At 36.6% G+C, this 144,179-nt stretch overlaps 10 protein-coding genes, 1 long non-coding RNA gene and 2 other non-coding genes across 16 annotated transcripts in view; 8 read left to right on the plus strand and 5 right to left on the minus strand.

The window, feature by feature from the left end:
* Positions 1-5,593, minus strand: part of LOC134824295 (uncharacterized) — a 17,395-nt gene extending 11,802 nt beyond the window's left edge. Inside the window, exons 1-6 of the mRNA XM_063836116.1 lie at positions 5,511-5,593; positions 2,519-2,648; positions 2,272-2,319; positions 2,096-2,172; positions 1,795-1,863; positions 1,537-1,596 (exon numbers count right to left, since the gene is read on the minus strand). Coding sequence (XP_063692186.1) covers positions 1,537-1,596; positions 1,795-1,863; positions 2,096-2,172; positions 2,272-2,319; positions 2,519-2,648; positions 5,511-5,589 — 463 coding nt within the window. The 5' untranslated portion in view covers positions 5,590-5,593. The remainder of the gene's footprint in view (positions 1-1,536; positions 1,597-1,794; positions 1,864-2,095; positions 2,173-2,271; positions 2,320-2,518; positions 2,649-5,510) is intronic.
* A 4,823-nt stretch (positions 5,594-10,416) lies between these two features.
* Positions 10,417-18,174, minus strand: LOC134824296 (uncharacterized). The gene is made up of 5 exons (XM_063836117.1): positions 18,080-18,174; positions 17,569-17,710; positions 17,106-17,217; positions 16,662-16,851; positions 10,417-11,617 (listed from the first exon to the last, which is right to left on the minus strand). The coding sequence occupies exons 3-5, from the start codon at positions 17,213-17,215 to the stop codon at positions 10,805-10,807; spliced, it is 1,113 nt and encodes a 370-aa protein (XP_063692187.1). The 5' UTR covers positions 17,216-17,217; positions 17,569-17,710; positions 18,080-18,174; the 3' UTR covers positions 10,417-10,804.
* A 1,646-nt stretch (positions 18,175-19,820) lies between these two features.
* LOC134824297 (uncharacterized) lies at positions 19,821-76,470 on the minus strand. The gene is made up of 7 exons (XM_063836118.1): positions 75,947-76,470; positions 27,338-27,374; positions 27,156-27,209; positions 26,891-26,931; positions 24,954-24,999; positions 24,433-24,484; positions 19,821-21,568 (listed from the first exon to the last, which is right to left on the minus strand). Coding segments are annotated over exons 1-7 (441 nt in total). The 5' UTR covers positions 75,948-76,470; the 3' UTR covers positions 19,821-21,358.
* Positions 53,200-62,412, minus strand: LOC134824120 (uncharacterized). The gene is made up of 7 exons (XM_063835849.1): positions 62,274-62,412; positions 58,155-58,322; positions 56,657-56,848; positions 55,882-56,053; positions 55,489-55,553; positions 54,113-54,205; positions 53,200-53,562 (listed from the first exon to the last, which is right to left on the minus strand). The coding sequence occupies exons 1-7, from the start codon at positions 62,374-62,376 to the stop codon at positions 53,420-53,422; spliced, it is 936 nt and encodes a 311-aa protein (XP_063691919.1). The 5' UTR covers positions 62,377-62,412; the 3' UTR covers positions 53,200-53,419.
* Positions 76,471-81,353: 4,883 nt separating the features above from the next.
* Positions 81,354-83,769, plus strand: LOC134823883 (uncharacterized). The gene is made up of 5 exons (XM_063835480.1): positions 81,354-81,522; positions 82,500-82,594; positions 82,987-83,102; positions 83,297-83,377; positions 83,593-83,769. The coding sequence occupies exons 1-5, from the start codon at positions 81,425-81,427 to the stop codon at positions 83,767-83,769; spliced, it is 567 nt and encodes a 188-aa protein (XP_063691550.1). The 5' UTR covers positions 81,354-81,424.
* A 165-nt stretch (positions 83,770-83,934) lies between these two features.
* LOC134824053 (uncharacterized) lies at positions 83,935-84,890 on the plus strand. The gene is made up of 3 exons (XR_010161339.1): positions 83,935-84,073; positions 84,417-84,533; positions 84,808-84,890. It is a non-coding gene; the product is annotated as an uncharacterized LOC134824053 (long non-coding RNA).
* Positions 84,891-85,076: 186 nt separating this feature from the next.
* On the plus strand, positions 85,077-87,453 carry LOC134823884 (uncharacterized). Its single transcript, XM_063835481.1, has 5 exons — positions 85,077-85,209; positions 85,737-85,839; positions 86,175-86,240; positions 86,898-87,011; positions 87,279-87,453. Exons 1-5 carry the CDS (start codon positions 85,158-85,160, stop codon positions 87,451-87,453), a joined length of 510 nt encoding a protein of 169 aa, XP_063691551.1. The 5' UTR covers positions 85,077-85,157.
* Trnav-aac (transfer RNA valine (anticodon AAC)) lies at positions 86,425-86,497 on the plus strand. The gene has a single exon. It is a non-coding gene; the product is annotated as a tRNA-Val (tRNA).
* Positions 87,454-88,295: 842 nt separating the features above from the next.
* LOC134824054 (uncharacterized) lies at positions 88,296-102,822 on the minus strand. 4 transcript variants are annotated; one of them, XM_063835747.1, is made up of 13 exons: positions 102,588-102,822; positions 101,782-101,856; positions 95,460-95,556; positions 95,124-95,259; positions 94,730-94,889; positions 93,647-93,815; positions 93,277-93,454; positions 93,045-93,118; positions 92,718-92,810; positions 91,838-91,993; positions 90,647-90,756; positions 89,069-89,245; positions 88,296-88,903 (listed from the first exon to the last, which is right to left on the minus strand). In XM_063835747.1, the coding sequence occupies exons 1-13, from the start codon at positions 102,665-102,667 to the stop codon at positions 88,771-88,773; spliced, it is 1,638 nt and encodes a 545-aa protein (XP_063691817.1). In that variant the 5' UTR covers positions 102,668-102,822; the 3' UTR covers positions 88,296-88,770. The 4 variants fall into 4 exon arrangements, with proteins under 4 accessions (XP_063691817.1, XP_063691815.1, XP_063691816.1 ...); XM_063835745.1 differs by having other exon boundaries at positions 91,838-92,002; XM_063835746.1 differs by having other exon boundaries at positions 88,679-88,912.
* Positions 95,935-99,317, plus strand: LOC134824403 (procathepsin L-like). The gene is made up of 7 exons (XM_063836305.1): positions 95,935-96,373; positions 96,491-96,613; positions 96,728-96,863; positions 96,984-97,153; positions 97,366-97,503; positions 97,741-97,881; positions 99,094-99,317. The coding sequence occupies exons 1-7, from the start codon at positions 95,986-95,988 to the stop codon at positions 99,213-99,215; spliced, it is 1,218 nt and encodes a 405-aa protein (XP_063692375.1). The 5' UTR covers positions 95,935-95,985; the 3' UTR covers positions 99,216-99,317.
* Positions 99,454-99,527, plus strand: Trnan-guu (transfer RNA asparagine (anticodon GUU)). Its single transcript has one exon. It is a non-coding gene; the product is annotated as a tRNA-Asn (tRNA).
* Positions 102,823-105,333: 2,511 nt separating the features above from the next.
* On the plus strand, positions 105,334-107,205 carry LOC134824583 (uncharacterized). The gene is made up of 3 exons (XM_063836489.1): positions 105,334-105,524; positions 106,213-106,369; positions 107,036-107,205. The coding sequence occupies exons 1-3, from the start codon at positions 105,395-105,397 to the stop codon at positions 107,124-107,126; spliced, it is 378 nt and encodes a 125-aa protein (XP_063692559.1). The 5' UTR covers positions 105,334-105,394; the 3' UTR covers positions 107,127-107,205.
* Positions 107,206-132,803: 25,598 nt separating this feature from the next.
* On the plus strand, positions 132,804-136,885 carry LOC134824423 (uncharacterized). The gene is made up of 7 exons (XM_063836327.1): positions 132,804-133,018; positions 133,435-133,529; positions 133,927-134,011; positions 134,750-134,874; positions 135,112-135,216; positions 135,369-135,463; positions 135,707-136,885. The coding sequence occupies exons 1-7, from the start codon at positions 132,867-132,869 to the stop codon at positions 135,944-135,946; spliced, it is 897 nt and encodes a 298-aa protein (XP_063692397.1). The 5' UTR covers positions 132,804-132,866; the 3' UTR covers positions 135,947-136,885.
* The last annotated feature ends 7,294 nt before the right edge of the window (positions 136,886-144,179 follow it).

The raw sequence follows: 144,179 nt of genomic DNA on the forward strand, positions 1-144,179 counted from the left end.
CATCAAAGCACTTAAGCGAACTCTAAATCATTCCACATCCACTTTATGTAGACTTCGCTGCTCCCTTCCAGAATTTCTACACCAACAATTATATTATACCCTGTTCGAATCACATCTTTCCTACTGTATATCTGTATGGGGTGGGGCAGCGAAACAACGTATAAGCTCATTATTTACTGCTCAGAAGTACTGTCTCAGAGTACTATTTGGTGACAGGCTGGCGTACCTTGATAAGTTCAAGACTTGTGCACGTACTAGGCCCATAGGACACCAGAAACTTGACCAAAAATTTTTCATAAAAGAGCACACCAAACCGATATTTAAGCATAATAATATTCTATCTATACAAAATCTCTATACATACCACAGTTACCTCGAGCTCTACAAGATAATGAAATTCCGTGCTCCAATATCCCTACATGAGGGTTACACATGTTCCTCAAGGAAACCCTGTCTTCTAATCTGTCAGGCAGACCCACCTGACAATCACAACACTAGATCAACCAAAATTTTTAACATTTTAACCCCAAAGTTCAGAATGACTGACTTTACTACTAGTGTAATGTGCTTGCGAGGTAAGTTAAAACGTGCGCTATTAGCTAATCAACATAATCACGCCCTGCTTGATTGGACCGTCAAAGATTTTGACTGCACAAATGTTATTGTCCAAACATAACTGGCTGGTCACACACATCTCAATTAAAATTACGCTAGGCCACTGTTTTCCAAGTCTTGTCCTGTGAGTAAAGTATGTGTGAGAAAGTTTTAATAAAATCATTGTATATTTATTTTTGAATTTAAAAAATCTAATTTGAGAATGAAGGTTAAAGAAATTTTTAATTAGCACTGTATAGTTTAAGATATTTATAGCTTATTATAACAATTGATACAAAGGCCATAATCTTTCACCAGCTCTCCAATATCCACCTTGAAGCTGCATTTTATATCCTAAATATAAACTAAATCATGTTTTAGTGTAGACTTTTTGTCACAACAAGACTGCAACCTATAGTAACAATTATAAACAGAACCTCTAATGTCTGCTAACAATTTTTCTTCTAGTCCTAATCTGAGCCTTGTCTCTAAAAACTTAACTGAACTAGCGTTTCGGTGTGTGCAAAAGCTTCCAGGCACGCGCATTCCTTGCCCCGTTAGTTACCTGTCCTTCATAAACCAAACTAGCAGTCAGGACAAAAAGTCATACACCAAATGGGCATTATATTTTATGAATTATTTTACATCTTTTTATTCTGTAAAAATGTGCTAAAATTAAATTTCTTGTTTCATTGAAAAATTTCTTGTTTCATTGATTGAATAATCGCAAATAATGCAATATAAAGCTATTTGGTGGACGTGAAAATTGAAATGTATATATTATGCTACGAAATATTGTATTTAGTAACAACCCCAACCTCCCCAGTCCCTGAACAATATTCAGATCAAATTTATGGGAGAAGTTCTCCCATAAATTTGATCTGAATTATAATTGCGTTCTCCCGGGGAAACGCAATTATAATTCTCAAAACAGAACTGTACCTTTTGTGCAAATATTGCAGCTTCTTTTACAGTTCTCTTTCATGTACAGAATGTAATCTCCTGTTGGATGATTTATAGTTATCGCATTGGATATAATTTTGAATCATGTGTAAAATGTGTTCCTGTTCCTCCTTGTATTACTACTTAACTTAACACATTTGGATAATTCCAACAGATTCCCCGAAGAGATATAACCTGAATACAATCAATGTCTTTTTTATTGTGTTTTCTCAGTGTAAAATGGGAAATTATACAAACCTGTGTCACAATGCCCCAAAGAAGCCCATTGAATGCAATCAGCAGCATCGTCGTGACAATCACTTTCAACTGAAACGAAAAAAATATTAATTCATATCTTTATTTCAAAATTTGACTGCACTTAGGATCAAAAGAAGAAAAAAGAAAAAACAATTTTTTGTGAACAACCCCTAAGTGAAGTAACTGCACCCACACGCAACCTTTAAAATTTCGGAACTGAGAGTATAGACACACGCCACACATGATTTCAGCTATAATATTATGAGTATTTATGATTTAGCTTTAAGATCAAAATACTTACCACTGCATGTAGGTATATCACAATACTCCCATCGAGGCACAGTTCCCTCAGCATTATAACACCAGGCGCCTGATTCACTGAGGAAAATGATGACACATGTTATAATGAAGAATTTATTATGGAACAATGATTATGGAACACTGCCAGATACCAGATATCAGATATTGAAGACTTACCCGTCTGGATTTCTGCAATAGTTCTCTTGCAGTCCTGAATCAGAGTATCTGAAAATGTTTTTGTAATAAGCTATTGTCCTAAAGTAGGTAGTTTTGTGAATCGTAACTAACAATTTGGATTCTTCCGAGAGCCCTTTTAGAAACATTTCGAAGAATAAATCTAAATCTGGATTATGCCGTATTGTTGCCGCCTGTGGGTGAGACTAGCTTATACCTGTTGTGCCTTAGAAGCACCAAGAAAACTTACCTCTCAGCAGTTCTGCTGTGTTTATTAGGTGATTGAGAGTCCCATCTCTGGCAGACGTGTCCTGATACTGTGACAGATACAGTTCCCCTGTAGTCTGATCCATCCGCTTTACCAACACACTCGTCTGGAGCTGGAGTTAACCCATTTGTTAATCTTTTTAGAAACGTTAATAATGAATAAAAGTAGTTTCTTGATAAACGATGGCTTGATAGTGAGGTAAATTGGGGTTTACGGTAAATCTGCGTTTGCGGTAAATTGGAGCGCAGTAAATCTGCATTTGCGGTAAATTGGAACGAAGTAAATCGGAATTTGTAAACAAGGCCAGGGCGAGGTTAATCGGACATCTGTGAATCGGAGCGCGCGGAGAATGTCGTATATGATCTACAAAGGCTGTAAGACCTCTGGAGTCGATGCAAACATTTTCAGACCTCTAGTTCATTAAAGGACTAGGAGGGCGTGGCAGCCTCATGATGATTAAAAAACATATTTTCCAATATCTGGCATTCTGGCTCATTATTGTTTATACGAAGTGGAAAACATACGATGTCAAGTTTAGAAACAATCACTAAGGTATTCTACTCTAAACTTAAGTTTTAATAATATGCAAAAATATTTTAACTTTATTATCATCACTCGATGGACGATGACGTCATCAAGTTAAGCGTTTTTAAAGCTTGATTGAGTATTTTTTCCTGTCGGGTCATCCTTTGGGATGTGGAGCTAAGTCTGGTTTGTATACTTAGGGGTTTCTCACATATTACGAAATAAATATTTTGGCAATTTTTAACCCCCTCCCCTCCTCAATAATCAACCGTAATCAAGACCCCCCCCCCCCCCCCCCCCCCCCCCTTTTTGCCTTTTTTCTCATTTTTCCCTGGAAACACTTTTTAGTACGTTTGATGCTACCCTGATCATAATCAGGCGAAATTATTGTTATGATATCCGGCCAAACATCTTTCAAACTACTTTAGTTATCTTAAACAATAATCTCAGAATGTGTGTGTGTGTGTGTGTGTTCTGTTTGTGTGTCTGCGTGTAATTTCCGAGCGGCTTCATCAAGAAAACGGTAAAAGTTACGGGGCTGGTTTTTTCGGTATAGTGCCGACAAAACTACGAGGAAGTCAAATGGTAAAGGGTTTTTAAATCGGTCGGTGGTAAGTGGTTTGATTGATGGTTTTTGTACCACAAATGTTACATAAAATGGCTTGAGCAGCTTAATCAAGAAATCGGTAAGAGTTACAGGGCTTGCTCTCTTTCCCATTACTGCATAATATTATGTATCGTTGGTACATATATCATTATTACACTGTCATGGATACTTTAAACTTATTTATAGGGGAGTGAGCGCCTATAGCGGTCTGTTTGAACTGTAGAGATAGTTCATACTTTCATACTTTTATACGACAATGTAATGCATGTTTTCAAATATGCGGGTGTGGTGCGGAGTTAATAAAGTTTAAGATACTATTGGATACGTGAGGGCACTCCGAATAGAATTGTTCAGATAATGCGGGTTTTGACTCAGTAGGTAAATTTAAATACTCCTACCCTTTTTAACTGCGGCAGTGAAATCCCGGCCGAAGGCCGGGTTACACTAGTAGTAGTTATATACCTTATCGGACCTTATTTGGACGGACATTACTTGAACGGACATAATTATGAACGGACATTAATATGAACGCTAGAAGGCAATCAAAACCATCAAAAATCCGAATTTTTTTCATCTTTTTTAAAACTTTTTTTAAATTTTAGCAAATAATTTTCAAACCCATTTTTCATACAGTAAGCAAAAAAAGCAGTTTTTAATCAGTAAACATGTTAAAATATGTGTACATGATTATTGTCTTCTATCACATATCATATTCATCAAATGGGTTTTCGTGCATTAAATATTCCATGCTTAAAGCATCAGTAATACCCGCTTTTTGGAAACCTTTTTTTTAATCAAACTACCTCGGTCCTACATTTCAGTGTAAACTTTTATAACTATAAGTATAAGCAATTCGGCGTGAAGTGGTTTTATTTAAGACAACTTTAGGTTAACCTTAACATCACGTGGAGCTTTCAATTTCCCAACACTTATCTGTTTCATTACCTCCCCTGAGTAATATGAACTATAATAACGTCGGACAATGTTCTTGGCAACACGATTTAACGTAATATCTAGAGGCTGAAATGTGAAACAAGTGTGTGATGTTGGCGGGGACTAGCTCATGAACTATGTTGTTGAGTGCCATAATTTCGTTGAATTTTTCCGTCCCTTGAAGTGATCCTTGAAAACATCATATACTAGAAAAGTTTTCTGTGCCTCCGGCAGACCAAGGAGAACTTTTCGTCGTTAACATACGGCACTATATGATGTTCTCGATAAAATGTATTGTTGTAGATTCATTTGCCCAATGTTTTTCGTTAAAAATAACCTCAAAGTCTTTCGGAAAGAAATGTAGATCAAGATATTGATAATGCCATAATGTGACATTTACAATTTAGATCGTTAAAATTTTACAATAACTAGTTTTCATTGATTCAACGATATAGTTTAGTTTAATGATACTGATAGCTATTGAAATTGACTGAAATTAAAAGTTGTCATATTCTGGACAAAAAGTTCGAAATGGAAACATTTTCGAAAAAAATTCAACGGACTTTAACTTGGACGGACATTAAATGAACGGACTTTATTTGAACGGACATTAAGATGAACGCTAGGGCCTCCAGCGTTCAAGTAATGTCCGTCCAAATAAGGTTCGATAAGGTAGTCGGATATCTGATCAATTTCTAAATTTTATCACTATCACTATCAGAGTGAAATTGAGTGGAAATTGAATTAAAATATTGTCAAATTGTTATTATTGTAGAAGGTAAAAAAGAACATTTTGATAACTTAATCAACGACCAAATGATATCCAATAAGGTATATTCAATCATAATCGAAGCTGTTCTTATTAATTGATAAATTTTAGTATCAGTATCAATTATGCATAGTCCATACCTTTTATTTGTTCAGCATCAGCAGGTCCGATTAACGTCACGAAAACCAAAGCCATCAACACAAGCCTTGGATACATCATGATTCTAAAAAAAAGTAAAATTGCTTAATCAAGATAAAATAACACAGTTTTATGTTAACACTAAAAGTAAATTACTACACCGTGGTTACAGGCACGTATCAAGAAGGATTTCTATGGATTCGTGAACCCCCATTTGATTTATTAAGCTGCAAACTATTAAATAGTATAAAGGTTTAAACAAGGACATAATTATATTTTCTGAGTGCTGACTTACCTACGTCAAACTAGTAATTATAAACTCACAAAAGAAGAAAAGACGAACGACCGATTCAATATCCTCATTATTATAATTAACAATATATCAATATATGTATCTTGATCTTAATGTATTAGCTCGTCACGAACGGAAGTCTATAAAACTGTATGTTCATTGTTCCTTCGGGTAACTAACAATACGTTAAAGAGCCCTATATTTTACGTTGTCCAGGTCACTTATATTGGTCACTGAATAGCAGAAAGTAAATTATATGTCAAGTCTTAACTCTGTTAAACGGACGAGAGTGTAATTGCTAAATGTGGACCAACTATGGGGCTTACTGCGTAGGCTATCAGTAGGCAATCTATATTCTGTGGTTGCACCACGTACTATACTCCAGTAGCAGAGAGGGGTCGAGTGTGCACTCCCTGCTACTGGAGTGTGCACTCCCTGCTACTGGAGTGTGCACTCCCTGCTACTGGAGTGTGCACTCCCTGCTACTGGAGTATTAGTCGTGTCCATTCAAATAAATCAAGACTTTGCACTAGTAAATAAAACCATGTCTGCAAAAGTAGTCAAACAGTTTTTAAACTGATCAGATAAGGATGTTGTCCCAGCTGTTTTTACTAAAGTACTAACGACCTTTACTGCTTAATTTACTACTTTACTACCTTACTTCTTTATCTAATACTCCCCTACAAAAAATCTAAGACGGCTAGCGCGCATTAGCTGTCTTAGGCCGCACTTTTTAAGACAGCTAAAAATGAGGGTTGCTGCGCGCTAGCTGTCGTAGGTAGCTGTCTTAAAAAACTGAGCTAGCTAAGACAGCTAATAATGACAGTTTAACCCTCATTCTAATGGGAGTTTCCAAAACTTTGCGTCGCGCGATATTCATCACGTATATTTGTGTCCATAAAACATTTACTTATAAAATACAGGTTTGGTTTCCGCGCGCGCGGTAAAGTTAACCGTGGATTCCAAAAAAAAATAAGGACCCCCAACCCATGTAGCTGAACACCTCACACTCTTGCTTGTGAACGGTGAATCAACTACCCGCCGAAGCGGTGGGTTGGGAGTCCCTCCGGAGATCATTTCGTCCGACGTAACGGAAAAAGTTAGGAATATAGGCAAATTTTCAGTGTCAACGCCATCTTCAGGCTCAAATTATTTGTTATATAACAAATGATTTGACCTAGTATATATAGTAATGTTGAAAGTATTAAAACTTTAATACTTTCAACACTACTTTAATACCTGAAAGCCTAAATTCTGGTTTAACCTATGTATTTTGTAGTACATTGTTTCTAAAAACTCACTTTTCTCTATTGATCAGCTACTCTCAACTGCTGTGTAGTTTGTCGAACTTTCTTGCTTTGATACCGGAAAACCCTCAGCAGGCTTCAGCTGCAGTTGGTCAAACTCACTGGTTGATTACTCGCCATCCAGGTGATCAGATATCTAATAAAACAAAAGTTAATAAAACTTGTATAAAGTTAATAAATGCATGTATTACCGATTATTCAACCAATACCATATCATAAATTCTAATATTGGAAACACTGCATAGAATGGATGTCTAAAACTGTAATTATAAAATTGAGAGGATTGCTCTATTAAAGACCTAGGCTTATAAATTATAATATTGTTCACCAATCTAGAGCCGGTAGAGAATGTGGTGTCGCTATTGCCTTTAAGAAAGATCTTAGCTTCAATAAACGCCCTAAAAAGACCCATAACTCCTTTGAACAACGACCTTCTTCGTTTTTGCTGTGTCTATCGATCTTGTACAGCTAAAATGTCCAAAATGTCAGACTTTTTACGGGAATTTGATGAATATCTTGACAGTCTAACTCACCTTCCAGGTAGACTGATCATTGCCTGAGACTTTAATGTAGACCTCGCCGATCGCGATCCTGATACGATCTAATGACCCTTCCGGCATGGCACCACGGAAGAACTCGACAAAGTAACGAAAAAGTAACTGTTGGTATCTTCAGGGTAACTCCGATCCTAACGATACAATTATTCATCATTTGCGATACAATTATTCATGACGGCAAATCTTAATTAATAAATACCCAAATTTGACAAAATGTAGAAATTACATCCAGTAGAGCAGTAGTTATTGTAATGATTGTAGGTTAGTCTAGACAAATATGTTTATACAACACAATAATTGTTCTCCGCTATTACTTTGACAATCAAGTACAATAGCAGGGTTACCAAGTTCTGAAACTATCGAATTTTGAACCGATTATGTGGAATTGTGTTATTTGAATAAAATAACATTATAAAATTTACCGATATTCTGCAATCTTCACGTCCGCCGTCCATGCATCTTAGTAGTTGATATGTGTTCTATATGTCACCGCACCAGTCTCTTGTTGGGTGGTCTGAAATATAGCGAAAAATAGCATCCATGATCGTAAATCACATTATTTTGACTTATGCAAATCTATAATCTTTAACTGGAATGACCACTTTTAATTTTATACTTACTAAAATTCAAGATGTCATGATACAATCAATTAAACAGATTCGACCTTGAACTGCGTGAAGTTTGGGCATTACTCACCTATTCAGCTAAGTTGAGTTTTGTCAAAGCAATTGACAGAGCAATCACCTTCTGACCACCTCACAGCGAAGTAAAGTTTCACTCCTTCACTCCACCAGCTTAGACACAGCCCAGAGTTTGTATTGTGAAGAGTACGAACTTTGATAGCTTATCTTTGATGTTTGAATTATACAGGGGGGGGGGGGGGGGGGGGGCAAAAGTCAGTACCCATACGTTGGGCCTTATACAACCGCCGTGTTTTTTATTTGCAGGTTGTTGCTTTGCAGATGGCATACTGTACTTAGGCCTACTTTTTCAAGGATTCTGTCAATAAAGTTCGATTTTAAGGGGCCACACCCAATCAACATTGAAGTGCTTATACCCGTGTTTGTGAACATGTTAGAGGCTCTGTTGTAACATATTGCAATAGGTTATTTAATCCGGAATATAATCTGAATTAAAAAGATAGTGCAAAACGGATTTAAATAAATAAATAAATACTAACATTTATTACACGCTTCGACATTAAAATATACCCAACAAAGATGTACATTCATTAAACGAGTGTTGAAATGTCAAGATTATGGACTTTTTATCAGTTCAGATTTTATGGACAAATAATTGTATGAAGTGACCAGAATAATGCACACTTTCATATCAGCTTAGACATTATGGACAGATACTAGAAATATTATCAAAAGCTAGGTGGAAATAAAACGTCTTTATGGTATTTTTAAAACATTCTACAGATGATAATTATCTCACTGAGTAAATGACGAAGTTATCAAGCAATTTGTTTATCTCCTTAGCAAAATTGATTGGGTACTTAATGATTACCCAATTAAGACACCGTAATTGGGCTTTCTGCACGATTCACATAATGCGAATCTTGCCTCACCCCAATCACCTGATCACACATAATGAATAACCTCGTTAAGCTTTTTATCTCGCGTCGGTCATCTGAGAAGTTATAACTCTCATTTTTTCAGGACAAACGTAATTTAAATGGCCAAACACAATTCAATAAAATTTGGCTCGATCCAACTATCCAAACTATCAAATAAATGCCAAAATGAACCTTCATTTGAAAAATATGAACACAGATTTATGCTTCGATTTGACAAATTGCTTGAACCAGTGGTGGTAGTAAGTCATACCAGAAAGAATTATTAAGAGTTATTACAATTGTGTACACAGTGACTGAGCTATCAAGGCCAACGTATTAAATTTTAGATGCGGGTCAGTCACGACTCACGATTCGGTGACTCAAAATTAAAGCGTAATGTAGGATTATGCCCCTGCTAAAATAGGTGCCTCTGCTCCGACTGATAAGGAGTAACTAATACCTTGATGAAGGCCTGCGCTTCGCTTCAGTTAAAAAATCTCAAATCGTGCAGGTAAATGTGCATAACTGACTGTACTATTGGATGGGGGGGGGGGGGGGGGGGTCAACCTCATTTACCTCGTCCAAATTTTGCCTTTTTAGGCTACCCGAATGAGGTAAAATTACACTATTTGCTGTGGAACTTGTTCAAGTTCTGCTTAATAATACTTTATTTATATCGACTGGTTTGTCTTATATAAATATATAAATTCTAACATTTATTACACGCTTCGACATTAAAATATACCCAATAACGATGTAAATGTAAGTCATTCAAGCGAGACTTAGTGTTGAAATACCAAGATTATGGACTTTTTTATCAGTTCAGATTTTATGAACAAATAAAGTAAAATTATTTATCTGAGTAAAAGGACAGTATTTGACGGTCGAAAGGCAAAGTTTAGCCTATAGACATTTGATCACATGTTCAAACTTCTATAGTTACCGCCTCCCGGGTGGACTGCCACTAGTGCAAGCCCGGACCCATTTGCCTTTTATAAAAACAGCTAATTTTCCTATTAATAGTTGTTAATAGAACGATGAGCTGTTTTTAATTTAAGAAAAATCAGAGATTCAAAATTACAGTGTAAAATTTATCTTTGATTTGACTTACATGTCACTGGTAAATTTCTGTTAGTATAATGTTGACAAATATCAAGCTAGCAGAAATCCACCGACGACATTAAGGGAAGCATAAAAAATACTGGTTACGTTGCTCATACAGAGAAGCCATGTTATCCACACAGGATTATAGAGATTTCTCACACAGAGAAAACCATGTTATCCACACAGGATTGTTGAGATTTCTCACACAGAGAAAACTATGTTATCCACACAGGATTGTTGAGATTTCTCACACAGAGAAAACCATGTTATCCACACAGGATTGTCGAGATTTCTCACACAGAGAAAACCATGTTATCCACACAGGACTGTTGAGATTTCTCACACAGAGAAAACCATGTTATCCACACAGGATTGTTGAGATTTCTCACACAGAGAAAACCATGTTATCCACACAGGGTTGTTGAGTTTTATCACACAGCCTAGTCACCCACATAGGGTAGCCAATCATTTTGATTTAGTAGTTACTTTCTGCTGAACCGACGGCTGCTGTTGTCGTATGCTGGTCTTCTTCGTCATAATTGTAGTTCTGCATAGGTATAGGATGCATTCTGGGGACGAATTGATTAACCTGCGCAGCAGATGTCGGAGTGATATTGATCGACTGGTTAATGGCATCTCTGCGTGACATCTCTGCAAGCTTATCTCCATTTTTCTGCCTGCTGTTGTCCAAAAAATTCATCAGTAATCTCCTCGCACTTCTTACATCCTCAAAAGTATTAGGTAGGTGATCCATTGCTACCCTAATCAATGCAACTACTACATCCCAGGTCATGTATTTCCAGTCATTTTCTGTATATTCTTTAACTTTTTCTTTCCTTGCTCCATTTATTGGCGGCAACTTTAAGGAATTAATTGCGTTGGGATTTCTTTTGTACTTATGATTAATGAGTAGCCTCCATACAGTGGTATGAGTCTTTTTTGAGGCTGGTAAGGCATTCAAAAGGACAAGTTTAAACTCTTCCTCTAACTTTCCCCCGTCGGTATAAGCAGGGAGCAGAAGGTCTGATTTCTTGCTTTTCTCGCTACTCGAACACAATCTCTTGGCAGGAGGGCCAGGGGGAGTCTGATAGGCTGCATCCTCCACAGGCGTTTGTAGGTCATCAATAGTCCTTTTTAACCCCCGCACAGTGTGTTTCATCTCGACAAGGTAATCGGACACGACCTTCTGCTCATCCTTCAAGGTTTCTACGGTTCTTTTGAGGATTTTTTTTTCCATCTCCGAGTTTTCAAATTTCTCCATTAATCCATTTAGAGCTTCTTTTAGTTCCTGAAAAATGTGTTCATAATCGAAATGCTTCAGTATATTAATTCATTCCTGTCAACCGTCTATAAATTTCTTAAAAATTATTTTACAATTAAATCATGTTACTAGAACGATTAAAACTTTTAAAAACCTTGATTCAAATCCTCATTTGTACCATAGTGGTGCTATAGATCGAAAGGGATGGAGAAATGTTACCCTTCGACTTATAATCTAACATAAGAACCGAACTTAACTGTCATAATATATTTTGACGGTGCAAATTCATGCAATTGCCGATTTAGGGATGAAGCAAGTGTGTTTTCAGGGCTCTGAAAGTGTCATACTCTAATAGAAATTGTGGAAAATGGTTAATTTTAGTCCCATGTTTCTATGATTTAAAATGAAAGATTTTTGTGTATTTTTCGAAATTTCAGTAAAATTAAGAGCGTAAATTCCATTTATTTCGAAAAATAAAGCCCCAATTTTACCGCCTACATTGAGATCTCAAGACCTTCGGGAGCCAAATAACCAATTTTATGGGTGGGGCGTATACGTATGGGTTCCTGAAAGATGACCTTTGATACGAATTTTTCACAGAAATATTAAGTCTTGCCGTAACTATTATGGCTGTACGCATAAGGTAAGATAAAAATTAGTTTAATATAGTTTCATCTTTTTGGTCTAAAATTATTAAGGGCCTTTCAGTTGTAAATAATGTGCTATTTTAAGTTCCCCTCAAATTCAAATTAAACATACAGTTTTGGCAAAATTCCGGAGGTACCCGGGTATAAAGTTGTTAACTGTTAAGGGTTAATAACCCTAGAATGTCATGTGATTGAAGAGACACTTGTTTTAATTTAGTCACAAAATCCCTTTTGTACCAGGCTTTTTAATGAGTCCACTGACCATTCCCTTCTACAGCATCCCCTTTTTTAGGTGAACTTTTCCGATAAGTTCTCATGGATATCGTCTGACCCCAGCTTAGCTCCAGGATATTATAATTGTGCCCCTTTGGAGGGATACATTACAGTCTCGAATTATAGTGCAATGACTTCGAATTAATCGATGTTGCCTCTTATCTCAAAAAGTCTGAAAACTAGATTAATTTGCCTCGTTCTGCCTCTTCCTAATTTTGCTGATTTTAAATACCCCAAATGAGGCTAAATGAGGTTGGAAATGAATTTAAGGTTTTTAAGTGCGAAAGTTTGGAAAAACGTAATGCAATAAAGTTCAAATTCAAGGTTTTTTAAAGGTTTTCCGCTTCAGAAATTGCAATCAGATCTACAGGGGGAAGGTATAATTTCAGAAAAACCCAATCAGATCTATACAGAGCTAGGTACAATTTCAGAAAGTCGGATCAGATCTACACCGAGCTAGGTATAATATCAGAATATCCAATCAGATCTATACCGAGCTAAGTACAAAATTTCAGAAAACTTATCAGATCTACATCAAGCTAGGTATAATTTCAGAAAATGTTATTAATCCGGAAAATCTAGTTAGATCAAGCTAAGTATAATTAAGTATGAAACCTTAAAGAACCTTAAAAACCCGAAAATTTGCCCGTTTTTCACGTATTTTTCAAGGTTTTTTGCCCAAAATTGTATAATTGCCAATTATAAGGTTTTTAAGGTTTTTAAGGTCCCCTGGTAACCCTGTATACGATAGACCAATAGGATATCAATACAGAAGGTTCAAAGTAGTCGATTAGACACTAGGTAATAATTTGGATTCAAAATATTGGACAAATTAAAAATAAAGATTGCGCGAATTTTAATTTATTTCGAATATCTCCAGTTAAGTCTGAGTGGCAGTAAGGTTGAGCATACGCTATTTGGTACTGGATCGTGATGTCCCATGATCATGATTTTGATATTCTGAACCTCAGTCCTTTCCCATATTAATCTGCCTCTCATATATCTCTCTTGAGCCTCATCGATTCCCACCCGACCATGAAGGATTGGCTACCTAGATATAGCGACAGCCAACTCATGGAAATATATTATATGCACAAGGCATTTGTATCGGCCTAATTAGTTCAAAGGCACTATATTCGTTCACAATAAAACTTGTGTTTGATGTCATTAAATCTTTTTTACGTTGCAAAAATATTTTGTTGCTGTAGAAGGCAATTTTCAAAAAAATTCTAGGTCAACATTTCAAAAAGGGGGGGGGGGGGGGGGGGGGGGGGGGGGGCAGTTGCAAATAGTCAGGCGTCCAGGAATTTAACACCTAGTCAAAATTTGTTGATAACTGGTAAAAAAAGATTCTTGTAGGGTACTGCTTCAAAAATATATCCTTGCGTTTCAAATGAATCAAAGAATTCTCAGATATTTTTTATTTAATTTCAAAATTTACAATTGCATATTCATCCGGTAATCTTACTATATATAAAGCGAGACGATATATATATAATATGGATCCGTGCCATTTTACTGACACCATGGAATCAACTTTATCGCGACTTTCTGCAAAAACCGTAAAAGACCCCGACATACAACTGAATTTTTTTTACTGGGGCAAATGCTTTGATGGCCTTCAGATCAGCATGAAAAAATAAAAAATTGGCCAAGGAATAAGAATTTTAGTGCCAAAATTTGGACTCCCAAGTGGTGTCAAAAACGCGAATTAAATAGGTAATAATTATTTTAGTCTCTTGAGTCTTGACATAAGTATCGAAAGCAGGCATTGGCTCAACCTCCGAGGCGGGGTATCCGTGAGGACCCTGGTTGTAATCAGCTCTGCACTGCTCGAGTGTATCCTGATTCCTGAAATCTCGGACACTGCCTACGTACGGGGTAGACAGCCACGGATGATTTTGTCTGTGAGCTTTTCAGCCAGACCTCAGCTGGATCTCCTTTTCCTTTTTCTTTACTTCCTGTTCAGTCTACCTCTTCATCATCAGTTTGAGTTGCGTCGCCTTGCATTCGAACTTTGCCTCCACATGCACAGTTCACCACGGCACCTCTTTTGGATGCCTCTTGCCGGGCAACACTAGCTCTCAGACACTGGCTAACTTACTGCGCACGGTTTAGTTTCTGTGTCTTTTCTGTGGCCGTGTATTCCGTTTTATGCCACCCTCTCTGCCATTCTCGCGCTTGCGCTCACCCACTCCTCAGCCCCTATCAAGATTCTAAAAAAAGTGCGATGAGATTGGATTTTGAGACTAAAAGTGCGATTTTCACGTGTCACGTGCAGTGGCGAAATGTACTCCCCACCAACCCCCCCCCCCCCCCCCCCCCCCCAGCCTGCAAGATTTCTTGCCCCACAAATTATTTTCTATTTAAAAAGATTTCGCGAGTCCCTTCGTAAGCGAAATTGTAAGTAAGTTGCTTTATGTCGCTCGATGTTTATTTCTCAGAATTGTAAGTATGTCGCTGTTATATTATTGGATCCATAAATAACGAAAAATTTACGTGCATATTTTTATGAATTATATTATGTTACATATTGTAAATGGGATAAGACTTTCGTAGCACGATGGTTTAGGGCGCGATCGTTATGCAGTTGTCTCGGGTTCGAGTCTCGTTGACAGTCATTTTTTTGGCAATTATTAATTATTTTACTAAAATTATCATCAGAGCACCTTGTAATTTACGTTATCCGATAGATTATACTGTTTGTACTTCAGCTAGAGAAGACTGGCATTTAAGGATTTGTCCGGGGAAGGCCTCGTTCGCACTAGAACACGTCAATTGTCAAATTATGGTAAACGGAGTTATCTGGTAATGTTTGCTTTGTTTATGGCTAGAATTTAGAATGAAATCAATGTGATGAGGATCCAGAGTTAATTACTTGCTAGGATTAATAAGTCAGTTCTCCAGTTGAAGAGACCCTTTCTCAAACTTTTAATAAAGAAACATTCACTATGCCTATGGCAGTATCAAGTATATTCTGAGAAAGATGGAGTCGACTGTAGCCAGGAATAGTACCTTGAGATTTCGACCGTTACCGGACCTCCTTTAATGGTAACCATGGTAACTATAGTAACCACTGTAAATCTTGATCTTATAAACCGATTAGTATCAACAACAACTAGTATCTTTTAAGACTTAGACACTAACAGTACAGAAAAGTAAGCCGTCAGACTAACACAAGTCACAACCAGTAATAATTCAAAACAATCAATACCAAAAGTTCATTGACCATGAAAAGTCGGCTTGATGATAAAGACGAAAAGGCCAGTAAGATGAGGAATTGTATTATGGGGCCGTTGCATCACTTGCATTGTAAATAAACTAAGAATAAACACGCTGAAAAGCGATGAAAATGCAAGCGCGCGACCGAATATGTAGTGCTGAAAGAGGGTGCCGAAATCTCGCGGATAATCTCACGATATCGTGAGCCTAGCTATGAGATTTAAACGAAACTCGCAAAAATCTGGCACAAATCTCGCTCGCGTTACGTCGAAGTTTTCACGTTATAAACAAGTGATAAAATACACGTTAAGAGTATAAAATACATGTTAAGTTGAAAGTTCCTAATTCCCTCAACTTTTAAGTTAAACTTTTTCTGTTTCCTCATTTATTTACAAATTTTGTGCGATGAGTCTGGCTCGCAATATCGCATAAATCTTGACCTGGGCTCCTCAGTGGGCTGTTCATTTGACTGAGTTACTGGCTGGCACTCCCATCATCTTCTCACTCACCATCACTGCCCAATCAAATTTATGCAATCAAAATCACTATACACCCATAATAATATAATGATCAAAACACAAAGCTTTGAAATATACTTTTTTCTGTTTGAGATTTGAATAACGTTACTGTAATGTTCCAAATTATATTTTAAATGTTCAAAAATGTTCAATGACACCGCTTTAGGGTTAGACGGATCCTGCTAGTTATTCTACTGGATACGATAACTATTTCAAAATAATCTTGGCCTGGGACAAGAGCTGACCAGTGACCAGTCAAATGTATAGCCTTTTTTTCTTCCCAAACTTGATTCCTAGTCATATTTAAAATTTATTCCACTGGGGGGAGGGCGACCGCCCTGTTTGCCCCCCCCCCCCCCCCCCCCCCTGCGCAAGCCCCTTGGAATTCCCCATTAAATGACAATAACATACCTCTAAATCCTTACGGAGGATGTCTTCTGTAGGACTTGGCTTATCTTGGTTTACATGAACAGATTGTCCTAATGTCTCCCCTGAAGCTGACTGCACTGGTCTTACAACTTCACTGGTCGGAGCCACTGCAACTGGTCTTACATCTACACTGGGCGGAGCCGGAGCCACTGGTCTTGCAACTGCAGGTTTTCTAATAGATATTTATTTTAGAGAAGATAGAGGAAATACACCTAGACTTGTAATGGCAACAAATGTTCCTTATACGATAGCAGGTTTCATACAGTAAAACCACGATTCACCACGCCCGATTTACCGGAAACCCTGGCCTGATATGATATACCGATACCCCCTCCCCCCCCCCCCCCCCCAACCGTTGTCCCATTTATAACAACTTATATTTTTAAACTGGGCGTTTTACTGTACATTACTGTATTCAGTACTTACAATATCACCAGAACTTCTTTTATGGCTTTCTCCTTAGCATCAAAGAAAGACAATTTTTTTTTATGAAAAATTTCTGCGATTTCTTTGTGAGGCTTTTTGGCTCTATCCATTTCTGAAAACAGAGTTTTGTTGGTTTTTTAGTAGATCAGATAATCATAAAAACTTACCTGTTGGTCAGAAAAATCCTGTGTCAGCAGGTATCAACGACTTGGAAGAAATTGGAGGACTTATGTCGGATAGAGTTCAGCTAGATGCTGAAGTCGCATTAAGTCAAATCACACTAAATCACGACTAAATTAATAAAAAATTTGACGATTAACTTTGTGTAGCTTTAATTTATTTATCTATATTATCTTTTATCCCTTATCATCCATAGGGAATGTTTATTAGCCAAGTTTATTATAGTTTATAATGGTAATTATAAATAAATGAAAATTCCAATTTTATGTGAAAACAAACAAACCCGTAGTGCAGTGGATTAATGCTGCAATCCAAACGTTCCTCCCACATGCCCACGTGCACAGATCTCCTCTTACAAACAACTTCCCGTTTGAAAGCTTCTTACTCTTATTTTTTGTATTCTTTTCACAGTACGAACTCAAAAACTAAAAGAAATTAGTCTTTTGTTAGTAAAATCCTACAACCCGTTTTAAGGCCAGTTGGGGAATCTATAATTTAGAGTTAACATTTGCTGACCGAAATGACAAAAAATTGTGTGTAATAACATCTTAAACTTGATTTTATTAGCTTCAATGTTGTTTAGTCAATTTTGTAAGAATTGGTTAACCTCATTATTATTTATAAAAAAAGTTGAGCAGTTACAAATATGTGCATGGCCTTAAGATATGGCAATTTAATTTTATCTTATATCATCGATATTCATTTTATTACCCTACTTTGTTGATGCGTAGATAGCACCACTTGCTTATTGAAAATTCGGAATACACTTTTAAGTTTATCTTCGATCAAGTTACCTTTGTCTCGATAATCTCTATTGGTGATGAGTTTAAGTTCGGTACCTTCCATTCAACGATGGAGTAGTCTTTAATTATCGACTTTGTGTGACTCATTCTCTATAAGATAAAAGTTATGAGCTAAAATGTTTACTAAAATCGATTTAAAATCGCTTGTGCAATACAATTACACGTATAAAACACTGACTTTTAACCCGCAATAATGTTGGCTAGGAACAATATTTTTTCATGGGACCAAAAGCATCTGATAGGTATTACCCCCCCCCCCCCCGGCCCCCCCTCTAGTCTATCAGCAACAACTATAAGTCAATTTCAAAAGAATTTTGATGAGACCCCCTAGCGTCAAGTTCGAGATTCCAGCTTTTTGGTCGTTATCAGTCAATATAAATTAGTGAAACACGTAAATATTCTTTTTTTTCTTCTTCTTTTTTTCGTCACAGACGACTGGGACAAACGAAACTGACGTTTCATCGACCACATTGCACTCTTGTGGTGAAGTTTATGCCTGCAAAAACTCTCATGCAGTCTTTGGAGATTTATTTCTATCGGGAGGTGTACATATGTCGGGAACGTGTAGCCTATTCTGCTGTCATGCTGTGTATAGTTTCTCTGAAACCTTATAGGCTTCGTGAAATGACATGTTGCGTGTGTTCTGTGAATTCATAGCTGGAAGAGATATAATGATTGGGTGAGACAGTAAATTGAGTGATAAATTGATTGAATAATTGAGTGATAAATTGATGAATTAATTAATTTATAAATTATAATAAATTTTCGAAAACCTGCCCATTATGTAGGAGGTAAGAGGCACTAGATAGACTCCAGGCACTTTGATTTTTACGTGGTACCATTATAATAGACCATGCTAAAGCCGATAGTTTGACCTAGCCTCGATCTTTCACACGGTCAAATTTTACCCCTCAAGTGGTTTTGAGCTCAAATATCTTCTCGCTGGTTTTAGCTATGCTGATGAACCCTAGTCTCAAGCATAAAATTCCCTACTTGTTGACGTATGGACACCAGTCAGACCGAAATACTTCTTCTCTACGATAGCAAAATATAGCGTTTAGTCAATATTATACATATTTTCAAATTTGCTCATGACTTCCCATTTTTGGGTCTTATCTCTGATCTTAGGGGCTTTGACAACTTTCAGACAACAAACATTTAGTCATGTGACTGCCCTGGAAATATAACCGAGAGTACAGCCAAAACAGATCTGGGATCTTGGTAGGGTGCCGGTTATGTGGCTCACCAGCAGTTCCTACTGGGTCATTTTCGAAAGTGCCATAATACAGGATGGCCTTTTTGTCTCTGTATTTCTGGCTACAGACCTCTGCTGCTAAAATCGCTTTAGGATGCGATAGATAGGAAGTTTAGGCATACTCTCCGCTAAAATGTTTTTATGGAAGCTTTAACTACCTGTGAGGCGATTTTTGCGAACAGTGCTTTACTGCACAATTTTTTTTATAGGACCCCTCCCCTTGTTCGAGACCATTATCGGGGACAAAGATCAACCAATTTGATCAAATGGGGGCGGAAACTGTTCGAGTATCGTTGAGGGTAAAGTTGGTGGTTGTGGTAGGTGGAAGCTGAGGGCTTAAAAGAAGGGAGTCTCATTTTTTATTCATCACCGTACCCGTTGGTCAACAGCAAAATCAAGGAAGATCTTTTCGGTTAATTTTTAGGAGTTAACATCAGGAAATAATCTTAAATTCACACAGGAAATAATAAGGTCAAGTTCGGAGACAACCTGTACATAAAATCAGTCACTAATTACACTCATTTCACTGCCATAAACGGTAAAATTAATTATAATTCCTCTGAAAGTCCAAGGGGTACAGGCTCTTCAGATATTATACTCCAAACCTTTCTATAATGATATCTGGGTTCAAAATTTAAATAACTCAACCTTGGTGGAGACAGTGGCCACCTGAAAATTACAAAAATAAAGGAGCTGTAAATCACTTATGAAAAAAATATGTACTCCAAATTTCACAATTTAAAGTAAGACAGGTGGGTACTCAAAAAGTGCCGGTTGAGCAGGTTTGTCTGCTCAACACAGGTGGAGCAGCTCACTGACTACATGAGCTAATATAAGTGACTAGAACTAACCCTCTCATGCTTTTTAATTGCTCCAAAGTCCTAATATTTAATATTATGGGTTATACCAATCATATTTCATAGAATAGGATCCTCAGAATCGGCTCAACCGAGGTGGAGACAGCATAACATGCAGTTCAAAATCTGTTATTCTGTAGTTTAGGAGCTGTAGAGTGACTGTGGCAGTCCATTTGCAATACCAATGATTCTAAATCATCTACCAACTCATATTACAAGGCATCCTTGCTGAAAAGTACACTCAACATAGGTGGAGACTCAAATTTGGCAAATTTTGGCGTAAATTTGACCTCAGAAGTCAAGGTTCTCCACCGCGGTTGAGTGGTTGATGGCTAGTTTGATGAGTTGTATACATGCTAAAGGGTCACCCAATGTTATTTCTTCCAAAAATCAACTGCCAAAGCTCAACTCAACCCAGTGGGGCCAGTTTTAATGCATTTTTTAATGTTTTAATGTTTAATCAACAATTTCTCCACCTTGTTGAGTACCTTTTCACAACTTTGATAATTTTTTCATTTGCTAGAACACTTTGCTTTAAGACAGAAGGGGTAACAGTTTTATGATCCCCTACAGTAGCAGTTAACAGAGCAGATTAGAATTAGTGATAAAACCAATGAATTTAGGCATGTTTGACAGGCTTTTTACTGTTTCCTAATGAAAGATCTCCACCCTGTTGAGCGTCAATGGAAAAAACAAAATTTAACGGGAAGTAGAAAAGGCCGAGACGCAACTTTCTAGCTAACCTAGAACTCTCTAAACCTTTCTCCACCCCCGGTTGAGCAGCTTTGAAAAGTGCATTTAATTTCTCCACCTCGGTTGAGCACTTAAATAAAATATTGATAAAACTATCAGATTGCAAATTTGATGTAGTTTGTGTTACCAATAACCTTTTCCACCTTAATCAAAAGTTTCTTCAACCAGAGCCAGTCTCCACCTTAAATCTCCACCTTTTAAGGGTTTGTTTAATACCACCTGTATCTGCTCAACCGTTCAACCTTTTAATTTTTTTTTTACTCAGAGAAAGTCCTGAAAAATGTCTTGTCAGCCATATAATCAAGGAGTTTCAGTCTGTGTTGAGCTGGCTCCACCACACACTTCTAAAAAAGTAAAAAATGTACAGGTTGTCTCCGAACTTGACCATAACACAGCAGCAACAATTCATATTGATCTTGCCCTGGCCCTGGGCCTCGTCCCAACAACAACTTGTTGTTCAAGTCTTATCTCTGATCTTGACAACTTTCGGATGACAACATTCGGATTCGGGTCTTGAAACTGTGCATGTGGGTAGGGTAATGGGTAGGGTGGTGTTGATTTTGTGCTTTGGTGTTGGTGTTGATTTTGTGGTGTTGACTTTGTGCTTTGTGATTTCTGAAAATAAGGCTGGGTGTTAGAATTATGTAGGTGAATGTGTAGTCAGTGTGGCTTATGTTACAGCCCCACACCTAGTCATGAACATGCTATCGTATCTACCTCTGCTCTCCTCTGCTCTGTGATCACCTCTTCTCAGGGTGCAAAATGAATATATATATATAATAGGCTTATTAGTTTTTTAGAAATTTAAAAGTTCTATAAAAAATGTATATATGGATTATAAATATTTTGTTCGTGTGTTTTGTGTTATGCATCTTTATAGCTTTTTAAGAAAAGATTTTATAGAATGTTAGAGGTCAATAGGATCAGTTCCAGACGAATTGAGCATCAATAACAACATAACATGTCTGAAGTGGTTTGTAAATGAGCCATTGTTAGCCCCAAGCGGTTTGGTTCCTTATTCCTGGCACTCCTATTTTATTTATGATTAAAGTGTGCGAAATAAAACTTATTGTTTCACGCAAAACTTATTGTTTCATTGAATTATCTCTTGTAACTTTAATTTTAGTTTCCCGTTGTGGCTTAGTTTGCTTTTGTGTGTATTTTTTCATTACTATACAAGTACTTAGTACAATATGGAAGAATGGACTGAATTTCCCCTATCTCGGGGAACAATTGTGAGTTCCAATATGATGAACAGGAAGATGTGGAGGGCTTGGTTTCTGTGTGGTTCATTGAGAATAGAAACAAACTGAAAAAGCATAGAGACGATGGCATTGACGGAACTATGGACAGATAAAAATCAGGGCGAAGCGCATCCGTCTGTTTATTAAAAGACTATCGTATGCAGTAGACCTTGATGAGCATTATGATGGAGATCATAGAGTGCTTCAGGACAGAAGCGCTAACTTACAGACGAGGAAAAAGTGTTCATACAGCAGGGCCAGCTGATGGTGCAGAAAGACGAACTACAGTTACTTAAGATGTCAGTTGAAGAGACAGTACAAACAATAGTATGGTGGAGTCAGGGATAAAGAGCTAGGGTGCAACTGCAGCTGTACACGCTATGTGACAGTAAAATTCTAAAATTCTGAAAAACGTGATGAAGAAAGAGTGTTGCTGCAAAAGAGGACAGGAGCAAGAATCTGATTGTGTTTGGGCTGAAAGAAGAGGATGAAGAACAGCTTCCAGCTCTGGTAACCGCAATTTTGGAGGAGATCTGGGACAAAGCTCATTTCCAAGCTACTTGAGTTGGCTGGAAGGAACAAATTTCGCTTGGGTAGACTTCCTGAATATGGGCAGTTTTGCGCAATTGAGCGTACAATTAAGCATGCCCTTTTTTTGCGATATGTAAACCTACATAATATCTCCACTTCTGATTGGAGAAAGGAGATCAACTTGAGTATCAAAATGATCAGAATCATCACATTTAGGCATGGTATTAAAGTCTACAGACTTGGTATTAAAGTCTTGTTGAGTTATGTGACCACGCCCTTCTTCGCTCTTCCGAGTAACGATTATCACACTTATTTCATGATATCTCAGCTTCTGGTGTGAGCTAAGGGCTCATTGCATCTTGAGCATAAAAATGGCATCATCACATCGAGCGTTTAGCATGGTTTTAAATACAAATGACTTCAGCTCAGGTTCAGAACCTATTTTTACGCTGATTGCAAGCCGAAATCTATGTACTTATTATAAGATATCTCAGCTTTTGGCATGATGGGAGCTAAAGGTTAAGGGCTCGTCTTGGGCATAAACATGGCCAGAATTATCACATTAAGTGGGGTAGATCATGGTTTCATAGTCTACAGACTAGTCTAGACTTCAGGTTGTTGCTTTATTAGGTCATACCCTATTTTTGGCCTCAGATCTACCAACTACAGCTACAGGTAGTACAGCAGCTATCCGACCAGTCAAGATTGCCGTCCCAAGCTCAACAGCAGTTCATGAGATGAAAACAGGGAGACTGAGGCTAGTCGAGACCTACAACGATGTGTGGATCTGTCCAGATAGATCCAGCAAAGAACAAGCAACAAGGAAGCATCTGGTTGCTGGCCTTCAAGAGGGCTGAACAGACTCATCTCGACAACGATATCATATCCGGTACGGGAAGGTCTGTAGCTGTGTTAAGAAGCCACATTGAAGCAATTCATGTCCCTAAGTGTGATAATCGTATCTCGAGAGTTTTTGAACGTTATCTGTATTTGAGAGACAATTATATAGGGGGGGGGGGTCCAAGGGGAACTTTGGGGAACTTTTTTTTGGGGACCTTCAGGAAACCTGGGGGACTCCCAAAATCCCCCAAAAAAATTATCATGCCAAAAAAATTATCATGCTGCAAGTATCAAACAAGTAAGTTAAGATTCATAAAATAACATACATGTTAACATTAATGGGTATTAATGTATATTAGAGAAATTTCGAATAATTTTGGGGAATTTTGGGGAACTTTTTTTTTGTGGAACTTCAGAAATCTTTGGGACTTTCCCAAAGTTCCCCTTGGACCCCCCCCCCCCCCCCCCCCCCTATATACATTATACATACACTATTTTTCAGTGTTTCACCATTTCATAACTTTAATATTATATGTGGAGATTATTTAGACTTTGGGTGGGCCCTAAAACTCCTGTTTTGAAAGGTTTCCTTTGTACTTATTTCACTGACACACGCTTTTTAGCACTTATAAGTCGGTCGGCTGCACATTTGTGTATATTTTGCTATTTTCAAATAAAAAATCATCTATCTTGTTGGTTGTTAGAAAATCACCAATTTGAGATATGGGCTATGGCACCTCTAATAGTGCAAGTGAAACCTCTAACATGCACCATGATATGCCTTCACTAAGCTTAAGCACTGTAACTGCAAAAAAAACTGCAAACAAAAATTGATAAGTTTCCAATTCGTACTAAAGAATGAACCTGTGGTGTTGGGGTTGTTGGGGATGTCCGGTCGCGGTGGGGGGATCGTGACCTGAAGTTATGCATGTTATTAAGGTTCCAATGAAAATATGGGCGCTCTAATGGAATGGTTTGTTGTCGTGGAGTCAAAAAATACAAAATTTGCCTTATTATAGCATATTGAAATATAAAAGTTTACAATTTATAGTTTTATTAGAAAATTCAATTAATTATTATATATGCATAAATCAAGCAAGAAATAACAAGAAATGAAACATATCGTAAATAATTATAAATGTTTTGCTCCGTCACAATGCACAAGAAAGTTAGGGGAGTCAAGCGGACAGGAAATCGGACAGACATAATTATAACTAGCAAAAAACACATTTCTGGAAAGACTGTATCGGCAGCCCAGAGGTACTTGATCAGTTTGGCATTAAAAATAGCTATCCACTAAGAAATCCACTGATGAAATTACAGAATTGGAAGCTTCAACGAAAGAATCGAGATGTGAGAGATATTTATTTTGAGACAATATTTACCTAGAATAGGTTCTTTCACTTTCGTTACCCCTTTGTCGACTTCGACCTGTGGATGATTTTGTTAATCACACAATTTTTAACTAAAAATGTTGTCTGGAAAATAATGATTTGTGGCATGAAAGGTCAAAAAGCAGTTAATGATTTGGGGGAACGTCAACTTCATAAATATCCATACCTAAATCAGAAGGAATAATAGGTATTTATATGGTACATGGTACAGACCTCAGACACGAACCAAAATTGGCCTGAGATGCATGTTTATATTAGTGCTATGAACATATTTAAGGCCTAGGAGACTCTCACGAGTATAGATTTATGCACTTATTTCAAGATGTCTCAGCTTCTGATTGGAGCTAAGTGTTCCTATTGGGCATTGAAATAGTCAGAATCATCACATTGTGTGGGGGTAAAGCTAAAGTATGGTTTTAAAGTCTTCAGACTTCAGGTTGTTGGGTTATAGTAAGGTCAGATCCAATTTTTAAGCTCTTGCAAGTAGCGATTTATGCACTTATTTCAAGATATCTCAGCTTCTGATTGGAGCTAAGAGTTCATGCTTGGCATAAGATGGGCAGAATCATCTCATTGAGTGTAATAGAGCATGGTTTTAAAGTCTTCCTGAGGTTTTTAAGACTTCCGGAGGTTGTTGAATAAGTAGGTCAGAACCCATTATTACGCTCTTGCAAGTATGGTTACTGCAATGCAATGCAATGGTGAAAATATTTTTTGAATGGACCTTCATTAATCGCTAGGAAAAAGTTGTTTTGCTAAGATCAGTAAAATTCACTAAAACCTCTGCTCTTGTAACATGTTTCAAACCGCTGAATGTGATTATTCTGACCAATTCAATGCCCAGCATAGACTCTTAGCTCCGATCAGAAACTGAGATATCTCGAAATAAGTGCATATAAGTCGCTACTTGCGAGAACGTGAAAATGCGATCTGACCTAATAACTCGACAACATGAAGCTGAAGTCTGAAGACTTTAAAACCATGCTCTACTCCATTTTAAAACCATGCTCTACCATACACAATCTGACCATTTTTAAGCCCAAATTGAACTCTTAGCTCCAATCAGAAACTGGGATATCTTTAAATAAGTGCATTAATCAGTACTTGCGAGAGCGTAAAAATGGGATCTGACCTAATAACTCAACAACCTGAAGCTGATGTCTGAAGACTTTAAAACCATGCTCTACCCCACACAATATGATGAGCGCTTAGCTTCAGTCAGAAGCTGAGATATCTTGAAATAAGTGTAATAATTGTTACTCGTGAGATTGCTAGTATTATAGTTGACAGCGTGTATTATTGTAAATAAATATTATAAATAATAAAATTGTCTTTTCTCAAAAACAATTCTCTTCTCAGTAAAATCAAAAACTATGTCCCCTAAGCCTTAAATATGTTCATAGCACATATAAACATGCATCTTAGGCAAACAAACTTTGGTTCATGTCTGAGGATATTTTCTCAGTAAAATCAAAAACTAAGTCTCCTAAGCCTTAACTATTTACTATGTTGATAGCACTAATATAATCATGCATCTTAGGCAAACTTTGGTTCATGTCTGAGATCTGTATCTCAATCAGAAGCTGAGATAATTTATAGTGGGGTTCTTAGTGGGGTTCTTAATTGTTTCACTTAATATGGGTGCGGTAAAAAAGGGTGTGATTCCGAAATGCCCCACTGGTGAAAAAGTGTACCCGAGTAGTTAGTGTTATTTAAATAAATAAATAATTCTAACATTTATTACACGCTTCGACATTTAGGACCATATAATGTCGGATTACATCGAGAAACTTAGCGGATGTGCTGGACTTTTGCCAGGATTAATGCCATTATCCAGCTTTAAATGATTTATTGTTCTAGGTGTATAAAATTTGCTTGTAAGCAGTGTTATGTTGACCTTCTATAATTAACTTAAAACTGGTACGTACCGTTCCTGCATGTCTTGGCCAAGTGGCCTCGTGATCCACATCTGAAAATATTACATTAAATGAATGGAAGTTTCAATCAAGTTTCCTATCATTCAGCTTAGTAGACTGATGAGATCGCATAGATCCAATGGATCCTTAGCCACTTGCACTCCCTAGACTAAGTGACACTGGGATTTGAACTCTGGACCTTCTGCGCGGAAGGCTGATGCTTTAACCACAAGGCCACCTAGCTAATTTCTATAAATTAAAAGAAGAGAAATCTTACGAGTAGCATGTTCTTTGGAAGATTTTTTTCTTGTTTTTTGCGTTAACCTTTCCCCTAAAAATGAGAAGTTAGAACATTTGACTTTTGGAGCACATTATTGGAAAAAATAGAGATGCTATGATATGGTAAACAATCAAATTAGAATTGCTCATGCTCTTAACATTATGAATCAAACAGCTTACTTGGATCCGTCTATAATCTTTATAGTTACATTCATCATCTAGTTGTATATAAAATTTAGTGTCAATAAAGTGGCATAAATGTATTTAATAATATATATTATATATAAATGTGTTATATTAATATAGTTTTAATACTTTCAACAATACTATATAACAAATAATTTGAGATAACGATGTATATTACTACCATTCAAAAATTAATAAAAATATTTGTGTCAAAGTTGTTGTACAGTGTGTACAAAGAGACGAAGATATTTGTCAGAGAAGCTGTCAAAATAAAGGATTATTATAATTAAATCTAAAATAGCTAATAATTGAATAAATTATTAACAGGCCCCTTAACGTGGGCAATAATGTACGCTTTATAAATTATATAAAAAAATTGAAGTCTATTTTTCCAATGTTGTTAAGTGTCTCTTTAGATCTGTTTTGGTCTTTCGTGGGAGTTCCCACATCTGCTGGTTGAGAATGCTCAACATAACATACATGAAGCTTGACTGATATATCGACCCGGACAGGCACCGAAGGAAGATGTGGAGGAGTTGAAGAGGAGTTGAAGAGGAGTTGAAGAGCTCTCTTATTCGGTCACAAAACTCGGTTATCAAACTGCAGAGTGAACTTCTTGAGGGCAAATCTGAGCAGTTGGAATCTGTTCAGACCACAGTCAAATCTGCCGTTCAGGAAACTGTACAAGCTGAAATCAGGTCATACAGTAAAGCTGTTTTAAAGGACCCGCCGGAAACTGCACTGACCAAACAGGGCTTGAAAAAGGCAGTTCAGAGTGCTGTATCGAAGGAGGACCGCAGTAAAATCGTGTTTGGTTTAATGGAGACAGATGATGAAAAACTATCCGATAAAGTAGACGAACTGTTTGAACAGATCGAAGTGAAACCACGGTATGAAGCTGTCAGGATTGGAAGGAGATCAGCCGACAAGACCAGACCTATCAAAATATCGGTCACAAATTCCAATAATGTCCACGAGATATTATTGAAATCGAAGAACCTGAGACGGAGTCAGCACCACAAAACAGTTTACACTTCTCCAGATTGGTCACCTGAAGAGCAAGCCAGACAACATCTGCTCGTTTTGGAGATGAAAGAGAAGGCAAAGAAGGACTTGAAGAGACGATATTATATCAGTATTATCTTCAAATAAACATAGTCCAATAACACTATACTACACTTCAATATGCTTGGTATTTAATCCTTGATCATAATAGTAGCAAAATTAACAAAATTAAATGCTATAATAAATCCTTATCTTTTCGTTAGATTTATCTTTCGCTTATACAGAGGAAACGGAAATTGTCCACTGCTGCCAATATTATTTCATATAAAAGCTGGCCAGTAAGATAGAGTACCACACTGGCCAGAGGTACTCAGACGCTGTAGGATACATTAGAAAGCGCCTTCGCTTTGAAATCCTTAGAACAACAGTGATTTCACTCCGTGGAGACAGAGGTGCAAGAAAAAACATCGTTGATATAAACAGTCTAGATCTTAACTTGGAGCCACAAGGCCAAGGGTAATTTTTGATTGTTAAGGGAATTTTTTAAATTCTTAGAGGGTTGATTTCATATAGGGTCATTTTAGATTAAATTAGATTAGATTAAGAATAATGACATAAACATCATCACTAGTTTTAAACATTCTTTCTGATTTCCTCATTATCAGAACTGTGAACATTTCACAGCCTTCGTCATTAAAAAACAAACAAATTCTATAACTAACATAATTGTCATAATTTATTTACATATTAAAGTAGAAATTATTGCTATATTATGTGTATATTGTTTGAATAATTTTATATTATATTTGATCTTAAAATCGTCAACACTTCAGAATACTAGGCTAGATGTTCATAGAACGAAATATTTGACTTTACTATTACCAGTTAAATATACAATTACGGAAGACCACTGCTTCTCGATGGTTGCTAAAACAAATTGAAAGCAATTCAAATATACTTTCCTGTGACTTAACAGTTCAGACAGGAAAACTTACACCCTTGTTGGGGGTCAACCTCATGAACAGGTAAGTGAAACAAATTTTTTAGTGAAACAAATTTAAAATTTTATCCTTTATTTTACAATCATAATATAATAATATTTATAAGCCTCCGTTTTGAAAGTTTTAAATTTTGATATAATATTCACATCTCTATTATATTTAAAATTCAATTTTACTTTTAGATCGTAATATAAAGCCTGAGAGTATTATTTAAGTTACCCATAAACGAAATATGAAGTTCCAGCAAAAAAAACTTCACAAAGCGAGAGATGATACTTATAGGCTAAGGTTAGGATAAAAGGATACAACAAGGATACAAAAGTGGAAGTTATTTTATTGAGTACAGTGTATTCTAAACGACCCAAACATTTATTTGGCTCTTGCTATCTGATGGTTCAGCCGAATTAATTATAATCAATTTTTTTTGTTTTGTTTTCAAATTAGTTGTCATCCGGCCACACATTGAACAATTTATATTGTACTACCATCAATTAGTGTATCAAAATATTTAATTGTAATTTTGCATAGCTCAAATGTAACGCTTGATTTGTGTATATAATAATTAATTGAATTTAATCAAATCGAATAAAATATAGTACAATGTATTGATTGGAGGACTTTGCCGTTTCGACGCGCCGCGCGAACTGTCATTGTTGCTGCGCATCGAAGTCAACCCATTATTGAAATCAACCCATCAATAATCGTAAGCTTTGATTTTAATTGGGTGACATTGTTAATCAATGTATTGATAGCAAAAAAAGAATACAATTTTTATTAATTTTCATTTATTGGGAGAATTTTAAAATGATTTTTTAAATTTGCCATATATAAACAACCAGGACATGTTATTTTATATTTATACATAAATAAAATGTTGCAATTCAACGAAATACTCAGCCTGTCGCAAGCAATACAGATTCAAGGGCAGGTCACTTCCGAACGTTGGGATGGCCTGAGGTGCCTATCTCCTTTTCAGAAACCCTAAGCCACTCTTATCTGTGCCGGGCACTTTACTAACTGTAAAGGATTAGTACTGCGAGCCAGAGAGTGTGTATCAACAGCCAAAACTGTATTAAATCACAGCTTGGCCGACTTGTATCCGACCGGATTGGAACATGGGTGTTCTGCTTGGGAGGCAATTATGTTACCACCACATCACCCGGCCTTCGCAAACGCCTCCACAAATAAGCGCCGCGCAGGGTCTATTAGTACAGGAAAGAAGAGTAAAATAAATTTTATGACATAACATCATTTCACATTTTTATAAAGTATCATCGAACTTTGTAAAAAGGCAATCAGCCAACGCGCGGCTTTTTATGGTTATCTATGATATCTATATATACACATATATTTAATATGTTTTGTTGGTCTCTATTATTGATTATATATCTTACATTTCAAAAACAAGTTTGTAAAAAAATTATTCTCATCGGCATGATTTTTTGAAAGTTTTATTTTGAATTTATTAGTTTAGGTTTGTATGCATTATATTACCTCACGTTCCCCTTAGACGTTTTACTACTTTCACTAAGTTAGTGCGAGGCCGCGCAGCAGGCTTGCAACGTATGACAAGTTTAAGCTAATTATAAATGGATGAGCACCGAGCTGATATCAACTTGAAGGTGCCGCGCATTTACAAAACCTTGCACACTAGAATCATTATATTACCGATTACTTATAATTGGCTTGAGCCCTTTACTGAAAAAGCATTAACTGTACCACTGTTCTTCTTTTGGCACGAAGGGGTTTTCGTACCCACTCTTTCAGCAAGGCTAATCTTCTAGGAGTAGTCAAGAAACTTAAGTTTAGGTAAAATTGTGCTCCAAATTTTGGTGGATCTTGATACAAGGTCATTAGTTGGGAGTTGTGAAATGAAAGTGGTTTTATTTCTAGAAGATTTCTGATAATGCTGTTGCAGTGATACTGGGCACCTTAATTTTAGTATTTCGAAAACTTCCATAATTGTGTGATATGTATATACATTTTTTGAAAGCCAGGATGTTTTGTTGCTTGAAAAGTGGTTTAAAGTGCTCTAGTTGGAAGAATGTGTATGGTCAAGTGCCTGGTTGTCAAGTTCTCTTGTTCTTGCACATGTTAGAAACTTGTTTAGATGATGGGGCCTTCAGCTAACACTAATTCAATAACAGTTCCTCCATTTGATACAGATAATGAAAAGCAAGGGATCATACTGCATATTCGGAAAACAACAATTACAGGAAAGTTGACTGCATATTAATTTATTTGCAGTCCCTCGTATCCCAAAATCATTCAGTTTATTATGCAGTTTATCGTGACAGTTTCTAAAGTAACACTGATTTTTTAGGTCTTCTGGAAAAAACTCCCTGTTGGATAGATTCGTTGTACAATACAGATATTAGTGGGTTAATCAGGCCTGATACTGCCTTTACTACATGTACTGGTATGTTGATTTGATTCGAAACTTTTACAAATAGTACATTATACAATACAGCAAAGAGAATTAAAAATATACGAACCTTGCCATTTTGAAGTTCTGATGAGCAGTCATGTAGATATATATTAGCTATGTTCGATTTATGTAAGTAGTTGTAGAAACTTCGATTTATTTGAATCCCTCTAATTAAGGTTAGATACCAGGGATACAGAACACCTATTGAATTCATTCGCTATAACTCTCTGATTAGGTATCTTTTCATTGTCTTCAGTAAATATAGGTCTGATGTCACGTTTCTGTTTGCCAAAGTAAAGTAAAGTAAAGTAAAGTAAAATTTATGACATCACATCACCACACATGTCTACAAACTATCATCGCACTGTGTGAAAAAACATATAATAAATATTTCCCCACCAACATTAATTAATTATCAAATACAATATTTAAAAACAATTTCATCAAAAACATTATCCTATTTTAAAAACTTCCCAGTGGAATAAAGATTTATAAAACGCTTCTTTGCCACATAAGGATGGAACCAAAGATAATTGTTATGTTTCTCTTTATTACTTATGTTTCTCTTTATTACGAATTTTATTTATCAGTTCCCAGGTTTTCTTGGAATTTCCCTGAGTTTCAAGAAATTCTTATAGGCTCTTGCCTGTTTGTTTTATTCGACTTAGCTCCTATTAGTGTTATATAGTAGAGGCTCTTACGGGCATTGTCTGCTCGATACGCTAGGGACCCCAGATACACTTTACTAGACGTATTTTTGACCGTAGAATCGATTAAAGGTGGTTTAAAGATGATTGGACTGAGTTAGTGCGGTTAAAATTGCAAAAAACCGATTTTGTGGCCAAAAATAGGCTAAAAAACCATGTTTTTTGATAATTTGAGCTAGTTAATTTTGTTGGCATGTCGGCAAAACTTGCATGAAGATAGTTAAAAGACAGCCGCACAAGATGGTATAAAAATAAAACAAATCCCTCTATTTATGCGCAGGTAAAAATCTAAAAAAGTGGTAAAAATTTTGACTTTTTTGCTTGAAGTTTGAATAATTTTTTGCAGTTGTATCAAATAAACCCAAAAATAGTCACATCGTGTTTGCCTTAATTTTTCCTTTCCGAGAAGTACCCACTTCATATACTTTATCGAAGTTTGAAAATTGTCACTCCGCAAGCGTTTTTGCCAAATTTTCGATGCGCACTACGCGCAAAAGCATTTAGTTGGTATCAATTGGCACCCGCGCGTTCATCATAAATTTCAAACAGCTATAACTCAGCAAGATTATGTCCGTTCTAGCTGATCCTTAGACATCATACTATTGTGTCCAATTAGCGGTTAGGTCTCTAAACTCATAGCAGAAAACACGTCTTTTTGCCCGTAAGAGCCTCTACTAATAATTTTTGCTTCATTTTGCGATTGACTCTATATATATATAATTTATCCCATATATAACGTATATACAGGGTGGCCCATAAAACACTACCCATCCTTATCTCTTAAAATTGTTACAGCTCGCTGAGATCTTAGATTAGATTAGATTAGATTAAGAATAATGACATAAACATCATCACTAGTTTTAAACATTCTTTCTGATTTCCTCATTATCAGAACTGTGAACATTTCACAGCCTTCGTCATTAAAAAACAAACAAATTCTATAACTAACATAATTGTCATAATTTATTTACATATAAAAAAGTTTAAAAAGTTAAAAACCGTTAATTTAAAAAATAAATAAAAATAAATTCATGAGATATTTATTCCCTTTCTCTTGGCAACACGAGGGTTTTTATATAAATATTGGACTTGTTGCTTCTTCTTTTCGATATAATTTACACCCTCTATTTTTGCTAAAACTATATTTGACACTTCCCAAAAGTTGCCTGTGTCTACTAAATTATTAGTCTTTTTAAATTCTTCTAGATTAATTTTAAAATCAATAACAGACACTGAATTTCTAACAAAAGATGGCAATTTATTCCAAAAGCTGATAACACGCTCTGATAAAAAATTATTAGACAAGGTTTTAATATTTCTATCAATATTGTTAGATTTAGTGCTAACAATTTTATCTCCCGATCTACTTAAATTGAAAATATCTTTTCCATACTCAACCAATCCATTTAAAATTTTGTAGGCTTCAATCAAATCTCCTCTAACCCGTCTCTCTGCGAGTGTTGTAATCTGTAAGGCATCCAACCTTTCACTGTAAGGAAGTGTTCCAATATCATCAATAAGGCGTGTGAACCTTCTCTGGACATTTTCCAGTTCAATGATAGAAGCCCAATTCCCATGGCAGGCAGGTGGAGACCACAACTGAGCACAATACTCCAAGTGGGGTCTTATTATAGTTTTATAAACATTTCTCATAACATTAATTTCTCTTATAATGAGATTCCTTGTAACCCATGCAATCATACTGTTTGCTTTACTAATACAACTTTTAATATGTTTCGACCATTTCAAATCTGAAGAAGTTAAAACTCCAAGATCTTTCTCTGCTTCAATACATTCAAGTGTAACACCACTAAATACATATTCTTGAAGGGGATTTTCATTAAATGGAACATGCATTATTTTGCATTTGCTAGGATTAAACTTTAACAGCCACACATTTTGCCAGTTTTGCAAGCTTTCTAACATATTGAAAGTGCTTTCAGTGTCATTGGCATCCATAATAACTTTAAGATCATCTGCAAACAGTTTTGATATACCATTAACACAATCAGGCAAGTCATTGATAAAAATGACAAACAATAAAGGACCTAAAACAGACCCTTGTGGGACGCCTGATAAAACATCACGAAGGTAGGAATATGCTCCACCAACAAATGTCTTAAATCTTCTTCCAGATAAAAAGTCTTTCACAATATCTAAGGTGTTACCACTTATACCCAAATTTCTCATTTTTGTAAGTAGTCTATGATGTGGAACACTATCAAATGCTTTACAAAAATCTAAGTAAAACACATCTACGGGTGCACCATCTTCTAATAGTTCAATGATACATTCTACACTCTCTAATAGATTAGATAAACAAGATTTACCTTCTACAAATCCATGCTGGTTTGGATTTATCTTCTTACTAACAAAACTCATAATATGCCTCCTTACTAATTTTTCATATAATTTACATAAAATGCATGTAAGTGACACTGGCCTGTAATTTAGGGCATCTTTCCGACTACCCTTTTTATAAAGAGATGTAACATTTGCTGTCTTCCACTGTTCTGGAATTTTTCCACTTGAAGCACATGTTTGAAATAATTTAGTCACAGCAGAAACAAAACTTGAATTATGTTCAAGTTCTTTTAATAATTTAGGATGAATGCCATCTGGCCCTTTACTTTTACTAATATTAATTCTTTTCAGTTCTCTGCCAACATCATCCATTGTTATCTCAATATTTTCAATGTGTAACTCATCCGCAATAAAATAACATTCTCTGTTCAAATCTTGCTATTTATTTTATTTCAGAATGGAAAAGCGCCACAACTTACGTTCTGATTAATATTTTTGCTTCAAATTTTTAGAGAATGTCGATCATAATTAGACACAACTTCGTGCTAAGTTTTGTGTGAGTCTGAGATTGTCCGACAATGTTAGCTCCTGAGCGTGCTAGCTTTAATTTCTCACCCAGAATTGTTTACATTGGTTAATAGGAACCACCAAAAAAACTCCTGGGTAAAAAAATTAAAAAACCACCGATTTATTTATGTTTTACCAATTCTATTCATCATGATCCATCGCACATTCCATGTGAGAAGAACAGTATAAACAAGCAGGAAGAATCATCTGTGATAGTCCTTATCAGTTAAAATATAGAGAGAATGGAATGTGCGATGGATCATGGTGAATAGAATTGGTAAAACGTGAATAAATCGCTGGTTTTTTGATTTATTTACCCAGGATTTTTTTGGTGGTTTCTATTAACCAATGTAAACAGTTCTGGGTGAGAAATTCAAGCTAGCTCGCTCAGGGGCTAAATTGGTCAAATAAGCTCATCGAAGCTCTCACTCACACGAAACTTGCCACAAAGGTTTAGCTACTTGTTATTAACATTCTGTGAAATTAAGAAGCAAAAATATTTATCAAAACATAAGTATGCCACTTTTTGTTTTTAAAATAATTAGCAAAATCTCAGCGAGCTGTTACAATTTTAAGAGATAAGGATGGGTAGTGTTTTATGGGCCATCCTGTATAACGTATTATTATTATATCAAAAATTTTCACAAGATAACACTAGTGATGATGTTTATGTCATTATTCTTAATCTAATCAAATCTAATCTAACACATTCTTGTTTTGTTAATCCAATGTTAATTGAAAATAAGTTATTTAAACTTTCAAATTATTTCTACTTCACCAATTTTATTTCACTTGGACAAATTAATATTTTGTCGATAGATGTCAAGCAAAAAGAGATTGCGGGATGTTTCACAGAATATGCAACAAAGTCTATCTGTCGAAAAAGGTTTGTGAATTAAACAATTTACACGATTTTTTACACGATTAGAAAATTTATTTTTTATACTGGAATAATAACAATTTCAAAATATAAAATAAATTACCCTCTGAAGTAGAACAGATGATGAGAGAGCTTCAAACATGGCGATGTGATTTTTGAATCCATGTCTAAGCTTATATAACATATTGAAGGTCTTTGAGCGATAATTTTTGATCTGGGTGCTTAAACTGAAGAAAGAATATTCAAACAATATACACATAATATAGCAATGGCCAATTGGCTGACTATGAGGTCATGGCCTGAACAAACAATTTTTTTAAATAGTCAGGGGATGCTAAAGCAGAGCACAAATGTGTAATAAGTTAATAGATTTAAAAAAAACTGATTCATGTGATGCATTACGCAGAGCACAGATAAAAATACAGATTCAGTGATTAAAATTATAGCTGTGAGTGTCAATAAATTACTGTGTCATAAAAAAGGAACGATGTACACGTGATCTGAGATACCAATATCTCAATATCAAAAGGATAGTGTCTAGAAACATTCATAGTCCTTAAATGATTCAAAAATCACATAAATCGAGCTACCAAATATGTGATTCTCTTTAAAGTGTGACAATTGAATCATATGTAATGTTCAAGTTGTAATGACATTTTGAAAGGAAAGGTAATGAATCGATAATCACATTTCAAAAATTCAATTAAGTATTATACAATACTGATTGATTCATTTGTCACATTATGGAGACAAAATTATCATGGCTTGAGTTGTAAAAGTACTTGCCTAGTTTACTCAGTTTAAAATCAGTGTTTTGTGATTATTGATTCCACTATTACTCTAATAACGAACTTCTCCATGACCTTAGTTTTGTAGGCAAGTTGATAAAAAGAGTAGTGCTCAGGCGTCTAAATGAACATCTAGAAAACAACAACCTGAACATCCCACAGCAGTCTGGATACAAATCAAAACACAGCACCGAGACTCTGCTTGTGAGAGTTGTTAACGATCTGCTCATTGCATCTACAGAAAGCAAGGCAACTGTTGTTCTTCTCCTAGATCTCAGCGCAGCTTTTGATACAGTTGACCACTGCAAACTACTGAACATCCTCAGAAATGAGTTGGGAATAACAGGGACAGCTTGGAAATGGTTCAGCAGCTTCCTCACAGGTAGATGTCAAACGATTAAAGTTGGAAATGAGGAATCTTATGAGATAGTGATTAAGTTCGGAGTCCCACAGGGCTCTGTGCTGGGTCCGGTCCTGTTCAACATCTACATTCGCTCTTTGTACTCAGCAGCACATGATTTGAACTTCTCCATCCAGGGTTACGCCGACGATCATCAGCTGTATAAAAGTTTCAAGCCAAACGAGGAGCCCACCGTCCTTATCAACGATGTTCCCAAATGTTTCCAAGAAATTAATGACTGGATGAAAAAACATTATCTACAGCTCAATGCAGGAAAAACTGAGATTCTTGTTTTTGGGACACCGCTTGTTCTCCAGCAGCTGTCTATAGGGGGCGTGTTTGTTAACTCTGAGACGTGTGTCAGGCTGTCATCTGTTGCAAAGAACCTCGGATTTCGTCTCGACTCTCAACTAAACTTTGGTGAGCAAATCAAGCAACTTAAAACATCGTGTTTTCTGAAACTAAGAGACCTTGCTAAGATGAAAACATTCCTCACAACCAAACAGATGGGAACACTGACTCAAGCAATTGTAATCTCATCGCTTGACTACTGCAATGCGCTTTACTATGGTTGTAGTCAAGCCTCAATTACGCAGCTGCAGAACATTCAGAATTGAACCGAGCATGCCGTCTGGTTTTTGGATTCAACATCTACATTCGCTCTTTGTACTCAGCAGCACATGATTTGAACTTCTCCATCCAGGGTTACGCCGACGATCATCAGCTGTATAAAAGTTTCAAGCCAAACGAGGAGCCCACCGTCCTTATCAACGATGTTCCCAAATGTTTCCAAGAAATTAATGACTGGATGAAAAAACATTATCTACAGCTCAATGCAGGAAAAACTGAGATTCTTGTTTTTGGGACACCGCTTGTTCTCCAGCAGCTGTCTATAGGGGGCGTGTTTGTTAACTCTGAGACGTGTGTCAGGCTGTCATCTGTTGCAAAGAACCTCGGATTTCGTCTCGACTCTCAACTAAACTTTGGTGAGCAAATCAAGCAACTTAAAACATCGTGTTTTCTGAAACTAAGAGACCTTGCTAAGATGAAAACATTCCTCACAACCAAACAGATGGGAACACTGACTCAAGCAATTGTAATCTCATCGCTTGACTACTGCAATGCGCTTTACTATGGTTGTAGTCAAGCCTCAATTACGCAGCTGCAGAACATTCAGAATTGAACCGAGCATGCCGTCTGGTTTTTGGATTCAACATCTACATTCGCTCTTTGTACTCAGCAGCACATGATTTGAACTTCTCCATCCAGGGTTACGCCGACGATCATCAGCTGTATAAAAGTTTCAAGCCAAACGAGGAGCCCACCGTCCTTATCAACGATGTTCCCAAATGTTTCCAAGAAATTAATGACTGGATGAAAAAACATTATCTACAGCTCAATGCAGGAAAAACTGAGATTCTTGTTTTTGGGACACCGCTTGTTCTCCAGCAGCTGTCTATAGGGGGCGTGTTTGTTAACTCTGAGACGTGTGTCAGGCTGTCATCTGTTGCAAAGAACCTCGGATTTCGTCTCGACTCTCAACTAAACTTTGGTGAGCAAATCAAGCAACTTAAAACATCGTGTTTTCTGAAACTAAGAGACCTTGCTAAGATGAAAACATTCCTCACAACCAAACAGATGGGAACACTGACTCAAGCAATTGTAATCTCATCGCTTGACTACTGCAATGCGCTTTACTATGGTTGTAGTCAAGCCTCAATTACGCAGCTGCAGAACATTCAGAATTGAACCGAGCATGCCGTCTGGTTTTTGGATTAAAGAAGAGAGACTCAGTCGAGGAGAAGCTCAAATCCCTTCATTGGCTCAAGGTGAAGGAAAGGATTGAGTTTAAGTTATGTTTACTGATTTTCAAAGCAGTCAATGGTGTTGCTCCTGCATATCTGTGTGATCTAGTAACATTTGTTAGTTCGAGTAGCAGAAGAACTTCCTCCTTACACCTACCTGTCGGATCTACAAGATCGCACCCAAGAGCGTTTCAGACTGTTGCTCCGAAAATCTGGAACCAACTACCAATTGAAATTAAGACTTGTTCTGATGTTGATCTGTTCAAAACATTATTAAAAACTCACCTGTTTAAGAAAAGTTATGGCATAAGCGATTAATTGACAAAATAACTTTATGTTATTTGCTTAAACTGTTTAGGATGCAACCTAATGTCTTGATCTTTTTGAACTTATTAGCAATTAGACTGTTAGCTCGCTTCATAAGCATGTCATCTTCGTTCCAAAACTTTTTATGTCCTATGCATACACTCCTTGATAGTCATCTTGATCTAGTATCTTTGTTTCACACAATAGAGCATAGGTTTTGTGGTTTATCACCAAATTTTATTATTATTATTTATTATAAACAAGTGTCACAACAAATCACTGCAGATTTACTATGAATACCAACCTGATATAGAGCCAAAAAGTGATACATTCCCCTGATACAGCATCATTTCAATACATGCTCATTAATGTGATTTTTGACTCATTATGGCACTTTATCTAAATTCTCTAAATATTAGTTAGCATGCTATAATTGTGATCGATAGAGTTCATTATTACAATCATTCCGTTGATATTCATATCACATTCATCATTTTAAAACAATTAGTCAGAATTAACCCTGTGTGTGATAATTGCATCGTAACTCCACATTTAACCGGTGATTCTTTGCACTTTTAACACTCAAAAAGGTTCAATAATCACATTGAGAAGCAGGACTAACCCACAGAATGTTAATTCATCATTAGAGGTGCAAGAAATGAATATTTTGTGATTTCTGGCTCATATCTGCACAATTAACAGATATAAAGAGATGAATGACTTAATTATGTGACATTTCAATCTTTTTGGACCACATATTACAATTTGGTTAACTTTCATATCATACTCCTTGAGAAACAAGTATTTCAAAATGCTTCACACAATTTTGGCAGTGAAAAATCAATATCTAGTGCCACCTTTTTATGAAAACCAAACCAAAACCAAACCTTTTTTTTTTTTACCTTTTTATCCAAATGCATAATTGACTCGAAGTTCATGCATTCCGATCAATGTGCAGCTAAGGTGGTTAAAATGTCTAGAAAATACCATATATTTGCATAATTTGCACTAATTAACCATTTTTAGAGCACATATTAGCTTTGTAAATAATGCTGCATTATCTAGATATATTACTACCATCTCATTTATATGCACAGAAACATTGCTGAGTCCTTTGTTGCGTCCATGGTTAATAAAGGTCTAAAATTGACCTAAATCAGTGTTTTTGGTCGTTTTAACCGCCATACGGCCACACATTTTGTTGCATTTTCTTTAAAATCACTTATTATCCTTCAGCTATCTCTCATAATCAAATATCAAAACAAATAAGGCACCAAAAGTTCGGTGGTTGCTGAATAATGGTTAATTTGTGATGGCTTCTGTTGACCGAAGGTCCAAAATAAACATGTTTTAACCACATTGAGGCCACATCTAAGGTTTTATGGTATTGAGACCATAGCCAAAAGTTGTGGGCACCTGAATGCTTTTGGAATTATGGTGATATCTCGATGCTGTGCCATACCAGGTGGTTAAGTACGCCCACGCGTACTAACATGGTTTTTTTGATATACCACAGTTGCTGGTTAACTGTTCTAGATCAGACCTTCACTAAAAGTATTGGGCACCATGGTGGTGCCATAATATGTAAAGAAATTAAGCTTAAACTAAATATGTTGGCCTACTGATGGTTAAGTTCGCGGAGGGGAGGGGGGGGGGGGTAGATGAAGTGAGATTCCTTGGTGTTATCATAGACCATGAACTATCCTGGGAACCCCAACTAGATAACATAAAATGTAAAGTAACTACAAGTAAAGCTATGAGTATTACTGAAAGCACAGTGTAAGGCCTACACGGACCGCCTCTAACTAGCCAATCCCTGTTTACATGCCGTGTAGCAGGGGACTAGATAGAGCTAAACTAGTAAGCGGGGCATATCCAATACACTGTATTATGACGGCCCCAAGTATAGCTATTATGACGGCCCCAACGTTAATGTGGCTCTTGCTATGTGTTGGTTCAGCCGAATTAATTATTATGTAATCAAGTTTATTTTTCTCTTTCAGTTAGTTGTCATCCGGCCAAACATTAAGCAACTTATATTGCAGTACCATTTATCAATTAGTTTATCAAAATATGTCATTGTAATTTTGCATGGCTGAAATGTAATGCTTGATTTATAAATAATAATTAATTGAATTTTCAAAAAAAAAAAAATTAAACGTATTATGAAGTTTATTCCAGAAACAGAGTACCATTTAAACTGTATGACTCCTTATTCACGTCTCATATGAGCTACTGTATCAGTAGCTGGGGTGGTGTCACACCTTTTAGACTATCTAAACTGTTCTCCATCCAAAAAAGATGCGTGCGCCTTCTATTTGGAAGTGAACCAAGCTTTGACCGGGCGGAGTACTATGAAACATGTGCACGTGTAAGACCATACAGTGAACACATCGCAAAAAGGAGCTTTGCTTTGGAAAACACTAAGCCAATATTCAATACCGAGAAAATCATGTCAATCCACAACCTGTACACCCAACATATATCCACTGAACTGTTTAAAATCTTGAAACTGCATCAACCCATCTCTCTGACAAGTTTATTCCAAACAAGTTCCAGAACATGTAGCCAAACTATGCAGGTCCCCCGACACAAACTTGACATTTCTAAACACAATTTTTTCGTCAAAGGTACGACTATATATATATATGGAACAGTTTGGTTGATAAAATATTCGACAAATGCCTAGTCTGAACTCAAAACTAGTTGACCAGCTACTATACGTACAGTTTCCTGGACAACTGGAACCTTTTGGCCGGCCATGCACAAGCCAATAGCATCATGTATGGTCCTGCAGTGGGGTCTCCTTGTCCTTGGATCTGTGTTTTGATCCGTCTTTTCTTAAAATTTTCCATTTGTTTCACTTAGACTCACCTTTTAAATGTTAATCGACACCACTGCACTGGTCCTAGTTAGATTTAGCCATGGCACGACTACTCAAACGTAACAGTTAAATAGGTGTGACATACTATTATATTCTTATAATTATATCATATGAATTGATTGCACTGCTAATAAATAAAATACTTTGTTTTACTAAAATAATTTGTTTTACTAAGAAGAAAATTGTTAGCAGACGTTAGGGGTTCTGTTTGTGTTTGTTGCTATGGGTTGTTGCTATTATTATATAACTATTACTATTACTATTAATTAATTTTTCAGGACTCATTCAAGAACAAACAAATGATCTTTATTCAAATGAAGAAATTGTCCTGTACCTCCAAGCGTTTAGGCTAAGGCACGGCTTGACTGACCTGGCCTTTGAGGACATAATAAAATTTATAGCAATACTTACAGGAAAGTTTAATGGTCCTCTTAGCTCCCTTTTTCTCTTTGATAAATTCTTCAGCGGTTTGGCACCTGATGAGCCAATAAAAATATATTATTTTTGTACCGCATGTTTCATGTACTACGAAAAAGCACTTGTTCCTCAAAATTGCTCGTGTGGAGCTTCACTACCTAAAGATAAAAATCAGTTCGTATACACAAAACTTAAAACGACAATTAAGTATTTGCTGCAGACTGAAGAGAACCAGATGGAAATTTTGAGATGGAAAAAGAAAAAAACAATAGAAAAAGGAAGGTTGTCAGACTTCTGTGATTCTAAAAGATATGGCGAGATAAAAGCTATACACGAGGAACGACACGGCATTAGTCATCGTGCAGATAATACCATAAGTTTTCTCACAATTTTCATTAACATAGATGGAGTAGAAATCTTCAATTCGGCTTCAAAGTCAATGTATCCTGCAATGATAACCATCAACGAAATGTGCCCTCGTCAAAGAAGTAACAAAATTATCATACCTTTGTTCTTCACTTCAACAAAAACTGTCCCATTCCATCCAAAAATTGTATCTATATTGGTCAAAGAACTGGGCGAAATAGAGTTAAATGGGGTAGATTGGATAGATAAGTATGGTACTAAACAAAACACCAAAGTTTACTCAGGAACATTATGCCTTGACGCCCCGGTGAAGAGCAAATTGCTCAATATTCCAGGACACTCCAGTAAAGATGGATGCCCCATTGCTCATTGTAACGGAGTCTTTGTACCTAAAGGAAAAGGAGGAGCTGTTGTCTGGCCTCTTACTGAACATGGTACCCCAAGAGATTGCAAGGACAGTGACTCTGTATTTTTGCAAGTGCCTGCACTTACAGATGTTTTATACAAGGTAACATCTCTAGACTCTTTGCATGGGATATACATTGGAGTGGTAAAATATTTGGTGAACGTCTTGTTCTTCGACACTAAGATTGTCCCAAAGAAGTTGCGAGAAGATCGATTGAAGATAGCTGAGAAAATTCTTAATGAAGTTAAAGCACCCTGGTTTATTGAGAGAGGAAAAGCTAGGAGTTTAACCGAGTGCAAGAACTGGAAAGCGCATGAATATAGGAATTACCTTTTCTATTTTTCTATGCCAATAATGAAAAGCTTAGTAAAACATCAATTCCTAGGGCCAGAAGTTGCAGATCACTGGTTTAATCTATTGCTTGGTGTGTCCCTTTTGAACCAACAGGAAATCTCGGCCAATAACCTTTTGATGTCATCAAATGCTTTGAAATCGTTTGTAACATGTATGCGGGACATCTACGGGGAGGAATGTTGTACATATAACGTACATCTGTTACTGCACCTCACACCATCAGTCGAGTATCTCGGACCTCTTTGGGCAACGTCGATGTTCAAGTTTGAGGGATATAATAGGACCATCCTAAACTCTTACAATGGTTCGAATTCAGTTGGGCTTCAGATAGCCAAGCGCTTATCACAAAGAAGGGCAGTCCATATTCTGCATGAAAGGGTGAGGAAGGAAAAGCCATATTCCCCAGCTTTGCAACACGGACTTGTCTTAGTCCAACAGAAGGGAATAAAGTTTGGTGCTATTGGTGAATACAAAGCAAACCACTTCTCCATCCTTAGAGGGGTCTGTCCTACTTCGGACCTCGCAGAACTCCGCTCATCTTATTCATTGTTATTTAATTCACGCAAGTTTACGACCCACCAGTTTGCTCTGCAAAGTAAGTCACAGGGTCAGGACTGCTACATATACAGTTCAACCACAGATAACTTCGGCCGAATCCATGGGATGTACAGCACCCCTTCAACACAAGTAACCTATGTCTTATTCGAAGTTATTGCGACCAATGCAAATCTTAGACTTCCTTATGGTAGATTCGAATGTAGGGTGACTGACCAGATTGGTATTGATAAACTTCGTCACTGCAAGTCGGCAATCCTAGTGTCTTATTATGAAGGAAATACTTTCTCAATTTTTCATAGACCTAATTTTATCGAGGGCAGTTAGATTGATATGTCATATGCATGGCCATATAGTAGAATCCCGAAGGCATTATGTTGTAAACATAGTCATGTCTGACAGGCCTCATATTAACCATGTTATAACTATGCCACAATAAAAAATAGCTGTCCATTGCCAGGCATTTAGGGGTTACTAACAATCCTGTGTGGATAACATGGATTTCTCTGTGTGAGAAATCTCAACAATCCTGTGTGGATAACATAGTTTTCTCTGTGTGAGAAATCTCAACAATCCTGTGTGGATAACATGGTTTTCTCTGTGTGAGAAATCTCTATAATCCTGTGTGGATAACATGGCTTCTCTGTATGAGCAACGTAACCAGTATTTTTTATGCTTCCCTTAATGTCGTCGGTCGATTTCTGCTAGCTTGATATTTGTCAACATTATACTAACAGAAATTTACCAGTGACATGTAAGTCAAATCAAAGATAAATTTTACACTGTAATTTTGAATCTCGGATTTTTCTTAAATTAAAAACAGCTCATCGTTCTATTAACAACTATTAATATGAAAATTAGCTGTTTTTATAAAAGGCAAATGGGTCCGGGCTTGCACTAGTGGCAGTCCACCCGGGAGGCGGTAACTATAGAAGTTTGAACATGTGATCAAATGTCTATAGGCTAAACTTTGCCTTTCGACCGTCAAATACTGTCCTTTTACTCAGATAAATAATTTTACTTTATTTGTTCATAAAATCTGAACTGATAAAAAAGTCCATAATCTTGGTATTTCAACACTAAGTCTCGCTTGAATGACTTACATTTACATCGTTATTGGGTATATTTTAATGTCGAAGCGTGTAATAAATGTTAGAATTTATTTATTTATATAAGACAAACCAGTCGATATAAATAAAGTATTATTAAGCAGAACAAGTTCCACAGCAAATAGTGTAATTTTACCTCATTCGGGTAGCCTAAAAAGGCAAAATTTGGACGAGGTAAATGAGGTTGACCCCCCCCCCCCCCCCCCCATCCAATAGTACAGTCAGTTATGCACATGTACCTGCACGATTTGAGATTTTTTAACTGAAGCGAAGCGCAGGCCTTCATCAAGGTATTAGTAACTCCTTATCAGTCGGAGCAGAGGCACCTATTTTAGCAGGGGCATAATCCTACATTACGCTTTAATTTTGAGTCACCGAATCGTGAGTCGTGACTGACCCGCATCTAAAATTTAATACGTTGGCCTTGATAGCTCAGTCACTGTGTACACAATTGTAATAACTCTTAATAATTCTTTCTGGTATGACTTACTACCACCACTGGTTCAAGCAATTTGTCAAATCGAAGCATGGAAATGGAAACTTTAAGGCCATCGTAACTTCAACTGTTAACGATTTGTAAGCATCATGATATTTGGGAGTTCAGTCAAAAAAGGCTATTTTACATTGCAGCGGAGGAAGCTGAAATTTCAAGATTTTCATCTTGATGATAGAGTTGGCCAAGTTGATCACCCTTTCCCAAAGATTGCATCCAAAATTAGAGGGCCGTTTCGTGCAAGTATTTTTGAGAGAGTGTATGGGCTTGAAAGAGAGCGAGCGACATACAGACGTCCCCGAAAATTATAAATCTGAGCTGACACAAAAACATTTCCATATACTGCATCTACTTAGAAACACTATATAACAATAGGCTCGGAATTCCCAGATTCGTAACTTATTGATTATTTTCGCGTGAAAACGATACAGGAAGATCGCCCTAATTTGTTGGATAGTTGGCTAACTGTCAGACACTCGTGCGCGGGAGAGAGAACAGTGTTAAAATGCACATTTGTCTATTCATGTGCTGTGGCGCCGCGCGAGAGAGCGCTTGATAAATCTTTTAAATTAACGACACTTGGCGTATATTTAGGAGATACTTTTATGCGGTGGGAGACGAAGGCAGATGTGGCACATGTAGTAAATTGTGCATAATGGACACAAGCATCAAATATTGTCCCTTATAAGTTTTACGTACTGCTGTGTAATGTTTTAGAAGAAAAAACATCCAATTACCAAACGCTAAATAACAAAACACGTTAGACAAGAACCTATTACATAAAATAACCTTAATTAGAAATATTTTTTTCTTGGGATACAAACATTTACCTTTGCTATCTAGTAAACTAAAGGTAAAAGATATATTTTCTCCTTAATCATAAGGCTAAAATGTACTAATCTTTTATCTCATTCTAAACTGGGGAAAAAGAAGAAACATTGTCCAGTCAGTCGAGAAAATGTGTCATGTCAGGCTATATGGCAGCTTTGTACTTTTGTAATAATTGTGAACTATGCTATAGTGGTCCCAGGCTTGCGACTGGAATTGCGGTGATTTAAAATCGATTTAATGGTATACCAACGATCCACCTCCCACTTGTTGTTTGGTACTTAGCATCATGGCAAAATATGTCCATCATTAGTTCCGATACTGATAAAACCCGTATACCTTGATCCATCTGTGTTTGAAAACTTTTCCCGGATCTCCGACACTTCACATGATGAAGTAAACGTATCGAACCTTTCAATCCAATTGCAAAGCTTGAGCTACTGATACTCTGAAAACACGTGCCGCAGTCGACAACAAACGCGAAAATTTTTGTAACAGCTCTGACCTTATTATTAATCTTTATATTGGAAGTAAGACTTTATCTACGGGTAGAGACTACGGATACATATTTAGGTTCTTGTTTACACATTACACTTTTATTCAAAAAGCACAGACATTCGCCAAGCTTTAAAATACAAAGACCGTACAGAACGAAAGTAAAAAAATTGACACTGATCGTGCTAGCACTTCAAAGCCATAAAGTGAGCTGTCTTTAATTGTGTAGGAACTAGATTAATCGCTGGTACAACCAAATTTTAGGAAGATATGTGAATAAAATGGTTTTAAACCTGATGTAAATCTGTCGTTCAACAAAAAAACCAACAGAAAACTTGTTATGGACAATTAAAATCAGGCGTTTTTACACAAGTCCGTATATGCTCTCCCGTCACCTAGCTCACTACTTGGAAAAATGTAATGAATATACCCCATATTATCTCAGCTTGTGAAGCATTACGACGGAGCTATTTTGGGATTGTGGCAGAATTACTATTAGTATTACTAAGCCTAGCTCACTACCCAATCGAGAATTTTCATGATCTCTTTAACCATGTCTCAAGAAAGTCCGACCGCTCCAAATTTTCCGATTGATTTTGAATGAATTTTAGCGATAATTCATAATTGGTATAACTCTTTTCTTATCATTGATTGACGGGTAATACTCGTCACGGTTTCAGGCTGCGCGAGAAAGATTTTTTGCGAGCTGCAGCAAGACGGGTATTATACCCGTCAAATCATTGATTGATATGCAAGTCGAGATTAACGGTTTAATTAAAGAATGAACCCGTTTGGGTATCACTATTGTATTGTCGATGATTGTGTAATACTAATAAAAAACTTTTTCAGATGGTAAAACTGGAGAGGTAGCCGATTTACACGGGGAGCAGGAGTTAGAAGGATACGATCTAAAGAGGACTCTGAAGGACGAGAAGGCTTCGACATCGCGTACGACTCTGTACGACTGAGGCAGGACAAGGACTTTTGGACGTATAGACAGGACTTTGAATATTGTTTTGAAATAATGGGTATTAAAATTATAATACAGACTAGAGATTAAGTTTTGGGATAAAGTTTTGAACGAATAATCTTGTGTTTATGAGTTTTCAAGAATCCGATTTAGCAGAAGTTTAAATCATGAAATGTTAAATCATCATTACTAGAGAAATTGTGTAATACTGTTGTTATGTTTTGAGTATTAAATGTTTTTAAAATGAGATGTTTTTTGACTTAAAGCCACATATAACTGAAAATAAAACGTGATCAATAAAACTTTTGATTAAAACTAAAATAAGTGATAAATTTCTACTTGAACTTGATCTGTACTAGCGAGCCTTTGTGCGCGCAAAAAGATGCGTGTCTAATTCTATCACAAACGATCACGGTTACGATTTGTAGATTTAAGCGCCTCCACATGATGCACGATGCAAACATTGCCATTTTCGGTCACACAGTAACTGTAAAACACCTATAACTCTTACAAAGTCCTGCTTGAAAGGGTCTTCAGAATGAAGAGGATTCCTATAGTTGTACGCATTTCCCTCGCTCCATCTTTCGACCGAGCTGCACGACCTTCTGGACCCAAGCTTGGTAAATGTACTCAGACCAATAAAAAACATGAATATAGGATGTTTAATGAGGCAAATAACGAAACAGTTAAAAGGTTGATACATGATGAATCATGGGAGCTTGATGGTTTATGTGCAGAAACGCGTTACGAAAAATTTTGTGAAATTTACACTGACCATTATACAACACCGCCTACCCCCTTAACACTAAACGAACTCGTTACTCGCAGAAATCATGAAAGGGTTGTTCCAAAGCCTTGGATCATACCATGGCTTGAGGACTCCTTTAATCGTAAAAATCTACTTTACTTAGATTATGTCAAAAAACCCACTATTCGGAATAAAACTAAGTATGATAAGATGAAAAAGTTCTGCGAAAAGCACAAGAATAATGCAAAACGCAGGTATTACAAAAAGTATTTCGATGAGCACAGCGATAACTCTCGCAAGCAGTGGCAGATGATCAACAGTGTTCTTAATAGAACCAAAAAGAATACTGGGATCAATAAACTCGTAGATGAAAACGGCAACGTAGTTTCTAACTCGTCAGAAATAGCAGAAAAATTCAACGATTACTTTTCCAATATTGCGAGTGATCTCAAGGCGAAATTGAGACTCATGATGACGATAGAAGCTACGAGGCCTTCGTAAACGACCCCGTCCCCCTCTCTATTTTTATTAGACCAGCTAGTAACTCGGAAATTTATGACATTGTCAAAAAGTTAAAAAACAAAAGTACCAAGGATACTAAAATCTCTGCACTCAAACTAGCAACTGAAGATGTTAAATTTGTTAATGCACTTACTGGAACAATCTCACAGTCGCTAGAAGAGGGAGTGTTTCCACAGGCACTTAAACTTGCTAGAGTTGTTCCTATACACAAAAACGGCTCAAAATCAACCGTCTCTAATTATCGTCCAATCTCATTACTGGTAGCATTTTCCAAAATTTACGAAAAAGTTATGCACGCTAGACTTGTAGAATTCTTGAATCAAAATTCAAGTTTATACGAACGACAGTATGGATTTAAGGCCGGTAGATCTTGTGAACATGCACTTTTGGATGCTCAATACACCCTTAATCCTTATTAACTCAATGCATAAAAAGCAAATTTCTCTTCTCCTCTTCATCGACTTTTCTAAGGCCTTCGATATGGTAGATCACGATATACTTCTAAACAAGCTTAATCATTACGGCATAACTCAACATATGTACCCAAATGATCAGATAAGTCAAGTGCCAATACGCTAGAGCTTATAATTTTTTCAACTTTGTTGGTATAAACATGATCAATCAGGGTGGCACTGTGGTCAGTTATGCGGGTAGGTCGGGATATAGGAAGCGGCAATTTGTCAATCAGATTTTGGGATTTTTCGTCACATTCGTGCTTTATTGAATCAATGTTAAAGTCACCCGCTAGAACAATCTGCTTTCTCCCGTGAGATCCTAATTTTGATAGGATTTCGTCGAAAATTTCGATAAACCATTTAAAGTCATTTGAATATATTGAAATGCTTTACGTTGAAGACACTAAGTCTTTCACATCATTGTTTAAGAATAATTAACGAACAGGCTGCTTAAAAGTATAAATTATAAGCACTAAATAATACCATATCACAACATCATGTTATTATTTTATATGTTATTATTTTAATTTTATAACATATCTCCCATGTTTATACTTATCTAACAGTTTTTTATATCGTAACTCAATCTGGTTTAACAGACTGAAATCATAAACCGTCAAGTTTAAAGTTGATAGATTTGCTTGAAGAGTTGAAGATACAAGTAAATTATTATCATTCTCAGTCATATCCACCACATACGCCGTCCCGGCTACATTTTCATTTTTCACAACATTTTCATTAACCATTTCATAAATCAGATAATGGGTTTGGCAAAGTTAGAAAATCACAAACTAGCATTAAAACTGGGCCATTTGCACCACCACCAACCTAATCGTCATCGTTTTACCCTTATCCAATCAATAAATATGATAATCTGTCATTATCAAGCAGAAACTGCCTAATACTAAACGACCCCACAAAATGGGGGTTAACCACACGGTGCTAATTATCAGTTTCAAGCGGAAATCACAGGTACGGGTAACTCCGTAACGACTTAATCGGGCTGTACTTTGAATAGTTGGCAGACGCCTTGCTCTCTACTTTCTAAACATTTCACATTTCACTTTCTGAACATTTCATATTTTAGTGTCCACACATTTCAGTGCGTTGCTCCAAGAAATATTATTTCCTCGCTTTACTGGTGGGAGGAGGGCTTGATGCTGGGTGGGGTCAGATACTATTTCTGATTCATTCCAGTTTAGTGTATGCAGTGAGATGCGGTCATTTTTTTATCCTCCAAGCTTCTAAGATCTGTATTAATTATGCTGTCTGGAGGACAGGTAATATGGTTCTTTTGTGATAGTGTACTTACACTAGCTAGCGCAAACTATAAATTTGCGATAACTAGCGCAAGCTAGCGCTTATAGTTAGCGCTGGATCGTGCTGTATCATATTATGTTATTATAAAATTATACAACTATACTAATAGGTTGGAAGTGAATCCTATCTATGCCATATATCTCCCTTTATCTCTTTATGTAAAATATACTAGTGTAACCCGGCCTTCGGCCGGGATTTCACTGCAGCAGTTAAAAAGGGTAGGAGTATTTACCCGCTGAGTCAAAACCCGCATTAGGTGAACAATTAATATATTCGGAGCCCTCACGTATCCAATAGTATCTGTACCATGACTAATGACTATTACACCTCATCACTCCCGTCTTAAACCACTTTAAATCGTTTTAGAAATTAACCCTTATTAACTCCGCACCACACCCGCCTTATATTTGAAAACATGCATTACATTGTCGTATGAAAGTAAACAAACAAACCGCAATGAGTGCCCCCCCCCCCCCCCCTAATAAGCTTATAGTATTACACGCATAAACATGTATGAAAGTATAAACTCTCTCTACAGTTCAAACAGACCGAAATCAGTGCCATCCACTCCTAATATCACTTGCGGGGCTAACCTAATTACCAACGCTACATAATATGCAGTAATGAAAGAGAGAGCGAAGAGGGAGAAAAAGTGAGCCATTTTATGTTGCATTAGTGGTACAAAACCATCAATTAAACCACTTACCACCGGCCGATTTAAAAAAATTTGCTTATTGGCTTCAGCAGAGTTTTGTCGGCACTATATTACCGAAAAAAACCAGTCCCGTAACTCTTACCGTTTTTAAAATATAACCGACCGGAAATTACACACGCACAGACAGACAGACAGACATACAGACGATCAGACACACACACATTCTGAGATTATAGTTTAAGATCCCGGTTCTTATTAAGAGTTTGAGTACTTTTGGGATAAGATGCACTTAAATAATCGGTACTTGTGGAGTATGACATGTTTAACTGCTTAAGTTGTATGATATCAGATATGCTGTAACTATACCATTGTGTTGATGTGCCGGTATTGTCAGTAGATTATGCATGCAAACGCATGGCAGTTGCTCCAAGGTCGTCATGCTTATATGAGCATGAATAGTAGATACCATTAATGGTAGATCAATGGCTATAGAGTATAGCTCTATCGTCATATTATATGGGAGCACACTAAGCATATATTTTATTAATGCTTATGAATTATTGGCCCCGATATAAAGTTTACCCAGATGGCCACGATTGCTTTGATGTTGTATTAGGTAAAGAATAACGCGCTTGTCTAGAATAGAATATTACTATGGCTTAAATGATTAATGAACCACCGAAACTCATTGATAATTACTGTCTTATTTTGATATAATCTTGTCTTGACAAGACTGACCCAAAATGATGCTACAGTATAATATCTATAGAAATATATTAACAAATTATTTGTTCTACCGAAGTTGGGAAGCCGATTTACTGTCTGATTGCGACTCCGCCACAGCACCTACCGGTACAGCTCATTCACAACTGCAGTATGGGATTGCGCAACTCCAAATTCGTTTGCGCTGGTGTTATCAACTAAAAAAGTGTCTTTCCGTCTTTGTAGGTTTATAACCCACCAAGACTCTCGCCGAGTTGGACTCGTCGACGGTCTTGGAACAAATATTTTACGAGTATCACCCGCTAAATCCGCCTCTCCGCCAAATTACCCATTTTATTATTTGCCACTATAATATCACGATGGTATCATTTTAAATTTCATGAAACATTCCTATATCAGCTGATTCAGCTATACAAGTATAAAGTACGCATTATAATATATTATGATACCTGTTCAATGTCTTTGGTATAATCTGAGTTCTTTCTATTTTAATCTATAATAATGATGTTTAAAATATTCCTAACTCTTGTCACGAGGTCCATAACTCTATGTCTCTATAGTTGCTAACTTAGTAACTTATATTACTTAGTTGAACATCATCAGCACCAGTTCCGTTATCTGCTGGGTATCTACCCCTGTAAAGGCTACTTTAGCACAGCTCTTGTTGTCTTCCTTTTTGGCGTCTACTACCCGTCCATTGTCCTCCACGTTTAGGTACATATCCTCAACTGAAGGATTGTAATATTATATTATTATATATTATTAATGTTAAATTAATATTGGGTTAGTTATACGGGGGGGGGGGGGGGGGGGGGGGGGGAGGGGGGGGGGGGGCTCTTAAAAGTTTCACAAGATTACTAAGAAAGGTAAACCAAGGTACCCTCAGCCTCCCCGGCCATTCTGTAAATTTCTTAAGAAGATAATACTGTTATTGCCCTGTGCTGTAAATTTCAGTTTGTTACAGTTAATTGATACTTTAATATCACTGGGATTCACTTTACGGACAGTAGATGATAAATGTCTCGCACTAACCGAAAATAAATCAGCTAATGCTGTAACATACAGCTGAAATACCCATGCTATTACCCTTATAAGTCCAGGCTATTTTTAAATTGAGTCGAGATTATTACAAGAGAACAGATGTTAGTTACTGAGCGGCGCTCAGCCTGTCATTCCGCCGAATCTCTATTCTATGTTTATTGTTTATGAACATAATAGCCTGGGATCCCCAGGTAAAGATGCTAGTTCTTTAGTTACAGAGCAGTTCAAAGTTTAAACCTGTGTAAAGTTCAGGGTTCATATAGTAAACGTAGCAGTGAACGTCGTGTATTGTCAGTCTCCTGTCTTCTGGCTTCGATTCACCGTAGAAAACTGGAGGGTAAGTTTTATTATTAATGTTGTAATAATAATAATAAACTTGATAAAAGGTTTAGTATAGCTTGACTCATCCAAGCTTTTCAATACAAATAATTAAAAGGAGCCAGGGTTTGGACTGGCTTTACCTGTTTGAAACCGTTCCATCACGTTACATAATATTCATGCCTACAAATCCCTTTTTTTATAAATAGCGTCATGGGGAACTTTATAAAGTAACTAGAAAATATAGTGGACTGCTCTTTCATGAATGTTTTTATAGGCATTTAAAACCGTTTCAATGTATCGTGAACACCCTGTATATCCCAGATATTATGGTAATACTAGAAAACCCGTGGTCACAGGGAGGAAGCTAATAGTATTTTTTGTTAGTAAGTTTAAATCGCGTCAAAATATCCTACACAATCGAAGATACAGCCGATTAAAATGTTGCTCGCACTAAACACAACATTAATATCAACAAAACCGATAAAAATGCTGTTTTAACAATCTTTGCACGTGTGTGTAACAACCCTCGTTACCATGGTTACTTTGCAACCTTTTGCTTTTTACCTTATTTGCACGTGGGCGGTCGTACATCATCATCATCAGCAGAAATAATTCTTTGAAATATAATATAGATATCAATAAGTCAACTTATATTATGCTTATTTGATTAATTAGTCCCGACGGATAATTGTTAAAGTTAATTTAATTTTATCAATCAGCAGTCTATAATTCTTCATACTAATCTTTGGGTTTTATTAATCCTCTGTTTAATATTCGATGTCGGACGAATCACTTATCAATTTAATTAGCTATCTTCGATTGCTATCCATTAATATATTTATTAATCTATTACTGAGATTGACGTACTGCTTACCTACCAAGGTATTTAAATTTAATGTCGGCGTCAACTGGTAGTTTTTAATTAATCAAAAAGTGACTTAAACAGATTTCAGATTTAATGTTCAAAGGGTTAGCAAATTGAGTAATCTTGCACGCTTGATAGGTAACGCGTTTCACGTTTGTTTTAATTTACTTTAAATCTTATGGGAATGATCAATGATGAGCAAATTAGAATTCAGCGAAATTGTATTATCAGCTACGAATAATCGCACGAAAGCGATACTTTTGCCATTGGAATTGATCGAATCATCAACGTTTAATCATTATTTGCGTAATCCTTCCCTTAAAACTTTAAAAGCTTAAAGGAGGCAAAAAGCGGATGCCACTTAAATAAAAGAGTTTCTTTGATTAATAGACTAATAGAGTTTTATTTAAATTATAAGTTGTTTTACCCATCGCTTTGAAGGTTCCCTCGATGCAATCCTTGTAGAATTCTTTCTGTTTTGTTTGTGATGCCCTGATAAAATTTGGTTACGTTTTATTAAATGTATCAATATCAATACCAATTATCGTTTTTAAAGATGAAAATGCAGGTCTAAAAATTATTTATTTCGAGCTGGATTCATCAGATTACAGTCAATATTCTCATCACACTTCACAGTTATTTAAATCAACCAGCTGAACCACCAAAAATTAGTTTTAGATTTATTTGCTGTTAAGCTGATAAGGGTGTCGATATTTTGTATTAAATACTTTTAAAATGTTACAGGTTACAGCAATGAATTTTTTTTAAAATCTTATAAACGAACTGAAGATGCACCATCTGTAAAAGATTAAGCCTCTACCTGCTGATAAGGGTATTGATATCGAATCTAATAGTATGAGTAATATCAAGAGGGAACAGTGTTATCTTAGCCCCACTTCTCAGTACACACTGCGCTGCCTTCCCGTCCATACCAAAGTTGTACTCGGAGGCCATGTTGGTTTTTGGGCAGTTCCCTGGTTCGTAAATCGCTCCTGGGCAAGATTTGTAACACGTTAGTGTTGAATTGTTACATTATTATGCTAATTTAATATATAAACATATTTATTGAGGAATTAATTTAATGCAGTTCGAGAAGTCCTATTCCTCCTCGCATCCAAGAGTGCCGTTTTTCTTGTATCCATATCGAATATGGTTTTGAAGAAATAGTCCTCCATTGTCCTCTAAATAATCATATTGTCCTCTAAATGATTACTTTGCAAATATTACTAATTCATTCAACTCATGAATCATTCTGTTGTGTGACATGGTACAACATATTATTAGCTATTTCCACCCCGTAATATACGTATGTGACCATCTACTTTAGGTTCAACAAATGCAGGATGTACTCCCTTGGCGGGCCCATGAGTACTTGTTTAATTATGCAAAACAACTTTGTAACATTAAAGTATTGAAATAAGCAGTAAGTACTTTTGTTTGCAAGGAGGAGTATGAAACTACTCCAGCCATATACATACTCTAGATTATAAACATATATTCTATACACAGATTCTTCACATAGATTTACGTGAGTTGGGCACTCTATGTTTCAGTTTGCGGGTTTGTTTAAAAAAATAAGTAACAACATCACAAACCTCCCATAATGATGATATCTTTACACTTGCTCAGAATGCCTGGTGAGATCTCCTCTATTCTGTGGAGGTTTGTGAGGGGTCCTATAGCTATGATAGTAACATTGCTTCTAGTTGTGAGTTGCTCCAGGAGGAACTGCTCTGATGAGGTGTCCGAACAGTCAAAGTGGCGGGTTGATTGCTTCTTTAGGGTTCCTGTTACGGTTTTGGTAATAATAAGTTTAAATAACACCACTATTAAGATACAACTTATAATCAGCAGTGTTTAATCTAGTCATAGTGGTAACAATAATATAACCATTTAAAATTAAAAGAAACACTTGGTGAGCAATTGCTCGTGTAACTCATGGGTTAAAACGGAAACAAGCGGTATTAATTTTGACTTTGTTATTCTCCCTTACTGTTGGACTGTTGGAGACGAGTTATTGATTATAGCACGATCCCTTGATATCACGTTCTGTAGCCAACATTGCACGTACTAATTAGAAATATTCGAGATAAAACTATTCCAAAATTAGGTGGCACAGTCGAGTGTTCATGATGGCCAGCAGGCATTATATTTACTTGTATGTGGCTTTAATCAGTAAATATGAGCTATTTATTTGCGCTAAACTTAATCTTTCAGTTCCCTGACTGTTGGAGTCGAGTTATTGTTAATTGGATGATCCCTTGATACCACGTTCTAATTTCTATAGCCAACATGCACATGCTAATTAAAAATATTCGATATAAAACTATTCCTAAATTAGGTGGCACAGTTGAGTGGCACAGTTGAGCTAGCAGGCATTATATTTATTTGTATCTTTGTATGTGACTCTGGAAACGTATAATTGACTTGATTTCTTTATTCTATAGATCTGATTGGTAACAGCTATAAGATGTAATGATTCCTCTCAGCAGGTATATGATGGACATGCCCCAATCAGTCAATCACTATTTACAAAGCTTTAAACAGTAAATATGGGCTATTTCTTTGCGCTAAACCTAATCTTTAAGTTCTCTGCACAAAAAAGGCTCATACAATTTAACAAATTAAGACATTATGCAAACCGTTTGCCAGTATCTCGGATAAACCATTGATTCAATTGACGAGTCCATGATGATATGATTTGATTCATCTTAATGGACAAACCAAAGCCATACGTCAAAGTATCGAGTTAAGGGTGTCTGGAACATGAGGGACCGGAGCAATAAAAGAACAGTTTAAGTGATCTCTATTGTCCACTAGGTTGTGGACCCTATAGAGCACCTACGTTGCTCTATATTACTCTAAATTGCAATATAAATATTATATAATATGTTAGAGCTATGTATGTTAGAACTTTGAAAATATTTCCCTCTTAAAACCCTAACCTACCATCGATATCGTAATTTTAGGTATAAGCTGTATATTGATCATGGAAGTTTTGCTTTTGTCGAAAAGCAGTGCATGAATATATCAATGTGAGATGTAATGGGTTTCAACAGCAACTTTAATCAATTAATCTTATCAATATCTTACCGCAATGGCCATCAGTCCCGTAGAAGAAGGAGGCGTGAGTGTCGTTAAACTCAGAACTAGCAGATCGGAACACGGGCACGTCAGTCACCTTCAGTACCTCCTTCACGAGCATGTTGGTACTTTGGTAGGCACTTTCGGTCGGTATGTTTCCACACACTGTCGTTATTCCTGAACAGGGGGGCTCTCACGTGAAGTTTCTGTAAGTTTATAAAGTTATAAAGATATAGGATATAGGGGGGGGGGGGGCTCTCACGTGAAGTTTCTGTAAGTTTATAAAGTTACAAAGATATAGGATATAGGGGGGGGGGCTCTCACGTGAAGTTTCTGTAAGTTTATAAAGTTATAAAGATATAGGATATAGGGGGGGGGGGGGCTCTCACGTGAAGTTTCTGTAAGTTTATAAAGTTATAAAGATATAGGATATAGGGGGGGGGGGCTCTCACGTGAAGTTTCTGTAAGTTTATAAAGTTATAAAGATATAGGATATAGGGGGGGGGGGGGCTCTCACGTGAAGTTTCTGTAAGTTTATAAAGTTATAAAGATATAGGATATGGGGGGGGGGGGGGGCTCTCACGTGAAGTTTCTGTTAGTTTATAAAGTTATAAAGATATAGGATATAGGGGGGGGGGGCTCTCACGTGAAGTTTCTGTTAGTTTATAAAGTTATAAAGATATAGGATATAGGGGGGGGGGGGGGGCTCTCACGTGAAGTTTCTGTAAGTTTATAAAGTTATAAAGAAATATAGGGGGGGGGGGGCTCTCACGTGAAGTTTCTGTAAGTTTATAAAGTTATGAAGATATAGGATATAGGGGGGGGGGGCTCTCACGTGAAGTTTCTGTAAGTTTATAAAGTTATAAAGATATAGGATATAGGGGGGGGGGGGCTCTCACGTGAAGTTTCTGTAAGTTTATAAAGTTATAAAGATATAGGATATAGGGGGGGGGGGCTCTCACGTGAAGTTTCTGTAAGTTTATAAAGTTATAAAGATATAGGATATAGGGGGGGGGGGGCTCTCACGTGAAGTTTCTGTAAGTTTATAAAGTTATAAAGATATAGGATATAGGGGGGGGGGGGGGGGCTCTCACGTGAAGTTTCTGTAAGTTTATAAAGTTATAAAGATATAGGATATAGGGGGGGGGGGGGCTCTCACGTGAAGTTTCTGAAAGTTTATAAAGTTATAAAGATATAGGATATAGGGGGGGGGGGCTCTCACGTGAAGTTTCTGTAAGTTTATAAAGTTATAAAGATATAGGATATGAAGATGGAAGGGTTTGGTATAGGTTTGACTACTATCTTACTATGTAGCTAGGGTGATCAGTATAAAGAAATAAAAAATTGGCCAAGGAATAAATAATTTAGGTCCCGAAAAATGGACCCAGGTGATGTCAAAATCACTATATGCGGTAAATCAGGCCGCGGTAAATCGGGGTTTACTGTAGTGGGTAACACTACTATAATACTATAATACTAGTGAACACGCTTGTAGAGATACTCTCACTATATTTCCTGAAAAGCCGCATAAGTCACTTTTTAAGTTGATAATTAGTTGGTTTTTTCTGCGCTTCATTTCATTGTCGAACTAGAGTACGTAAATCTATTTGTTTCGTTCTCGATAGAATTAATGCTATCTTAGCAAAGTGAGAACTACGATACATGGGACTTAATTCTGGGATTTAATAGCACGTAGTGAGAGTTAAATTTAAATTTTATACTTTTGTATAGTAGCTGAAACGTTTCTTTATTTATTTCGGCTTCATTTGCCTGATGGCTACTTAATTTAGACTAACATATGGCGTCATTTGTCGAGTAAACTTCCACGATGTATTTCAGAATTTCATCTCCAATAAAAGGGACAAAGAGAGTACTTATGATTTAGTTCCACCCTAGTACCATGCATTAGTAGTGCTTGAAAACTGAATTTAGATTTTCTGCTCCTAGATAGAGCTGAACCGTCTCTCTATCTCATTCCGTTTACTTGCCTAATGGCTATTTAACCTAACCTAACCATGGCGTCATTTGTCTAGCAAACTTCTAAAAGTCCATAATGACAATGTAAACACTTGCTGCTAGACGCCGTAACTTGTTCTGAACCCCCAGGTGAGAGTCGTAATTTATTATGGGCGTGTCTCAAAATTTACGAGATTAATTTAAAGTAAGTTTAGCTCAATTTATTATATTTGCATGTCTATTCAGCGCGCTACTTTCTTCAGCCCAATCCATGTTTTGTCGGTATCTGGTAGTTATGCTAGCTAATATTTATAGTTGTTCTTGTCTCGTCAAGCCGAAGAAATATATTTTACATTTTAAAGATTTCACGACAGTTTTGTTAATCGATTGTTTCATTAAACTCGTATTATTGCCCTTTATACTTCAGGACTAGGAACCGACCGGAATGGGTTTTTGGCTGCCGGACCGGACTTTGCCGGATATCAATCTATTATCCGGTTAGCCGGATTTTGCCGGATCGGAACCGGTTGTTAGGAAGGGCAAATATAAGCTTGCCGGAATGTGCCGGATCTTGCCGGAAAATTTAAATTAATCCTTATTATTGGGCTTTTGTCATTATCAATTATGATATTAATCCTTATGAGCCATAGTTTGTAATTACACAATAAGTTCCGCATTTCTAAGAGCTATACGACCAGACCGATGATGTTTACTGTTTAGGCTTAGCTCAGTAGACATTTGTAAAATATCAAATCAACAAGCAGAACGTTGGAACAAGAGTAGACAAGTTATTATCAGAAATGATATGCAATTGGCATATCCTACCAGACCCCTTGAGCGAGATTAAGAGTAACTCTAGAGCTACTAGTACTGTTCGTAATAAGGTTCCGTTTTCCTCTATAATACATAGGTATGTTGCGTTTATTGTACTTCACAACAGTTTTGTTAATCGATTGTTTCATTAAACTCGTACTATTGCCCTTTATTCTACAGAGCTACATGACTTATTCTTACGTTTTTGCCCAAAAAATCCGGTTTGTGGGTCGGAAAACCTTTAAACCTTCTTTGTTGGCCACATTAGGGCTGGTTTAAGATAGTAACATATCCCCCGCGGTCCCGCTTTAGGGCTGGTTTAAGATAGTAACATATCCCCCGCGGTCCCGCTTTAGGGCTGGTTTAAGATAGTAACATATCCCCCCGGGTCCCGCTTTAGGGCTGGTTTAAGATATGATCATATCCCTCGCGGTCCCGCTTGCTGGCACACTCTCCGATTAAGCACCAACCCTTGAAAGTAGTTTTAAGATCACACTCAACTATAAATAGTATTCTAGGAAACATCAGCGGAAATTGAGCCCAAAGCTGAAGCTAGAGGGGGACCTGATTGCTTTTTGCTTTATTTTGTTGGCTTGTTACAGCAGGCGGTATTATAACACATATGCTGCTATCCCTAGTCATGGTTATTCAGATATTCGCAATCAAATGATGGACTTCACAGCAAACAATGGGTCCGACTCCAGGCACAGAAAACACTGAGAAGGGCACCCTCACTCAATCAGAATATTAACGTATTAGGTTTATTAACTGGAGGGTTCCTTCACGAGCAACCTACCCTCCTACTACATATTAAATGGAGGGTCATGTTGTCTTGAGGGAAATTTTGCAGAAATTTGCTGTTTCTTACTAGCCACCTTTAGTAACCTGTACTGTTTAGCATGGTGGAGCGAGGGGAGTTTCCTTATAATGGTTGCTAAGAAACTTTAGTAACCACTAACCAGGGGATACTGAGTATCGTTAGTTATCACTGGGTTACTGTGGTTACTCAGTAACCTTTATAAGTTACCCCATGTTTACTGAGGCTGGTGAGTAATTCTTTAGTAACCAAGGAATCACATTACTGAGTAACCTTAGCTATGATAAAGTTACTGAAGTTACTAAACAATTTAAGTTATGAGGAGCTTACTGAAGTTACTAAATAACTTAAGTTATGATAAGGTTACTGAAGTTACTAAATAACTTAAGTTGCGAGGAGGTTACTGGAGTTACTAACTTACTAAGCAACTTAAGTTATGATAAGGTTACTGAAGTTACTAAATAACTTGAGTTGCGAGGAGGTTACTGAAGTTACTAAGTAACTTAAGTTTAGTAACCAAGAGTTAATTAACTATTCATTACCTAGCACCTTGCATCGTTTAGCTCGGTGAAGAGAGAGAAAGTTTGCTAAACAGAAGGTGTCGTCCACCCCACAGTCAGTGTCTATTATTATGTTGTTTTCCATGTTGACTCCTTCCTGCTGGACAAAAGATATGAGTTGGTAAGTAATTCTGTGGCATTTTATATTTTTAGTTCGTTGGAAGTTTATTAAGATATTATCTTGATATGATATTTGAGCATGATGTTTTGCCCCCGATTCGTAATAGTTGATACTGTTCAAACATTTCAAAAATAAGAGACATTTCAAAAATGAGAGACAAATCACAAAACCGTCGAAAACCCACAATTTAAATTGCATGATTCGGCCGGGGATTTGATTTCATATTCGAAATCAGTCAACGACAAATAAATATGCACAATATTCTGCAGGAGGCTATAAATTGTTATTTTTTGGGGTAAAAACAGGTAATGGCGGCAATGATTTTTTTTAAACCATCGTATGCCAATGTAAACAATATTGCATTAACTAATTGAATAGTTGAATGGGTTTATGGAGTGATGAGACATATATATGTAAAGTGGGGATAATGATTCCAAACATCATTATATGATAAAAATGCTTTTTAAAATGGGGCATATGACTCACTTAAAAGTGTGAATATTTATTTTTTTTCAAAAACCACGCTTAACAAATAAATGAAATGTAGTTTAGGTAAAAAAATAAATATGAAACATTTAAATTATAACGTAACGAGATTCAAGATAAGCGTCAAAATTTTGAGTTGAGTAGCAAAAATCACGGCTTCTCAGAGCTTAAATTTGATACAGTCGAAAACACGTCTTGACAAATAGAAGAATTTTAATTGTAATTGTAGCAAAGCTAACAGAAGGGTAAACAATAAACAAAGAAATCAGAGAAGGAAGAATAAAAATGCCTCATCATGGATGATGGAAGATTGTATCGCGTACTAAAGCTCGCAATTGAATTCCACAATAATTAATTGAAGGATACATTGTTCAGGTAAACTGGTGTGTACAGTTCCACACTGGGAGATGTGCGGTAGTGTACATGTAACGCGATAGTTAGCAAGTTTATAGTTTGCGCTAGCTAGTGTTAAATGGCGCTAGTTAGCGCTGGATCGTGACATCCAGCGCTATCCAGCACTAATTCAAATTAGGTTATTGGCGCTAGATAGCGCTAGCTATCGCAGAATTAGAACCCTTCCACGAATGGAAAATTCAATGTTTAAAATTTCTTATTTTCGCTCACTGGCTACGTGTCTGCTTTCCCAATTCTCCCCGACAAATTGCAATTTTTGACGTTTGCCGCGACAAATCGCGATTTTCTCAGATCCTCGCGACAAATCGCAATTTTTTCAGTTCTCCGCGGCAAATTGTGCATTTTTCAGCCGAACATCCGGTCGGTTCCTACTCCTAGTCCGTACCTACATTCGGATGGCTGTGGTTGGTTCCATATGCTTTTACTACTTATAAAAAACGTGATAATATTTGGCCCTCAGATTTAGGATAAAGGAAAATGCGATTTTTCGCGGAGAACTGAAAAAATCGCGATTTGTCGCGGAGAATGGGGAAACTCGCAATTCCGCACATGCCACGATTCCCTTTTGTATTGGCTGAAATCTTGGTTGAACTGTATAAAACTACTTGGTTCCTGAGTAAAGTTAAATTCGAGTGCTGTAAACGAACTCTGGGAAAAGCAGCCAACACGAGGTCGAGAAGGTCATATGAGCGGAGTTAAATTTAATAAATTAATAAGACGAGACACACGAACAATGAACAAGTCTAACGGAGCTTAGCTACTTGGTATAACTATTGAGCTAACCAGGAAATATAGAACAATTCGAGAAAAAAATAATGATGAATAAATAAATAAAAGATGGAAGATTTATAGGTGCAATCCTGAATATTACTAACGGCCACTAGAACGAACGTCGAACACCGATACATCAATAAGACAACATTAAGACAACAATAAGAAAACATTAAAAACTAGAACGAACACCGATGCAAACATCGGTGTTCTAGAACGAACAACGGTGTTCGTTCTAGTTCCCTTACTAACACATTTCTATGAGTTTATACTTTCGGGACTTTTGGACTTTTGGGCAGGACGACAGTTTGTGTAGCTTCTACATGTAAGATTTTAGCCGAGGTGATGAATGGAATGGCATGATCATGTTTCAAGAGCAGTAGGAGCGCTTTGGTGAAGCCTTAAAAAAGTACTCCGTCCTAGGTTTAACTTAAACTAAGTATGTTAGTGTCCACGATTGTACAGGGTGGGCCAAACGTCAGTAGGTACCCATACGTTGGGTCTTATACAGGTCTTTATACCTCCGCTGTGTTTTATATTTGAGACGTATGGGTACTGACTTTTGGCCCACCATTGTAAGATTGTAGATTACGGTAGTTTTCCATCAGGCTGCCAGGTCTTACGAAAGCTAAAAAGTAAACAATCAGTACTATTTGCAACCAATCTTGTGACTATAAAATGATTATATAGTATCGAGGATCGGATTTTCACGTAAAAAAAATATCGAGCTAACTACGAACAGTAACACGGCAACAGTACGTGGGTCTTCAATGTTAAAATAGAATAGAAACGTTATTTTTCGAGTGACAATTCAATTTACTTTCAAGCCACCATTACATGACACCTATGAAGTGACGCCGGAAGGACTTTGCCATAAGTATAAACTAGGCTGGTACATTTTAACTTCAGCAAGTACTTCCTGGTGGTCCTGGCTCATAGCTTTTGAACTTCATACATGAAACAAACACACACTAATTACTGAAACTCAGAGAGCTGGATAATATGTTTCGCACGTATAATAGTCCGACATCATTATAGTCGGCTGCTCATTCTAACTTTCTAAAATAGTTATTTTTTGGGGCTCTTAAGGTTTCTTAAACCAAAGTTCTAGGTGTTTGGATATATCGTTCTGTGATTGTTATACGATTAGGTAACCTGGACAGTTCCACTTTAGCAGTTTGACCTAAAGGTATGTTACTACTTCATGGTAGGGATATCCATAACATCTAGATTATGCTTGTTATTTTCATATGCAATATTCATTTTAAGATAATTTTTCAGCGTTCATACTGGGAAATGAGTAAATCATAATAAGAAATGATTTACATCTACAGGAAAATACAAAAATTCTTGTTGTAAAAAAACAAAACTACATGCAAATAACTATAAACTACTTGATCGACTATGATTGAAATCGATTGCAACAAAAACAGAAGCTTGATAAAAAGTAAACAAGTCTACACTCGAAACCAGAAGACATATTTAACTGTTGTTATATTCGAACACGTACTCACTGCGTTTATATAGTTCGACACGTACAGTCAGTGGTTCGGGTTATTCATTGATGCAAACAGATGACTTTATGACTTGAATATGTGTATATGTCAAATAAAGAAGGACTGTATAAGTGATGAGCGTTATAGCTGATGTTGCGTATGAAATCTACAAGTCAGTGATGATTGTATTAAACTGGAAAATAATCCAGTGTAGACCCGCTTCTGACTCGACTAGTGTCGGCTTTTTACGGCCATCCACAAGGAAGTTTCATTTTAATAAATGTATTCAATTGTTGTTGTGAAACAACAATTAAATACATTTACAATCACAAGCGGGTAACCTCTTGATGCGTCTTTTCCAATCACCATCAAAGTTTGAAAAAGAAATGCATGATCACGGTGATCACTTATATTTAAAGATTGAATAAAATTATATTGTTATGTACCACTACCATATGATTTTTTAAAACATTTGGCTGGTGTACCAAAAGCCGGTCCCTAAACAAACAAATGGTGGAAGAAAATGAATATAATTTTTCATGTCAGATAAAAGGTATAGTATTAGAAAAGAATACCGAAAAGAATATTTCATTAATCCAAAAGATATGACTTCATGACTTAGTAAAAGATTAACAAACGATGTCATGAATTGAACAGGAATTAAACAGGAATTGAACAGATATTGAACAGGAATCAAACAGGAATCAAACACTAAACAGGAATTAAACAGGAATTAAACATGAAATGTAAGCCGTGCCATGTAAACCACACTTTTTCAGGGAATGGTTTGAATAAAAGTGAAAAATACTGAAAGCCGATCATCCCATGTTTTGACTGACTTCTAGATTTTTGGTACATTATTGTTAAAAACAAGCTGGAATATAAATTAAGGTATGTAAAAATATAAATTACTGTATGCACCCTGATAAATGCGGCCATGGTTGTATTTTCTTATTTCGACGATTTTTTATCCTATTTACATAGGATGAACAAATTACATTAAGAGCGAGTACAAATGTCCAAAGAGCTCAAGGACGGATCCCTTATACTCTTATAGTTATAGCTTTTTATTTCTCAAATGAAAAGTCACAGAGAGGTTGATTTATCATATAAAACTAGATTTGTCTAACTTAAACTGCAGTTGCCGGACATACAGAGATACAGGTTGGATAAATTAAACAGACCGAACAAATTTTCGTGAAATTTGATATAATACTTAAATGATACATTTCTTTCGGTTTTGGGGCAGATTTTAGACAAACATGTAAAATTTATCAGTTTTTTAACAAACCAATTATTATTTGTTTACAGAATTTATTCAGCGTTGCTTGAGGAGAATACTTAGGATAAGCTTGATCGGGTTAGAAACACTGAAGTGCTGGAGCGTGCAAAGATAAATCCAGTAGAGACGTACATAGGTGCAAACCGCCTGCGTTGGTTTGGCCATGTCACCAGAATGCCAGACACTAGGCTTCCTAAGTACCTGCTTAACTGGACCCCTGCCCATGGGAGAAGATCTAGGGGGCGTCCAAGAAAGGACTGGAGGAAATGATTGCTGGAAGATGCTGCAGCGTTTACAGGAAACACTGACATAGACCTAGAAGGAGCGAGCGAGATGGCTAGTGACCGCAAACTTTGGAGGGAGATGATACGTCACAAACGGGAGTTCATTGGTGCAGGCCACTCGAATGATTGAGGAGACCTAATCAAGTACAAGTGCAAGTAAAGTAAGAATTTATTCGCTCAGATTTTGGCAAAAATATTAATCTTATCAATTCTTATCTCAAATAAAAAAATCAATGTTATTGATCTCAATTTGCACTTTAATATAATGAAATTTGTCCAAATCTGGAAGAAATCTGAAACTTGTACCATTTGCTATCTTTCTGAAAATCAATCTTATGGGTAATTTCATATCGGCAGACAAAGCCGTAAATATTAGAGTATTACGGTATGGTATTATACACCTGTACAACATCTGCACGGAATTGAACAACTGAGTATTATAAAGTTATAACCTTTTGGGATATTATCAAGATATATACTGATCTATTTACGTCTTCAGTATACAAATCAGTGACACACAAACATACTATGCGGGGGACTACAGACCCCCTCAAAGTCCTTTACAACGTTACTGCCAGGTTACATATTATATTTAAACTTGATGAAATCCGTCAAATCCCCCCGGCAACAGAAATTGACCAAAAAATGACTCTGGTAACACCAATTTTAGCTCGCAAATGGAGTTAAAACCTCGTCATTTTAGCAGGGTTGTAAAAAGGATTGGAATAGTATATAGCATTCTTAGAATTTTGATTTGGGCTTTAGATTTTTTTTAATTAACGTTGGAAGTGAGGTAAAACGTTAAAAAAATCTCGTAATTTTATCAAAGGTTACCTGCGCCGTTGCTAATAGCAACATCAAGAGATTGCACGTGCGCGAGCAAGAACAGATTAGCAACGCGCATTGCCATACTCTATGATACGTCAGAACTAGCTCACATTACAATTTACGATATGACTATCCACAACTTTGGTTGTGATTGATGGTTTTCGATGCAGTAAAAAGTATCGATTAGGGAATACTTAAATAATACCTTGCCTTAATTGTTATTGGCAAATAAAAATCCATAGAATTTATATTACGGAGCTAGATCATAAATAGATAGATAGATGATGCCAAGAAACTATAACATAACTGATTTTAAATTTCCTTGAATAAAGCTTTCTGCTTGCGGATGTACAGGTTTGAGATAGCTTATGAGCTATTATAAGGTAAGCAGATAACTTATTGTTTACCATATTATAAAGTTATAAAATTATAAGGCACACCACTCATACTCGAAAAAAGCTTTAAAATCGTACAAGAACAAGAATTGCGCCCGTTGTTTCGTTTTGGCGGACGCTAGATTTCCATTTCACATTGCATTAACTATAAATTTAAGTATAAGCTCCAATCAGCTCACTTCAATCTTCATGATAATAATTAATAATATTGATAAATTATGCATCAAATACGGGAAACACTTGAAATTCAGTTCAATTGCCGTAGAACTTAACTTGTATCTGTAATTCAAGAAATTATCAGCCAAGGTAAACTATACTCGTGTACACATCAATACACTACGTGTGCCACGTACAAATTGGGCGTATTACCTAATAGTAATATTATACATTACATGCATCATATACATTAAAACACCGTCGCGCGTCACTCGCGCCGCGCATTCATAGATCACAGGCTATCTTTACCTGAGGACCCCAGGCTATTATGTTCATTAACATAAAGATTTGGCGCGGAATGACAGGCTGAGCGCGGCCCATTAAAGGCTATCTATACATCACATCTCCGCAAGCAATCCTCGCGCGCGCGCAACTTTTTCGTTGCTTGGTAACATACGGATTACGGAAGTACGTACCGACAACATGTTCGAACCCACCTACTGCAATCTCCAAAATCCACGTTTTTCTGCAAAAACCTCCATTCGTAACCTTTCACTATTGCCTTTTTTCAAAAGGGTGAAAAGGAAAAAATGTATGGTCAGAAACAGGTTGTGATAATACGGAATATTGGAACTGTCCCTTTGATCACGAATCAATACGAACAAAAAAGTAGATTGATAACAGCGTGAATATGAGGTATATACTATATAAGTAAGTAAGTATATAAGATTAGCTAGAGGAATGAATAGATCTGTTTCGCTCTATATAAGATTTTAGGTGCTCTATTTGTAGCTAGTGGTCCCTTGAACTCGTATATGAATTTTCATCAAGATTGGACAAAAAATAACTGAGTAATGAGCCAAAAACCATACGACCATATTTTTGGGCATACACACCAAATTTGATCGATTTTGGCCCATAAATTTGTCAAATATCAATATTTTTGAATGAAACCAACTTTATATGGAAGGTAAGTCTATACTACACATTCTTTATGATTATCAGCTCAGTATCTAACTAACTAATTTGCCGCGTTGAAATCGCTTTGTTGCGAATTATGTCCGACAAAAACACGTATTTGACTGTACTAATAATAATGTATTCTGTGTAAAATTATCTTTATCCCGGTTGTTGCGACAAGTGAAAATGCTCTTATTACTTTATTAGCGAAAGGAGTTTACTGTAACTACATCGTATTCATGATCTAAAAACAAGTGTTAAAAATTCAAAACGTAAAGTGAGGCAAAATTTGTGTACATTAATTTATTTTTAATCAATCAACTTTATCCAAAAATTCGAAACAAAAAAGTCATAACAAAATTCATAACAAAATTCATAACAAAATTCATAACAAAATAATAATAATGATTTGGTTTTTTGCAAAAAATTAGGTTTTCAAAATCTAGTAGTAAAAATTAAAAACATATCATTATTTCATTCTCACGACTCACACCTAGCCTAATTGAGTTTTCAATTACTCCTCTAAAAGTGACTAGGGCCTTTTTCTGAGTCTCTGTCACCTGCTCTAAACTTATTACTTTATTAAGTTATTAGCATTATAAAGTTATAAAGTTGTTGATGACAGGAAGCAATAGCTTGAACTCAGCTTGAAGGCGTTGCCAGCCAAAATCAACGTTTTACGCTGATTAAAGTTGCACGTGTCTTCGTTTGTGACACGTGTCACCTAACAGTTAACACGTGTCAACTATAACCATAGCAATACGTGACACCATGGCAACACGTGACACCTATAACCACGACATGCACACCCCACTCTCACAGACTACCATTTCTAACAGTCCCGTTACTCTTCACGAGCTCATGGTGTCCCAAGGGACCGCGGCCATCAAGTGCAATCGAATCATGATAATTGCATGGCATTTGCTCTTTGATTATATGGTGGCTGTTTGTTTGCAGGAGAGAAGACTGCTGTCCTTAATGTAAACCTTTCTTTTAAGCCTAATTTTGGTATCGATAGGGGTCATCTGTCTTCATTTGTACGCCTATTTGAATATTTCAGTTTCACCTATGAAATTATTTTGCAATATTTTGGTATCACAATTGTCATTAAGTTTGTGAACTTTGGCATTAAGTGATTAAATTTAAGTTTCATTAAATTCTTAAAAATTGAATGAAATATTAAGTGATGATATCGTGGAGAGAAAAAAAACAGAAATCTCAGCAGCTCTACTTTGGATTACTCCCTTTGAACTTGGAGTTCTCCCGTTGGACTTGGAGGATCTCCTTTGTAGTGCGTGCTGTTAGTTGTTCCTCACTTATTTTCGGTGCCTATTTTAGTATTAAGTATCAATAATAATTAATTCTCAAATAAATATTTCTTATAGTTGATTCATGATATTCCTGGATTCTGGAATAAACTCGAAGTTTCTGCTGATATATTTAGACTGAGATTTAGACTGCACATTTACACAATTCTGAGTTTAAGCGTTGAGAAAAGGGGCAACATTTATAAATGACCGTTGCGCTCGAATAAACTTAACGGTGTTTATTGATTTAGAGTTGAGAGGTCTGGATCTGCCCGGGTTTCAGTGTGGTAGCGTGTTGGGAGGGGGTTGCTGGAGTTTGGTTATGTGTTGGTTGAACGTGTTAGTTTGGGGTAACCATCGTGTATCGGTGTCTTGGCCGTAGTATAATAATTACTTTGAAGGAATCTTTGTTTTTTAGTTTTTTTGATTTACTACTTATCTTTATGGTGTATAATCCAATCATTTCTCTGCAATCATTGACTCTACAATTCATGGTGCTAAGACCAGCCTGAATTCAAAAGTTAGACTCTTTAAAGAACGGCAGCTGGTCGAAACCACAATATATTATTAACCGGTCTATCACAATGGATGACTGCTCAACAGGTTTCTCACTGCTAAACATTAGTCCAGCTCTTTTTACACCACCTTTTAAATTTCTCCCAGAGGAACCAAAACTATAGGCCCTGTTGTAGTAACTACTATATAATATATACGGTTTTTATTTGGGAAATTACAAAGGCCGGGAGCCGAAGATATCGACAACAGATCAGGAGAAATACTGCCTATTGTTGGGGGTTGGAGTAATGTTCAGTTAAAGTTTAAGTATTCCATTTCAGTATACGTTAAAGTAAACTGATTGTTGTATTACGTAGTAAAAAAGTAGAAGCCATCTTTTTTCGGCCACGAATGATTTTAATTTGCAATATTGCAATAGCGCAATTGTGATACTATTGGTGGCTCGGGACATGTGGAGAAAGAAGCGCAAGATTGAACATTTTCTCGATTAATTAACAAACAGTTCAAAGTTTAATGTGAGTTACAAATTAACCGTTACCCTATGAGTGCATTGCGAGGGAGGGAAATGTTTCTTTCTTGCGAAACTCGGGCTAATTTTGTTCTTCAACTTTGTGAACCTCTGAAGAAGGATCCTACAATTTATCCTACAAGATTGTTGGAGGAATTCCCGCGAAAAAAACCTTCAGAGTGAAGTGAAGTTAATCATTTTTGCTTTAAGTTTGCATTATTGCGACCTAGCATAGTTCTTATAGCTTTATAGCTTTATAGTACTCAGTTCAGAGCAATTTACGACTTACGTGTTGTGACGTCATGCTACGTGTTGTGACGTCATGCATACGTGTTGTGACGTCATACTACGTGTTGTGACGTCATGCTACGTGTTGTGACGCTTGAGGTTCTTATAGTGCTCAGTTCAGAGCCATGTTTACTCACTGCAGTACTGGAATAAAGACGTAGTGTAGCTCATCACATCACTTTTATTGTAAACCATGAGCATTATTTAGATCCATGGTGATCAAATTAATCGTATCATCAACGCCACTCATTTATTTATTTTAACCTTGAAAAAACACTGTTTTTTTTTTTTTTTGCTGTCCTATTAACTCTTAATGACTATTATGTTAGGATCATGGATAAACGGAATTAGTGCTATTTATTATACATATCACAAAATACAAGCCTCACAGTTTTACAGTCATACACGCCTTACAGTCATACACGCCTAAATAGGTTCAATGTGGTGATCCATTGTTATATCAAACATGAACCATTAGCGTCAACATTAGTAAGTTCCTCATTAGAATAAGGGCCACCAGAAAACTATAACAACTCCTTATTGCACATCTTATTCAAAATATCATAGTTGTGTTTTTCCGGCTGCTGCATGATTTTAATTTACAATATTGCAGTAAAAGTAACAGTGCGATTTTAATGCCATTTATGCCATACATGCAGTGAAGGATATCGGCCAGAAGATTTCCTAGATGCTCCAGATTAATCAACAGTTTCTAACAAGGACAGTGGTGCTTCGCGCAGAAGTTTAATAGAATCATGATCACCGTGTAGGACCCTTACTTCCAGGGATCTTACACTGAGGGGATTGTTTTTACCTCTTATCATTTTTCATAGCTCTTCAAATATTTTCGCCGCCCTTCCGCACTCAAATTTACAGGAATGAAGGATACGAAGGCCATTCATTTCTTTATGATTTTAAGCCGGTCCCAGCTTTTATCTTGGCTTTGTGTCACCAGACCACCTACTCCACGATGGCATCTGATACAATAAAATACACTTTTACCAATATCTGTCTGGTAATTTTGTAATTATGTCAGAGTAATTTAAGAGTCGTGTTGTTAAGTTGTTAACTATTGCTTTGCATCATCGGTCAATAAATTTCATTGTTATAAAGCGGAATTAAACACGATCGTCATCAATCGATATTACTGATAATGATGTCTGAATTGAAATTTGGATATCAATAATTTGTTGCGCCTCATATTTAAGAATTATTATTTTTCCTGCTTTGTCTCCACAGCAGAATTATTCATATTTCTGTTAAAATCATCATTTATTAAGGAAATTACACCTTTTCCAAGATAAACGCTTATTACCTCCGCCTTTCAAGCAACTACTCCACTAGACATAAATTTGACACAAGTTAAAACATAATTCTTGGAAATCAATCAACTGCCTTATTTGGGTTCTTTTGCGTGACTATCAGATTATTTTTGTCACGTGTCTTCTTTACTGCTTTGAGTCACGCGTTTCCGAATCTTCTATTAAAGTCCCAATTTACCGTCAAATTTGGAGAAGGAACACGTTGTAGTATAACATCGGGGTCTTCGCTTAATTTAAAATTGAATTTTTGGGACATGGTTATAATTCGATTAAACAAGAAGCAGTGTGAGGTCACTATGTACACGTTCAAGCGATCTAATCCCAATGAGATATTTAAGAATAATCAAGAAATTCCCATTTCCGATCAAAATTCAACGAAGGAAATTGGCTGCAATAAATGGGTGTTTATGGTAAATCAGGGCGTGGTTAATCGTTTTTTTTTTGTATGAATATTTTAATGTGCACTAAATTTGGGGATTTCATTATTATTTTTGAATGTTTTTTTTGTTGGTTAAGCTTTGACTTGTCCATTCTAAGCAGTGACAGGTGCATTGTCAGGGTCAACGGCAAAACCGAGCATATTTCATAGCAAAGTACAAATTATATTTATAACAATTCGCTATGTAAAGTATTGTTTGAAGTTAAACATTGTTACAGTCTATTACATTCTTTACTGTAACTGGAATGTTGCAGCTGCTCATTCAACTCCCATCTGTATTAGTATAATATTTAACTTAATTTATAAAATAATAACCCTCTGACCACCTTACCCCACGGTTGTAACCTCCTGATTCGACACAATAATGTTCAAATGTCATCATACTAACTCTTCCAAGTGGTATAATTTTACCCCATTATGTAATCTATTGTTATATAACTCAGGGCTAATTATGTCTTTGTTATTTTTAAATGACTTTAATTTCGTAATACAGACGCGTCAGGACGCTGCAGATTCAAGAATATTATTTTTTCTTGCCGCACCTGTAATAAAGTGTTAACACGTGTAATATATTGTTAACACATGTCATATACTGTTAACCAAACTGCTTGTACTTCATGCGAAGAGAATGAAAGAGGGGGTTACAAAATGGATATTCATCATTATTATTATCCATTCTCGGAGAAGAATGTACATACATTTTGTATCGTTGTTACAATAGAAAATAACCCCCTCTTTCAAAGAGGTCCTTGTTCTAATGGATATGCGACCTTTTGTTTTTTGTCCCTAACAGTTTGCTCATTCCAGAAAATCTGCTAGAAATTTTCCGCTATCACCCCAGACCAATTTAGAACATGAGCAATAAAAAGGGATTTCGGACTTCAAAGCGCATGGTGACAACATCATTATTGGATTGGGCGTCATTATTAGTATTACATTGGATTTAAGCATTTAAAGATTTTGACATTCTCGAGTTGGATATAATAATACACTTAAATTCAAGGTTTCACCAAAATTCGTGGCAAAAGATAGCCACAATTTTTGACGGTTTAAAGTATTCCGGCATGACTAGTTCCTCGGGTCTTTTGTTTTTGGCCCTAATAATTACTCTCTGGAGACTTTAGAGTTTAGAGCATTGAAATCTTAGTGCCTTCATAATATTTCAGGTAAGGCTTTTCAGCATTATAAGAAGGCAAGAATTCTTAAATCCTTTTAAGTATCCTTTCTGTGCACAACCAAGAGACCTATGACTTGGGACAATAAACAATGGTTCTCAAACCCATTTCTACCGATCTTATCTTCCTATAAACCAGGTGACTAGTGACCAGTACTTCTGATCACTGCATCACTGCTAAGTACATTCTTATATAAGGTGCTTCTTGTACAAATCTGCAGTGGGTTTCAGTACAGCTTTCAGGGTACACGTGTTTACTGTTTATCTGATATCATGTCAGAACTCTATAATCCACAGGCTAGCGGAGAGTTATTTAAAGATTTGAAGTGGAAGTCAGCACCTCTGAGTTGAGTTATACTTATAGCAGGATACTGTTCTTTGGTTCAACTCTTGTAGTGTTGATTGATCGTCTTTCAGAAAAATCGGTTAGTTCTCTTCATTTGGTTTTCAAATATACCGTCCAACCACAATTAATTTGGGTATCCAATTAGGTATCCAATTAGTGTATAAACTGTAGAAATAACGGGAAATATACTACCTCTCTTTCTATTAGATACTTTTAACCGCAAACATATAATACTCACATGAGTACTCGTATAAAAAGTGGCCAATTAGACCTGGGTTAACTCGACATAAGGGCTGCAAAGTGTGGTGATTCTGTGGCTCTACATAAGTACATAAGGGTCGCACAGTAGAGTGGTGAATCGTATTCTGCGCATCGTTGGAGATCGTTTATATCATCTATTTTATAGGCTTGTGCCTTCGTTTTTTGTGAAATTATGTTTTAGTTATTGTAATACAAATGTTATGTTATAAAGTTACAACGAATTCTTCATGTTATGCATCTTGGGTTTGGGCAGGATATGACCCGTTTAAAATATTTCCATGATCACGTTACATCACATAATTCTCAATAAATGTAATAGATTTGTAGTGTTGTAATTAGTTTAAAGTAATAATATTCCATTGAAGCATGGCAATATTCCAACTATCGCAGGTTTAAAACACACTTTCCATGAGGATCAGTGAATCTTTTAATTTTCTTAATTAAGGTATCAAGAATAATAATTATAATACACAGTTTCCTTACAGACTAGGATAGTGGCACCATGTCGTAGTGTCGTGGCAGTATCTCCAGGAAATGGGGACAGCTCAAAGTCAGCTGTCCTCATTTTCTACGGCTTGTTTTTAGCGCTAAACTACCAATGTAGATTTATATTTGAGTATTATTTGTTAAAAATAAAAGCGGTTGTGGTTATATTATTAATTTAATAATTAGTTTGTATTAAATTCAATATAATAATGAAATCTGACATTAAGTTCATCCCTAGACTCTATACTCTCAACGTAATAAGATCAGTGTGTTAAAATCTGTGCCACGAGTATTACAAGGTGTTAAATAGCAGCCGCCCTAAAAGTTGAAATATATATAGGTTTCTATATAAGTTTCTATATAAACGTATATATAAGCTACATGTACCAGCTGCTTCTCAAAATTACAATAATGTATCGACCGCTCCCTATTTTCCATTGTAAAAACGAGCCCCCTTTTCATTGTTAAGCGCGATCCTTTTTAGATTTGATGATATGATTTGATAGCAATTCAACTATTTTTCTAATTTCGTTAAGCGTACGTGAATATAGTCACGTACGGGGAACTCAGAGAATCTAAGGTAACCATGTGGTCTTTGATATTACGATAACCACTGACATCATGTCACAATCGCTGTGACAAGATTTTGATAAGTTTTAATTTTCTCTAATATTGTTTAAATTTCTTTGATCATGATCGTTGAATCAATCTTCTCACGGGTTCGGGATTTGTCCATGGTTGCCATGGTTGCCATTAGTGTCATCGAGCTGACATCAAATCGTTCCGTTCAAAATACTAACTTATCTACCATGATAACTTGGATAATCGTTTCATTTGACTATTTAAGATATTGAACAACTTTCAACTGACTTGCCTGACAGATTTTGTCTCGACCCGATATCCATAACTAAGTGGGTGTCTTACTACTGGGTTTTCATGGCAACTAGGTTGTCATGGCAACTAGGTTGTCATGGAAACTACTACAAAGTGCACTGATCACTGATCAGCCTTGAACCAACGTATTCTCAATGTCATATGAGCCTAGAAATAGATTATTTATCAGACAGATTGAAGTGTCAATCAAGAGCCCACTATTGCTTCTATAGTTACTTTACTTTAGGAACTTGAGTTCGTAATAGAGTAATAATAGCATAACTTTAGTATAATAATTTAGTTATAACTTTATAACTTTTACTAAAGTTAGTAATAACTTTAGTAAAATAATATTATAACTTTAGTTATACTATTACATGTTGGTATTTCTTCTGCCAGTTCCATAGAGTGCGCTGAAATCTAATAATGGACATATTTGAACCATGAGACTGTCAGAACACACTCTGATTCTGAAGAACATCTAAACTCTAAACCATTGTCATGACAACCCAGCTTAGCTAATCAGTAATCATAGTGTCAAGATTTGAATCATAATCACACGCCCCACGTGACCGATAATAACACGGTGACATTAACGTTATAATCCATCTGAAGATTTCATCTGAAGATTAGAAATCATGTTGAAGTGATTGTCGGTCCTTTTCATGAAATCATGCCCCCTCAAGGGAGGTAATCTCTTGACCATTTCATTAGTTTCTTGGACTATTCATTAGTGAAATTGTCCTGCTTTTTATCGTATTGTTCCGTAACAGTTCCCGTCCCTTTATTACTGATCACGTGACTACCTTTAATGTCCCCGACCCATTCACGTACCATTGTTCGAGCCTGTTTCTGGAGACTGTACTTGGTTATCTTTTGATTAATTTCATGGCTCGTGTCTGAGTGTGAGGCAACCAGTGCGGATAGCTTGCTAGCACAAAAAATATGAGCCACAATTGATATAACGGCCACAAAATATGTAATGATTGTTTTATAGACAATAAATCGTATATTGTCATTAACTAATCAATTTATTAGAAATAGAACATAAACACCATTTATTGATCTGTTGTGCCACCCAGAAAATAATATAGAAAACTTTCAATTAACTTAACTCTTTCCGATTTTTCTATCGGAGGCTAAAAATATTATTCTATAAATCATTGATCGTAATTTATGTTAAGGTGTTTCGTTTTTTTTACGAATAAAATATTCTGCACACCTTACCGAAGACCTGTCAAATTATAACGAAAAGATCCCGCCCCGATCCCAAATCTCCATTATATAACTCTATATATCGACAGTTTCACCAGGTCATGCGCCTAGAACAGGTTCTGTCTCCAACAACCCAGACAACGAAGTTAGAGTAATCAAAATCACGTCAAATATTCTACCATCCTCATGCTCCCAAATACTACGACTACAACGTGATTACTACGAAAACTGCAGCTAACGACTCTAGGTCCTAGGATAATCGGTGCACCAAAGTAAAAAATAATTTACCTCTCTCTCTCTCTCGAAAAAAAAGATTAAAAGCTTAAGTTAGGAGCATTATAATGATCTGTTTTTTAGATTCGGCCCTCTAATTGTTTGGCCTGCTGCACCTGTTCAGCCTATTCGGAGAGTGATTGTACGAACTGTTTCGTAACTTTCTTCTTCACCACTAGCTGACAGGAGGCCACACCTTTTGTTTCTTTCGCCGTACAAAAGTATGAGTTCTGTCTGACAAAATTGAGATCATTTGGAAATAGAAAGCGTATGAGGTATTTCAAGTTTCAAACCGCCCTCCTCATGGGATTTGATGAAGCATGCTTAAGAATAAAACGTTAGTTTTATAACGGAGTACTGCACCCTCATGTAACTTCAGCATCTAGTTAGTTGTTTATTTACTTTCATTATACTAGAACATTTATTTGTTTATATGTACTGAAGTGGTCCAGTTTTACTTTTACGCTTCTATTTGTTGTGATTATTTTATTCTTTTCATAAAATTCTAATTTGACATTACACTGATGTATAAGTTTTTGAATTTTTAACCCTTAAAACCCCTTTTTATTTACCCTTTTTAATTTATATAAAGGTAGAATATACAATTATACACGTAATAGTAAAAGCACTTACTTCCCCCACGACATTAGATTAATTAATGGGTCCTTGTGAAGCAACCTAACTCCTTTATGTGCATATAGTGTAGGAGGTCCGCAATTAAACTTGTTTTGCAGATAAGTTAGAGCCAATCCTAGCAAGGGCCTATCAGATAGTAATAAGATTTTGAATGCAATAATTGTCTTTATATCCAGTCAGTGAAGCTTGATCAGGTCATCCTCAAGACGGTCGTGTTAATTTAGTGGAACAACAAATTTACGGTCCTGGAGTTGAAAAGCATTACTTGAATTGAAATTTCATCCAACAGGATGAAATTAACTCCATTGAATTGGAGCGTAAACTAGGCGGTCAGATGGCTGATAAAGAAACATGTGAACTTTAACCAGCTGCACTGTCGGTTATTGTTTGGAATAAATCTTAAATTTCCCTTGAAGACTGTAGGGCCTGTCGTGATATCATGGATCGCTTAGGTTCCACCAGGATCTGGTAGTCCTCATAATTCTGCGGCCTCTATGTATCGTCATCTCGCACAACTCCGAAAAACCGTTGTGAGTTTGGCATGTGAAAATTTGCAGCCTTCCAGACATCGATTGGGTTAACGATCAGTTGTCGTACGTCACCTCAAGATCTGGTGACAGGGGGCTGAACAGGCCAGAACTCAATTGATTGGGTCTGAGGTCACGTGATTATGAGCCTGAGGTCACGTGACTATGACGTCACCAGAGCTCGTTCTCCGTTTCCCGCTCTTTGGACCAGGTGAGCTTGCATGCTTCAAGTTGAAGAGGTAGTCAGACTTAATAAATGGTAGAAACATTCAAGGATTCATTAGTTCATGAGCCTGTGTTTGTTCCTGGACCTCATAACACCAACTGGTGAGTAAATAAGTGAAGCAGGCACGTGCAGCTCCACTGTACCTTTTGATAAACTAACTTTCTCGGAACCGAATCCTGCCCTTCCCTAGAAGTCGAACAAAAATTGAGAGCGTTTTTATTAGTGAACAATGTTCACTAATAAAATTGCTCTCAATTTTTGTTCGACTTCTAGGAAAGTTAACTGAACATGCGCTCTAAGAATTTGCACGTGTTGGAGCTTTATTCTAGAAACAAAGAGCTTTTATCAATAAACGCACCGGTGGTTTGAAGAGGCTGATAAGTTGACATGGTGTGGGGAGGCCCTGTGAAGGAAGCTGCGACGGTAAGACTGCTGTAGGCAGAGAGCCCTGTGGAGTCGGATTGAGGAGAGTTACGAATATTATATACTTATATAAGCAGTGGTCTGAGGTCCAGATATCAGAAGGTAGCCTTACTTTTATTGGACCGTTATCGTTATGACGTGTCAACTGTCAACCGGCAAGTTCCGATGCAACAACAATCAGCATCGTGATTGAAGGCAGGGTCATTTTATAATTGCTTGGTTTGTTACCTTACAGTTTTTATTTCCCTAATTTAACGTTATATTATAACGCAGGTCTGGTGGCAGTTAGATTCTTCTGTAACGTTCGTCATTTTGTTCAGTTGTTATAATATTCACGACGGAAATTAAGGCTCTAAATTTTACCAAACTATCAACATTTTAAATGATTAATACTTATAATTACATATTAAATATGATGTATAAGTTTTTGAATTTTTAACCCTTAAAACCCCTTTTTATTTACCCTTTTTAATTTATATAAAGGTAGAATATACAAATATACACGTAATAGTAAAAGCACTTACTTCCCCCACGACATTAGATTAATTAATGGGTCCGTGTGAATTAGCTCCTTTTCACCAACCTAACTCCTTTATGTGCATATAGTGTAGGAGGTCCGCAATTAAACTTGTTTTCTTTTTTTCTGTGTTCAAGGAGCAGGCTTGCCACATAGGTCCGGTAGTTCCGAACGTTTAGCCACGGTGCTAGGTTGTGGTACACACTCAACTAGGTAGTCTGTTGAGTGTGTACCACAACCTAGCACCGTGCCTAAACGTTCGGAACTACACTACTAGTGTACTAGTGTACTAGTGTACTGGTCCCTCTATTTCTCATCTTATCAGTAAAGCTATTGCCGGTCATCACAGACTTAATCATTTTTCAGACGCGGCATTTATATATAATACCCTCATTTGAACGATATGTTGCAGCTTTTTGGATTAGTTAGATGCACAGAGATCATGTAGGCTTTTGGACGTTTATTTTCAACTTTTTTAAATCACTGTACGTTTTGTCATCGCTGGAATCCTGATGAATTTAATATCGATTTAAATTAGTACTACTAATTGTTCGATGATCTATTGTTTGTAATTAATTTCACTTTCTCTTGTTAGAACTAAATATGAAAGGAAAAGAAGACCTTCTGAGAAAGCTGGATGAGTATAGTATTGAGTATCCGATAACAACGGAGTCTGAGGCTACAAGTTCTACTAAACTCAGGTAAATATCATTATAAACATTTTTATTGTTTTTTAAAATCAGGACATTATTTTTGAAACACCCTGTAGTGAATATTCGTAATTTGATGATTATTATTTTGTAATGGAAATTAAGCTCTGTTACTCGAAATTCAAATCAGTGACTATAAACATTTAAATAACTAATACTCATAATTAAATATTAAATATAGTAATAAATGACTTGCAACTTACAATTAGGTTGTCACTGAAACAAGATGTCAAAATATTGCAAAACATCCTTCCAGATACCCTTCCTCAATTTAATTTTATGTCACATTTTTGTGTCGATTTAATTTTAATACTGCTTTGCAGTGCAAAATTTGCAAATAATCTGCATCATTGGATTAATCTATATAAAAGTTTTAATATAAAATTTTACGGAAAGCGCTGCTTGTAAGTTGTAGAGCTGATCCAGATTAACGTAAGAAAATATGTGTAATTCGTTGTGGCCGAAAGACTCGTGAAATACGTATTTACGACACTAAGAATATTCCGCGTCCTATGTACAACTTTTTAAAACTTTGAGCGATGAAGCTAAATTAGCCAGGAAATACAGGCCCTCACCAAAAGTCTGTCCTAAGAAATTAAATGTTATATAAACATTATTAATGTTGCAGTCTTGGTTAATGTCCTGTTGGAGATTGGATCTTAACTTGTTTAGCCCTTTGTTAATTGCAGAACCTTTATTTTACACCACGCTTATCGACATTAAAAGCTTATACATATTTATAGTTCTCGCCGTAAGCCGAACGTATAATTCAGGAGAATAGTTAATGGTTGATTGGTTGAATTACGTTGATCTTCTGAAGTTTGGTGAAAAAAGATCAAAAGTTGTCTACCTTTCAAAATTCAAACCCTTCCAAACATTTCATTAGCACAAGGTACTTTAATTAATCATTAAATAAGTTTTATTAAATCAATAAGTTTCATAAGTTTAATAAATAATAATGATTACAGGATGATGGTGCTGACGATGTGTCTGTCTATCTTCAGCACTAACCTGGTATCGAGCATGTGTGCTCCCTTCTACCCCCGTAGTGCTGCCCATCACGGTACGTATTTTCAGTTGGGTAGATGGGGATTCTAGTGAAATCAATTGTTAAAAAAAAATAATATATGACATTAATATTTACAACAACGTATATCGACAAGATTTTAATCGTCGATCAATTGTGTCCGTGGGACTCCTATTTAACTAAGCTTTGATACAAAGCATGCAAACTCAAATTCTGGTGAAATGGATCACGTGGCAGTGATTCTGGGGTTTGATTTGTCGATAGTGGAGGCTGATTGGTTTACAATTATTGCTGTTACGCGTCGAATAAATTACCTCGGCTCCCCATCCACATCTGTAATTAATATATTTATTCATCCATTCTTCAAAATTACAATAATTTTCATAGCACCGAAAACTACAGTTCAAATACTTACCTATTTATCTCAGGACTGGATTCGGACGTTACCGGTACAATTCTGGGAGTTTACTACGCAACCACTGTTCTTGCTTCTCCTTTCATGGCTATATTCATGACGAAGATTGGACAAGCTAACTTGCTTCAGGTTGGGATGAATTAAATGATCCTCTTATTTGTTAATATCATGTAGCAACCTCCTATTTCATTGGAAATATCTGCCTTGTTGTGAACATCTTATCCTTTGAATCTTGGTCCATTGTGAAAATATTTTGCCGACCTGCTCAACTATGATAATGATATCAACTGACTGACTGACTGACCGAGTATCTCCTATTTCAGCTGGGACTAGTACTAGTGGGGACCTCTTCACTAGTGTTCGGTGGTATAGACAAAATAGACAACAGTCTCACGTTCGGAGTTGTAAGTTATTTTCTTTATTTAAGAAACATGGATAAGCTGCAACTAATTCTATCCACTGTACATTAAAATATTGATCATTGTCAGTGTTTCTTTTGGATTTTTCAGTTGAGCAACTTAAATTCCAGTGAAGTGACAAATTCTCTGCTTATCACTTGATCAGTTATCATCCCCAAAATGTAAAGTTGTTATCACTGTTCACCCCTAATCCCTATCAGATAAGCTTTGTGTTGCGAGGGCTACAAGGGGTGGGATGTGCAGCAACAGATACAGCGGTCTTCGCTATAGCCTCCTCTCGCTTCACCAAACATCTTGGCAAGGTGAGTCTAACACAAAATAATAGCCTCCTCTCGCTTCACCAAACATCTTGGCAAGGTGAGTCTAACACAAACTAATAGCCTCCTCTCGCTTCACCAAACATCTTGGCAAGGTGAGTCTAACACAAACTAATAGCCTCCTCTCGCTTCACCAAACATCTTGGCAAGGTGAGTCTAACACAAACTATTATTAAATATCGTTGATCCTAATCTATCTATTGAATTAAACAACTAATTTCACAGGTTAACAGTTACCTTGAACAGTTGTATGGGTGTCTCCTTCATGCTGGGACCTCCTGTAGGTGGTATTCTTTACTCCTGGACCAACTTCTCCCTTCCTTTCCTCCTTTCAGCAGTCCTCTGCTTCATTTCCATAATTATGGTACGTGATGCTATCATTTTTACAATCTTCAATTTACCTCTAATATCAAATTGGTATTTATCATTCTTTTTAAAGTTTCAATTTTAAGTCATAATTAATGACTATATAGTCATTAATTTATATTCTATTAATGTTGATCTAAAACTCTTTGTTGGCGGATAAGCAAGGTTGTATTGTGATCATGTTAGGTTACTGATTTTCTGTACAGCGATCATGTTTGTCTGTTTAATATTAAGTATTGGCGTTGATTTCCTACCAAATGCATTACTTCTCTTTCTCTAGCTGTGAACTTACCCCCACCCCCTTTATTGTAGGCGTGTTATAATAACACCCATACCCCCAGGTGAACCTGGTATTCAGGAACCTGAGAGAAAGCAGGCTAGCAGCTGACAGTCACGTGGTGTCTACTAAAGTCGTCTTCACCAAGTCCTGGCATCTCTTTACAAACATACGTTTCTTGGTAAATATCTTGGAATCTGGCGTTGCCAGGCAACTGGTTATCTTGTGACCAGACGTTTCTCCTTTTTTGTCGTTTATGGGGCTGGTCTTTAGTATTGACTTGTGCGATGACACCCACCTGTTATTTATTCTAGACTTTTCTGAATAAATAAATGTTTTGAGCTTTATATCAACTCGATAAATGATTAAATGAGCTGTACGACCAGAAAAGTATGTGATAAATAACATGGGCCTAGTTAGGGAGCTAATTCTGAGGATAAATGTGATATTTTCAGTGGATATTGGTGACAGCAATGTTTGGTACAGCATGCACTTCATTTCTAGACCCAACTCTCTCCCCATATCTCTCACTACAAGGTATTACATTAACACGTGATGCTCTTTTTTAGACACTACTCTGTAATGTTATTTATAAGTGTTATTCCGATATTATTGACTAATTCTCCAAGGCAGCATTACTGAGTTCTACTATTTTAATATTTTCACCTTTTATTGAAAAACGTACGAACTTACAAAGTTTGCGCAACCGCGTATACGGTTACCAGATGCTATCATTTTGAGCTGGAATGAAATATCATCTAACACTACAGGATATAACGACACAGCTTATATCGGAGTGTTTTACATGGTGAGGGATTTGGCTTTCACGCTTGGGACTCCTCCGGTGGGATCGCTTAGTAAGTTTTTGATTAAGTAGTCTGTCTGATAAATTTTAATGAGTAATTCCTTTTCATCATTTATTATCAATCGCATTACGTTACCTTAAGAACACTGCTGATGTTGTGCAATGCTAAATCCGTAAAATGATTGATTTGGACACGAAGGGAAACACACAAATTTGGCTTGGAAACTTCGTTTAATACATCGCTACAGCCTACAAAAAAGAAATAAATTAGTCAGATAAAATCAATCATAGTACTCAGTCAAAGAAATTCAAAAATTGATAAAAAGGTCATGATTAGAGAATATCATGAAAGTCGATCATTGTGCAATGCTAAATCGATACCTTATAAAATGGTGAAACCATTCAGGTATGATTGCCCGATCAGCTGTTCGAATCCCAGAGACCTAACTTGATTAAAAACACAACATTCATTTCCAAATATAAGGACCCCTTAGCTATAGTTTTAACTTTTAATCTGATTTTCTCACAAAAACCATACAGAAGACTCTAAATTAATTATAAACCTCTCCCTCCCTCCAGTCGATACGTGGAAGTGGAACCCGAACACTGTACTGCTGAGTGGTGCTATTGTAGCTGGGTTGGGTTATGCTATTATAGGCATAGCTGGAGCTTACTTTAGCACGTAAGATAACTTACTTACTTACTTGTACTTGAAAAGGTCTCCTCCTAGTCGTTGGAGTGGCCTGCACCGCAGTAACTCCTTTTTCCGGTGTATTATACCTCTCCAATGTACCCTGTTTGTTGCTTGTTGTTCTGTGTAAGATATCATGTGATATTACAGTAAGACAACACCTGGTATTATTAGTTACGCTTTAGTTAAATCAGGATTTTACTACAGAGTTCAGACAATACTGATGAGCCATGGACCAGATTTGTAATTTTTGAATTATCAGTTAATCAATTAAATCAATTACTTATAGAAATTCCTGTTAAAATTAATCCCAACTACTTTGTCAGATGGATAACGGCGAGGATATGCATATCTCTCATATTAATTGGAGTTGGACAGGCTCCTGTATTCAGGTTAGCAGTTATACTCGACAGCATTATTTCAGTGAATTAATTAGATTGTGTCTTACGTGTTGTTACGCAAAGGAGAAATGTACATTGCATCATATTGTTACTTGTGATATTGTGCAAAAAGTAGGAAGTTAAAGAATTGGCATTATAGTTATATTTGACAACATGGAAATATTTTGTGAATGTCGGTTCGGTGGTGTAGTGGTTATCACATCTGCTTAACACGCAGAAGGTCCCGGGTTCAAAACCCGGTCGAACCTCGATCTTTTGTGTCATCTTTCGATTCACAAATTCACTTCGATACGGATTCTATCCGTTTGACCTGCACATACTAACAATCTAACATAGTGATGATAGCTGTAGGTATTCAGTCTACTTACCATATATTATAACAGCTGGCGAATTGGTTTTAAAACTATAATTAGTTTTCTCAAATGATAACCATTACTATAACAGTCAGTGCGACATTGCCTGCCATGGTCCGGTAGAGGAGGCCACTGTTAGGATACTAGGTTACTAGGTTAATATTACTAAGTTACCAGTTAGGTTACTAAGTTACCAGTTAGGTTACTAAGTTACCAGTTAGGTTACTAAGTTACCAGTTTGGTTACTCAGTTACCAGTTATATCTGTGAAGTTATGATATTAAAATAACTATCAGTGCGACGTTGCCTGCCATGGTCGAAGAGGCCACTGCTCTTGGGTTAAAGAAGGACGATGAGTCTTGTGGAATCCTAGCTGCGCTTCAGAACTTTGCATTCTACGGAGGATTATGGTTAGGAGTTACAAATTGTTTACATTTTAAAATCAGCTCTCAAAGTTTATTTCCGTTTTTCATAGTGTCGAGAGTTTGCAAGTAATTTTTAAAAAGCAAGCTTGATGATCTTGATCGTGCTGATGTTAAAATATTTAACATTTAATAGGACTCAACCAAATTATACATAATTAGATTAAACTATAAATCAAATTAAACTATAGATTATGTAAACCATATTCTAAACCCACTTGAAAACTAAATGCTAGTCAATAACTCCTGACTCAGGGCAGGCTCGGTTATAAGCGGAACAGTTACCTATTACTACGGGTTCCCGATCTGTACTGGTGTGTTCGGAACAGCTGTGGTGGTGGTAGCTCTTATACACGCCAATATACACGTGTTTTGTCAGAAGAGGATAACGTATCAGTCTCTTGAGAGTTTAGACTTGTTAGAGGAGTGAATAATTAATGTTTTGTTTAGATTCTATGCTTTGTCCATGTAGCCCGAAATATATAACCCTGACCCTGACCCTGACCCTGACCCTGACCCTGACCCTGACCCTGACCCTGACCCTGACCCTGACCCTGACCCTGACCCTGACCCTGACCCTGACCCTGACCCTGACCCTGACCCTGACCCTGACCCTGACCCTGACCCTGACCCTGACCCTGACCCTGACCCTGACCCTGACCCTGACCCTGACCCTGACCCTGACCCTGACCCTGACCCTGACCCTGACCCTGACCCTGACCCTGACCCTGACCCTGACCCTGACCCTGACCCTGACCCTGACCCTGACCCTGACCCTGACCCTGACCCTGACCCTGACCCTGACCCTGACCCTGACCCTGACCCTGACCCTGACCCTGACCCTGACCCTGACCCTGACCCTGACCCTGACCCTGACCCTGACCCTGACCCTGACCTTGACCCTGACCCTGACCCTGACCCTGACCCTGACCCTGACCCTGACCCTGACCCTGACCCTGACCCTAACCCTGACCCTGACCCTGACCCAGACCCTGACCCTGACCCTGACCCTGATTAGACCCTAATACATATTTTGGGTTTATTGGATAGTGCCAATTTGCTGTTTTGTTTGACCTTTGTCACTATTTTTGAATTATATCGTTTTCTTTCATATTGACGAGGAAGCTGTTTTTGTTTTAATTTAAATAACTGCAAGAGAGTTTTAAATTTTAATTATTGATTGTATTCCCTATTTTACCTTGTGATATGTTATATTATTAAATGATAAGATTATGGTTTTGCTTGGTGAAGTTATTAAAATAAAACAAAGTGTAATAAAAAAGCTATCAAAGATTAAATAAATGATTACCATTTTCTGGACATGGCATCCATTCAAATATTGAAAATATTCCGAATTACAAATATTCCAACTCATTTCCATCAGCATTATGCATGACGTAATAATTTATAAAGCTGTCATCCGGAAGCCCTGTAATAGCTTAACAGTCTCAGTAGATTTATTCACTTAATTTAATTAATTGGTTAAAATTAAACAGCAGTTTACACCACCCCTGGAACCGAATAAAACAGTCTTGAAACATCCTCATATCTAGACTATAAGCCTTGTAATGTCCATGATATGTTGCCATCGGGCGGCAAGTCCCCATTCTCGCAGTCCGATAGTTTCACTGCATCTAAATATGGTTGCTCTAACCAGAGCCCTCTCGCTTGCAGTATACATCACGCAGTACGCGTAGACACATGGCTATGTGAATAAATATAGATCAAAACTAATTCCAGATCTCCCTCATCCCCTCTTATCACCAGTAATACTCGTTTTGGTGATCTGCGTGGTCCTCTGTGGTTTTCTCGTTCTGCTGATAGCAGTGCTGACCTTCAACCCTCCTGCTTTGGACCCAGTTCCCTTCAGTTGCTTGTACCTGGAGTATCTTTTATTTGTAGTTAATGATAAATTAAATATTGAAGTTGTAGTGGCATGTGTTTTTATTTAGAATTTTTCCAACTGATTTGGGATTTGGTTTGCATTTATCTCAACTTTATCTGAAGACGTATCATTATGACAACTGATAATAATTAAGACTCACCTAGCCTTGAACTCAGGAGCCTCAGGATGCTCCACAGATACAAGGTACTCCACCCACTGTTTACTTTCTGATACCTGGCCTGTGTTCAGCAGATTCTCCAGTAGAGTACAAATGAAACCAACTAGTTTCGCTTTCTCTTCTGATTTACACAGTGTACTGATACCGTACTTGAACGCTCTGTGGGATGGACGTGTAAATGAGAACAGTCGTTGTGAGTGGGTAAATAAATTACCAATTAGGTTACTAAGTAACCAGTGAGGTTACTAAGTTGCCGGTATGTTACTAAGTTACCAGTGAGGTTACTAAGTTACCACAAACCCAAGCTATCATTAAAATATATATAAAAAAAGCTTATTTGTTGCTGTCGATTGACTTAGGAAACCATGGAGATACCACTTGCTTTTACTTTCAATTTGTTTGAATATTTTACTGAATTCTTAAAACTTTAAAACATTTTGATAACTTATCGATTTGCGAAATATTTTCTAAATATTCTATAACTTATTGGAGCAAATGTCCGCTCTTGAAGCATCATGTTCATAAATAGATTTTGATTATATTTCAACATGGAAATTTGACGTTAAATGTTTAAATAGGGATTGAGGAACAGCAGTAATATTAAATACTTTATTGAGTAACCAGAGAATAAAACAAATATTTTAATACCAGGCAAGTTTTGGTTCAGATGTATAAATATATTAATTCAAGATTAGTTCGTTTAAAACGCTTTTAAAAAGTGGAAGCTCAATTTCAATGGTTTTTAAGAACTTAACCGCACTAGCTTAAGAAATTAAACTATTTCGTGAAAAAATCAATGACATTTCTTGAACGTCACATTAAATGAGAACTGACAATTCAAAAAAGATTGCACTGAGATTATTCTGGCGGTCGACTTTGACAGCCTTTCGTCCGAATGCCGCCAAAAGGACATGGATTAAATGGACACTTTGACTTATCAAGTACAGGGCACATGAACTGATAAGCATCAGAACGCCCTGTCTGACCTCAAGGCAATTCAATACTGCCTTTATGTAAATACTTAAAGGCACTCGATCTTAAACCACAAAGTTCATCATTATGGCCTTTATACAAGCCGTGGTGGAACAATCAAAGATAATTTTGGTTTTTGTGGTGGTGGTTCCCTGTTACTGAACGGCACTCCACGATATCTCCGTCACATCGTCCATGATGTGTTATTAAACACTAAGCCTGCAGTCTCCAGGTAAATACCCGGACTCTATTCCTGCCAGTACCTCAGTTATATAATACTGGTAGTTTATAGTTACTAATTACTATGCAGTCCTCAGTATTATACTGGTAGTTTATAGTTACTAATTACTATGCAGTCCTCAGTATTATACTGGTAGTTTATAGTTACTAATTACTATGCAGTCCTCAGTATTATACTGATAGTTTATAGTTACTAATTACTATGCAGTCCTCAGTATTATACTGGTAGTTTATAGTTACTAATTACTATGCAGTCCTCAGTATTATACTGATAGTTTATAGTTACTAATTACTATGCAGTCCTCAGTATTATACTGATAGTTTATAGTTACTAATTAGTAAACTCACTGCTCCATGAAGGTGTTAGCTTGAGGTACATCCCCGTCAATCAAATGGAAGTAACTGAGATTCCTATACGCCCGCGCTTTTACTGAACAGTCTTTAGAATCTTCTGCAGCCTGAACATAAAACTATTATCAAATCTGGAACACTATACTAGGTTTAGCTATTTTTCGTTGGTATTAGGAAGTGTTATAGTGGTTTACAAAACATTTCCTTGTGTTCCAAAACTATGTTTTTACAGCGTATTTGCCTGTATTTCAGCTCTGCAGCCTGATAATTGCTAGCTGTGATGACTGTTTAGTCCTCACAAGCACTGCATATCAGTTCCAGGGTACTTTAGTGCAATGTGTATTAGAAAGTGTCGTGGGAGTGGTAAGCACTGCTTAAAGTCGGCACTTGAACGACATAAGAAAATGTTTTATGTACGAGGTGTACATTTTATTAGAAGCTCTTACGGGCATTTTCTGCTCGTTACGTTAGGGACTCCAGATACACCTTTCTAGGCGTATTTTTAACCGTAGAAGTTAATTTTGTTGGCATATCAGCAAAATTTGCATGAAGATAGCTGAAACACAGCCGCACATGATGGCATTAAAATTAGGCTATTATATAAATGTTTTATGTATGAGGTGTACATTAAGACTCACTTATAAGTCACTATTACTATCAAAGTATTAACGCAATACGTACAAAACAATATCTATTAGCTGCACATGGGTTACCATTTAGGTTACTAGGTAACGACATAAGCACGATAAATTGGGGCGCAGTAAATCGGACCACGGTAAATCGGGCCGCAGTAAATCGGGGTGTGTACCTGTTTGAGGTAAGCAGTAAATAGGGGTGTGTACCTGTTTGAGGTAAGCAGTAAATGGGGGTGTGTACCTGTTTGACTTTGAGGTAAGCAGTATATCGGGGTGTGTACCTGTTTGAGGTAAGCAGTAAATCGGGGTGTGTACCTGTTTGAGGTAAGCAGTATATCGGGGTGTGTACCTGCTTGAGGTAAGCAGTAAATCGGGGTGTGTACCTGTTTGGGGTAAGCAGTAAATCGGGGTGTGTACCTGTTTGAGGTAAGCAGTAAATCGGGGTGTGTACCTGTTTGAGGTAGGCAGTAAATCGGGGTGTGTACCTGTTTGAGGTAAGCAGTAAATCGGGGTGTGTACCTGTTTGAGGTAAGCAGTAAATGGGGGTGTGTACCTGTTTGAGGTAAGCGAAGGCGGCATCCTTACTGTTCCTCAGAATGCTAACATTAGCAAGCTCCAAGAAACACCTCTGCTGGTTAGGGTTTAGGATGAGAGCGTTCTCAAGATAACGGGTTATCTCCGCCAACTCAGCGAGAATCTCTTCGTTTATCTGTTCAGACTAGGGTGTTAGTTGTTAGTTATGATATTTAGAGGTGTGGGTGATTTACCAGTGGGGTTACTTGGTTACCAGTGGGGTTACTTGGTTACCAGTGGGGTTACTTGGTTACCAATGGGGTTACTTGGTTACCAGTTAGGTTACTAAGTTACCAGTGGGGTTACTTGGTTACCAGTGGGGTTACTTGGTTACCAGTGGGGTTACTTGGTTACCAGTGGGGTTACTTGGTTACCAGTGGGGTTACTTGGTTACCAGTGGGGTTACTTGGTTACCAGTGGGGTTACTTGGTTACCAGTGGGGAAACTTGGTTACCAGTGGGGTTACTTGGTTACCAGTGGGATTACTTGGTTACCAGTGGGGTTACTTGGTTACCAGTGGGATTACTTGGTTACCAGTGGGGTTACTTGGTTACCAGTGGGGTAACTTGGTTACCAGTGGGGTTACTTGGTTACCAGTGGGGTTACTTGGTTACCTATGATAGTCTTAGACTACAGCTTGGTTAAGGGTGAAATATGCTTATTATTAACACTTAGGTTTGTTATATGGAATTGAATATGTAATGTGACTCAATTGGGTTAAAACCCGCCCAAATGATATTATAGAATATAGATTCGACCTACCAATCAGTTAACTTACTGTTGGAGGGGTTACTTGGTTACCTGCAGTTAGGTTACTAAGTTACCAATTAGGTTGCTTGGATACTATATTGCGAACTTACTGTTGGAGGCGGTGGGGGTGTGGGTGGTTTTGGAGGGTTTTTGTCGTGTTTACTGTATCTGTCACCTCTTGAACTGTCACTCTTTTTCACTGGCTGAAAAAAATTGTTTAAATGTAATTTGCTTCTTAACATCCAGTGTTTTGTTTTGTAAAAACTGAATCATGACTGATCAATGAAATAATATTAAGTATTTGACAACTCATATATCACATTTATATGAGACAGAAAACACTTAATAAATAAAATCTGAAAACCAGAGACTTGAAAATAGAAGGATTATTTGTTGTATGCAGAATATGTTATGAGAATCTAGACTTTAAGATGTACCTCAGGTGGTTCCCGTTCTTCTGCAAGTTTATTTATTATCTTTTCTATTTCTGCACTCTCGTCTAGACTCCTTCCTGTAATAAAAATTATAAACTTATAAGTTTTTTCATTCTATAGAAAGATTGAACTTATTGCTTTCTTAATGGATGTTTGAGAGTTTGAGAGGTGATATCGCCGATAAAAGTACAAATAACGAAAAGAAGAAATTTCGATCAAAAATTTGAACGTATACCTTTAAATAATTTACACTTCTTAGACTGCGCTAAGTGCAGATAAGCAAAAGAAGTAGGGTGCTTCTTAATAGATCTGTTGAAGAGGTGTATGCAGCCCTCTGAACCGTCGTAATCGTCATATTTCTCTTTCTCCTTAGCTACCATGTAATCCGTAAAGGGGTCACTTCTTTTTAATGCCTGAAATTGTTTATTTTAAACTGCTATTGTAATTGTTTATTTTAAGCAATTGTTTAAGAAGTATATCTTTTCGTTCTGTGTAGATTTACAGAACATATTAATTTTCCTAAATTGTGAAACGCATATAATTGTATTATATTATAGCGTTATGAAATATTTAATAATATTATCAAAATATTTTTTAATTCTTACCTCATTTAAAAGTTTTTTAGCTTTTGGATCCATTCCATCCCTCTGGTTTGCATCTCTTCGGTTAAGCAACCGTGCAAGGTAAACTTTGGGAAGGTTAAATTCTGGTTTCTTTTGTATGATGGAGTGGAGTTTCTCCGAGGATTCAGTGAGGTAGTACCGCTCTGCTATTCTGAAAAGTTAGCTTTTTACAGGAGAACATCTTGGCAGGCTTTTTCTTATTTGATTGGGGTCTATTGTGAAAATGTAGACTTAACGAGCCGCGCATTTTTACAAGTTCTGCTGGAGTTACTGCAATTCTGAAAAGAAAAACTTTGATTGTTTTTTGTTTGTTTTGTGGTCCCAATCAGTAATGCAGAAATATTCTGCATCTCAAAACATTGTAGAAGAATATTTAGTAAGTATGTTTTGTACCAGTAATACGGAAATATTGTGTTTCATGAACTTAAACACACTGAAGATTGTAGTAGTACATCTAGTATCTGTATTCTGTATGTAGTGACATTACCGATCACAAGTGCATGTTCATGTTACATTCCTTTGAGATACACTCTAACTTTCATATAACATATGAAGCTGCAGAAGCTATAATTTCCAGATACGATTTTTAAATCTTTTATCAATCAGCAATTCTACTGCTTGGCAATGCTATGTACAAGTTCTGGAATTGCAAGTGTTGTGGTTAAGGAGCTACATGACAAACTTTTTAATATGCCGATTATTTGAGGTAGACGATCTCATCTTGAACAATTTCTATTGTTTTGAAAGAGACAAGCGATCATTTGTGGATGGTTTTGTTTAAAATCATCGGCTAAATATCAAACATTCCAGAGTATTTTTTGTTTTTCTCATTAAGGACAGCAGCATATTTACAATATCAACTTATACTGCAGAGATGTTTTCAAAGAGAGAGAAGCAATATTTGGCAAACGGTGTTGTTTAAGTCGTATAAGTTTTCTGTTCAAATTATGACGCTTTAAAAAACCGTTATAGGGTTCCACATATCAGCGAGTAACCTCCGGCACAAGTCCCTCAAATAAACGAAATTACAAAATATATCCTTGTGTTTCAAAGCAGACAACTAACCTGTCAATATGTTTACTAAAGTTGTACTGAACAAGAGCTGCTCCTAGTGCAGTAAACTCGTGGTCAGGTTCGTAGATCTGGGAGGTGGAGAAGAGACGATCTGCTACACAGTTCAGTCCGAGGAAGGAGTGAGCCCAAGCTATGTCCGCTATTGAACGACCTGAAGACAGGAACTTAAAGTTAAGATGCTAGGTCTTAACATTTTATTTTATCTTGGTCTATTTCAATATGATAATTATAATTCATTATTTTATCTGATCGATCAAAAAATTGAAAGTTTCATATTCGAATCTGTCAGTACTGAGGGATTATGATATCTTAAATTTGTTTTTTTTATAGGTAATCAGATCAGAAGTACATACTACATAAAGTTTCAGAATTATAAAAACTGTACCTATTTTCTGTCTCTCCCTGTGGCGAGGAAGTGAAGCAGTAGCTGCCATCACACTCTCTAGTGTAATGTTAGCTGCCTCGAACTTCTCCAGTCTTCTCAGTAGGTGTATCTGGTTAGCAATACCCACCAAATTATCCTGGAGTTTAGATATTGGGGTTAAAAACATTGTTCTAGACTTTCAGTGGCTCATCAAACATTACAATTTTAGTAAATTGCAATCTCCAGTCACTAAAATTCAAGGGAATCGGTACTTATTTAGTTTAGACATCAATCGTAACGAGATACTATCTAGTTACAGCTAGATAGTATCTAAATATCTAGTAAAGAGGACATTACCTTGTCCAGAGAGGAGGACACATCGAAGTACTGAATGGCGTTCTCGTACTCTTCATTCAGGTAGGAAATGTAACCCAACATATTGTACATCGGGGCACTGAAAAGTTGCATATCTTTAACATGTTTGTTGATGAGTCGTTATCAGGAAGTTAACTTTTTGTGATCAAGACTAGTCAACGCCTTGTGGGATTTAAAATTAAAGACTTAAAATTATTAAGTTTAATTTCTTTTTAGACGCGAGAGTAGCAACTTAGCACTGAAATTTCAGAATTCGCCAGCTGTTGGAAGGAAAATAAACGAATTCATGGCCATATCTGTCTTCACAATAGCGAGATTAAACGCAATTTAATTGACACAAATTTCTACAATTTCAACTTCAAAGATTTTAATTGATTGATGCAATTACAAGTCAATGCTAGGTGAGACCATGAAATAATGATGGTATGTGGTGCTTCCTTTGTTTTGATATTTTAAGTATTTCCAGAATATTGTTAAATTGTTATCAGTCCGAAACTAACTACTAAAAATGTTCAGCAAGATGAGACTCTCACTGATTCTAGCACTGATAATTGCATCAGTTCTATCTGATTCTACACAAGGTAACATCGTCAAAAGATACCTCCAATACCTACGTGACGAAGGGAAACTAGCCGGACGACTGACAAACTCTCAAAACCTTAAAACCCGCCTGAGTCTCTTCAAAACAAACGTGAAACTAGTGGAAGATCACAACGCCAAACACAGCTCCTACAAACTTGAGATAAACCGTTTCTCGGATCTGTCTGACGGCGAGCTGGCTCAATACCATGGTCTGAACGCCTCGTTAGTTGTGGAGGAGGAGGATGTACTGACTAGTTATACTTCACCACTTCTTCCAGTGTCTGTTCCAGATGCAGTGGATTGGGTCGCTCAAGGTTACAATATATTCCAGTTTCCCAATTTGTTAGCCATCACGTAATGGCTAGTACTACTAGCCAGATATTTATCTCTCAACCCATGTATCTATATTCTATATCACAACTATACTCTAGGTTACGTGACCCCTGCTAAGGATCAAGGAAGATGTGGATCTTGCTGGGCGTTCGGATCAAATGTTGCTCTGGAGGGATCCCACAAAAAGGCGACTGGAGTACTGAAAAACTTTGCAGAGCAGGGTAACTTGATTTATAATTTCCTTAACACATGAGTTCACTCAGAAAATCATATTACTTAACTAAAACCAGTTTAAAAACATTTCCTTGTGTTTGAAATAAGTGTCTTCCTGACAGAGTACCTGGACTGTGTCTTCACAACACGAGATGGTTGTACCGGTGGAGCCGCCCACGTGTGCTTTGACTTTAACAAGAGGACTGGTCACATGGCGAGCCAATACGCATACCCTTATACCGCCACTGATGTAGACAGGTTAGACTTACTTATCAGAATTCAGATTAATATTAATTGTGCAAATCATTGAAACTTAAGTTTGTCCCAGATGATGATTATGATTATTAAAATGAATGTCCACTAATTACTTAATTGCAGGAGTGTGTGTGACCTGACAAAGTACAAGAACAGTTTAATAGCTGCTAAAGTGACAAGTAGAGTAAACTCCCGACACGTGGAAACAGAGGAGAACACAATAAAACTCTTATCTATACAACCTGTTACTTTGTTTATTGAGGCTACCCGGACACTTCACCAGTACAAAGAAGGTTTGTTATATTTTGCTTTAGTTGTAAAGAAGGTGTCTCACTTAATGCATTTCCCCTTTGGGAACTCAATGCGTATTCAAACGATTTATGATGATCATGGAAACAATAACTTTCTCACAAGAATAAAAGCTTGATCTGCAGGACATCTTCTGAACATTTCTTAAGTTTCTCGAACCCACAAGTTTCTCTAAGTCTAACCCACTCACTCGCAGGTATATTGTTGGACAGGACCTGCTGGAGTGAAACAAACCACGCTGTAGCGGGGGTAGGGTACACCCCCCAATACATCATAGTGAAGAACAGCTGGGGAGCAAGTTGGGGCGAGTCAGGCTTCTTCAAACTCATGAGAGGTAAAAGTAGAAACCATTAGCTCAAAATACGGAATACCCTATCTTTAGCATACCTTCTCGGACTTTATTTGGTCTCTGGAGGGCTTAGCTTTCACGTAATACCCGCCCAAAATAAAAGTCCAACGTTTAAAGACATTTTTAACATCACCTCACTCCCAACATAAACTGTCTTAAAACTGACCTTATGCTTGAACCTTCCAACCTAAATCCTACTTCAAATCTCTCCTTACAACACAGGTTGGAGTAACTGTGGGTTGTACCTACGGGCACAGTACCCTGTGATGGAGCCAAATGGAGAGAAGGAGACTGAGGAGGGAGCCAAGCAGGCACTGTATGATCACACCGCTATTGTGGGGCCTGACCCTCCCAAACCAGACCGTTAGTTTACTTGTTATCTAGGGACTAGGGGTGAGGGGTGAGGGGTGAGGGGTGAGGGGTGAGGGGTGAGGGGTGAGGGGTGAGGGGTGAGGGGTGAGGGGTGAGGGGTGAGGGGTGAGGGGTGAGGGGTGAGGGGTGAGGGGTGAGGGGTGAGGGGTGAGGGGTGAGGGGTGAGGGGTGAGGGGTGAGGGGTGAGGGGTGAGGGGTGAGGGGTGAGGGGTGAGGGGTGAGGGGTGAGGGGTGAGGGGTGAGGGGTGAGGGGTGAGGGGTGAGGGGTGAGGGGTGAGGGGTGAGGGGTGAGGGGTGAGGGGTGAGGGGTGAGGGGTGAGGGGTGAGGGGTGAGGGGTGAGGGGTGAGGGGTGAGGGGTGAGGGGTGAGGGGTGAGGGGTGAGGGGTGAGGGGTGAGGGGTGAGGGGTGAGGGGTGAGGGGTGAGGGGTGAGGGGTGAGGGGTGAGGGGTGAGGGGTGAGGGGTGAGGGGTGAGGGGTGAGGGGTGAGGGGTGAGGGGTGAGGGGTGAGGGGTGAGGGGTGAGGGGTGAGGGGTGAGGGGTGAGGGGTGAGGGGTGAGGGGTGAGGGGTGAGGGGTGAGGGGTGAGGGGTGAGGGGTGAGGGGTGAGGGGTGAGGGGTGAGGGGTGAGGGGTGAGGGGTGAGGGGTGAGGGGTGAGGGGTGAGGGGTGAGGGGTGAGGGGTGAGGGGTGAGGGGTGAGGGGTGAGGGGTGAGGGGTGAGGGGTGAGGGGTGAGGGGTGAGGGGTGAGGGGTGAGGGGTGAGGGGTGAGGGGTGAGGGGTGAGGGGTGAGGGGTGAGGGGGGACGAGGAGGCAATCAGGCACTGTATGATCACACCGCTATTGTGGGGCCTGACCCTCCCAAACCAGACCGTTAGTTTACTTGTTATCTAGATTATATCTTGTATAGTTTCAAACGTAATTTTATCACATCATAATCCACAGAATGTCTGAACGTTTTGTTCAAATATTTTTGACTATTTCGAGTGCTTTGATAGAATTGTCTTTCCTTAGACTCTTATATTATATGGAGCCCGGTTCAGATTGAATTTCGTTGAAGCCTGGAAATGACTGGAGATTATGAATTCAATTCGACTGTCGTGAGATCACGTAATCATTATTGAGATGTTTTGAGAGAGTGTTCAACTGACAAGCAGGATTAATTAAATAAAAATCAATTGTTTTCAATCACGTAATTATTTTTCAGCTGATTGTGATAACGGTTTCGGAGACATTTACTGCAGCAGGATGACGAGATCGTCATGTCACAGCCCTCAGATTAGAAACGTGTTCTGCCGGAAAGCTTGCAACAATTGCTGGCTCGATTGATATTGTCAATAAAACATAATGGAAATATATTTGTTGAAGAAAATTACGTGTTTTTTAAAAACTGAATAAATATCCATTTTTACAGATTATGACATATCATAATTGCGTATGATTAATTGTATGTGCAAACATCGCTGATAGTGATAGAAGAAAGAAATGAATAGGCCTTCAAGGTTGACTTCGATAAATTGGTAAAGTCCATGATCCATCTAGAACTTTATTTATAACATCGCAACAAGCTTCCGTGGCGCAATCGGTTAGCGCGTTCGACTGTTAATCGAAAGGTTGCTGGTTCAAGTCCAGCCGGGAGCGATTCTTTTGCAGTTAATAACAAACATCTTCAAATTAATTGCAGGTAATAATTCGGTCCAAATATGGTTGGCATTTACAAAACTTTGTATTGATAAGTATTGAGCTTCGCCTTTCTAAATAATCTGCAGAGTATAAATCAATCTGCTGCACAACAATAGGCTGCAGGTCTACAGAAATATTTTTACATGCATCAGAATAATTCATTGAAAAAATGAAATATTGAATAAAAGTACAATAGTTGTACGGACACGTACGTTTAATGTACATGTACATTGTACGTTTTGTTTACGAAAGGTTGAGGGAATTAAATACTGACTGATATATCTATTATCCTTATTTTGGAACGCCCTTATAATCAGAATCAATTTACAGAATTAAATACCGTGTTTTTAAGTGCTTAAAAGTCCTTCATTCCGTGACGAAAATAAGTTAAAAACACTAATTTATTACACATGATTTCATTTAGAGATATTCGGTAATTTAATCCCCTGGCTGGGAACCAGCAGTCCCCAGGGACCAGAGGAGAACAGGTAACAAGGGGTGAATACGCAATAGAAGAGAAATACATATTGTACATATTGTATTGTTATATATATTATACAATATATAGTACTATATATAGTACAATATATACATATTGCACTATTCATATTGTAATATACATATTGTATAGTACTATACATATTGTACTATTGTACTACTGTACATTTTACATTGTACAAATACATTGTACATATTTTACTATTGTACATTGTAAATGTACAAGAGATACATTAGGTTATTGTTAACACATCTCCTGCGGTACATGGTGGCATTTTGCCAAGGTTCTTTTATTTATGCTTTTTGTAATGTATTAGAAAATATTTATCTGGGCAATCATTAACGATTCCAGTCTTCACCACTAAACCCACAGTGTCAGTATAACGTGTCAAAACATATCCGTTACACATCTCCACTAGTATCTACTTTTATTACTGATGATTGATTAACCGCAAAAAACCGCAAATGCCGTTTTTGAACGTTTAGAGCTCACTTAAATTTGTGATTTTTCCCAAAATCAAAAGCCAACAGGTAGCTGAAAATCACCAATCAGAAGTTTCCATAATAATGTAGCATGAATATATCCTCGATTAATGTTATGAGTTCTGATCAAAGTTTTTGTTATCGAAAGTATTATTATTATTAGTTGGAATTCTGCCAAAGCCACTTTTGATAGACACTCTTCAGAGGCGTCATTTGCTAGAAAAATCTTGAACATCTGCAGGTGGCCATAAAGTCAAATCAGCAACTTAACTTTATACAGTAGATATTCTTCTAAGCTAGTTCTTCTTTTGCAGTGGAATCTGATAGCTTTAAACTACGGGACAGAAATGGCAAAGAAAGAACTTATTTTTTGTTTTAAGAAACGAACTTGTTGTAAGTAACTTATAAACTGGTTTAAAAGAGAACTAGACAAGAACTAAAATTAATTATTGTAATCATTCAAAAATATATTAATCTTAATTCTCCCATACCACTGGTGGGCGACAAGTTTCTAGTTCTACGAGGAGTGTGTTGTAACTTGAAGAAGTGTGTGGTGTGGACTGTGGGTATCACGAGGGGTTTGGTTGCGTAAGACGAAGCGCTGATCTAGACACGAACAATCGGCTCCGCGAGGAACTTACAGCCGTGTGAAGAAGACAAGATTTGTAAATATACAAATCTTCTATATAAAAACGTAAGGAGGTTCAACCAAGAACTCGAATAATTTTTTGCGATACTTTTATTTGATGGCTGGCAAGAAGTGTAAAATACTACAAAGAAATAAGTACAAAGCCATTCTGAAGAATCTGACAGCGACATGTTGCGATGTTATTTTGGAAATTATTTGTGCAAAAATTAATCAAGTTTTAAATAAAACATGCTTGATTCGATTTCAATATATTTGCTTTGATTATTGCACTTTGATCGTTCCACTTACGAGTAGAATTATTAATAACATTTTTAATAATTACAATCAGTATTCACACCGACAAATTTGTCACACATTTATCTAAAGCCGTGTTATGTAGTAAGTCAGTGTTATTGTGTTATGTAGTAAGTCAGTATTATTATGAAATGTTTTTGTGTCGAGAATCATTATTCATACTGCAGAAAGGTTTGTTTCACACTTTGCAGCCCTTTCGTAAAATACTCAGATGTTATAACTCATGACGTAATTAGATACCTCAAATACCTGAAAATATCCTAAATACTATTAAAATGTACATTGTACCTGAAGGCTGGGGGAACGGAGTGTAGAATTAAAGTAAGTCTTTCTAGCGCTCCACGTTCATCGTCGAGTGTTAAACTGAAAATAACAACATTTACCAATTAGTGTTAAACTGAAAATAACAACATTTACCAATTAGTGTTAAACTGAAAATAACAACATTTACCAATTAGTGTTAAACTGAAAATAACAACATTTACCAATTAGTGTTAAACTGAAAATAACAACATTTACCAATTAGTGTTAAACTGAAAATAACAACATTTACCAATTAGTGTTAAACTGAAAATAACAACATTTACCAATTAGTGTTAAACTGAAAATAACAACATTTACCAATTAGTGTTAAACTGAAAATAACAACATTTACCAATTAGTGTTAAACTGAAAATAACAACATTTACCAATTAGTGTTAAACTGAAAATAACAACATTTACCAATTAGTGTTAAACTGAAAATAACAACATTTACCAACTAGTGTTAAACTGAAAATAACAACATTTACCAATTAGTGTTAAACTGAAAATAACAGCATTTACCAATTACTAAAACAAATTCCATTTACAATACTGTTAGGATTTCTGAAATGGGTCGGTAATTTTGATTTGCAGGAATCCGTTAGAATGATTATATACTTTATTTGAGTTAATCAGATGCCATCAAATGTCATTAAATACCGACTGATCGATACAATCTACTCACAATAAAATTGCTGATCAACAATCCTAACAATTTCGATAATGTAACTTTAATTTAAAGTCTAACGATTTGGGAATCAATAAATTTACAAGTAAATAAATGTACTAACCAGAATGTGAAATGGGAAGGGAGCCGCTTCAAAAACTTTTCTTTTTCCAGCGAGGAGAGTGGTGCAACATCAACAACCATTATCTACTCGGCTGTACAGTGAAGTTTGTTGCGAACAGATAAGAAAAGAGATAAGAGAAGAGAATAAGAACGAGAACAAAGCGAGGAGCTTCGGCCAAGAACTTGGTCATGGGGTAGAAAACCAACATGTCCTAACCAACATTAACACATGTCCTAATCTCGATAAGTTGATAAAGCGTAACTGTAATATTGTGTTAAACGGGAATAAACCTGTTAAGTGAATTTTCAACCATTATCTTATAAACCTGCACACAAAAATCTATCAAGTTTCAAAATTTTAACAGACATTCAGACAAAAGATTACATTTCTAGGGAAACGGTGGAATTTTCTAAAAAATTTCAAATTTTCAAATCATGAGCTGTTTCATCAGAACCAATTAAAAAAGTTATCGTTGAAAAGGACTAAACTGTGTTTCTCGTTTACCAACAAAGTGCATGCCACTTTACCAACAAGTAAATATGAATTGTTACGAATCTTCTAGATTGTTCCCCGCCACAAAGCTCTCAGTGGTATAGATTTGTTGTCTTACAGTCTTACAAGTCGAAAATCACACACGTTTAAAATAAATTACAGCGAGAGGGCACACACCGGAAAGATTTTGCAGGACTGCAAATGAAACTATACACCTAATTTCAATACCCGATCAACGGATGAACAACAAATAACAATGATAATAAAATTTGATATTCGACAAGGATTCTTGAGCGTTACCATAACAACACTGTGGGTATTAATGCATCATAATTGTTGAATACCTAAATTTGTAACACGACAGAGATCAAGGTAATGCCAGAATAATGGCCTGAAAATCCCAAAGTTAACTGACAATAATTCTTTTTATTTCCCTCCATGTTAAGCGAGAGGAGCACAAACATTATGAATATTTTGCAGATAATGTCTCAGTCTAATAACGTAATAATGGCCTGAAAGTCTCATTAATCAAAGTAACAATACTGTTTTATCTTCTTCACACACGTACGCGACAAGAGTTTTATCTAACCATTCTCCTAAAGCAGGTGGTCAGATGGATGGTTAAATAACCGAGTTTGACACGGTTGGATGAATCAACAAAAAACAATGTTTAAAAGTTAAAAACAATTTTACGGTGGCCACATTGAAAAGACCGCCGCAAAAGGCGCACATGTGGCGCCAGCCGACCTTACAAAGCAAAAACACAAGTTTACAAACTGACTTAGTACTGAACATGGCCTACTCCTCATGCAAACATTTCGTAGACGATTCACAAAATTGTGTCACCGGAGCACACCGAGTTTCTCAGCAGTCAAGTCTGATGACGTCACGCGCGATCACGTGACAAATCACGCGGTGGCGCGTGACTACCGCGTGACAGATCACGCGGGTGATATTTGTATATCTGTAACACCATCAGTCATGTCATGTGACCAGCAGGTAGCCTCACATCAGTGTTATAAGTCGGTCACGTGATATGAAGCCTGCCACGTCAACAAAAGCTCGCGTGAATCACCTCGCAAGTACTCAAGTACTTAATACAAGTCACAGCAGTCATATGGCTTAAGTGGTTGTTTGTTTAGCACGTGGGCGCTGGTCACGTGGGCGCTGGTCACGTGCCTTGAAATAATCACGTGACTGTTTCAATTGTGATCCCACAATTGTGCTATCCGAGTGTTATTATCCGCGATAGAATGGTGATTTCAGGATTCTCGCTGTTGACCCGTATTTGAGCTGACATGCATAGTCACATGACGATCATACTATAACTTATTATATTATACATTTATAATGTACTTCTAGGTCTAAAAATGGAATCAAGATGACCTCATTGACATGATATGATTCAAATATCGGATTCTCACATGTGCTTTGTATTGTTTCACTTAATAGCAAAACTTTCTTTGAGTTCATGAGGTCATAAACTTCTACTTATATAAACTTAAAAGAAGGGGGAGGCAACTTTTGGGAGATGATGTTTTTTTGGAGGGTTGCAGTTACCAGTTACCTATTTTTTCAAAATATTTTGTTAGGACAAAGAGTTGTTCATGTCTGAAGTTGTATCCGCACAACAGATCGCTAACAGACTGGAACCAACTGTTTCCTATTCTGTCTTACAAGTTCCATGAGCTCCACTAACTGTTCTCATGTGATTGCAGATTGCAGATTACAGGTCACAAAAGATCCAATAGATGTAGTCTCCAGGTGACTTACAAAAGAGGACCACAAGAAATGTTTCACCTCCTTTCTGTCGGCTTGTCACCGAGTTAATAAGTAAATGGAAAGCTATTTTTTGAAGTTCAAGGACCGAAGCTGTGGAACAAGGTGCCTCACACAGTAAAGGCTGACACATCCTTTGACATGTTTGCCTACAGCTGCAGTTGGTCAAACTCACTGTTTGACTACTCGCCATCCAGGTGGTCAGATATCTGATGACCTTTCCGGCTCCACGGATCAACTCAACAAAGTAACGAAGTAAATTTGCTGATAGAATAATCCTTTGATAAACTGATATCAGTTCTAATTATAAAAGTTCTCATATTAATAAGGAGGGTGCGAAGTGTATTGTTTGTTGTGAAAAGAAAGCTGATTCACAGCAATGTGTGAAAAATCCAAGGTTTGTAAAATCACCAGCTGGTCGACAAAGCGTGTCAAACTATAAGTATAAACAAAAGCACAAAACCTATAAAATACCACTCATCAAACCTTGCCATCATTTCTCAATCTTCATCTCTTGGATCTCAACCTAAAACATAATGGCCTCGCTCTCTCTCCTCCTTGTTGCAACCTTTGCCTTTAACATGGTTGTCTCTGATATTGTTCTGGTGTCCAGTGACGTGACTGGACCTGAACCCTGCGCCAGGATCTGCTATGGAGAATCCGGTGGTAAGTTGGGGGAGGCTTACTTTCACTTTCACTTTTACTTTCACTTTCACTTTCACTTTCAGGGCAACGAGTATAATTTAGGATAGCGCCACTCGCCAGCCCTAATTATCTCCGCCATATCATGTAACTCAAGTACTTAAGTAAGTCAAATAGGTAACGAGAATATTGCTATACAAGTGAGGAATGAGTCATGGTCACTTTCAAGTTTAACATGGTAAGCATTCAGGAAATTGTCAATGTGTCCCTTGTGGTGTCACGCAAGAGGTCACAAAAAACAATTATTGTAACACTTAAGCTGTCGTAACGTTGTGAAATTCAGATAATAGTGCCCGCTGTTAATAAATGTAATAATATGCTAATACGATGTGTCACAATATGTAATGTTACGTAATTTCTTAACAACTAAAGTTAAGAACTGCTTTGGATTAGCTGTTGTCTTAACAATTTGAATTATAATTGTCTGCGATTCCGTCACTCTCAATTATGGAATATGGAGTTTAACTCTTATTTTCTTCTGTCCGGGACAACAATTAGGCTGTTCAGACAAACCAAAAAACAACGTCTGTAAATGTAATATTAGTTTTACCGAAATTACTTCTTGAGTTCATGCAAGTCCTAACACTTTTATTATTTAATCTTCCGCACCCTTCCGCACCATATCCACATATTCGCCAACCCAATCTCACAGGAAAATGGAGAAAGAACGGTAACTACCTAAGTATCGACTCCTCCCTGTCTGCCTGCAAGTTTGCCAGGAAAGCCCTTGTTCAGACTACCCTGGTGAACACCGGGGATTACTCTCAGTACTCAGGATATGTTGGAATTGAGCAGCCTACTTTCTTCAGGTAATGTTTTTTGGGCAGCCTACTTTCTTCAGGTAATGTTTCTGGAGCAGCCTACTTTCTTCAGATAATGTTTCTGGAGCAGCCTTCTTTCTTCAGGTAATGTTTCTGGAGCAGCCTACGTTCTTCAGGTAACGTTTCTGGAGCAGCCGACTTTCTTCAGGTAAAGTTTTTGGGGCAGCCTACTTTCTTCAGGTAACGTTTCTGGAGCAGCCTAATTTCTTCAGGTAATGTTTCTGGGGCAGCCTACTTTCTTCAGGTAATGTTTATAGTGCAGAACACTATTCTTGACAATAGAAATTTCTTTTGTATTTTAGTAAATGGTCTGAGAAATTTCTTTTGTATTTTAGTAAATGGTTTGAGACAGTTATAGAATCCCTAAATGACATAATGCACCATTCTTGTTCGAAATGAGTTGTGTTTTGATTTTATAACAATGCACCATTAGTCTACTCGGACTCCTAAGTTAGAGTTGTTCATTCAACAATGCAGCATTGAAGGATCTACAATGCAACTGTTTGTACTGCCATTCATTGCCGAGATTATCCCTATTTTGAATTTCAACCCTCAAACAAACGTTCCCCCTGCAATTACGAATTTCATTGCGTCTTAGTATATGAGGACAATACAGGTATTATTCTCAATTGTTCATATCTCTGATTCCCGCAGATACGAGATGTATGCCCCTGGAGTTTCAGCTGCTAAAGCTAATGCTGACGGGTACCAAATAAACTGGAGTGCTGCTGGTTACACTTGTTAGAACTGGAAACGTCTCAGTCATGATCATTGAGTGAAATAGTTGATTTATTATTTCTTGAACATTATAATCCGATTATTAATTTGACCAAAACCCATAATCATGGGTAGAGTGGACCGCTGCCAGTGTCTCTCTTTCCCAAACAAAAGGAAATGATATTAATTTGATTGACCGTTCTCAAATGCAAAATGATACCGAGAATGAAATCGGTCGCTCGCTTTTCCCATTCATTCACGGCTTACGAATTGTAATAAGTTTCGATTGATTAGGTACATCAATCAGATGCTGTAAAAATCTCTTTGGGTTGCGTTCGGGTCGATACCTAGTATTTCGGGGTAAGGGTGGTAGTTATTACTTATTGAATTAGCTGAAGTTTATTGAATCTTTATTGCTGAATACAGCTGCCTTTGGGTAGTTCTTCTTAATCTATTACAATTGTAAATGAATGGGAAAAGCGAGCGACCGATTTCATTCTCGGTATCATTTTGCATTTGAGAACGGTCAATCAAATTAATATCATTTCCTTTTGTTTGGGAAAGAGAGACACTGGCAGCGGTCCACTCTACCCATGATTATGGGTTTTGGTCAAATATCATCTCTTTTTGATTATAATGTCAGGGTACTTTATAAAGTCGAAATATAAACTGATATCTTCATTAATAAGGAGGAAGTTTCAACAATTTCGAAATTTTTCCTTTAAAAACATTTCCTTGTGTTTAGGTAAGCATATCGGTCGATCACTGACTGAATATGCCACTTAATACTCATTCAAGTTGGCATTAAATTCATTTATAATGACATCAAACTGTCGTGGCAAAGCAGAATTTGTTGGAAATCACAAATGAGCACAATTCTCACCTTTCGCACGTGCAAACTTTAAGCGGACGTTGCGTGCGCATCCAATATTGAATCGCCGTAAAATTTTGCATGTAATTGTTGTATATATAGCTTGATAAGCATGCAAAGTTTCAAAGTATTTCAAGAAGAACTGTTATCACAACGGCACTCTAAAGTTGACAGAAAATGACGAAAACAGCAATTTTCAGTGATTTTAGCAATTTTCTATCAATTTGGGCGTGTCCCCATGTGTGCAACTTTTCGATTTTTAACTTTAAAACTAGCCTAATGCACAATTTATATCTATAGGAAGCAGAACTGAGCTCCACAACCCAAGGCATGGCCCAACACCAGAGAATACTAAATCGCAAAATTGACGTTTTTATAAAATAATTCTTCAAAAAAGCACAAACTTCAATGACGAATATCTTTATGAAGGAGCAAGCTAGAAAAACTTTCCGGTAGATTTTCAGAATGCTTGAACAATTATCTAAGGTGAAAATTTCCTCAGATTTTGAATAAAATTACTTTTTAATGGTGTAAAATCATTTTTAAAAGTTATTACTTTGTCAAAAATCAAGTTTTAAAAACGGTTAACTTGATGACGTCATCAAGGGGTGTTCATGACGTCAAATAATTTGTTTATACAATGTAAACTAAAGTGTAAACAATTATTTTCAAGACCTGTGGTCGGAAATGGCTGTATCTTTTATACTTTTGAATCTATGGACAATTAAATACAGGCTACAATTGACTGGCAAAGCGTCTATCCCTGAATATATATGTATATATGTATATATATAGATAGATAGATATCACGACAATAGTACAGGGAAATCCGTCTGAAAAAATCGATCTGCTGACACACGAAGCTTTCAGAGGATTTTTGACGTTTTTGAGTCCCATTAGGTGCCCTTTATGGCTGACCAACTTTTCCAAACTTTTCCACGTGGCTTAAGGCCACTTTTTGCCACTTTACCACTTTTTACCACCTTTCTTGTTTGTCGAATATCTTTAGTTGTGAACATCGTAAAAGGTTGCGAATCAATCGAGTGTGTTCATATTATCAGGAAGAAAAACTTTTGTTCTAACAATTTTTACGTCAGATAATAAGTTAATTGGATAATTATCAATTAACCAATTAGCAAAATTCTAAAATTTTTTTATTGGCTAAAAATGATCGGAATAGCTTAAAACACGGAGAAAAGTAGTTTTTAGAAAAAATTTGAAAATTTTTCACTCACATTTTTTTTTCGAGACTTCGAAAAATTTCGAAAATTCAAAATATTTTTTTCCGCCAAAAGTGATCAAATTGCATGAAACGCGGAGAAAAATGATTTTCAAAAAAAACTTAGTCAATTTTTCGTTTCAAGAATACTTAAATCACCAATATTTGTAGTTGGAGTTTAGTAAATCTCGGCAGATTTTAGTAATAATCAGGAATTACTAACTCTAAGTGGAAAGGTCTGAAACTGAAAAACGTTAAGTTTAACCATACGATCGCGATATAAGAGTTTCATAACTAATTACAATACAGCCTTATCGATTTTCACAGAAACTGCACCAATGGCACAGTCAAGATCGAAACGATAGCCTGCTGTACTGTCATTTTATTGATTTCAATGATGAATCAGTGGGGTTAAGATTTGTAATAAATAAAACCTCTCTGTACCGTCAATTGTGCTAATCTAAACCGGCCTACCTGTATTACCAGACCTCTTCTTTTCCTCAACAATCAAACCGAGTTGTTCATATCGCATTTGGTGGGTGATGTAAACTAAGTAGTAATACATATCGAGCTATATTCAATCACAATACGACACAATGCAACACGTGTATATTATATTATGGCCCTTAATGAGGTATATGAAATGTTCTATACCGTACACTTCTCGTTTCTCCCGTGAGAGGCCCGATATGGAGAGGTTTTACAGTTAATCACGAAAATGTCTACTTGGTCTCATGGCTCTTTGACAGCTCAAAGAAGGCAAGAAAAGACCAAAAAGCTTAGAATGTCAACTCGCAAGAGCGGGCTACCGGACAACTGAACCCAATTTAGACATTAAGATTAACCCTAACTCTAACCCTAACCCTAACCCTAACCCTAACCCTAACCCTAACCCTAACCCTAACCCTAACCCTAACCCTAACCCTAACCCTAACCCTAACCCTAACCCTAACCAATTAAGCTGATTGGTTAGTGGGAACTAGGTTCAATTGGGTTCAGTTGTCAGTCTTCGATCTGTCCCACATTAATCCCGAGCTGATCATCATGGGCCCCGAATATCCTGCGGGAAGAACCTGTATTTTTACTTCACGACGTCCGGATTTCAAATTAACATCCTCAATAACATTAACAATCCTTCCTGATCAGGATCTGTCTCTATTAGCAATTTCCAAAATATCCTGACTCTCGTGGAACATTTCACTGAATTAATTATTACCGGTTCTTCACTACCCCTTGCCCAACACTGTACTCGTATCTAAATCTTACCCTTTCCCGTATGTTACCCTTGTTGATTTTACTTTTAGCCGACCCTGACATATGGGGGTGATTTGAGGTATCCCGCAAATGAAGCGGTATGCAGTACAATACAAAACAGTTACAGTAGATGTTGGAAGGTGTATTTACACTTGCTTCCTGGACCTGGCTGTTCCTCAGTTTCCCTGATCTGTTCTTGCCCTTCTTCGAACTGTAAATGGGCCATGAGACCAAGTAGACGTTTTCGTGATAAACTGTAAAACCTCTCTATACCGGGTTTCTCACGGTATAAAGCGTTTCATAAACCTCATTAAGAGCCATATAATATACACGTACTGTATCGTATTGTGATTGAATATAGCTCGATATGTATTACTACTTAGTTTACATCACCCACCAAATGCGATATGAACAACTCGGTTTGATTGTTGAGGAAAAGAAGAGGTCTGGTAATACAGGTAGGCCGGTTTAGATTAGCACAATTGACGGCACAGAGAGGTTTTATTTATTACAAATGTGATTATCTTAACCCCACTGATTCATCATTGAAATCAATAAAATGACAGTACAGCAGGCTATCGTTTCGATCTTGACTGTGCCATTGGTGCAGTTTCTGTGAAAATCGATAAGGCTGTATTGTAATTAGTTATGAAACTCTTATATCGCGATCGTATGGTTAAACTTAACGTTTTTCAGTTTCAGACCTTTCCACTTAGAGTTAGTAATTCCTGATTATTACTAAAATCTGCCGAGATTTACTAAACTCCAACTACAAATATTGGTGATTTAAGTATTCTTGAAACGAAAAATTGACTAAGTTTTTTTTGAAAATCATTTTTCTCCGCGTTTCATGCAATTTGATCACTTTTGGCGGAAAAAAATATTTTGAATTTTCGAAATTTTTCGAAGTCTCGAAAAAAAAATGTAAGTGAAAAATTTTCAAATTTTTTCTAAAAACTACTTTTCTCCGTGTTTTAAGCTATTCCGATCATTTTTAGCCAATAAAAAAATTTTAGAATTTTGCTAATTGGTTAATTGATAATTATCCAATTAACTTATTATCTGACGTAAAAATTGTTAGAACAAAAGTTTTTCTTCCTGATAATATGAACACACTCGATTGATTCGCAACCTTTTACGATGTTCACAACTAAAGATATTCGACAATCAAGAAAGGTGGTAAAAAGTGGTAAAGTGGCAAAAAGTGGCCTTAAGCCACGTGGAAAAGTTTGGAAAAGTTGGTCAGCCATAAAGGGCACCTAATGGGACTCAAAAACGTCAAAAATCCTCTGAAAGCTTCGTGTGTCAGCAGATCGATTTTTTCAGACGGATTTCCCTGTACTACAATCTGTCGTAAAACAGGGGTTCTAGAAAACCCACTTCCCGATGTTCCTGAAACCCGAAACTTTTTTTGCAGTCGATTTGGTCAACGTCTAGACGCCCTGAAAAATTTCAGATCTCTAACTCGATTTTAACATGGTTTTTAAGGCACCTGAATATGGCGATTTTGGGTTTTTTACCGAATTTCGTATAACAGTGCTGGCGAGTATTTTATGCAAATTTCTTAAAAATCTCAACATAACTATTTTTTAATCCTGTCATCTTTGACATCAAATTAGAATGTTTTGAACTAAAAATAAATCTGCTGAACGACTTCCGATGAGTCTTAATGCCTGAAAAACTCCTGCCGGAGGCGGCGGCCTTCGGCCGCCGCCTCCGGCCGGAGTGCACGCTTCGCGTGCACGAAAGAGGCTTGTAACGTGTACCAAAGGGGGTATAATAGTAAAGGGGGTACATAGTATACCCACAATAAATGCACCGGTCGTGCTTGCCAGCACTGTGATTTGTGTGTTTCCCTTTCTGCTCAAATACAATATTATCCGAGTTGTAGAAGTAATAGTAAGTGCCGATTGACGCAAGGCTGTTGAGATTTTCATCTCCAGCTACATTAGTATCGGAGCTACTTCGTGACTTCGTGTGATGCGGTGATCATGATCACTGGAATCAAGACTATTTAAATTTAGAAATAACGAAATGGCATTCATGATTGGATCATCATTTCGTAAACGTTACAATCTGAGTAGTTGTATGTTTTACGTAATAAGTCAATAAATTGTCGTTGATTTTAATGAAGCAGTAGCTGCTTTGTTAGGGAGCTAGATCATAGCTTCGTGTGAGATCCATAACTGGAACCAAAAATATTTAAAGTTACGAGTAGTGACTTCGTGTGATGCAGTGATCATCATTTCGTAAACGTTACAATTTCGGTAGTTGTATGTTTTATTTAGTTAATTTTCGTCGATTTAAATAAAGCAATTCCCGAAGTTGTCGTAAGTAGAGATCCTTGTTCTTGGTGTGTTCTTCGTGTGGGGTTCACGATCTCTGGAGTTTAAAGTAACATGTCTAAATTCTGTACTCAACCGTCGTCATTTCATGATATCATTCATATATTTTTAGACTTGGTTCGAGTATATATGAGACAAGAGAAACGCCATCTTAGGACGCTTCGAGGATTAGGATTCCTTGTACTAAATTATTGTTATTTTGCATCATTAGTTCGTTGATAGGACACACCACACCACTACTTCTTCCTAAGTTATGCAGTTCTATGCTTAACCGTTCTTTTTATTTACTATTTGTGATATAATAGTAATTTGACTTCGTTTAATTAATTCATAATTACAATTAGAATACTATTATGTTCCGGAAATTATTGTTAAGAGTGGGATCAGTTGGCACGTTTACTGATTATAATTAAGTAGCTCTCACCTTTATCTTATAATCACAAATTACCTGCTAACTTCATCTAGCGATTATACCATTCAAAGGAATTCCTTAAAATTAAACAATAATTTAAATCGGATACTTACAGTATGACAGTAACAACTAAGTTGGTACAATTAAATAAAATTATTGTCGGTGTAAAGATAAACTTACGTTTCACTATCACTGATCGTGCACCTATAAAAGGATAAGCGACTTATTACCTCACAAATTTAGGACTAATGAGTCGTTAGATCCAACTTAGGATTTAGGATCACCCTAATTTTATAGCTATCTTAAACTTATCTAGGTAACGTTAGGTAACAGTAGGCAACGCATAATCGAGTTTGGAAATTCACTAATCGAAAAATATAATAAGTTCACCTATTACCTATAATCACTGATTACCACACTTCTTTCCTCAATTATGCCATTCACAGGAATCCGGGAATCATTAAGATCTGTACAATTAAACAAATAAATACCAAGCGAGCAAGGGTTGAAATTGCTATAAGTATAATTATAATGAAGATTCAAATGTTGGCCCTCTCGGTTAATATTTTATTGTTAACGTCTTACCGATCACTTTGTTGGCCCATGAATAAAATGCACTTGTCTCCGTGTATTTGTTGAAATTAACAAAAAAAACCAAGAAATAAGTGCAATAACGAGATCTGATCGTCATCTTCTTACAGTGTTCGATGCCTGTGTGAAGTTAAAATGGTGACATCGTCTGGATCAGGCAGAGGTCGAGTGTTATCGGGATTACTTCTGTAGTATAGTTGTACAGCAATACTATTACCTTAGTATTGCTGTACAACTACTACAGAAATACGTGCATTATTATTATCAAACAGGATCATACAAATAAAGTTATCAAATAACAATATAACATACCCTAATGCTGTGTTCTGAACCAAAACAACGCGTGTTCTGAGTACGTGATGTGTTATGCGATTGTGTTCAGGTGTATTTGTTACATTTTAATTATATCATTTATCATTAATTAAATTGTTTATTAAATTGAATTTATAATCAGCGCTTTTCGAGTACGAGATGAGGAATAATTTTTCTGACGGATAAATATTATAATAACGCTTTAAAGAACGCGGTTGTGTTAATCAGAAAAGTGGCAGGGTCACTATGATCCACCCTAACAGGAATGATACGATAGTTTGTCGGTAACATAAGCTTTGAAAGAGATGTGATAATCGTCTTCAGCACTGAACCTCAATGTTCCTGACATTATTATTATTATGTTTTTTGTTTGGTTGAATAATCTTCATTTGGTTGAATAATCTTCATTCAATTGATTTGTATCTGACACATGTAATTTTGTAATGATATTTCTAATTTCTAATTTCTAATTTCTAATTTCTAATTTCTAATTTCTAATTTCTAATTTCTAATTTCTAATTTCTAATTTCTAATTTCTAATTTCTAATTTCTAATTTCTAATTTCTAATTTCTAATTTCTAATTTCTAATTTCTAATTTCTAATTTCTAATTTCTAATTTCTAATTTCTAATTTCTAATTTCTAATTTCTAATTTCTAATTTCTAATTTCTAATTTCTAATTTCTAATTTCTAATTTCTTATTTCTTATTTCTAATTTCTAATTTCTAATTTCTAATTTCTAATTTCTAATTTCTAATTTCTAATTTCTAATTTTTAATTTCTAATTTCTAATTTCTAATTTCTAATTTCTAATTTCTAATTTCTAATTTCTAATTTCTAATTTCTAATTTCTAATTTCTAATTTCTAATTTCTAATTTCTAATTTCTAATTTCTAATTTCTAATTTCTAATTTCTAATTTCTAATTTCTAATTTCTTATTTCTTATTTCTAATTTCTAATTTCTAATTTCTAATTTCTAATTTCTAATTTCTAATTTCTAATTTCTAATTTCTAATTTCTAATTTCTAATTTCTAATTTCTAATTTCTAATTTCTAATTTTGTAATTATTAATTATGTAATCCTAACTAAAGCTAATTTCTTTTACATTCGCTTTGAGCAAGATGCACAGCTAAAAATTTCTAATTTCTAATTTCTAATTTCTAATTTCTAATTTCTAATTTCTAATTTCTAATTTCTAATTTCTAATTTCTAATTTCTAATTTCTAATTTCTAATTTCTAATTTCTAATTTCTAATTTCTAATTTCTAATTTCTAATTTCTAATTTCTAATTTTGTAATTATTAATTATGTAATCCTAACTAAAGCTAATTTCTTTTACATTCGCTTTGAGCAAGATGCACAGCTAAAAGTAGGTTGATCAAAATCGGATGCAAAATTCATCACAATTTACTTACTTACTTTAGATGAAAATACAAAACCAATAAACAAAACTAATAAAGTAATATCATTTGTTAAACATCATGACTTCTCGATAAACATAAAAATGATAAAATCGACAGATAAACTTTTAAATGCTATATTTCCAGGTAAAAATATTCATAACATCAAAATTTACTTTTATTATTACGTCTCTGCATTTCGAACAATTGCCTATCGGATAATCTCTTCGACGATTTCCAAAAATCAGGTCTATCTTTTGACTTTGAGATTCGAGTCAACGGAAATTGTGATCCTAGCGGATTTATGTTTTCACTATTCAAGTTGAACTGAAGATCATCAAAATCTTCAAACATGAGGAAACCACTCTTTTTGCTTTGGTGACTGTCATTGTCGAGACTTTTATAACGATTTAGTTTCATGTTTGAATATTTTTGATTTATTTCGGTATCACTATCAAGATTTGCTTCAAACATTGGATTAACCACATTGCTCCTCGTTTTCATAAACCGATCCCTTTTAGAGACCATCTCTAAAAGCGTCATTATTCGTTTCTTAAACTTTGGTTTACTATTCCTAGAGTCTGCAAAATGTCTCCGATCCTTTTCTTTAATTTCCTCTTTGGGTCTTTCCGCCGAACGTGGTAATAATTGTAAACAAGGAAATTTTACTTTTTTCGTTTTATCGGCCGAGGAATTATCTGATGAAATGGTTTCTAAAGATGCTGTAGGTAGCACAATATGATCTATCCTCTTCACTAATTCTTCATCTTTCTCTTGACTACCTTTGGCTGATCGCAAGTCACTCGTTTTTAATTGTGAAACGGAATCCTTATAAACAGACGGATCTAATTTTTTGTATGATTCCCAACCATTAAGAAATAAGAGTGACGTTTCAATACTCATTTCGGACTGCTGAAAGCTAAGTTTTGACGTTGGAACACCTTGTGACAAATTAGACCGTATTGGAGATATCTTTGGAAGAGTTGGCATCGTCTTGTCTGGAATCGAATCTTCGATTGTGGCCTCCGTTATCACTGGAAAACTCAGCATCTGATCTAAACATAGTCGCTCAGTCTTCTTCGTACTGGGAGTTTGATCTACTTGTAATGGGGTTCGTTTCTTGAAAGCTGCCTTTGGCCGCTTATAAATCTTTATTGGTTTCAAAATCGGCTGAAGTTTACGTCTAGGTGCGGGCATGTGTAAAATCTCTGAAATTCGGTTAGAGAGGTTTCCTAAAGCTGCGTATTCTTCTGGCAGCATCCCTTTCATTTCCTAGTGACTGAAATCATGAAATGTTGACTTAAAAGTCAATATGAATAACCTTTAAGTATTAAAGTTATTTATTCATAACATTATCGAACTTCATGATAGTTAACTTATTGCCTATTGGCGAAGTTCAATCTTTCCATGGCCGGTCAAATTAAAACTGCTTGCAAACATTTTGAACGAATTAAAAATGAGTGCGCTTTCTAACCAAGGAAATCATGGCGTGCTTGCTGACAAATTGCTGATCAATTTCCGATAGCTCGTTTCTGCTTAAAGTTAAAAGGTAAAATTCTTAACGATCGTTTCGTCAAATTTTCAGCCCGGAAGATATTGTATAACTAAAAATTGAACTCGATAATCGACGATGTCGTCATCAAAATGTTTATCTACTGATGCCAAGAGTACGATTAGGAAGAGATAGTAAACAGATATCAGTAGTTTATAAATAGCTACGTAGGTATATTGGATTACTCCTTTTCAAACAACGAGTTGCTAAAAAAAGCTGATCATGAACAAGTTCTGACGTAACTTTATATAAAAAGCAACAAAAATATGGGATATGATTAATCTTCTGACAGAAGTTCTAATTATTTGCGGTTTTGCTCCTTTGTAATATCATTTTAAAACTATAATAAGAAAACCAACATCAAATTAGCTGATTAGTTCCTTTGCCTATGCGCATACTCAACAGTACAAAGAACCATTGAAATGCCTTGCAACCGTGTCCAACATGTTAAGATTTCTCTTGAGGTATGATGATATATCCGTGACGTATAAGCTAATTGATAATTCAACACGTTCAATTCCAATTGTGTAACCATGGATCAATCGATGGAACTACGCCCTATGGTGGGTATTTATTGCAGAAAAATGCTAGGAAAAAGTTTATTGTTGTCAAGTCACACCTTATTCCCGATCTCAAACATAGTTTGTATTGTTTATGTTGTTATGAATTAATCTCATCGATGAAAGTTGCTGTAGTTCTAACTCTTTTAACCGTCCAATATTGATTTCGAATGAATCAAACATAATTTGTCGTGCTTATATTGTAATTATATATCAAATAATTATAAAAAGCTTACATCATTTTCTTCTTCTTATTTAGTTGTAAGTAGACAACGCGAAACAAGCCAAATAACTGGTATGAACGAGTGACTAAAAAAGTAAAAATTACAATCTAAGTATAGTATTGTTACTTCACAGTACGTTTTAGCTTTTTATAAGGAAAAGACCAATAAGCACGGGAATTAAATGTCGATTCTACTTTTTATTCGCTTGTTTGTATTATGAACAGTAATTTGAACTCTTTCATTTCGTCTACATTAACTCGATGTTTTGAGGGTTGTCTTATTGAATCATCAAAAGCTCAAATGATCGAAAATATAAAGGTATCATAGTTGCTATCCCGTAAGTTAAGAGTGCGTTAAATGTTTACTTTTCAACTCCAATTAAGCTGAAACGTATTTTCTGGCACGTGTTCAATTTTGGTCTTCAATCTTCATATCTGGATTCCGTTCACTCTGACCAAAAATATTGTTTCACTGCTCATGGCAGAAGCGTAATGATCGTTTATATATTAAACTGGGCAACGCTAAATGCCTATGACGAAATACTTGAAACGGCAAAGAGTTATCTACCTCTCAGCTCGGACCAAGGCCCTTTTGCTGAATGGTCTATGCTTGGAATTCCGATCGTTTTCCTAGGAAATCGGCTCGTTAGCCTTGGGCGTGGAGTCGGAGAAAAGAATTATGGGTTTTTAATATGCCTGTTGTAACCATCAGTCCCATATGGTAGCTCTCCACTTTGCGTTATTCAGCTTGATATAATTGAGGATCTCAGGTTGGGTGTTCTCGACCTCCCACGATCTAAATAGCCATTATACGTACCCCTGCTAAGTATAAACTTATAAAATTTAAACAAAGTATTGAACGAAACAGTACATCGATTAGGTTTCAGAGCCAGTCCTCCCGCTGTTCAGAGCAGAAATCATTTTCTTTTTTGGTCCCTTTTACTCGAAGCCCAAATTTTTTTGCGTATTTCATCGCCGAATGACTGAAGATTTTACAAAAAATTATTAACATTATTGTTTTTAAATGTCGTGATATTGGTGCACTTATAGTTATAATAATGATGATCATTTAAAAAATAGAATTTTAGTGACTTGAACGATGGATGAAATTGTCATGGAAAGGCCGTATGGTGAATTTTAAGTGCGATTCGTAATAATGACGTTTCAAAATGAAACACAATGATCCACAAAAATGCATTTAAGACAGAAAATTTAGAATTGTCTCCGAAGTTAAATGATCGCACATTAACAAAGTGTTATATTCATAAAAGCTTTGCAATAACTGAAATTTAAATGACTACTTTGCAAGGTACTAATTTTCAAATATGGTCTTTCGTCATGTTCCCATGGTTCTTCAGCAATGCTTCGTTGTAATATCACACTATCTGGTCCTAAATAGAAACGTTTTAAATAAAAGCTAAAGATGCTTTTATTACCTATTTATCAGCTAAGTGGATCTGGAATCTATATGTTGCATCGATCAGTTGATGAATTTAAAAATAGAACAATATAACGAAGCGTGGCCTCTTTTCTTTTCTTGCATCTGTGTCTGTGAGTGTATATAACACATGGGAACTAAACTGCTGCTCACTGCTGCTAACTGCTGCTGTTTCTTTGCACTTTAGTCCCCCTGTGATAAGTCTACAGGGTGTTTCAAGACTCGAGCTGAAACTTCAAGCCTCGTACATTTTAACAATTCAGGCAAACTCAATTGTTAAAATGGAATCAAGCGGAAGCTGCTAATTTTTTTTGAATGTCTTTAAGCGCGAGCGTTCATTTTAATTTCTGTTCAAAATTGTGTCCGTTCACACAATGTCCGGTCAAATAACGTCCAATAAGGTATACTTTACAGTTACTATAACTTGCATTGTTCGTTCCTGAATACTTCAAAATACTCAATCTCCGTGATTAATCTTCACTATATACCCGCATGATAGAGGAATACTTCTTGTAAATACCCCACACGCAGTAGGACAACTACCTTAAAACATCTAGAAATATATACAACGTTCATGGTGACGGCTGCCAGATTCAACTATAAAAATACAAAGTTTCATGAATACATCATGTTTCCATTATGTGGATTAATGTGTCGAGGCCATGTGTTAAATGCTGGGAAGTGTGCTGAATACCGACACTACGACTACGATTATAACCAGGACTAAGAGGATAGTGTATAAAAAACTATTTATCCGACACACTGCAGTAGTCCAATGTAACAATTCGCTTGTTGTTTTTGTGGCATCTCGAGGTTGATATTGTGGTAATATTTTGGTTGTTATCGTGGCAATATTTCGGTTGTTATTGTGGCAATATTTCGGATGTTATTGTGGCATTTTGGTTGTTATTGTGACATTATTAATTGCGCAATCAAACGTTTAGCTTTATAATATTGACTCTACAACTGAGATTAACCGGGAATAACTAGGAGTGTGACATCTTCATTTGCATTATACAGACTAGCTACATATTATACAGACTAGCTACACTATAAAGACTAGCTACACTATACAGACTAGCTACACTATACAGACTAGCTACACTATACAGACTAGCTACACTATACAGACTAGCTACACTATACAGACTAGCTACACTATACAGACTAGCTACACTATACAGACTAGCTACACTATACAGACTAGCTACACTATACAGACTAGCTACATTATACAGACTAGCTACACTATACAGACTAGCTACACTATACAGACTAGCTACACTATACAGACTAGCTACACTATACAGACTAGCTACCTGCTACACTATACAGACTAGCTACACTATACAGACTAGCTACACTATACAGATTAGCTACATTATACAGACTAGCTACACTATACATACTAGCTACACTATACAGACTAGCTACATTATACAGACTAGCTACACTATACAGACTAGCTACATTATACAGACTAGCTACACTATACAGACTAGCTACACTATACAGACTAGCTACACTATACAGACTAGCTACACTATACAGATTAGCTACACTATACAGACTAGCTACTTGCTACACTATACAGACTAGCTACACTATACAGACTAGCTACACTATACAGATTAGCTACATTATACCGACTAGCTACACTATACATACTAGCTACACTATACCGACTAGCTACATTATACAGACTAGCTACACTATACAGACTAGCTACACTATACAGACTAGCTACACTATACAGACTAGCTACACTATACAGACTAGCTACACTATACAGACTAGCTACACTATACAGACTAGCTACATTATACAGACTAGCTACACCATACAGACTAGCTACACTATACAGACTAGCTACACTATACAGACTAGCTACACTATACAGACTAGCTACACTATACAGATTAGCTACATTATACAGACTAGCTACACTATACAGACTAGCTACACTATACAGTATACAGACTAGCTACACTATACAGACTAGCTACACTATACAGACTAGCTACACTATACAGACTAGCTACACTATACAGACTAGCTACACTATACAGACTAGCTACACCATACAGTATACAGACTAGCTACATTATATAAACTTATAAAATCTCGTATTCATTTCGTACTTCCCCTCTCGCCCATTATGCCTTGCATTTGAAATTAAAAGAGGGTTTGTCACCGCTTTCATTCTTCTATTAACCAGACTTGACTTCCTAAACACTATGAGACTTGTTCATGTGAACTTCTTATTGAATGAATTAAATGATCAGTAGGAACCGTGGGAACCGTGTTTAGGTCCTACGTATCTTCTACAAATATCGTTTATTTTTAAGTGTGCCGGAAAATTTTAGGAATAACACTGATGAAACTTGACCCATTTCCATATCGCAGTGTTTTTATGGCGTACAGGGAAAGTTCAATATCACATTGATTATTTGCAATACTGGGTCGGATCCATATGTTTATAGGGCGGGTAATTATTAATTGCTTTCTAATTCACCTTTTTAACTTTTTGGTTGTATCACACACCCACGCCAACTTTCTTTTGTATCAAATTTTCAGAACTGTCACAGCTAATTTCTTTTTATGCAAACAAAACAGCTGTCATAATTTTCTGTTTTTTGTCTTTCAAACAAATCGGTGTTCTTTTGGGCTCCATTTGAACAAGTTTATGACTCGAGAAAAGTTAAATTTCCGGTAAATCGGGGTTTGGTAAAACGCGGTTCGACTGTACATCATTTTAGATTGTAGGTCAAACTATAATAACCTTCGATACATCATTTTATATCTGATCACAATTGTAAATGTTAAGGATTTTTGAGCTAGAGTGCCGCCTTTTCCATTTACTCAAAGGGCTGCCAATATATCTCATAGCCCAATATGAATGTTTGGGCCATTCATCATTTCAATATAGCTAATGAAGCAATGATACTACTCTAGATTCAGAAAAAACAATAAATAAATTCCAATTCGTCACACTCTTCCCAGCCTTTTATACTATAGTTTTATCTGTCTTTAAGCAGTCGTCATCAGTAATCTAGCGGCCATGTTGAATTCCATTTACTCAAATTATTTGTTATATAGTTATATATAAGCCATTATAATACTTTTAATTTGGCCTAATGGTTTGGTTTGGTTTAATACTTTCAACACTATACTATATAACAAATAATTTGAGGCTCTAATAATGTAGTTTTACAAAGATTTCAAGCCTTATGTTGTGTGTTTCCCTTCGTGTCCAAAAGCATTATAACCCAATATTAAGTTTTTATAGTTGTTTACTGCTCTACTAAATGTTCATATTCAAAAGTGCATTCAGTAGTTCCGTACATTTTATACTTTTATAATAATAACTTGATATAGTACGTGACATTTTCTCAGCAAAAACGTGATATTCTGGAACACAACTTAATTTGTCAATGTTTCTCGTTCATCCACCTCTCAGATTAAATCATAACCTGCATCCATGAACGCCGAATCTAATCTGACAAGATCAATATCATCCACAAATTTTTTACATATTATATTTAATATAATATATACATATCATATAATATTGTATAATACACATTACATTTAACATTGTCGTCCTCTTTTCATAACCTATTCGATTTTCAGTACTAAGGCAGCAAAGACTAATGAATACAAATAAATCACTTTTCGACGAAATCACTTTTCGACGAAATCAATTTTCAAGATCAAGATCATCCACAATTATTTTACATATTATACTTAATATAATATATACATATCATATAATATTATATAATACACATTACATTTAACATTGTCGTCCTCTTTTCATAACCTATTCGATTTTCAGTACTATGGCAGCAACTCCATGAAGCTAACCTAGACGCTATCTTCTCGCGGGGCCCAGACCCGCGGCCCCTCTAAAAAAGAAAAGATAGAAAATAAGTCTATTCAAATAATTGATTAGGACCGAGTAAGTCTATTCAAAGTTAAGTATAGGACCACTACCTAAAGATCTAAACAGCATTCTACCACCACTCTTCCCCCACACTTGTAATGAAACTCTTGGCATATAAAACTTGAAATAAGATTTCGGGTCCTCTTCCATCCTAGTGCTGCAGGAAAGTCTCAACGAGCCTGTCTGCAGTAATCCCATCATAGTATAACCGTGCAATTACCCCTCACACAAATAGTCCAGTGTAGTGCAATTACCGGACATTACGGGGTGTTTTGTACATTTGTGTCGGGACGGCGGAGGGGGCTGAAGGGGTGGGAATTTGGAATTTTTTTACTCCGGGCATGGGGGTGGAGCGGTACTTAAGTTTAGATATTTTCAGGGGGAGGAGATATTATGAGTTACATTCGGAGGGGTATTACTCAATGTGTGGTTATAGTCGTGCCTAAATATACGTTCGATGAACTTAATATAAAAATAAACGTGATATTAAAGTTAAAAATAGAAGAGTTATACCTGGTATATCATTTTATGGAGACCCGTCTTTATTTTTTTTGTGTTTTGTGATTGTGTCAGTTTTTAATAAGGTCGATTTTATCAATTCTTTGTTTACATGCCCACAGACAGTGTTTAGTCTCCTAGAGTAATGTTTATGATATAGCTTTTAAAATAGCATTAATAAATGTTACCACTCATCGATCTTCTTTTGCAAAGATGCTATGCCACAATAAGTTAGATTGCCACATTCATAATGTTTCTGTGAAATCATAATAATCTTTCATGAGAGTTATATCTGTTATCTAGTACTACAACAGTACTTATTGTATACATCAGAGTGCTTTAGTAAGTCAACGTATAAAGGATAAACTTATGCATCCGTATATACGATCATTTTCGTGAATTACCACCTCTTCCTGTCCGTTCAAGATCTTCAATGTTTGCACGGAATCAGAGTTTTTAATTTCATCGCTTCGGTTTTATTTAAGCAAAGAACCTGAATCTTTAATTATTAATTCCTCTCGAGTGGTTTGATGTAATGTTCCATTTTAAGTGTGTTGAAGAATTATTAACTGTCCATCTTAAAGTTGTTGAGCATATTTAAACCTTTTAACTGTAATTAGGTTGAATATGAGTCTTTTAATCCTAAAATTGGAAATAACCCAAAAATTTAGTAAACGTGTTTTTTGTTATGTTCCGTCTTATTTCATTCTACTTAAATACCGAAATACAGATAAACACTTTTCAAATATTCCTTCATATTTCCTTAAGGCGGGCTTTTTCGCTAATCTAGTCATAAAATGAATCCTCTCCAATTGCATTTCATGTGGTCTTTAAATAATGACTGGATAAATTCGATGACTGGATAAATTCGATTGTTCTCTTCTTCTCTTTGACCGGGTTCTGGAATTTTTACTTTTTAAAATCCGAATATTCATTATCGCTAGAAGCTTTGTGAAATGTTTAAAATTTAATATTTAAAGAATTCACTTTTGGAATTACAATTATTATAGGATTCTTTTGCGATAGTCAAAACGCAACAACTAGCGCTGGATGGCGACAACTAGCGCTGGATGGCGACAACTATAGCGCTAGATGAACCTATTATAGTACTATTATAGAATAATATATTTAGTTATAATACTCAGGGAACTACATAATAAACAGGATTAAACAGGATTAAACAGGATTAAACAGGATTAAACATAAATTTGTCAATGAGAGCCCTAACACTCACGTCTTGGCTATACATCAATATAATAGAAATAAATAAATAAATAATGTGCAAGAGTTTTCTTAAAATAAAAATTTAAAAATCATAAAAATTTAACTTCGTCACATCTTTTGTTGAAAGAGAAACAAGTGCAAATAAAATAATTTAATTCCCATGAACATGTTCCAAAATGATATGATATGTTGATCGTGATATGAAATTAAATGAAGCTCGACTTGACCGTCACGTGTCCGCAGAGGAGTTCCGTTGAGGTGTAGCGGGGACTTTACAGCTGGACTTCAGCAGATCCTTCTTAGTGACTTCCTTCTTCGGGAAACGCCTGTTGTTTGCTCTCACCAAGAACCTCGCTGTCTCTCTTATGAGGCTGGTATCTGTGAATAGCCCCTCTAAGTTAGCGAAAAGACAGGTTTTGGCTCTCTGACTAAAGCGGTGTCGGTAATCTTCATACAGGGAGCAGGTCCGGAGGACGTGTACCTCATCTTCGATGATGGGGTCGAAGAATGGCATTTCTGCGAAATTTTCGAGCATGTCCATGTCCTCTGTTGAGCAAGCTTTACATATCCGAGGTACGATCTGGTTTCTTTTGTGGGTTCCATGACGTCCTGTCTCAATATTGAAATTGTGTGAGCTTGATCTGAATTGAGCCAGCTTTTTGGATTCAGCGTGCGACAGGTTCATATTGAGGTACTGCTCATAGCCAAAACTCATCTTTATGGTGTTGTAGAACGTTAGTTTCTTGTTGTTCCATCTCTCAGTATTCCATATCTGCCTGAAGTTGGAACGCATCGCTTCTTTGATTTGTGAAGGTGAGAGTTTTAGATGATGTCCATTGGGTTGGTTTAGAACCGACCGTGCGGTCTCGATGTTGGTGTTCCAAGAAAGACTGAGGCTGCGTTGCTCTTTGAAGGCATGTCGCACAAGACTGTTAGATCCAGCTTTCTCCATTTTATCTAATCTTTCCCAGTAGTTATACACTTGGGATGATAGCTCTATCGCCAAAGGGTAGCGTCCTGTGTCACCCCAAATTGCCGCATTTGATGTTTGTTTATTGACGTTGAGAGTCCACTTGAGAAACGAGATGTGAAGTTTTTCTAGTGGATCTTGCCTGATCTGTTTTAGGGTGGGAAAGTTACCCGATGAGAAGGCACCCATGAAGTATGTCTGAGGGAGCCAAATCTGGCATCCATAAGAGACTACTGGGACAATAAGTGCATCGAAGAGTTTAAATATTATCTCTTTCCTTATGTGTCGTAAGTCTATCATGCTTTTAAGCGAAAAATAACTCCGAAGTCCTTTCTGCCTAAGTTTGGACTGTGCGACCTTCAGGGATCCTGTCAGAGTGAAAGTCATTCCTAGGTACGTGTACTCACGAACTGAGTCGATCGGTGTTAAACCAAAAGCGAAGGTCTTGCTGTCTTTGAGTATACGACCAGCGCGGTTGAACACCATGATAGCGGTTTTAGACATGTTGACCACTAGGCCCCACTCCTGACAGTAGGCGTACAGAACAGAGAGCATTTTATGTAGGCTTTCAGGATTCAAAGCCAGAAGTACTAAGTCATCAGCCCAGAGCAGATGTGTCACCTTGATGGAGTTAATGATGGGCACTTCGATGTTATCTAGCTCGTTCAGTTCTTCGGAGAGGGCATGTACGAAGCATTTATACAGTTCCGGGGACATGGGATGCCCTTGTTCAGTTCCACAGAACAATCAAATATGATTGTTTAAAATAAATAGATCTAAAGTAAAGACTAATTACTACAAATAAATCACTTTTCGACGAAATCACTTTTCGACGAAATTTGTCTATATTTACTTACATACAGAATTTGGAAAGTACCTCACAGAATCCTTTCACCTTCGAACTCCTCCTGAAAAGAAGTCCTAGTCGTTACCTCCCGTCTCCTACTTGATAAAAGGCTCTTTTCCTTTATATTTTGTTCTGCAAGGTGACAAGGGAAAATACTTCAATTTGAATAAACCGTTAAGAATTATAATTACAATATCTCAGTGTTCCTCAAATACTATGTCAATAATTCGAATAGCATAGTTCTTTAACTATAAACATTAACGGTAAACGTCTGCTGTATTCAAACCAAAAAGTGTCCTGCCATCCAACAGGCCCACTCTTAAATATCCTTAGATTGTATAAACAATCTCCCACTCGTTTTAGCAATCCCTAAACAAATCCCAAACTATCCTTCCTATAGCCAAAACAGAGATGTAAAATTGAACTCTCTGATAACCAAAACAGAGATGTTAAAATAAACTTTCTGTTTCCCTAAAACTCTCTGCCCTTAACAATATCTTTAACTATCCTCCTATAGCCAAAACAGAGTTGTTAAACTGAACTCTTTGATAACCAAAACAGAGATGTTAAACTTTATGTTTCCCTAAAACTCTCTGCACTACCGTGCTGTACTAAATGTCGTACACTAATAAATGCCCTAAAATACTACGGTAAAATACTGTTTAATGTCTAGTACTAAAACTGCTAAAACGAGTATATAACATATCCTCCCCACAAAATTTTGTGGAAGTTCTCCCGTTGCAATTGCAATGGATAACTTTACAAATTCTAATATATATCAAATCTACCTACAAAGTGTTTTTTAAAACCCACATAAAATTGAAAGAAAAAAATGTGTCTCTCTAGCTATCAAAACTGGCACCAAAGCTGCCCAAAATCATTGTCATCACCAAGTTGAAAATAACCATGTTCTAATGAAAATCTTGATTAGTATCACTTTAAGTAAAGTGTTGTTATGATTCAAACTGAATGTAAAAAAGAGGTAGCTAATCTCCCGAATACGGTAAGAATCAACACTCAGGTCGACCTAGTAATATAATAAGACTGTTAAAACGAAACGGTAACAACAAGGTTGTTCTTTTCAAATCCCTGATACCGTGATTTTACTGTAAATACTTTAACAAAATACAATTGTGCACAATTATCAAATATATCACGCAAATTACCGTTCCAGTCTATATGACTTTAATTTAGTCATTTCCGACATTTCTCCTGTGATTAAACATACTTCGGTTTATTCTTTCTCGGTCTGAGTTCATACTTTCTCCTCGGATCTCGGCCGTCTTCTTCACGACTTATGTCAGCAAGAGTAAGTCCTCTACTATCTATTTCTCCGAATTGCATATTGCCCTCTCTGCTCGGTCCAGCAGATGCAGCCGCTACTTCCGGACTAGAGTCAATGTTTTGAGATTGACTTGAATCTAGTGCATCGTGAAAAGATTCGGTGGTGTCTGCACTTAGATTTAATTGTGGATCTTCTTCCTGACGCGGTACATCGTTGACTGATGAGTTTACTATCGTGTCATCCAATCCTCGTTCCTCCTCTTCCACCACAATAGCCGGATCTCCGCTCCCAACTTCAGTTTGTGGTACATCATTTCCAGAACTTGAGAGACTCACTGGTGCTGACGCTTCTCCTCCACTTTTACTGATCTTAGATGAGGGACAAGGAATTCCTTGATCCCTCTTCTTCTTCCGACTCCTCGTGATGATGTGATAATCATCTGAATCATCTGAATCATCTGAATCATCTGAATCATCTGAATCACTATCAGTGACCACGCTCACTTCACTCACGTTGCCTTCACTTTTCCCAGAACAACCGTTGGGAAATCCCACAGCCGCTCCAGGAATCTTTGTGAGTGGCTCTCCCCCTTTATAAGGTTTCATCTTCGTGATGCTGGTCACATTCTTCTCCTGTCCCACCTGTACTTCCATTGTACTGTCGGTTGAATTCTCCACCGGATCCTCTTCTCCTCCAGCAGTTAGCTCGTACATGTCCGGTCTTGTTGCAATTCCAGCACGTTATGTTCTTGTAACCCCGCCACCCGTCTCGCTCTCTATCATGTACTTGTCTGGGTCTTGACGAGTTTCTGTTATCTCCTTGCCATTTGTCCCTATTTTCACCGGACCAAGATCTCGATCTGCCATCCCCCGTAGGTCTCTGATAAGTAGCTTCTTCTCGCTCCTCCCGACTATTTTGCCTCGAAAATGAGGGGTCGTGAACGGTTGGCTCGTCATAAAATGCCGTTTGTTTCATAATCGAAGAAACGGGAATTTCTCTATCGTTCTCATTCATCATCTTCTCAACGCCTTCTATTTTCTCTGCCAATTTCACTGCTTCCTCAAATGAAGCAAAGCTGGCTACATTGAGCTGCTGCATCACATTTTTGCTCCTTACTCCTCGTAAAAGAGCCAAAAGACAATTGTCTTCCGCTATTGTTACATCCAAGTAAGCTACATTCGACTTCGCCCTCAGTCGAAAAACGTACTCACCTATATCTTCTCCCTGCCGCTGACGACAGTTAAGCAGTTCGTTTTTAAGTGCTGTAGCTTCGTTGCCATAGATGGCTCGCTTGTAGAGCGCACAAAAAAGCTCAGGATCTTTTTTCTCCCTATCACTCAGCTTGACTGCCCTCAATACCAAATAGGTTTTATCGTCCACACTTTGGAGCAAATGCTCATTCAGTAATGGACTCTTCAATCTGGTTATTCTCACGTATGAGAGAAATCTCTCACAGAACATTGAAAAATCTTCTCCTTTTTCAAACCTCTTCAATTTAGCTGCTCGGGATGATTTTGAATTCAAAATCCTCCCTGATCCGTCATGATCATTCTCGCTCTCGTTATCCTCCAAATCCGAATCGCCCACATCGAACACCTCTTTTTTAATCTTTTTCTCCTGCACTTTGAGCTCTTCCAGTGCGGTTCTGATTTTCTCTCGTTCAGCTTTGATTTTCTCTCGTTCAGCTTTGATTTTCTCCAACTCCTCTTCTGCTTCAGCCGCTGCTGCAGCCTTTTCTTCCTTGTCACTGCCACATAGTCATCTATGCTCAATTCACTTCGAGGGTATTAACCAATTGATTAATCAGGCTCCAGTTGATAAAAGGCTCTTTTCCTTTATATTTTGTTCTGCAAGGTGACAAGGGAAAATACTTCAATTTGAATAAACCGTTAAGAATTGTAATTACAATATCTCAGTGTTCCTCAAATACTACGTCAATAATTCGAATAGCATAGTTCTTTAACTATAAACATTAACGGTAAACGTCTGCTGTATTCAAACCAAAAAGTGTCCTGCCATCCAACAGGCCCACTCTTAAATATCTTAGATTGTATAAACAATCTCCCACTCGTTTTAGCAATCCCTAAACAAATCCCAAACTATCCTTCCTATAGCCAAAACAGAGATGTTAAATTGAACTCTCTGATAACCAAAACAGAGATGTTAAAATAAACTTTCTGTTTCCCTAAAACTCTCTGCCCTTAACAATATCTTTAACTATCCTCCTATAGCCAAAACAGAGTTGTTAAACTGAACTCTTTGATAACCAAAACAGAGATGTTAAACTTTATGTTTCCCTAAAACTCTCTGCACTACCCTGCTGTACTAAATGTCGTACACTAATAAATGCCCTAAAATACTACGGTAAAATACTGTTTAATGTCTAGTACTAAAACTGCTAAAACGAGTATATAACATACTCATCGTCATTAACTCATCTCCATGACTTATATTCGATTTTTTTTCTCGTGAAATTGTAACGCGGTTAATGTTTAAGATTTTATTTTTATAGCATTCTCTCGATTTTTAGAGTTCTGATCGTCTTTATGAATTGCTGTATTACCAAGACGAGTTCGTTAGTGTTCTCTTTGGTCATTTCATGTTTAATTCCTGTTTGTTTGAAGTTTAATTCCTGTTTAATTCCATATTAGCGACAAGAGAAACGCCATTGATCATGTTGGATGTAAGGAGAGTGACGAATCCTCAAACTACAATAAATTAATTTCTTCTGTAACGTCCTGAATAAATATGGTTACGAAAACAAAATTTACTAAACATTTTAAAACATTACTGAACACCAAAAAATATATTACTAATGCAAAGATAAAACAAAAAAACAAATAATAGTAACACGTGTTGTGACAAAATTTATTTTGACTTAATTTGACGTTTGCTTCATGAAATTTTTCAATATTAAATCTATAATATAAATTGCCAATCTTTTGCAATGAAAGCAGATAAAATGCATAATCCAATATAGAACGACTTCCTTATTTTTCTCTGCTTATCTTGATTTATATTATCTCAACATGTGAATTGTGTTCTACTTCTACTATTTGTTTGTTGCTGAATACTTCCTAACTAAAACCGCTCTGACATATTAGTTCCTAGCAATTAAGTATCAGTAATCAGTAATGAGTATACATGAAGCACATTATTTCATCTCATTTCATTTCGTATAAAATTATCTTATTTCAAATTAAAAACGCCTTCGTCTGCAATTATTAAATTAATATCAATTTCTTCTAGTTTTACCTTTACGGTTTTACCTTTACCGTATATTTAATCAACTTCATTTTTATTCTTATGGTATTTTGAACCCTCTTTTTTATTCATTAGACAATTCCTTCACTCATCTAACTTGTGAAGCTATGCGCAACCCCGATTTACATAGATTTTCGGAGCACGGTAAATCATAGTACCGGGTCTGTCGGGGCATGGTAAATCGAAATATGGTAAATCGGGGTATGACTATATAGTTCAGCGAATGGGGGTGGTTGAAAGGGCCACTGTAAAAATGAAAAACGTGGAGAGGGTATAATTTCTATTGATCTCAACCGACAATTCTAAATCGTTGCACCATTATTATACTGATCCTCTATATCCCTCTTGATTCTTATTAACATTATAGATTTTTAATCTCAAGATTAGCATATTCATCCTCCCCAGTCCCCTCGTCCCCATCGTTCCCCTCGTCCCAACACTAATCCAATGCGAATTTTATTATTTAAATCCACTGAATGGGGTATCTTACGAAGGTTTCAGAGGAGAGAGAACAATGTTCTAACAAATAATCGTTATTACTGTTATGTCTGCGTCAGGTCAGCGCCCTTCCCCACCTTTTTACCCATCATACCTATCACTCCATCCACTTACATCCCGCACAAATAATACATTTTTAGGTTTACCCCACTCCCGAAATAACCTAATACCACAACTTTGACAGTTCGTACGTCTCAATACGTCTGATGATGCGTCTGGTGATGCGTGACTAGCTATAATCTAACTAGTCACATGATAACATAACTACAGTATACTAGGTAATTATAACTAGTCACATGACTACTACTAGTTATAAGGGTGGGGGACTACTACTGGTGTACCATGCTGCTGTAATACCAACAAATGAGCTGCTGGAATCAGTATTTATAGTTTATAAAGGAGTATTTACACAGTTTAGTTTCTCTTGTTTGGGACAGGATAAGTGGATCTTGTTTTTTCTATTGTGGTTTATTATTTAGGCTCGTTAACTGTGGAGGAGGCGTTTGTTTTGGTATACCTGTGCGTATTATCCAGTGTTGGCTGGCAATATAATTGAAATACACTTAGTGTTATAACGCACTTAATTTGAATATACCTGTATGGCTTCCAAATTTTCATATTCCCGTTCAAACCTTTAGTATACCACAGCCGATATTGTTTCATAATCGATTCAATTGACACCTTATTCCCTCAAATAATGCAGTCCCTCAAAATAAATCCACATTGAAGGTCGTGTTTACCTGATCGTCTTTCTTATTTTTCGAGCTGTTAACGTTTATCTTTAAATATTTTACAGAAAACCCGTGATTGGAGTTGTTCCAGTTTCTGTGCGAATCAAGGAAACGTTTACCACGTGCTTTTAATTAACCAGTATTCCTGCTTCCATCAGTTCGGCTGTAGTTTTCTATTTCCTCCTTGGTGACTTTAGTCTCCATGGTAACTCCTTGGTAACTCATTGCAGTAACCACCCTTCACTTACATGTCCTCTTACAATAGGTACTGTAGTTGTGGTTATAGTTGTGAGTATTACGGTTCCGGTATATAACTTCCCGATAACATGGAGAGGATGATCCTAGTTGTGATGGTGATTATCACCATGGTGATGAAGAGTGTTTATAGCACGTGTGTTCCGCCACCCTCTAATGTTTTGGATACGCACGGAGTTGATACCATTGTGTATGGAACTGTTGTGTCTGTAACTAGTTCTAGGTATGTGACATTTATAGAGTATAAATTCCTTAAACAATTTGTATGCTCATTCTGTGATTTATCAAATGTTTTGTCCATATGGATAAAGCAAATTAGTATAACTTAGAAGTAAACAATGAAATTTTTACCTGCAGCAGTGCCATTATAACAGTTAAACAAATTTTCAATGATGTTGAGTACTCATATGGCTTTCTAATTTTACGTAAAATTGAAAATATTTTTTCCGACAAAGATAGAGTCACCATTCCGATATTTTGGGCATTGTCAGTTTTTATTCCCACATAAAAATGTTGAATGTTCAGAAATACTGATGACTTAAAGTCCGATATTATAATTTTGATTAAAGTGTTATTTTATCAATACTTTATACTTTACTTAATTTTTACTTTATTTACTTAATTTATCGTTCTCTTCAGAAGGAGCCACGTATCGACCATAAAATTCTCAGTTTCTTGCAGATTCAAATACTCACACCATGTCAGAGATGTCATTACTATCCGCGCTGTAGCAAGTGAGTAAACTTGTCATAAACTTGTCATAAACTTATCATAAACTTATCATAAACTTATCATAAACTTATCACAAACTTGTCATACACTTGTCATAAACTTATCATAAACTTGTCATAAACTTGTCATAAATTTATCATAAACTTGTCATACACTTGTCATACTCTTGTCATAATCTTGTCATAAACTTGTCATAAACTTGTTATAAACTTGTCATACACTTGTCATACACTTGTCATAAACTTGACATAAATATGTCATAAACGTGTCATAAACTTGTCATACACCCGTCATGAACTTTTCATAAACTTGTCATTACCTTTTAGTGTTGTGATTATTTTGAAATGTTAATTAAACAATTAATTAAATAATGAAATTAAATAACACCTTATATTTCAGTGAATAATGCGTGTAAGAGAGACCTAACAACAGGAGCCGAGTTGGTCTTTTATCTGTCAGATAGTCGGGATCCATCTCAATACAAGTGAGCAAACAGCTGCAGTTAATTATGTAAACATTTATCAGTTCATCGGTGTTAAATTTACAGTTGTTGTTCATGTTGGCATCATTTAGTACATGTAGTTGAAAAATTGAAAAACAAAAGCATAAAAGGGTGTGGTTTAAGAAGACAACACTTCTAGATCAGCCATTATCTGATGTTGGTGCTCAATCGAAAGTTGCGGGTAAAAGATAAAGAGATGCGTTTAAGAACTGATTATGGTAGAGATAAAGGATTTTTAAAGAGAGGCTTGGCCAAGATAGCCCACGAGAGGATAGCATTGAGATGCTCTGCCTACCTCTGGGGTGTGGCAACTCTGGGGAAGGTTGCCGGAGAAATCAGAGTGAATGGTGGAGGATGGTGTTAAAAGTGACATGAGTTAAAATGATACGCTTAAGTGCCAGCTGGGTTTTGAAAAGTAAGATGAGACGAGACATTATATGAGTTTACTCTATGTCACCCCGGTCTGATCCAGCTCTTCCGGCATAATTAAATGTTTGGTGCGGTTTGTGAAATTGACAATCGTGGTGATGTGTTGGTTGTCGAATATGTCGTTGACGGAGAGGTAGTACTGTAGTAGTCCTGGAAATATTGACCTCTTATTTGGGCAATAGCCGAACACTGTCCAAAGAAGTTATAATACGATAATGTAGATAATAACTATAACTATATTAATATAAAGGTTTTAATACACTATATGTCTTCTAACCGTGGTTATTTCAGTTCCGTCGTGTTTCCTCAGCCAGAAGTCGACAGTTTTGCTAGCATTAACGAAGTTGACATCCTCCGACTCCGACAATACTCCTACGCTTCCGGCAGCCTCCCCAAGGGAGATTACTGCCCCGAGGGTAAGCTTTCACAGTTTAATTAAAACAATTAATTGTTTCATCTTTTCATATTAGATTCTTTGTGACTTTGTTTTTCTTTAAATGTTGAGGAACACTGAATCAATATTCAGTGCAACTTCGAACTCTTTCGTCTTTACATATTAGATTCTTTGCTGTCCTATAAATTTTGAGGAACTTTGATTCAATTTCTTCGATTTTTTCAGTCTGTGTAACTTAATAACCAAAAATATTTGCCAGACTGTGTAACTGGCAGTTCTTGGAGCGGATGGAGCGACTGTTCAGAAGATTGTGGAAGTGGCTTCATTCAGAGGCATCTCGAGATCAGCGAAAACAAACTCAAAGGTTTGAAAAATTCCAATTCTTTTTATGCAAATAAGTTGTAATTCTTAAAAGATCTCATTTTCAAGGTACGTAATGTTACGTGTATGCATATTACGTACTTTTAGCAGAACATTTCTTACTTTCTTCTTCCTTAGAATTGAGACGTGTTTCAGGCAAAGTACGCTGCCCGGCAGTTACAGAGACAGCACACTGCTACCTCAAACCCTGTGGCGACCCTTATAACCTTAATAACAACGTTAATAAATGGGTAAGTTTTAACTTAGATTCTAAGTTAACATATTTAATTGATATTTAGTTTTCATATACTCATATACTACCTGCCAAAACTGTAGCGTTCCCTGGCACGATTTCGCCTTCCTATTTCTGATTTTTCTTTCGTTATGAAACTTTTGAAGGAACATTATATGTCGGTTACAACTTACTGCTACTTGGTTATCTTGATTCTTGCCCCGACAGCCCTCACAAACTAACATTGAACACCTTCTCCCAGACGGAGACGTACATGATAATAGGAAGCTGCCAAACGACCCAACCTGTCCGGTACCTCCTGTGCACAGAGCTCTGTGAGATGGGATACTCCAACAAGCCCACCGATGTGGATATCCGACCTGAGAGGGTTATCTGCGGGGACCAGATCAAGTTCAAGGCAGTTTCCGTTACGCTGGAGTGTGGGTGTTTGAAGGACGGAGATGTTACCAGTGACCCTTTAGCTTCTCTCTTTGACGGATGAGAGTAGTGTCAGAATAACAGTTTTTGTATCAGATGTGTTTAGCGTAGAACGTTCTCAGCTTCGAGATACTATCTCAGATACTATCTCAGATAGCTATAGGCAGATGTGCAATACACGTGCAATGCACGTGTATTGCACATTGTGCATAGGAGAGAGATAACGACGAACATGAGCTATATACAGAGAGTGATAGCTTAGTTAAACAGATAGCTTTAAGAAATAAGAGCTCTTTTTAGGGCCCTCCAGACTAACTTATTGATCATTGATTAGATGGTCAGATAATTATTATGATTTTATGATAGATAGTAATGATTACTTATAAATACTATTAGTGTTTATATCTTAAATAATAGGCTAGCAATACATTTTATAAGGTCTCCTGCTGTGCCGTAGTTTTCCGTCCCACTAATGAATTTATGGTGGGGCGCCCTGTATCTTAACTGATCATAGCCAATTATTTGTATTATTATAATTAAATTCAAATGTAGGTTCGTGCAACTCCTTAGCTTTGATTTTGGCGCCCATTTGATCATTCAATTTTATGATTTTAATTTTATCATTCTTGTTTTAACACAGAGATTGTGTACGGAGAAAATTTGATAGAGAACAATTTGATAAATACTTTAACTTGAAGATTAATTCAAAATTCAAAACTTTGAGGAAGTTATACCACAATTTATTCTTTATTCTGACCCCTGCAATTATGTTTAACAATTGCAATTTTACTAGTTATTTTATTATAGCAATAGCTTTAGCTTTAGCATTAGCTTATTTCTGCTGTAAACGTTAATTTATATTTACAGTTTCACTGCAAAGAATTTAATGATAAATTGTTTAAACCCTTATGCTATTTATTTATTTATTGAATGTCGATTGAATTTATGACTTCCGTTTGTTCAAAACTTCTGTTACTGCTGAATTCATCATTTTAAAATGTCTATTTGTTTTTCTCACTTCGCTGACTAATTTCGCTATAGATGATTAAATATTCAAAACCATGTTTATGCTAAATCTAGAAACAAAAAGCATAATTCAAATTGCACTAAATGTGTACGTTTTTATAAAAATATTGAACCGAATGGAGAGTCCTAACTCTTCTCGAGTCCTAAAATGGCGTTTTACTTGTCTCATACTATCTTGCTGGTTTTAACGTCCCTCCCTATGGTAAAATGTAAATTATTCGTTGTATCTGCATAATAATTCTTCTCGCCACCAGAATAGCATTTTAACCTTAATATGTCAATTGAATTTTTAAGGTGATTCGAAATCACCGTTCAAAATATATAGATTGAAGTTGGTTTCAATTTTCGAGGGACAGACCTTTTGGGAAATCTCTAACTCTAAGCTAAGTTAGACTTAGATCGAGTGTAAAGTGATTTAGCACACATGTACATTTTTATTACTGATGAATGTAAATGTGAGCATCATCACACAGCATGGAAAAAAGAAGCTGGGCATAATGCATATCTACTTAAAGATATGCGTAGTGATATAAGTAGCTATTTGGTCGACTAGAAACAATGCGCAGTTTATTTATTATTACTCCAGACTGCCAATGCGCACACACTCCCGAATTGTGCACATTGCATGGCAGTAACTTCTTTCAAACTTTATTAATTGAGATCAAATCATTTGCAATGTATTCCATATTCAAAATTAATTTATGTACATATAGTTATATAAATCACTTACCTAGCTTGCTAGTGATACTGATAGTCAAGCTACTGCTCGCTTCTCTCACGTGTCCAGGAAGCTTGAAAAGAGCGTGGCGCACAGGGTGAGGGACTGGCATTTTAGAGGATAGCATATGCTTTTGTTAAGGATTGGGTGAGGGTTAGGGTTAGGATCAGATTAAATTTAGAGGGTTAAGGTTTCGAATAGTCGTTCAGGACCAGCTAGAGAACGGGTTGAAAAAGTCACGTGACAGTCGAGTGTAGATTAATTGACGATGTCAATTCATGGCAGCTCGGCGCAGCACAGTAGCGCATCTCGCCGATCTAGCCAGAGTGAGAAGCCTTATTAAGTGCGCGGCGCGGCACAGTAACGCATCGCGCTACAAAGTGTAGAGTGATCAATCATCATCCCCACTGACTGGCGTGCCAGGTAAAGTTTACCTAGCTGGGGACCCCAGGCTATTATGTTCATAATCAAAGAAGTAGAATAGAGATTCGGCGGAATGACAGGCTGAGCGCCGCCCAGTAAGGTAAAGCTTCTTGTCGAGCGGCGATAGGATATGTCAATTCCGAGAGGCGATAGGAATTGCTCTCGGACCGATCGATTGGAAATTAAAAACTAATCGGATCCGAGCGCTAATCCTGCCTAGCGGAGATAGGATTTAACAATTCCGAGTGGCAGTAGGATTTTCTCTCGGACGCGGACCAAAAAGAATTTGCTCTCGGACCAAATTAATGAGATCTTCCTTTCATGTTTCAGTACTTTTAAAATTAACTTCAGGATACCTTAATTGATATATAGTACTTTGATCTTCAAGTTAACTTCAGGATACCATTGTAGCACAATTTTCAAGTTAACTTCAGGATACCATGTAATACTTTTCAAGTTAACTTAAAACGTTTCACAGACACAATTAAGAAGGCCGCGCGCGGGAGGCGGGCGCGCGCCACTCACAGGAGGAGCATGCCATCAGCCATGCAAGCACAAGGGCTTTGGTTAAAGCAATTTGTGACATGAAATAAGCTCGAGCAATAAATGAATACTGGTTATACTGCTGTTCCCTGAGAAAAGGCAGTAACTGTAAGTATTTATGCGTAAATAAATTATTGTCGTATGTCCTAAACATGCTTAAAAGCATAAATTCACCAACACTGATCTATAAAAACCATTTTTCTTCAGAATAACTGAACTATTTTCTTATTTGCATTGGACTTACATCATTTTCTGAGGAAATTGCGGACTTACTGTCTTTTATCAGGATCGATTTCAACCGCGCCGAATCCTCTCTAAAAAGGCAGTAAGTTCATTTTTCCTCAGATAAAGTCAACACAAAAATAAAACTTTTCTATATTCTTGATCATATCCTTGCAGTATAATTATGTGAACCTCCTGTGCATTGCAAGTGTGTAATAATTTGACGAAAAATAGATAATTTCTTTTTAAATATCGAATATTTTGGATTAATATTTACAGCTAGCCTAGCATCAATCATTATATTATATTCAGCTTTGTCAGACGATTTATTTTGGGAAAAAATATTTGAACATACATCATTTAAAGCACAAAATTTTTCGATATTTCACACTAGGCAGGGGGACCCTGGCCTTGTGTTCAGGTTCAAAAATTTTGAAAATAATATTTCTTTAAATTTCGAAATATTAGTGCCAAATTGTTTTTCTTGCTGAGCTGATTGGCTTTTACTAATTTGCTCGCGTGAGTTTCGTTTTCATGGTTTAGTAGCCGTACAAAACGTACAAAACGGTTTTACATAAACCCTAATCACAGGGAGACTAAAGTGCAAAGAAACTGCTGCTAACTGCTGCTGACTGCTGCTAACTGCTAGATATAATCCCAACACTATATAACCCTAACCATAACCCCGCGAAGTTGGCCATAACGTACGTAACCCTTACCACAACCATAACCTTAACCCGAGCCCTAAACAATCGAATTCATGTTTTACTAGCCTGTCACGTGACCAAAACGGTTTTTTGCCCATAACTCTCGATCCGTGGAAGCATTTTTACCCTACGTCATGTTCGGAATCAGCGTCCAAAAATACACCGATTCAGATCATATCAATTTCACACCCAATTAACAAAGGGCCTTTTCACAAGATGAAGAATTTTCTTAAAATTTGGGCGAGCGATTCAGTAGGAGCGGAGCTGATTACGACCACATAAGAATTATTTCAATATAACTAAAACTGTGCATGGAAGTTATAGGCCAAAAACTATAAAAACTGTAAATAAAGTCTGGACTTACTGACTTTTCTCAGGGAACGGAAAAAGTTCCCTCAGAGAAGGCTGTACAAATGGACTTACTGCCTTTTCTCAAGGAAGGTTTTGGGATAACTGTGAAATTTATAGGCCATAAACTATAAAAACTGCAAATAAAGTTTGGACTTACTGCTTTTTCGCAGGGAACAGAAAAACTTCCCTCAGAGAAGGCTAGTAGAAATGGACTTACTGCCTTTTCTCAGGGAACGGCAAAATAAACTATAGTATAGCAAGCTAAGTAATAAAATGCAAATATAGAGTTATAGCTATAGTTATATATGGTAACAATTACGGTTATGCTAGCTAGGTAGTGCGCCATCGACAGTGAGCCGTGCGTGCCGACTGTAGGATGGTTTTTTAGCGGTAATTTCGGCCAGCACAAAATTCTTGAAACAAATTCGTATTGAGCTGAGTAACCTTCCGGCCCTTGATCCAATTTTAACAAAAATTGGTTAGCTAAGTCAGACTTTATTTTTATCGTGCACCCCCTAGACTTATGCCGATTCAAATAATTAAAAATTGTATGCATTGCAACTTTGGAGGACTTCGCTGCTTCGACGCGCCGCGCAAACTATCATTTTTACTTTGCGAACGTAATGGCAATGCGTACGTTATTTTTTAATTTTGTGATCCATCCTGGTTTTGTTTGCGCGCGCGCATTTATTAACCTCATATCTTGCCAGTTTAACACGTAAATTGGGATTTTTAGGGTTGAGGTACAATTATAGTAGAGGCTCTTACGGGCAAAAAGACGTGTTTTCTGCTACGAGTTTAGAGACCTAACCGCTAATTGGACACAATAGTATGATGTCTAAGGATCGATAATATGTTAAGAAGTATAAATTTGGCCTTATTAGTCACGTGCTATACCAATGCGCGTTTTAAACTTTGACAGTCTATTACTCTAAGGCAAATAGAGTAATTATATTCATATTTTGTCAGCAATAAGATCACATCATTTTCTATTTGGTGTGAAAATATGAGCTAGAACGGACATAATCTCGCTGAGTTATAGCTGTTTGAAATTTATGATGAACGCGCGGGTGCCAATTGATAACAACTAAATGCTTTTGCGCGTAGTGCGCGTCGAAAATTTGGCAAAAACGCTTGCGGAGTGACAATATTCAAACTTCGATAAAGTATATGAAGTGGGTACTTCTCGGAAAGGAAAAATTTAGGCAAACACGATGTGACTATTTTTGGGTTGATTTAATACAACTGCAAAAAATTATTCAAACTTCAAGCAAAAAAGTCAAAATTTTTAACACTTTTTTGGATTTTTACCTCAGAACAAATAGAGGGATTTGTTTTATTTTTATACAATCTTGTGCGGCTGTCTTTTAGCTATCTTTATGCAAGTTTTGCCGACATGCCAACAAAATTAACTTGCTCAAAATATCAAAAAACATGGTTTTTTGGCCTATTTTTGGCCCAAAAATCGGTTTTTTGCGATTTTACCCCAGAACAATCAGTCCAATCATCTTGAAACCACTTTCAATCGATTCTACGGTCAAAAATACGTCTAGTAAGGTGTATCTGGGGTCCCTAACGTATCGAGCAGACAATGCCCGTAAGAGCCTCTACTATTATACAATTGTTGTATTTTCACGGTCACCAGGGCCAGGTCACCTTATAACCGTAAAAACCTAAAACGTGTATGAACCTATTAAATAATAGTATTGATAATGATATAGTGATACACGTTGCATTTATAATTATTTTTCGCGCGCGACTTAAAAGATTTGTGCAACGTGCGCGTGAAGTGTATGAAGGAACAAAAACAAAGTGATCCAATTCTAATCGAAATCCAATTCTAATCAAGTAGAGGGCCAAAGTTTTTTAGTAGGTTTAATATAACCTACAAAAACGCGGACGTGACCAAGTAGAGTTGGACTCAAATATTCATATTCTTAGGTAGTGCGCCATCGACAGTGAGCCGCGCGTGCCGACTGTAGGATGGTTTTTTAGCGTTAATTTCGGCCAGCACAATTTTCTTCAAACAAATAGATATTAAGTATCCTTCCCGACCTCCGATTGCAACAAAAATTAGTAAGCTTACTCATAGACTTACAAGAAAAGTTTAAAGCATATCCAACCATCAGACATTATGTTACAGCTAAAAGCAGCGTATTTTGCACCATTTTTATCACTATATCAACTCCGATATCCACCAAATTTTTCGGACAGTTGTAAAAGCCCTATTGGAAGGTCGTCGCCAATTTTCAGAAGGATCTCATGCAAGAAACTGAAAATATATCCAAATAATACGACAAAAATCAACGAATTTGGTCAAATTTGGTCAAATTACGCGACTTTTACAGCTAATTTTGCTCCAAAAGCCGCGCACCATCAAATATGGCACCTAGGCAAAACTCACTGATCTTTCCAAAAAGGTATGACAAATTTGGTATTGTGAAATTTCTCACAGTCTTTAGAAAACAATGGTACAAAAAATTTTAAAATCCGAGCAAGTTTATTTTTATGGTGCACCCCCTAATATTCTGATCTTGATTAGTTTTGTTTGCTATATTTTAAATTTTTATGTATGTCAGTATTTGTTCAGTATTTTACTTTTAGCGCAGTATTTTAGGGCAGATTTTAGCGCACAATATTTAGTGCAGTATGGTAGGGTAGAAGTTTAGTTTTAACACTTTTGTTTTCGTTATGTCACTTATAGGGAGTTTAGTTTGGGACTGTTTACTAAAGATTGTAAACAGATAGTTTGGGATTGTTTTGGCTATCTGGGTACACTTAGGATTAGGCCAGAGAGATGGCAGGGGATATTTTGGTTCTGGGTGATAAAAAGTTTTTTGTTCATTGTTTTGGATATTGGAGTGAGGGTGGAGAAATATTGAAATTGTACTTGCAAACTCGATATCACGTACCAAAATTAAAGTATTTCACTTCTCGTCTCCTCGAACCAAATTCAAGGGAAAAGACCACTTTAAGTTTATCATCGCGTAGCGGTTGTATTAAAAGCAGTTATTTAAAGTTACAAGCATATCATGAAGGTAAAATTTCGTGTTCGTATTCAGATGAGGACGCGCGACGAGCTGGCATTGTCAATCAAATGAAACATGAAATGAGTAATTGCGATATCTACGTTAACATCAAAAGTTTACGTTATAGATAAAATAACAGCTCGACCACAGCTTGTCGTTTAACAGGATTTTTATTGTAATGTCTACATGGTGACACCATCACCATGGTGACACCATCACCATGGTGATACAATTGATCTTTATGATTATCTAACAATAACACGTTAATGGTCGAATAGTTTAGTGGGTACAGTTATACCGGCAAGCAAATCAAATAATTTTTAAATGGTAAACTCAAACTATCAGGATGTCAAATAAAAATATTGAAATACATTTAGTAACAATATTAACCAAAATTATAAGAATATCGCCCGAACTAAGCAATATTAATAAACAATGACGTTAGACTTAGCATGTAAGAGAAAGCGGTTAGTTTTGATTCGTGAGATTTCAGCTAAATTATGTAGGAAATTACACATATTAATGTGAATGATTTGATTTAAATTGATGAATGAATGAATGAATGTTTGAATTTAAGTATTGTTGATCATTTGATAGGACAAAGAATTAATTACTTGCACCTATCTTTACCTCCCAGGAGCCGAAGTTTACAAACCTACAAATCTACTAAAGAGCTTTAACAAACCTGCACAGTTAGGGGTCGGAGAGAACACCCCCGCTAAAGAGCTTTAACAAACCTGCACAGTTAGGGGTCGGAGAGAACACCTCCGCTAAAGAGCTTTAACAAACCTGCACAGTTAGGGGTCGGAGAGAACACCCCCGCTAAAGAGCTTTAACAAACCTGCACAGTTAGGGGTCGGAGAGAACACCCCCGCTAAGAGCTTTAACAAACCTGCACAGTTAGGGGTCGGAGAGAACACCCCCGCTAAGAGCTTTAACAAACCTGCACAGTTAGGGGTCGGCGAGAACACCCCCGCTAAGAGCTTTAACAAACCTGCACAGTTAGGGGTCGGAGAGAACACCCCCGCTAAGAGCTTTAACAAACCTGCACAGTTAGGGGTCGGAGAGAACACCCCCGCTAAAGAGCATTAACAAACCTGCACAGTTAGGGGTCGGAGAGAACACCCCCGCTAAGAGCTTTAACAAACCTGCACAGTTAGGGGTGGGAGAGAACACCCCCGCTAAGAGCTTTAACAAACCTGCACAGTTAGGGGTCGGAGAGAACACCTCCGCTAAAGAGCTTTAACAAACCTGCACAGTTAGGGGTCGGAGAGAACA

The sequence above is a fragment of the Bolinopsis microptera genome, chromosome 12, assembly GCF_026151205.1.
Source record: "Bolinopsis microptera isolate Bmic1 chromosome 12, MBARI_Bmic_1.0, whole genome shotgun sequence".
Classification (NCBI taxonomy): Eukaryota; Metazoa; Ctenophora; class Tentaculata; order Lobata; family Bolinopsidae; genus Bolinopsis; species Bolinopsis microptera.

Excerpts from the sequence above, each read along its gene's own strand:
- LOC134824296 (XM_063836117.1), bottom strand. The coding sequence starts at position 17,215 with ATGGATAGAGCCAAAAAGCCTCACAAAGAAATCGCAGAAATTTTTCAT. Across the intron at positions 16,852-17,105 it reads AAAGAAGTTCTGGTGATATT|AAAACCTGCAGTTGCAAGAC; the intron begins GTAAGTACTGAA and ends AATATCTATTAG. Across the intron at positions 11,618-16,661 it reads TCCTCCGTAAGGATTTAGAG|GAACTAAAAGAAGCTCTAAA; the intron begins GTATGTTATTGT and ends CACATTTTTCAG.
- LOC134824120 (XM_063835849.1), bottom strand. The coding sequence starts at position 62,376 with ATGGAAAACAACATAATAATAGACACTGACTGTGGGGTGGACGACACC. Across the intron at positions 56,849-58,154 it reads CGGGACTGATGGCCATTGCG|GAACCCTAAAGAAGCAATCA; the intron begins GTAAGATATTGA and ends AAACCGTAACAG. Across the intron at positions 56,054-56,656 it reads AGATATCATCATTATGGGAG|GAGCGATTTACGAACCAGGG; the intron begins GTTTGTGATGTT and ends AATCTTGCCCAG.
- LOC134824297 (XM_063836118.1), bottom strand. Across the intron at positions 27,210-27,337 it reads AAGATTATAGACGGATCCAA|GGGAAAGGTTAACGCAAAAA; the intron begins GTAAGCTGTTTG and ends TCTCATTTTTAG. Across the intron at positions 24,485-24,953 it reads AGTGAAAGAACCTATTCTAG|GTCACGATCCCCCCACCGCG; the intron begins GTAAATATTGTC and ends GCATAACTTCAG.
- LOC134823883 (XM_063835480.1), top strand. The coding sequence starts at position 81,425 with ATGAAAGGAAAAGAAGACCTTCTGAGAAAGCTGGATGAGTATAGTATT. Across the intron at positions 81,523-82,499 it reads ACAAGTTCTACTAAACTCAG|GATGATGGTGCTGACGATGT; the intron begins GTAAATATCATT and ends TAATGATTACAG. Across the intron at positions 83,103-83,296 it reads GACAAGCTAACTTGCTTCAG|CTGGGACTAGTACTAGTGGG; the intron begins GTTGGGATGAAT and ends CTCCTATTTCAG.
- LOC134823884 (XM_063835481.1), top strand. The coding sequence starts at position 85,158 with ATGGTGAGGGATTTGGCTTTCACGCTTGGGACTCCTCCGGTGGGATCG. Across the intron at positions 85,210-85,736 it reads TCCTCCGGTGGGATCGCTTA|TCGATACGTGGAAGTGGAAC; the intron begins GTAAGTTTTTGA and ends CCCTCCCTCCAG. Across the intron at positions 85,840-86,174 it reads GCTGGAGCTTACTTTAGCAC|ATGGATAACGGCGAGGATAT; the intron begins GTAAGATAACTT and ends CTACTTTGTCAG.
- LOC134824403 (XM_063836305.1), top strand. The coding sequence starts at position 95,986 with ATGTTCAGCAAGATGAGACTCTCACTGATTCTAGCACTGATAATTGCA. Across the intron at positions 96,374-96,490 it reads AGTGGATTGGGTCGCTCAAG|GTTACGTGACCCCTGCTAAG; the intron begins GTTACAATATAT and ends ACTATACTCTAG. Across the intron at positions 96,864-96,983 it reads ACCGCCACTGATGTAGACAG|GAGTGTGTGTGACCTGACAA; the intron begins GTTAGACTTACT and ends ACTTAATTGCAG.
- LOC134824054 (XM_063835744.1), bottom strand. The coding sequence starts at position 102,667 with ATGGTTGTTGATGTTGCACCACTCTCCTCGCTGGAAAAAGAAAAGTTT. Across the intron at positions 93,119-93,276 it reads GAAGTGTAAATTATTTAAAG|GAAGGAGTCTAGACGAGAGT; the intron begins GTATACGTTCAA and ends TTTTTATTACAG. Across the intron at positions 92,003-92,717 it reads CACCCCCACCGCCTCCAACA|TCTGAACAGATAAACGAAGA; the intron begins GTAAGTTCGCAA and ends CTAACACCCTAG.
- LOC134824583 (XM_063836489.1), top strand. The coding sequence starts at position 105,395 with ATGGCCTCGCTCTCTCTCCTCCTTGTTGCAACCTTTGCCTTTAACATG. Across the intron at positions 105,525-106,212 it reads CTGCTATGGAGAATCCGGTG|GAAAATGGAGAAAGAACGGT; the intron begins GTAAGTTGGGGG and ends CCAATCTCACAG. Across the intron at positions 106,370-107,035 it reads GAGCAGCCTACTTTCTTCAG|ATACGAGATGTATGCCCCTG; the intron begins GTAATGTTTTTT and ends TGATTCCCGCAG.
- LOC134824423 (XM_063836327.1), top strand. The coding sequence starts at position 132,867 with ATGGAGAGGATGATCCTAGTTGTGATGGTGATTATCACCATGGTGATG. Across the intron at positions 134,012-134,749 it reads CGGGATCCATCTCAATACAA|TTCCGTCGTGTTTCCTCAGC; the intron begins GTGAGCAAACAG and ends TGGTTATTTCAG. Across the intron at positions 135,217-135,368 it reads CAGCGAAAACAAACTCAAAG|GCAAAGTACGCTGCCCGGCA; the intron begins GTTTGAAAAATT and ends GACGTGTTTCAG.